The sequence below is a fragment of the Perca flavescens genome, chromosome 20 (genome assembly GCF_004354835.1).
Source record: "Perca flavescens isolate YP-PL-M2 chromosome 20, PFLA_1.0, whole genome shotgun sequence".
Classification (NCBI taxonomy): Eukaryota; Metazoa; Chordata; class Actinopteri; order Perciformes; family Percidae; genus Perca; species Perca flavescens.
In genome coordinates, this window is record NC_041350.1 from 17,333,921 (window position 1) to 17,465,007 (window position 131,087).

At 39.2% G+C, this 131,087-nt stretch overlaps 5 protein-coding genes across 10 annotated transcripts; 1 reads left to right on the forward strand and 4 right to left on the reverse strand.

The window, feature by feature from the left end:
- Nucleotides 1–24,859: 24,859 nt before the first annotated feature.
- Nucleotides 24,860–43,876, reverse strand: dcdc2c (doublecortin domain containing 2C). 5 transcript variants are annotated; one of them, XM_028564976.1, is made up of 12 exons: nt 43,342–43,875; nt 42,753–42,801; nt 42,393–42,469; nt 42,100–42,231; nt 41,410–41,586; nt 41,249–41,297; nt 36,507–36,636; nt 32,536–32,636; nt 31,896–32,024; nt 28,131–28,200; nt 26,036–26,090; nt 24,860–25,000 (listed from the first exon to the last, which is right to left on the reverse strand). In XM_028564976.1, the coding sequence occupies exons 1-11, from the start codon at nt 43,623–43,625 to the stop codon at nt 26,059–26,061; spliced, it is 1,230 nt and encodes a 409-aa protein (XP_028420777.1). In that variant the 5' UTR covers nt 43,626–43,875; the 3' UTR covers nt 24,860–25,000; nt 26,036–26,058. The 5 variants fall into 5 exon arrangements, with proteins under 5 accessions (XP_028420777.1, XP_028420778.1, XP_028420779.1 ...); XM_028564977.1 differs by having other exon boundaries at nt 24,860–25,004; XM_028564978.1 differs by having other exon boundaries at nt 41,431–41,586; nt 43,342–43,873.
- A 2,528-nt stretch (nt 43,877–46,404) lies between these two features.
- On the reverse strand, nt 46,405–49,216 carry colec11 (collectin sub-family member 11). Its single transcript, XM_028566604.1, has 7 exons — nt 49,128–49,216; nt 48,528–48,689; nt 48,364–48,435; nt 47,829–47,900; nt 47,668–47,721; nt 47,444–47,539; nt 46,405–46,796 (listed from the first exon to the last, which is right to left on the reverse strand). The coding sequence occupies exons 2-7, from the start codon at nt 48,658–48,660 to the stop codon at nt 46,405–46,407; spliced, it is 819 nt and encodes a 272-aa protein (XP_028422405.1). The 5' UTR covers nt 48,661–48,689; nt 49,128–49,216.
- Nucleotides 49,217–50,850: 1,634 nt separating this feature from the next.
- myo6b (myosin VIb) lies at nt 50,851–88,735 on the forward strand. 2 transcript variants are annotated; one of them, XM_028565698.1, is made up of 33 exons: nt 50,851–50,998; nt 54,937–55,084; nt 57,605–57,674; nt 57,775–57,848; nt 58,306–58,435; nt 58,572–58,677; nt 59,106–59,161; nt 59,249–59,346; nt 59,456–59,620; nt 60,330–60,410; nt 61,387–61,395; nt 62,346–62,526; nt 63,369–63,513; nt 64,917–65,074; nt 65,481–65,572; nt 66,077–66,149; nt 67,776–67,903; nt 68,720–68,815; nt 69,240–69,410; nt 72,518–72,556; nt 72,653–72,746; nt 73,690–73,820; nt 74,087–74,164; nt 74,294–74,423; nt 75,837–75,927; nt 76,800–76,950; nt 78,266–78,474; nt 78,553–78,631; nt 80,990–81,150; nt 84,765–84,868; nt 86,007–86,141; nt 87,098–87,316; nt 88,094–88,735. In XM_028565698.1, exons 2-33 carry the CDS (start codon nt 54,968–54,970, stop codon nt 88,291–88,293), a joined length of 3,771 nt encoding a protein of 1,256 aa, XP_028421499.1. In that variant the 5' UTR covers nt 50,851–50,998; nt 54,937–54,967; the 3' UTR covers nt 88,294–88,735. The 2 variants fall into 2 exon arrangements, with proteins under 2 accessions (XP_028421499.1, XP_028421500.1); XM_028565699.1 differs by lacking the exon at nt 61,387–61,395.
- A 3,752-nt stretch (nt 88,736–92,487) lies between these two features.
- impg1b (interphotoreceptor matrix proteoglycan 1b) lies at nt 92,488–111,777 on the reverse strand. The gene is made up of 12 exons (XM_028566359.1): nt 111,698–111,777; nt 106,682–106,866; nt 105,359–105,525; nt 104,353–104,502; nt 102,442–102,500; nt 101,978–102,165; nt 101,459–101,878; nt 99,464–100,113; nt 94,204–94,423; nt 93,602–93,812; nt 92,702–92,753; nt 92,488–92,514 (listed from the first exon to the last, which is right to left on the reverse strand). The coding sequence occupies exons 1-12, from the start codon at nt 111,775–111,777 to the stop codon at nt 92,488–92,490; spliced, it is 2,409 nt and encodes an 802-aa protein (XP_028422160.1).
- A 16,590-nt stretch (nt 111,778–128,367) lies between these two features.
- htr1b (5-hydroxytryptamine (serotonin) receptor 1B) lies at nt 128,368–129,501 on the reverse strand. The gene has a single exon (XM_028566360.1). The coding sequence runs from the start codon at nt 129,499–129,501 to the stop codon at nt 128,368–128,370; it is 1,134 nt and encodes a 377-aa protein (XP_028422161.1).
- Between the last annotated feature and the right edge of the window lie 1,586 nt (nt 129,502–131,087).

Here is a 131,087-nt window from a genome sequence, read left to right on the forward strand (position 1 = left end):
GGCTCCAGGGCAGTCATATTTGGCCATGGCTTGGTAACTGTGAGCCTTGTGGCAGAACAGGTGTAGCAGGCCGACGAGGCCATCAATCTCTCACTGGCCTGTCTCTGTAGGATTCAGGGTTAATTATCGTCAAATAAACCATTAAGGAGAAGGATGGAAGCACAGAGTATGAGGGGATGCTAACCTTGGCAGGAGGGGGACAGCTGGGTGGCTGAGTTAGGTTGAGTTGGCTTTGATTGTGTTGCTAAGGTACTAGTTTTAACCTGGTCATGTCTAAAACTCTAATGTCCAGAAAGACTCTTTTTTTGTGACAAAAAATAATTGGCAAAACATATTATACCACTTTTTTCCCCACAGAAGAATAACAATCATAATTCACATGTTTACATTATCATATTATTATTATATTATTGTACTACATTCTTCACCCGACAGAGTGTTTGTGGTGGTTATCACAGCTGGTAAGTTCTAACAAATAAGAAACAAGCTAGTTTCAATCTAGTGATTTTCTAAATTGGTTTGGACCATTAAAAGTTAGAGACATGTCTTAGCTAGTAATGACTTTAGTGATGTGTAAATTGGTTGCAAGGAAACATTTGTCACAATTGACTACGTGAAAAGGATGTCACTGTAGAATCACAAGCATGCAACCAACATAACAGCCAAAAATTATCATTTGTAAATGTAGGTACAACTTTGTTTTATTCATATATAAATACAGAATATCTGATTATGCTAACCTAAAGAATGGTAATATAATATTTTGTAATTTGAGGTATATTTTGTAATATTTGTGAAATGCAATTTTAAATAATCCCAGTTTATGTTGTTATTAAATAGCATTTTTAGGTCTAGTGCCAGTCCAATATGTCAACCATATTCTATACAACAATGTCAAATATTATTAGATCTATTATAAGCTAATGTTTTGTAAGTTAGCTACATAACAGTTACACTTGGCAGTTTCTAGGTGTAAATATTAAGTTACAACTCATCCTAGTTTGTGTGGTGCAAATAGTTTTAATTTAGTGATTAGACTAACTAAACTAAGTTTGAACTTACAAAGAGCTGGAGAAACTGGCTCCTGGTGAGCCTGCAGTACAGATGCTTTAATCACTAGTCCAAGAGTACGATGACAAACGGTAAAATAATTTGACCACTGTGCTCGGGTTATCAGGAGGGAACACATGCTCAGGTAAAAAGTAATGACTGAAAGAATCAAAGGTTTGAGTCTATGTTAGAATTATATAGATTCATACCTATATAAAACACCCTCATAAAGCGCTCCTTTTTAGTAAGGTGCACCTTTAGTCTCAACGGTATCCATCTCGTTGTGGATTACTTCATAATGCATAAATGGAAAATGCCATTAGGGTTTCTTTTCATGCTCTTAACATATTAATTGGCATTGCAGCGAATGTCGGATCATACAGTAAATTGTATCCGGTGAAGTCAGTGACACCTGACCTATTGAAAATTTTACAGTGTGCTTATACCTTCATTTATCTACTCAATGTGCCCATGAATATTTAAGGTTGACAATTAAACCCCAGCTGACCTGCAGGATGGAGCCAGACCAGCGCTGTCAAAGTGAGGCAGCATAAATGCGCCCACACAATCACACTCATCAAAAACGCTACCCTCCCCCCACCACCTTAATGCTCAACCTCACACATACACAAAATAGGCACAAAAGCATACGAGCTTTGTCACAATGTCGCACGGTCACAGTGACATGGCCCGTGTGTGACAGGCACATCACATATGTGTCATGTTTATGGGGGCATCAACAGACGTGGTTTGTGTTTTGAGTATGTAAATGTTTGGGGAGGGTCAAAGTTAATGCATGTCAGTATCCTGCTTCACCTTGGTTTGGTTATATAGAGCAGAATGTGTATGGGGTAGCAACACTAAAACTGAATATTGAACACTGTAATAGCATGTTGTATAAAATCTGCACATTACAGCTAAATTGGTTTGCAGTAACAACTTACATATTTGCACACAAAAAAAGTATGTTAAAGTACAGTATACATATAGGAATGTGAGTTTAAATGCCTTAAAGCAGCTATAATCAATATTGTATATTAACAATGGATCATACGACTACTCACATGTAAAAGGAATCGCTTAAACTGCAGTTTCTTTCAGCTCTACTTTCAGCTTATTGTTTTGGTTTTCCAACCCACAACTGTAATGTTTTGGTTCACTCTCACGACTCTCATCAGCAATTTCAGCCGCAACAGGCAGCTGTTTTTTGTTTGTTTTTTTAGCAAAAATGACAATTTTCTAGGCCAATTACGATTTCCGATTTTTCATTGAGTTTGACCTGCCGATTTTAGTCGATTCCGATTTCATTTTTTCTAACCACTTTACAGCACACACAAATATTTATTTTCTATCTTTTCTTTAATAAAACATTTTACATTTTGCCTAGAACATGTTTTGAACAGATAATCGATCGCTATATAATAGAATTACTGCTGGTGTGGGAAATTCACACAATGTTATGAAAGAACAATTTCCTTCTTTTCACATCCAATATCCAACTAATTTTTTAAAAATATTTAGCAAACTAAACTTCAATATGAAAACAGGGAAACAGGTAATGGCAATACAATAATATATAAATAACAAATAAAAATAAATTAAATATAGTCTTGCAGTATAAAGATATTTCTCAAAGCACACACACAGGCCAATTCCGGTCACCAGCTGGTCAATCGGTGCATCTCTACTTGAGACTAACTGGTGAACATAGTAAAGCATTTAGCCACTAAAGAGCCAGATATTATACTGTATATTCAAATGAGCCGGTTCACAGCCTCATATCTTCAGCTGGGGCACTTCTAGCCATTCCAAAGTCAAGGCTTAAATCTACTGCCCATCAGGACCCCTCGGCTGTGGAATGACCTGCCTGAGGAGATAATGCTTGCAGAATCAGTGAACTCTTTTAAATCACTTCTTAAGACACATTTTTATTATAGACTTGCTTTCATGGGATGTCGTCTTTTTATCTTTTCATTGCTTTTATTCTTTTTATTTGTATTTATTTGTATTTGACTTTTTTTTAAATTGTTTTTCATTTGCCTCTTTCCTACCATGTTTTTGATTTTGTCTTCCTTTTGTTTGACTTTATTGTTTGTCCGTCAAAGCACTCTCTTTTTAAAGGTGCTATATAAATAAAGTTAAAAAGTCAAAAATTATTATTTCCCTCAGGTTGCAGTGGTGGAGACCAAAACTAAGCAAAAAAGGGAATTACTATGTTAGTTTTAGTGTTTACAGCTTGTTTTTGCTGCCCCCAAGTGACCAAAAGTCAGTTAGAGTTAAATGAAAAATCTAATAACAGAATTTTTTGATAACAGAATAATTGTTGGGTGAAGATACTGACTCTGTCATGATTAATTGAAGAAAAGTTTTGCAAAACAGCTAATTATTAACCACAAGAGCAATGTAGTGAAAATTGAATCTGACACATCCCAACACTAATAATGTATGGAGTTCACCCACTGTCTCTCTGATATCAAACTCTCAAGCTATATGTGATGTGATCTCACACTAACAGCATGCCATATCCCCTGACAGATATCCATATATACAGCTTCAATGTAATAACCATCACATTATGCTCGACTGATCAGGCTGATTTAAGTTATCTCTTTGCAAAGTGCCCATGCTGTCACCTTATTTTTATCTCCAACCTTGTATTAGTGCATTTGTCCCCTGAATATGGATTTACAATAGTCTTGGTTTTTAATGATGTAAATAATGCAGCAATTCCATTGAAATTAAGCAGTCTTATATAGATGTTGGCTTCCTTACTTCCATATCCAATATGAGCTACAGTGTCTATAGGTCAGATTATTTTTTCAAATGGTATGAAATATAAATGAACCAAAGCTTTTTCTATACCCCTAATCACTTTCTTATATTTTTATCACAGTGGCCGTGAGGATGGAGGGGGAATGACTTCCATTTTAATCATATTGTCATACCCTCAGGTTAGACCTTCCATTTTGCATACCAGAGGAAAATGGCATAGAAAGAGAGCCTTAATATACCCTAAGTGTTCAATATATGTAGAAAGTATTCCATTAATTCATGCTTCAGCGGTGCTTTATGTCAAATGTAAACCCATCAATCATAAAAAAAACATTTAAGACAAGCCAGATGAAAAACTTGCTCAAACTTCTTCTAGTCTGTAAACAAGAGTAGTTTCATACTTTCATGGATTGACTGATTCTGTCCACGCGTGAACTCCATTACCTTAAAGCATCTCCATGATGCAGCAATTTAGTACAAAATCATTTTCTCTAAATTGTCTCACACTTTGACATACCAATTCTTGCTTCTTTTCAGGCCCAAACCAAAGTTTCCATTTATGAAAAATGTCTGGTTAGGGATCTATCATTACTGTAATCACTCCCTCACTGTTGTATCATTTCTTCTCAAACACACATCTCATCTAAACGCATGTAGACTGTCCCTGAGCCAGTATTTCTAGATACACTATTATTTTGCACAAACGGTGATCTCCACAGGCAATCTGCATCTAGCTGTGGCGGGTGTTTGCTGTGGGAATAGAAATCAGACACCTGTCGGTGTGGTGGGAGTTTTCCCCCCCCCACACACACACACAACAGCTACCAAGCAGCCAGGCATATCAAAGCAGCATAGTGAAAATGTCTCCTTGTGGAGTAAGAGAAAGTTAGGTTGAAAGATAGGAAAGGTATTATGATCAGGCATTGGGGACTAACCCCTTGACGCCTGAATTTATTCACAATTATATAAACAAAATATTATGTGTGTTTCTGGCTCCAAGTTGATGCTAAATTAAGTTGAGATTGTTAATTTGTCTATAGCATATGGAATAGATATAAATTTAGGTATGATGCAAATTAGCGACAACAGGCATTATGGTAAAATTCTTTACAAAATGGTAAAATTAATAAAACACACTAGATTTCATTTATGTCACAAAGTTGTTAGAACTTCTAAACTGTAAATGACAAATACATGGATCTTGACAACGGCAAGAAAGAAAACACTCTCCTACTCCCTAACATTGACAGTAGTTTCTTTAGGGTTAGGGGTAGGGTTAGGGGTAGGGTTAGGTTTAGGGGTAGGATTAGGTTTAGGGGTAGGGTTAGGGTTAATTTTGCTTACGTGAAACGGATATATCTCCCACTCCGACCGGTCCTACGAGAAACCAGTGCATGCAAAAAGTTCCGAAGTATGTATCGCATGTAAACAAACCGGCATTGGAGGGAATACACACGCTATCTTGCCTGCAGTCGGAATGGAAGGGGTTTGATGCAAATTAGCGACAGTCGGCGTTAAGGGGCTAATATAACACTCCTCCTTGTTGCTTCCATCATTACTGACATCTGGGACAGTAATCCTGAATAAAATCACAACAATCACAGCTTTTAAGGATTGATCATTTTCTCTAAATACCTCTACAGTATATTACGTTGTCAGTTTTCTTTCAGGTACAGAGGATCTGTGGAATAGTGAATATGCACCTCTCAAAAACAATGAAAACAGGACTTTTAGGACTTTTCTGATGACACTAAGGTCTATGACATACACATCAATTTAACATATCTTAATTGTATTATTATTGTGCCCATTTTTTTATTTGACATGCTTTTTTTGTGCAAAAACCCACCAAAACAAATAAAATCACAGATTGTGGCAGCTGACAGGGTCTATACGTCTCTTGCCCTATTTCACTCTCTCTCCCTTTTTAAAGTCTGTTAAAGGCAGCGGTGTGACAGCGAGGTTTGAGTTACCAGCAGTTTGGATCGCTCTGTAAAATATCTCCCTGGAGGATCGTTTTAAATGTGTGATTCCATGTCCTGGGGGAAATAACAGCAGTTGTGAATGTCATATTGACGATGTTCTTTGCCCCAGTGTTTTCACCATGAGATTTGGATCCACTGTAAAGCACATGAAAAAAATGATGTCATAGGGTCACAGAATTGAATCTATGGAAACTGAAGACATGGATCATGTGAAGACCATGTGAAGAAAAACAGCTTTGTGGCTTAAACAGCACGGATGCTCCAAATCACAAAGACACAGTTAAATGAAAAATATATTTTACAAGTTCTAATCCTGTGTCCAATTATAAATGTATCGCTTTTTACAAGCTAAATACAAAAAAAGAATCATATTTTTATATCAAAATCCCTCCCTTTTGTCTTCCTGTAAAATTTAAAAATGATTCTTGACGACTTATCTTGAATAGCACTTGACCGCCGGTTTGTAGTTGGCAGACCAATATTAATATATTTCCAAAGAATGTGAGGTCTCATTTATTCATTTAAACCGTATCCTCCCCCGCCTGATCTAACAACACAGGTGAGGGAATTGTGGGTGGATGTAAACAGTCTCTCTACAGCTCTGTATCGCGCCATATTTTCCCACTTTTTTTCACAATCCATTCAAATTTCAAATATTTCATTTAAATCCCTCTCGTGACGAAAGCCTGCCGACATATGCGGTCCGTGCAGATCAAAATGCTCTAACTGTTTCTTTGCTGTGACTTTATTGTGACAACTATTTACTAAGTAAAAAGAAGTGTTCAATCTATTTTTTTTTGTTTATTTAGTGTATACTGTTACATTTACTCAAGTACTGTACTTAAGTACAATATTGTCATATTTGTACTATTTCCATTTAATGCTACATTAAACTTCTACTTACTGTAACTACATTTCAGAGGGAAATATTGTACTTTTTACTCCACTACATTTGACACTTAGTTACTAGTTACTCTTTACATTAAAATATATGATGCAGTACTATACTACTAATCTACCCATTACAATACAAAGTATCTAATATTGGCTCCACATTGATGAACTACAACAATAAAATACATTGTATTGTATTCGATAAAAAATAGAACAATATAATATTCTATAATAATATAACACTTTGAAAGGAAACATTCTGCACAATGAGCACTTTTTCTAATGGCGCTTTTCCATTACATGGTACCTGCTCGGCTCACCTCGACTCTACTCGCCTTTTTTGGTTTTCCATTACGAAAAAAAGTACCTGGTACCTGCCAACAAGTACTTTTTTATAGTACCACCTCAGTCGATACTAAAAGGTGACGTGAAAGCGACAGAGGGGGGGTGTCCTGAACAAACCCGCCATTTTTAAAGAGTTTAGCCAGCTGTGTTTTTTTTTTTGCTGCCTCCAGCTTCATTTGAAACTTGAAATTTGTCTGTGGCAACAACAACACACCTTCGACGTTCTGTGTGTGTGTCGTGTTAGGTCACGGCAGTTTACTGCGGTTGCCGCTGTGATGACCAGCCACGCTGAGGCGGTACTACAATCTGCAATGGAAAATGGACGCACAGTGCGTCGAGGCGAGTAGAGTCTAGGCGAGTCGAGCAGGTACCATGTAATAGAAAAACGCCATAAGTGTATACTTTAATTACATTTTGCTGATAAAATTTTTAATTCAGGACTTTTACTTGGAGTATTTATACTACTTGTACAAGTACTGTAAAGGATCTAAATACTTATTCTACCACTGCTTGCAATAGTGTATCTCACTGTACACAGTCTACAGGTTAGAACTCTATTTATTCTGCAGTATATTACATACATAATGCTATTAATTGTTGTTGAGTGTCTTATGCAAATTCAATCCACTCTTATCTCCCTGACTTCATTAATCTGCGCTTGCATCCATCCTGGCCTACTTCATGATCAGGCTGTGGCTCAGTACGCTTCATTAACTGAACCTTTTCAGGGAATTTTCAATCTGAACCTAAGTCAGGTCAAGAAGGACCACACACAGCCGTAGATTCTGATTCTAATCATGTAGAGGAGGATAACACCCATACTTGTCTAATTGGCTCATATAGCCATGTTGAGCAGGTGCTGCTAACATCCCATGTGTGCTGTTTTTCATAAGTGTGTGGCTCCTCACCGCCCTTCCCGTGCTGCAAGAGCAGCAAAGAGGGCAAGCAAATGGATAGTCTGCTTGAGATATCCTCTGAGTAATTTCAACCTGTATGTTTGAGGCTTTTTAGTTGCTTCATTTGGAGGGCATCTTCCCCCTCCCCACTCCACACATACACTATTATATAAAAAACATTATTAGTATTCACTAGAAATTACTAAAGAGAGTGGGAGAGGGTTGCCATATCCAGATGGATGACTCTTAAATCTGTCTTCAATTAGTCTCAACTAACTTACATCTTCCAGTTGAATTCTGATTAGCTGATCTGGCAATTTACTCAGCCTGGCTGGAGAGCACTTTGTCCCCCTTCTGAGTGCAACCTAGCTGCTTTTGAGTATTGTGAACCTTTGATCAGTGCCCCCTTATTACATATAAAAGCCAATACCATTAAATTCTGCATTGCCTCATCTCCTTGCCCTTAGTACTCCCCCCCTTCTTCTGTATCAAAGATCATAGGCTCATGTAATGAAAATAAAAATCCAGTGATCTGTAAAAGTAAAGCAGATGATAATACCATTTAGTTAATATGTCTTACATCTCTCCAGTGTGATTGTGAACCTGTGGCCTGTTTTTTCTGTCTCTGTAGCTAGCTACTTCCCTCTTGTGGCCAACCAGGACACAGAGACGCTTGAGACACTTAGTGAGGTCAACATGCTCACTTTCCTCCTTCTTGCATTTTTTAAAGCAAGAAGACGGAGATTAGAAATATGTATAACACAACAACTACTGACATTGGTCTTCAGTGCCGGCTACATGCTCCTTTCCCCCCTGCCCTGCCACATCTCCCGCTCCATCTCTGTAGAAAGTGGATCACCAGGGGAGCTAAACCCTTCCCATTAACATATAGAGTCTTTATTTAAATCCCATTCACTTTTCCATCCATTTAGAAGAGTAATGCTAGCAGGTTACAGTGATGGCATTGCGTGAGGCACTGATTGAGCTTCAATTTGATCATGTTATCTGATTGTGAGGTAAACAGTATCATGATGGATAAGATCTCATTACAATAGAAAAGTGAGAGTTTAATTTCCTGTACATGTTCCATCTTTATTAATGTCAGAGGCAGCAGGCCGTCAATTGCATTACGGGCCTTGATACTCTGGCTAGGCATCCTGCTTGACACAAACGAGGCCAGCGAGCCAGCTTAGAGGGCTTACATTTGGCACAATCCTACAGCCAATTGCCATTTGCTTTTGGCGTCAATACTGCATCTCACAGAGTAAAATTTGTAACAACTTTGAGTACAAAAATAGAACACAACGTTATGCTGTTTAATTAATCTACACTGTTGTTGTCGTCTCCTCGTGACGTCTTGAGATGGCTGCCAGAGTGGCAAGAGACCAGCTGGTGTAGAAACAGCACACAAGTTGTTGTCTGTCAAGAATGAAAATACAGAAGAAGACAGTTGACTATCGCACCCTGACACCACCCATCCACTGATAGAAAGAAAATGGGAAAAAACTAACTTCAATAATAAACCTGTCAACACTCCAATCTGAATACCCAGGAGCCACAACTGTCTCAACTCTCCTCCCCTGGCGATAGTCATCACACACACACACACACACACACACACACACACACACACACACACACACACACACACACACCCCTCATCACATCATCTCTATTTGTCCCATTATATCCTTAACACAGTGTAAAATACCTCTGCTGCTTCAGGAAGGGAACTGTGGAGGGTTGAGGACTGTTGAGCTGTGTATGTGTGTGTGTCTGTGCATAAGTGTGTGCCATCATTGGCTTTATTACTAGCTATCGCCTGTGCCTGTCGCTAAGACTCCGAGACAGCCTTGCTTGTTTGTTTCCCCCGCTGTAATCCTCAGTTGTGGTTTGACGTGCAGCGTGGAGCCTTAGCTGCGTTACCCACAGGCCTCTGGGAGCTGGAGCGCCGTGGCATGTACCAGGAAAAGAGAGAGAGGAAGGCACAGGAGACTTACACCCCCTGCACCTGATCATTACCATGCTAAATTTATATTGATTGCTGTAGCTTAAGAGCTAAATGTGAGTAATTCCCCCGGTGCGGCCCCTGTGTAGATTCTGTGGTGGTGGGCTGCTGGTAATCCAGAGAAACCACAACATGGGCACTGTGTTTGGCCATAGATATGGTAGCACACATTATACAGTGTCAGGGAGAATTTTTGTAAACCTGACCAGCGGTGATTTTTAAATGATGGGTTGCTCTTGGATTTCACATTACATCCAAAGTAGTCTATATCCACGACGTTCTACGGTTGATTTCTGAGGACTATGGTTAACTGCTCCTCAGATCTCTGCAGGGTGAATCCAGACAGCTAGCTAGACTATCTGTCCAATCTGAGTTTTCTGTTGCACGACTAAAACAACTTTTGAACGTACACGTTCCACCAAAACAAGTTCTTTCTGGAGGCTATTTCGCAGCGGCACCGTGGCTCTGTCCAGCGGATTGCGCAGCTCAAGACGACTGTGATTGGTTTAAAGAAATGCCAATAAACCCGAGCACGTTTTTCTCCCATCCCAGAATGCTATGTGGACTAGCCAGACCCTCCTTTGCAACGCTGTGGAGGAAGGTCATGCAAAGCGAGACTACATCCAAAGAGACTTACATGGGGAAGAGGCTGTCCTGAAGGGGTGGGCAGTGGGTGGGTTGTCTGTTCTTCAAGACGTTTCCAGCTTCTCCTGCTCTTGCTCTGCTGGATAAAGTTGCGTTTTTGTGGTGTCTCTCCTCCTGCAGGCAGCTTTCATCACACATATACATATGTGCTTGCCCTTGACATTATCATCAGCAGATTTGTGCTAGGGGCCCCGAGGTAAGGTTGAAATACTGCTGAGGCTTCTGAGAGAGTGGCCTGCTTTAGAGAGAGTGTCCAAGGGCTAAATACGCACCTAGAGACGGAGGAAGAGGAAGGGAAAAAGCTCAGATACTGAACCTAACAGAGCGCCCCTCAGGGGACAGCAGTAATTAAACAGTGATTAAATTAAGGGGCAATGCGGGCAAAATGCAGACTGATTGACACTCTGCTGGCTCCTCTTTCTCTCTCTCTCTCTTCCTCTACCTATCTCTCTCTCTCTCTCTTCCTCTCCCCTCGCTCTCTCTCAGCAGGTTCAGCTCTGTCGTGGAGCATTGCTTTCTATTGACCTCCAATTACTCACCCACTCTAAATTCTTCAAGGTCCAATTTTCAAAAAAAATATTTTCTTAACCCTTGTATTATGTTGACAAAAAATTACATTGATGATGTTACGGGTCAAAAGGACCCGTACAGTGTGAATACACTCAAAACAAACTTTTTTTCCTCATCACAAACATTTTTTCCCCCAAAACTGTTTTTACCAATTATTTAGTGAAAATATTTCCGGTATACACTTGCATATTCCATGCATAGCTAGATTTGGCATCCTAGGATGCCCATATTTTGATGCCATACTTGGCAGGCTTGTTGGGAATGTACTGTCAGAACGGACACACCCCTGAATGGAACAAGGTGTTCATCTACAGTGACATGGGCACCAGGATTGTACAAGACAGGTAAAATGTTGACCCATTTATCCCCTACATCTCTGATCTCAGCTAGTTTGTCTCTTTCACGTCGACCAGCTCTAGTGTTGTGGAACACCCAAGCTTGACTCCAAAGACATTGTTGTTAGAAATATTGGCCTTCCACTCTCGTCATTGCACAGACTGGCAGTTGCTTCTCCCTTTGACTTATACACTCCAGCTAATACTATTTAATTTAATTCAATTCAATTTTATTTATAGTTTCAAATCATAACAAGAGTTATCTCGAGACACTTTACAGATAGAGTAGGTCTAGACCACACTCTATAAATTCCAAAACCCCAACAATTACAGTAATTCCCCCAAGAGCAAGCATTATCAGTGGCTGTTGCGACAGTGGCGAGGAAAAACTCCCTTTTAGGAAGAAACCTCGGCAGACCCAGACTCTTGGTAGGCGGTGTCTGACGGGGCCGGTTGGGGGTGTGATGAACAGTGGCGATAATAGTCACATTAGAGATAATGGAACAGTGACCTCGAGGTAGTCATGGAAGTTCATGTCATAGCAGGGCACATTGTGTCATACTGAGTAGTGCAGTCTCCAATACCGGATCCTGACTACTCTGTGCGTATGAACATCACAGCAGGGTGTTGCGGGATGTAACGTGGCGCTGTAGAGCATGGGTGGATGCTGCGGATGCAGCAGGACTAGGATTTCAATGTATGCATGCAAGTAAATCTAATCCAGTGGCTTCCATTTCTCTTGAAATACACACTTCCCCTACAAGTTGGTCATGTCCACTATGATCCTATCTGTTGGTTGGGATATGAAGAGATGAAATGGTGATTGAATATCATCAACTAGTGTGGCAGAAAATCTTGTAGGGCTTGGAGTCATTTTGATGACAGTCTGTCTTGGCATCAGTGTGTTGATGTTGACCATTTTATGTTACCATCTTTAGCTGTCCATGTTGAGGATGATTGCTGCCCATTGTTTTCAGCTAATGTATACTACACCAGACTGGTCCCCTGAATCCTCTTCATCATAGGAAAATTCACAATCCGGATCGTCAATAGCATTGTTCTCGGTCTCTGAAAGATCCTCTGACTCTGAAATCTCTTCCTCTACATCACTATTACCATCAAAAATCTGTGCTGAAACTTCTTCAGTTGCAAACCTGTTGGAGCTCATTTTGTAGTGTGCGTGTCAAAGAGATGACATTACAACAGAGAAGAGGACAAACGCGAGAAAGCTCCTCCTCTTTTACACACACACGCACACACGCACGTGCGCGCACACACACACACACACACACACACACACACACACACACACACACACACACACACACACACACACACACACACACACACACACACACACACACACACACACACACACACACACACACACACACACACACACACACACACACACACACACATATACACACACACACCTGGTTCTAAATGGGTGTTGAAAGTCTCTGGGTCAAAATGACCCGCAACATCATCTTTGTATACAAACTCTGAACAGACATTCCACTACACATCAGTGTTTTATGAACAAGTTCATGACCCTAAATGAGGAAATGTCATACAATTTCATGAAGAAAAAGATAGGTTAACCAGTATTTTGGTCAACACAAAAACGCAAATGGGTCAAATTGACCCTTAACATAATACGAGGGTTAACTGTGTTAAGAGCATGGATCACTGCACATTTGTACAGAAAAGCCTGAGCTGCAGGAGTGGAACATAGAAGTTGAGTAAAGGAAGAAAAAAAACACTTAAATGCATAGTGTCTTCCAATACTATCAATGTTTACCTCAGATAAACTCACAAACTACAATCGCTCTAGCATTGCGCCAGGGTACTACCAGTCTTTACTACAGATAGACTCACAAAAGTACAATCACAAGAAGCTGCCAGTGATTTAGAAACCGTACTCATGCGGAATCCAAAGCGTGTCTCCCCTTTTTCGAGGCTGTAGCCGGGCAGCTTTAGAAGTGCCTTATCAAATACTCTCTTAGGGGGGGAAATACTATAAATTACCTTTGGCGACTCCTTAAACCTAAAGCAAATAGACAGACAGAAGAGCTGAGCAACAGCAATAAAACCAGCTTTAACAAAACAATCAGAAAAACCAAGACACTAAAATTGCCTTCCTCCTGATCTGAAATTCTCCACACGTTCCTGGCTTACCCTGCTTGCCACTGTGCCCCAGGTCCTCAGGCCCTTGTATAGATTTTTACAAACCAGTTCTTGTGCTTATGAAAATACGTACTGAGGGCCCTTAAACAATCTGTTAAGTCTTATGATAGTGAAGAAGGGCCTCTTAGTGTGTAATACAAATTCAAATAGCTGTATGGAGATGGATTACAGGGCAGACACAGAACAGGAGTGTACTTTAGAGGATGAGTTCAAGATGACAGGTATTGATTAAGTGCTCAATGAGAGCACGCCTATGAAAGGCCAGCCACCACACAGCTCATGAAAGAATCATATAGCTCATACACAAGGCACTGGGCAAACTCACAGACGTGGAGTGTAGGCGTGAGCACATTCAAGCTTGTCATTTCGTGCGCCAAATAGTTGACAACCTGCTTTGTTTTCTGTGGTCCAAACTCATTAAAAAATGATATCAAACTTTTCTTATGTATTTAGAAAAGCCTGTAAGTACTTATATATCTGGTTAACTATTGAAGGAAGCAGACATCAACAGCAAGCAATGAGTGTGCTTTCATGGATGTGGCTTTTGCCCAGAATGACAGAAATTATTCCTTATGCCAGAATCCATTATTCTTTGGTTTGAACGGCACAGTTTGACACCACACATTCCTTAACTCCTTAACACTGGTATTGGAGGGGCAAAAGAGGAAGGATGTTCTCAAAGATAACATGTGAATTTAATTTCTTGGTGAAACAGCGGAACTGGAAGACTTAGCTCTCCCGAGCATAAATTGTGCAGTCGATGCGCGGTTGTCAGAGTTTGTGATGATGCCATGCGAAGACAGCCGTAATCGCAACAGCACTGCCAGCCTGACCCACCTCATCATCCTTGACATTTAGCACAGCGCTTTTCTCTCTCTGTCCCTTCCTCACAGTAAACAAATGTTTTAACCCTGATTTGTATCAGTGTAACCAGAGGACATGTAGTGACACAAAGTGTGGAAAACATCTGAGAGAGGGAAGAGAAGAACAACGATAGAGGGGGGAAAGTGAGTGAATGGGAGGAAAGGAGTGAGAATAAGAAAATAGATAAAGATAGGGGGGAAAGAACACCAGAGAAAGAGAGGGAGAAAGCAGTCCAGCAGGGAGAGAGATCCGGCCAGACTGTCACGTAACAGGGGGTATCTGAGACTAATCTCTAAGGAAAGCTGTCAGGTCTCTGCAGACAATGTTCTGATGGAAACTAGGCAATAAATGCTTCTTAAAGCCATCATAAATATGCAGCTTCCTGCCTAGCAGGCACTGCTCAGACCCAGGTCCGAGCTCAGTATCCTTCCTCTGTACTGTCAGGTGTGCGTGCCAAGTTACAGGCTTGATCACTAAAAGCCCCTTAACGTTAGCCTCAGTGGGATATGTGGCTTGCTTATGGGACTAGAAAGCAGGCTCATCAAAACTTTTTTTTTTCCTTTTTAAAAAACATAAGCAGTGTTGGAAAATAAAAATCCATACTTGACTTGGTTAAATTTTGAATGCACTCTAACAAACCATAATTGTTCAATGAGCAGTAAGTAAGTAACTTTCAGAGTGAAAACCAAGCATTAAGTATGTATGGTTTCTATTTTTTCCATTACTATATGGAACTATATGTGGTTTAAAGGTGGAGCATATGAATAATCAAATAGTATGGAAACATCTCCAGTTAAATTAAATATGTCAGAGAGACCCATCACCCAAATATTTTCATTTTACAATTTGAGATCCATGAATAGCATTGACAAAAAACACATTTGACTTGATTACCTCTTGACATTTCCCTCCATGAATGAAAGCAGCACTAGATAAGGCAATCGCTGAGCTGACATAGTGTAAATAAATAAATATGCTCATTTATCCTGGTCTTCAGATAAAGACATAAGGGCACATGAACGCATGAATGGACGTCTCTCAGCAGCCAGCCCTGCCTGTCTGTCTGTAGAGGCTGACAGTACAGCAGCGTGCCCTTCATTATCACCGGGTAATGCTCATCACAACGGCCGTGGCTTTTCTCCATAAAAACCCCAAGTTTCACTCACAATGAGAAATAGGGGAGATAAGGTGCAGGAGACCATTTCTCTTGACATTCACGACGGCAAACTCATCAGTCATGCTGTCAAAGGCACTGGTCTTGGCTAGTTTGGGGATTTATGAGAAATAATGATGGGTCGAAAATAGCGGGTAGGGGCTTTGCTTTTCCTTTGGTTTGGGAGTGTTGTGTCTTGAGGCACGCTCTGCATAAAACCCAATTTCTTTTGTCAGTGACCCTTGCACTGATATCACATCCAATCTCACCATGTTTGGGAGGTTTGGCTGGGCCTGTTTGAGTTGGCGCTGACATTTCCGCCTCACATGGTGGCAATAAGTTTATTTAAAAGAGAGTGCATAACACAGTGAGCATAACAATGGGTGCCACTCCCTTTGATCCACAGCCTCCGTGCTGTTAATCACACTTTAATTTATCTTAAGAAAACCAAACAGCTCTGACGTAAAAACATTAACATTAAAACCTGTCCTCTTCTGGACCATTTCTGGAAATGGGACGATAACAATAATAGCATGTGTCAAACACTCACATTTTCTCTTCAAACTAGTGACAGGCTGTGACAGATGCTCCCAGTGCAATTCTCTTTGTAAACATTCTGGGACACACATCTGAGCAATTATTGTAATGTACCACAAGGTCTATAAATTTAACGTAAATTATTAATTCCAAAGTCATTTGAAAGTGGATTTCAATATTGTTGCAAGGGCAGCATGGCTGAATCATATAGCACAACTATAGATTGTAGTCAGTAGGACTTTTAATGGGATCCCTATGGGACCATACTGCGGGGATGTCCTCAAGCACCAAATTATTAGTCAATTTCAGATTATCAAGTTTATTAATTACTATTCTTAATATATCTAATGAGAGTGCCAGGAGATATAGCCTAACTACTTAAAAGCTGCAAATGAAATGCTCGACATACATTTACATTACATATATTAATGAAATACTAGATGAGCTAAGTGTGTGTGTAGCTCGCCTTTTACTTGAAAGTTCATGGACCAAAATGAAAGTGCAGCTGCTAACATTCAAAGTGCAACATTGCTTATAACCAAAGTGTTGTGAAATTACTGGACACAAGAGTTAGGGGGCAATTTTGATTCAAGTATGGGAATGAGACCTCTTAAAGCTCAAGGGTACTCGGATCGGTGTGGAAATTAAGCCATGAGATTGCAGTTGAGGGGATGGCGGATTGACAGCGACATTAGCCCCTCAGCACCTCTGCTGTATCACACTATAACTCTGTAAAATAGATGGACAGGAATAGCAAATTAAATCTTCTTAATAGTAGCAAGGGATGTACAGTCAGGTTGGCTTGAACCTGCTGGGCTGTAAAAGTGCAGGACATGAAGGGTGGTGTTTTTTTTAGTGGAATAAAATGAAGTGGCTGTGAAGTGTTTTGGTTAATGGGTCTACTCAACCAACTTCATGCAGAAGGCACTGTCATATTTATATCAATTTGAAACAAGCTCCTTCACAATGCCTTCTGGCCTATTCTTGAAACAGGTTCATAGGTCATGTTACATTTGTTGCTTTTACTTTGGATGGATTCATTACATTTTACAGACTTACTCAGTGACAACAGAGTGAGAAAACACTCTGACAGCATTCCAAGCAGCTGGCTTTTGTTGTGGCTTTGTTGATGGTTTTCTCACTGGCTATATTTTTTTCTTCCCTTCAGGTTCAGTGACACCACATTGCTTCGCCACAAAGACTAACCTTAATGTAGACAAAGCCAAGTCGGCAAATCTTTGCACAAGCAACACGCATGCACGCACACAGTTTTAAAGGAAGGAGGTACACAGAAGGAGCAAGGCGTTTTTCAATGCATTTAGATGAGACCTTTAACAAAGGTCCCTAATGCAGATATCAATGAACCAAGGGACTGGGCTATCGGAGCGAAATTGGCTGACGGAGGGATGTCACCCCTGTGCATGAAAAATGATGGATCCCATTTGTAAACTTCTTCTCTCCCCTACTACCCCTCCTCTCCTCCCCTACCCCCGCACACGGACACGTGCATCCCCCCTTCATCACCTTCTCCTACACTGGTTATTAAACAAGGAAGCGAACCTATGACTTTTCTGACAAATAACAAGTGGTCTGGTAAAATTGGCACTTTACCGGCCATTTCATTCGACTGTCAGGGAGCCCACAAAGGACCTGTGAGATTTCAGTGATGACAGAAAAGATTAACATCATGGACTTTGTTTTTCATCTTCCTTCCATTTTCCATACTATTCTCCGAGGACATCAACAAAATGAAACCAATATCTATGAACCGACAAACAAACAACTGGAGCTTTCAAAATATTAGATTTTGTGTTTTGGATTGGACAATCTACTGTTTCTTTTCACTCACTCCACATGCACTTCTTTTTTGTACCCTGAAATAAAAACAGATTTATGTTTCATGTATAAAACCTCTCACTTTCTGAAAGCGTGGGGCTTAGGTCTGAATGCAAACATCAACACGAGCCATGCATAATACAACAATTTACAGAGCTTGCACAAATCATGCTAAGCATATAAAGTGTGATAAGCAATATAATATGCATACTGAGCATTTCTAAGGAAACAATGATATATTGCTAATCATCCTAGAATGAATTACTGCTATTTTAAAAGCTGTGTGTTGAGTCAAAGGTGCTGAGGTTAATATAGGCAAACAGGGATCTCTGCTGGAAAACGAAAACTTCCCAGTGGAATGCGATGGCCAGCCTAAAGGCTGACATTGCGTTTTCGGTGATGGAGTGACTTTGGAAGGGTTTGTGGTTTGCCAGTGTTCAAAGCCGTGCCTTGAGGGTAAGGGGTAAATTTGCAAAGTTAATCACATAATGAGGCCAATTAGACACGGGAGAACGCAGGTGAAATGGGAGCTGCCAACAAACGACGCCCTGCTGATCCCTCCACTGGACAGAAGCTGGACAGCCCAGTTTCAGCTTCGATAATCCTCTACTAAAGTATTCACTTCAATACTTACGTGTATCTCATTAATGTACATACATTATACTGGATTATGTGTCTGTATTGGGTGAATTTAGCAGGAATGTGTACATTAACATCCAGGGTAGCCAGGATTAGAGCTGCGATTAACGATTATTTTCATTATCCATTAACTTTGACTGTGGTTGTTGCCTATTTAATCACAATAAGTTTTTTGAGAACAAACATATCGATAATAATTGAAAAAAAAATGTTCATCATTTTTATTCATCGTTTCAGCACACAATGTTCAGGAAGAGTTTTGTGCAGTCTGTCTCTCTAACCTTGAACACCACCGAACCCATTTCAGCTGAACTTGTGCTGAAATTTATCAAATATTTCGTGACATTGCACCTCTTCATCACAAACAAGCATTTTGGTGTCTAGCCTGCACTCGATCCCCTTGATTGTAACTGCTGGGAAATGTTGTTGATGAGCATATCTGAGCGTTTGAGTGCTCTCAGAGGCTCCACGGGAGGATAAATCACTCCGGCAGCAATTAGACTTCCCTGAGTGCTTCCTACATACCTGTAACTTCACAGGCACAGCAGGCCTGAGGTCAAAGATCGTGAGGGTTATACGCTGAACAAGATGAATGGTAGTGAAACAGTATATTCATGTGCCATCCTTTCACACATAAGAGTGCTAAGAGCTCTATAATCTTGAAGTGTCACCCCCTTCTAAACCATTTCTACTTCATGTACAGTTTGAAGGGTTTAAGCATTATACCTAATTTTTTATGACACAGAAATTTCTGTTTTACCTGTTCGTCGACTGAGAGCTAAGGCCTGTGTGTGTGTGGGTTCATTTTAAATGCAGAACAGAACTAGCCAAGGATAGAATATCTTGCTTTCAAGCTGTAGGGCGGCCATAAATGGAAAGCTGTATCACTGTCACGGACACAACACAAAGCAATAAGGAACTGCAGAGAGAGCAGCGCATTAAAACATGAATACATGGGGAGATATATGGACACTAATGAAAGAATATTTCATCGCCATCAAGGGTTTATAAAAAGGCCCACCACTTTGCCCACCACGATCCACTAATCTGGATGTAGGGGATTTGCCCAGAGCAAGATGGACAAGGGAAATTAAGGCAGGCACATCTTTACCAAATCATATTGCGGTGATTTGTTAATAAAATGCAAAGCGACTAAAGCGCGGCCATGATTTAGACTTAATCCGTCATTATCCCGCCTTTGAAGTGACCTCACTGTGCATGTTCCCGCTGTGACCCAGAAGCACACTCCCAGCGTCTTCATTAGCCAGGATGAAACAGAGCCACACTTTGATGTCCCGTCCTGTCCACACACACACACACACACACACACACACACACACACACACACACACACACACACACACACACACACACACACACACACACACATCACAGATATCCTTATCACTGACTACACTGAGGCATGGAAAAACATTATGGTTTTTAATCAATTATGGCTCTCACCTTTGGGGCAGCACATTCATTACATATGATAGGAGCAGCTAAGGGAAAATATTCCTACTGCGTGCTGAGATTGAAATGAAAGAAATTGTATGGTTAGAGGGTAGACAAAGACTGCAATTTCGCACAGCCGAACATCCCTGGCTGGATTTACATGTCCACACAAAAGACTTACGCCGCATTTGATTTCACTGATTATATGATGATATAATTTATGCGTAACCAATGATTTATCATCCTTAGATCACTGTGTAGAAATCAAGCACAGATATCTTATAGAGGTCCATGCATGCTGTCAGTAAATTATAGCAGTTGTAAAAGTTTATCATGGCAATGAAATGGAACGAATCCATCAAAAAGGAACAGGTTGCCGTCATGCAAAAAGGTGCCCAATCAGAGATAGTTATTCGGTAGGAGTTAGAATAAAAAGATTACACACATGCAGCACATACATGCAACAACACCGGTCAATGACAATACTGACATACTGTAATTGAAAAAGGCAAGTGGAATGGAAGTTTTATTAAAAAGGAAGTTTCATTCAATCTGACTGTTAAAAGAAGCATCCCAAATGTGCTCATAATTAATCAAAGTGTGCATGTAATGGCATTAAAATATGTCTATACACAGCAGTTCAGTAGGCTAAACAGCAAACTAAACAGTAGAGATCAGTTGATGTTTAAGTACTGAATCTGCGTGTGAACAGGTTAATTTTGTGGGACACTACTTCCTACTTTAAGTGCACTATTTTTTTATGTGGAAGGTTAATTAACCCTTGTGCGGTCTTCCCGTCAACCTTGGAAAAAAACACATTTTTCAACGTTTGTTTTTGCTTTTTCCAACTTTTTAAATTGTAAAATATTTCTTCTTTACATTTTCAGCACTTATTTCTACATCCCACATTTTCTGATATAAAACAAAAATTGAAAACGGGTCAATTTGACCCTAAGTCAACACAAGGTTAAGCATCAAAAGGAAGATGGAATTAAAAATAACAACATGAGTATCAGCTATTCAAAGGAAGCCTAAATCTTGAACTGATCACTGTTTAGTAAAGAAAGACAAACGTGTAAGCTTCTGGTAAGTAAGAGCTTAACTTAAATAAAAAAACTTTAAAAAAACAAACATTTTCACACTTTGATAATCTTATTCTCACTCAGAACTCACTCATATCGAAATTATGTCTGGTAGGTTATTAGTAAATACATATGTATCATTTATTCTCTGCAAACAAAAACTGATATATTTTTCCACTGAGTGACCATAGGAAAGTGAACACCTGGTCAATTTGGCCTTTCCCGACTTGAGGATGCATTGATTACATTAAACAATTGACAGACACCGTTGAGTCCTCAAAGTTGCATTTCCTGCCCACAATTGGAGGAATCTTTGAAACTGGCCAATCCGTGTTGGTTTTTATTATAATTAATTTGGTCTAAAAAATCTTCAGAGGATCAAGACTGTGCACTTGATATTGAAATCAAAATACGGTTGTCTGGGCTGAAGTTGATGTTTTCTAGAAAGAAAATAAAAAAAGCTGCTATTTTGGAAATAAATACATTGAAAATATCACAATGTATCCATAATTGAATGTCAACAAAATAAATGACTCACTATGTAAATTAATTTATGTATATTGAAGCGTTCCAACAACAAAATGTGTGATCCTTAAAGAAAGAACCCATCTGTTTATTTGGCACACAGTCTGCTGGAGTCCTACTCCCTTACAAAAAAGGTGTGAGCACCCATGCGGTTAGCTGCACAACACACGTTTGCTGCATGGTGTAGAAGTAGATTCCTTTCCCCAGGCAATGGCCCGTCAGGCCAGACAAGCAGGCCGGGTGTTAAAGTGTGAGCCGGGTACACAGAGTAACAACAGGGCCATCTGCCCTGGGAATGCACACATCCATCTTACTAAGGACAAGCCAGTCAGGGAGCAGATAAAAGAAAACAAGTGGGTGGAGAGAGAATGAGAGGAAAAAAATAAGTAATAGTGGGACAGGAAAGGAAGCAGTAGAGAAGAAATGTATGCGTGCAAAATGTTGGTGGTGGACGGGAGCTGCAAAGGAGAAAAAGAGAGGTGAGAGTAGACAGAAGGGAGTGGTTGGCATAACGGCAATCTAGAATGGTGACACTATCTGCAGACAGACAAATTAGTTAAGCACAAAAGGAAAGTTTTTTCTCTTATGATGCTGTGATCATTAGCATTTGTACAAAAAGCCTGGAGTGGACAACACCTACAATACAATAGTTAGTAAAAAAGCTGAAACGTTACTGAATGAATGAGCCAAACTGACTTTTAAAGCTTAATTTTTGCTACAGATGAAAGCATGTTAGGAACCTTATGGGAACGTTTTTAATTCATTATCCACACTTTTGTTTATAATCCATTATGTATTTGCAAAAACAGATTGCTACTCGCTTTTATTGTATCAAGCATGCCATCAGGAAGGTCAGTTCAGAGGACAGCAGTAAGTCTCGGCTCCCACCGTCATCCCCGCTTCATCACCATCTGGATATGACTGTAAACACTGCAGTCAGCAATCTGGGTGCAGTGATATCATCAAGCATTCGCCATTTGTTTTTTTTTATTTTTAGACCATTTCCTCATCACCGTTTAATCAGTATGGTCTCACTGATATAGCACTCTTTTCCCCCGACTCACTCTCTCGCTGACTCCACATTACCTTATCACACTGAGAGCTTTTAGCTGAGCTTCCAGCCATTAGCTTCAGACAGTGGGCAGCTACCGGGCTGGAACAGAGAGACAGAGAGAGTGAGTGAAAGAGAGAAAGAGCGAGAGAGAGGGAAAAGTGGTCTCCTGGTGGCTCTGGATGATGTCAGTGGCGAGAAAGGTCATTTTATAACACCACCTGTCCATCTTGCCTGCGAGGAGGCTCAAAACAGGTCTCAAGGCATGTGGAGACCTCTGTATAAACTGACCTTCAACAATTTTCATTTCACTTACGCAACATACAAAAGTTCATGGGCACTTTTGTCCTATTCGGGCTGTAACTGTGAGTACACTATAAAAGTTCCATAACAGCCACTATGTGCCCTTGTGCAAGGCACCAAACCTGAAATTGCTCAACTGCACAAAAAGCTGCCCAATAGCTTGTATATACATTTGCTGTAAAGGGGTGTTTGTGGTTAATGTACCTGGATAAAGGTTAAAAGCAAAATGTGTTTTGTATATATTATAAATATATGCAAAACCGGTATAAGCTATAATAAGCTTTAGAGTAAATAATATAATGCACACTATAATCCCATCATTCATAATCACTCAGAATTAGTTTGTGCCCATTAATTCCAGACAACTTTGTGGACCCCTGACTGAAGACCACCTGAAACACTTAAGCTTCTTCCAGCCTTCCCTCGGAGCAGAATAGCTGATTTGACATCACGTTGAGAGCAATTGTTCGGCTGCTTACTGAGGCGTTAGAGCTGGTCAGAGTGCCCGCCATGTGAGACAACCAACGTGTTATTGACAGATGGCCAGCCTCCTGCCCTCACAGGAGTCTTCAAAACCAAACAACTACTGGATACACCGAGGTGATCCTCACATCGATATCAATCAATTATTCACATATTTGTGCCGGCTTGCGAAAAGCATCTTGACTGCATTTTATAAGTGCCAGACCAACATGCATTTTGTACGAGGGAGCTCAGCTATTACCCTGCGTTTGATCCTACAGTTGTGGTGAACTAACTTTCGCACTGTCACAGCGTGACACAGAACTGCGATTAAGTGGGTCAATGATTCTTATTGTCTGCATTACAGCCATTAGCTTTTATGGAAGAATACATCATGTGCACCAGTACTATATTTGAAGTAACACGCAGAGAGGCCTGATTTATTCATTTTCAAATTTCTTTCGACACAAAACCGAGGTCAAGCCTTAAACTTTTCTGCATACTAAGTGCACTTGAACTGAATACATAACTAGGGAGGGAATTTTTGTGTGGGTGCCTCAGTTATGTTACATGCTGGAGAGGAAGAAGCGGCAGTAGCAATAGCACTGTAGTTATACAAGCAGCTGTTTCTAGTGGCTTTGGCAGTACTTGAGGGAGATCTAGTTTATTATTCCTTGTTTAGTCAGCCTCTCTGGACTTTATCCTTGAAGTGCTTCATATAAAGTGTAAAGTAAAGCACAACTACACTGCACTGTTTAATATGATGTGCTTTGGTACATACCATCACATGCTCTCTTTCTCTCCCTCATGTTAGGCAGATATATTAAAGCTGTGCCCCGAGGTCAACAGCAATAGCCCTCATTGTACCCATCCCCGTGCCCTTGTGTTCTTCATAGCCACCACTATGAGAGGCGATGATTCATTCTTTTGATCCACTCCAACATCATTAAGTTATTAGTTGATTTCAGTGGATTTAATCAGCATAGTAATTCCTCTCCATGGGAAGATAAGTCTCTCTCAAGAGCAGTTACACCGTTCACTATGCCTGCTGATTAGACACAAGCCCCCAAAATAATTCATCAGAAAACTGCAAAAAATAATTTATAAAAAGTGCTTCTCACAAAACCCGCTCAGGACCTTTGCTTCTTAATAATTAAACTCTGCAATTAGGCATCTAACCATGCACTCAGTGTGAGGCTCCATGCAATATTCATAACCATACATAATTATGCAATATATTCAGTGAAATAAGAGGCCATATATTCACAGTGGGGCTGTCAAGAGGAAAGACATTTTTATTTGGTTTAACACCGTTTCATCTTATACATGAGCAGCTGGCTTCTGGAGACAGAAGAGAACGAGGACGTCTGGTCCTTAGCAGTCTGACACTGTATGCTGTGGCTCTGGCTCATAGAGGAAAGAAAAGGAGAGAGAGGGAGAAAGGGGGAGAGTGAGTGAGAGAGATATAAGCACTGAGTGATGATGCTCTCACCATGGGAACCACCAATATCAAAGTCTATCTGCTGGACACAACAAAGAATTACCTTAGTAGTATCATACATTGACCACAGTCAACACAAGATGCAGAAAAGAAAGAAAAGGCATTAAATTAAAATGGAGCCGAGACAGGGCGCTGTCTCGGGATGTATTGTATGATAAATTATACATAATGCTCATCCCAGCACGGTGAAGAACTATAGAAAGAAAAGAGAGCTAAAGCCCTTGATGGTGCCTGTAGCAAATAAGCAGCAGCAGTCTACAGTGGACACACTGTGGACAAGGTTGGCTTTCATCTTGAGATGCAGTTGAAAGCTACGGGCTACGCACAGAACAAACTGGCAATCAAAGCTAATGTATAACCGGGCAGTGGTGCACTTCACAGAGCCTGTCGTGTCGAGTGCAGCGGAGATCACACACAGACGCCTCTCTCACTTCACAATGGCTGATTTTCAACACACGGTCTTTGAGAAGTTATTATTTTTCACAATGTAAATGTAAAGAAAAAGAAGAAACTTGTTGCGGGTGGGAGCTGCTGTCTTTTGAAGGCATTTCATGGCATACGGAATATGATGAATGAGAAGAAAAGCATACATTTACTGCACTTAACAAAGGCTCTCATTCTCCCTCAGCAAAGACATCCACAAGGATACCATTTGCTCTACAAGGATAGGTGAATGAAGCAGAGGATAAATATGCATTCTGTATCCTAAGATGTATTGTAGTGGACTAACGCCCATATAGATTACTTGAGTCGCAAATATCATGAAGCTCTTTGTGGAGAGATTTCACAAGCACTTTAATATCCACACCAATCACCTGTAATGCTCATAAGTTATACTAATAACACGGAATATGCTGTATATGGTTAATATGAACACTGCTGTGCTCTATGTGGAGCTCTACTACCCTCTGCATTGCATTGTTTGTACAGTACATACCTCTTGAATGAATGTCACGTGGATCAGAGCAATGAATGTTCAGGTTTCATTTTTTCTGCAAAATAGAAAATATAAAAAAGAAAATTGTGTATATATAAAAATTCAGGAGTCAAACCAGCCTCTCAAGACTTCTTACACTTAGTACCAAACAAAACCAGTCTGTTTTTCTGTCCCTGTCGTATGCTGCAATGACCTTTTAGGATATGACACAATTTTACTGTCGGTATAATACAGATGTGATTAACATAAATAAGACTTAAAGTCAAATAGGCGTAAAGGTCGTCACTCAGGACTAGTCCCGGGTCCGCAAGGTGATTTACAACAACTTAATTTGACTGTGTGGAGTAATTTATCTGTGACAGAGCAAGCCATGCAACTCTCTGCATGTCTTGCGCACATATAGGCGACAATATGCCATGACTACACACATCTCATATCTACCCAATCAGTCAAGATGCTTTACAACTTCTGTCAGAGGCCCTAACAGTTCTCGTAAATTACAAGGCCATTGTACATGGTGCCAATAACTTTTGAAGGAGAATCTCAGCCAAACTGAACCCAGTAGTATCTCTCACTTTTATATGTGGAAGTCAAGATGGAATACCCCTGGTAGAGTACATATGAAGGAGGCAGGGGAAGTACTTTGATGGTGGATTTGCTTTTAGAGAAATGCCTCCTATTTTCACTCTGCTGACAAATTCCTCTCAAGGATAAAAACTGGCCCAGATATTGACATTTTGATGCAAAGCAGGTGGCGGGCAGGCTTGATTCTGTTAGAGATCACTTGCATTTCCTTTCACATCCCACTTCTCTCCACTATGCCTCGTGGGTCTCCTGTTAAGCCTTGCATCTGTGTCATCTGCAGATCCACTGCGACAGCTAGGGAATGTGCGACATAAATGATGCAGAACCATTCATAAACAGCAACAACAATATAATGTCATAGGGACAGAAAAATGAGTATGTGGGTCTGGAGTCTGCAAGTAATAATGGGTTGTGATTTATTTCAAATGCCCCCTGCAGTTTCCATTGATATTCTGCAGGGAAATCCGATCCAGTACTAGACTGTACGGTATACGGATGCATCACAACCTCTAGTGCTGGCAATATGAGGATAATTGAAAGAGAATACATGTGCATACGTAATAATCATGCACATGAGTATAAGGAAAAACACAAAGCACAAAGTGCTGTCTGTTAGGTAACTCTGCGCGTGCGTGCCTGTACATGTATTTGGGTGCTTTTATAATAGCATGGATGACACGTGAGCGAGGTAGGGAGTCTGCTGTTAGTGCCGGATGCTGTGATTTTCCTGCTGTAACACTGACAGGGTGAAACTCAGATTGAAGGGCAGAGAGTGATAACCACGCGCAGGGAGACACAATCCCGTTCCCATTTAGTCAGCTTTGGAATTTTCACATGGAACAATTGAGGATGCCTCACTACCAAAGCCTATGTTTTGTAGGCAATTACAGTGAAATTGCCTGAACCAGCTGAAAGGCATAATCGCCCAACAAAGGAGAATCTCAAGTTCACATTATTTCTTTAGACACCGTTTTCTCCCCCCCCATAATCAAATGTGTAAAGCACTTATTTTGTGTTTTGTCAGATGTGTTCTTCTCTAGATCAATCACATAAAAGTCAGACCATGCAATTCTACTTAGAATAATAAGTCATAGAGGGGGGAAAACATGAATTTTCATAGTAACAAGGTACATATCCCTCTCATTCTGTCTGAGTGGCTCCAAATTACAAACAACATGGGAAATATAAGAGTAGTGAATAATCCCAGGCTCTCAGCATGGCACACATTGATGTGCAGGTGCCTTTAATACTAGAATAAGTCATCTGAGATTGGGGAGGTGAAAAAAACCCACTCAACCAGATGGTCTCCATAAAGCATGGCGTAAACCTCTCCCAGATGTTGAGAGGTGGTTGCGGATCCAGTGACATGCAATGTGAGGGAGGAACTGGTAATGCAGAGTGTATTAGTGGTCTCTTTATGGGTGCATTAGGTGCCGCGGAGGGGAACGCAGGGAGCGCGGCCGCTGCTGCCAGTGAGCTACTACCAGGCTTTATGCTTTGATGAACCTACCCTTGAAAATCCGGGAGACCCGTGACCGTATTCTGCAAAGCTTGGAAGACGCCTCCCTCTCTTTAGCCTCCTGGAAAACATAAATCAGTTTCTCATATCATCATCTAGTCATATTCAATGCATATGCAGCTCTAATCGGTAAATCTGTCAGCTTTCTCCCCTTTCAGTGATATATCAGATTCGTAATACTCTCCCACATATGCAGTAAATCTCTGACAGAGCCTATGTTTCTTAAAATTCAAAGACAAGACTGCATGGAGCAGAGAACTTCACTTGAAAACAGATACAGAAAGTGGAGTAGCAGCTCAGTTTAGGATGTCTCTCTACTGAAGGCTTCAGTGCATTCCAGCGTCATCTCTCTCCTTACCACTAAGCAGTGGCCCAGACAGGAAACCAGAATAAATTTCCCCAGTTCATTGTCCTCGCTGAGGACTAGCAGAACATCTCAGTCTGATTAATGGCTGTACACTGTCTAATGAACAGTAATTGAATGGTATAATGCAGTAGGTCCTTAAAAGCCCAGAGGAGGAGTCGTCTTCCTCTGCCTAGCTCTCTGGAAATGCAAGGCGGTGACATTGTCTAGAGTTGATTATAGTTGACCTTGTATGGAGAGAATAAGGCCTTTGAAATGGCTAACCTAAGCTTTGGGGAATAGGAGCACGGAAAAACAGCTGAAAGACAAATGAAATGGACTTACATTGGAAAAGGAAAGAAATGGATCAATGCAGCGCTCAATAATGATTCGATTTTTTATCACAAAATTCTTAAGAAGAGGAAGACAATTGATCAAACATCCCTAGTCGTATTGGCATTTCTAACAATATTAATTAAGAAAAAATGCTTAGCTCACTGGTTGATAAATCAGCCAATATTGTTATATCAAAACAAATGGTAGTTGTAAACACAATACCGCACCAGTGAGTACAAATCTACCCTTGTCCACATTTCCTCAAAGTGTATGACATCTACAACATAGACAGAGTCCCCCCTCATGAAATCAATCAACTCCTTAACAGAGTGCACTCCAAAGGAAAACACAACCTTCAGAAAGCCTAACAAAAGTCAGTCAAGTGATTATAAGAAAAGCTTTGATAAATGTGCATCAGGCTCCAGCCCGCCATCCTTCGCTCTCTTCCACTGAGATAGCCTGCCTTCACTCCCAGCGGACATCTCCACTTGGCAGAGATGCTGAATCTCGTTATTCTTTATTTGGCCTAGACCACACAGGTCAATATCCCACGCACACAACTGCCTCCCCGGTGTACTGTCTGTAAATGTATTCACTATTTAAATTCAATGCAATAAATCATTTAAAGCTTGGGCTGAAAATGTAATCATGTAATTGAATTTGGTCATCAATATCTACTATATACATGCACATATACGGAGTACACAGGGCATTTCGCGAGCACATATGAGCGCTCGAGTGGAAGGAAATCTGTCCGAACTCAGCTCAAAGTATGAGTCATAGCAGTGCAGTTATCCCTCATTATTATTCACACCCTCTAAATGATGAGGTTGCCAACAATAAGACAGCGGCAGTCTGTTTGGCCTCAAAGAGAAAAGAGTAGGGCATGCATCAGTGATGGTTAGACTTTAAATTCGATGAGTTTCACCTGCAGCATCATTATTTCTGGTATAAGGACAACTTTTATGAATATACTAGAATCTTGGAATACTGGAACACATGACTGAACATAAAACAAAAAGGTAAATTAGGTGTTCTTATAAAAAAAAAAGAAAAAAAAAAGTAGCTTTCCTTTATGATTTCTACTGTTTTTCTAGAAGGAGCCAATCTCTCCAATCATATGAATTGTGTATATCACAAATATTAGTTGGGCTTTATGTGGTTGACATTGGACAGTGATGGCATGTGGCTACGAATGGGGAAATCAATTTGCCAGTCTCCGGCCGACTCTCACTGAAAAAGGTGGAGAAGACAAGCTCAAGCTAGTAAGACCATCTCTGCGGCCACACATGCCAGTGAGTCGCTCATCAGGAAATCAAATCACCAGTCTCTATCTGCCTCTGCTAGCCTGGCTGGTCAACGTTTTCAAATGTAAAGGAGGAAAAGGTGAAGATTGCTATCAGCTACGGTATACATTTCACTGGAATTGTACCTTGTACGATTTCATGTGACCGATGAAAATGGATGGATTGATTGATATATAGATATGTAACCTTCCATAGTTTATGGTTATAGGACTTCCTTTAACTTGCGTGACACAATTTGGACAATTCTAGTGTTAACTAGATTTAATGCTTTAGATGTGTTCTGGCATATGCTTTTAATTGGAGAGCTTGCAACAAAAATCCTACCATATCCTTATGTCAGTCTATGTTAGCTGACAAATCAAAAACTGCTTGGCGAAATGAATATTGCAAAAAAGTAGCTGTGTCTGTACATGGGATTATTATTATTATTTTCTTATTTATTTCATGGTCTTTCCCTGCAATCCATAGCCAATCTGAATCAGCAACATTCCTGTATGACTTAAAGTGATAAGTAATGAATTAAACTATTGATGAGGTCTTTAGCCAGGGTCATAACTGGCCCCCAGAAGTCAATAATTACCCCGATAAGAATATCTTTATTGCAAAAGTGCATACAGCAGCAAAAACATCACTACACCAAAACATTCCCCTATGGTGTAATTGCCACTGCTTGAAATTATAGTTTTCATTAAAACAAAATGTTCAAGGTTATTGATTGCTTAAATAAGACTCAATACCTTCTCATTTCAAAGCCAAATGAAATTGCTTGGAATAGTAATATCACCCAACTATTGTGTGCATTCATCACAGTTACATTGCTTCATATTGCTGTCCCTTGAGGATTATTGGAGCAAAATAAGTAGATTTAAATGAGTGTAATTTCTAGAAACAACAGATCCATGCAAAAACATCTGTATACACAGCTCAGCCCTACATCATCACTGTGAACGCACACAATCACCAGAGTAGAGGGCAGACATCAAATACGACCACATATAGGGTCTGTGGCTATGGTTAAGCTAAATACACTCTATAATACTACATAAAGTAAATGCACATTTCAAGATACACAGAGAGAACCATGGAAACAGAGAAATAGGTTACACACAAATTAGACAAAAGTGTAGCTGCTGGAAGCAGGTCTACGTAGTCTATATGGACGACCTTTCATTTCCGGGATTGTTCAGGTGCCGCTGGAAATTCCGCCGGATGTCTATCATTTTGGGTCGGATGTCCATCACCTTCCGCTTTCTTTGTGTTGTCATTCTAAACTCCGATTTCTGAGGACTATGGTTAACTGCTCCTCAGATCTCTGCAGGGTAAATCCAGACAGCTAGCTAGACTATCTGTCCAATCAGAGTTTTCTGTTGCACGACCAAAAAAAACAACTTTTGAACGTACACACGTTCCACCAAAAACAAGTTCCTTCCTGAGGCTATTTTGCAGAGGCACCGTCATTGTGTCCCCAAGACGATTGTGATTGGTTTAAACAAATGCCAATAAACCAGAGCACGTTTTTCTCCAATCCCGGGAATGTTGTGTGGACTAGCCAGACCCTCCTCCGCAGCGCTGTGGAGGAAGGTCTGGCAATGCGAGACTAGGTCTACGTGGCGCTCTCGCAGTTATTGACATGGTGATCATCATAATTGCTGGTTAAACCATTTTTATGTTAGTGAATCCAAGAGAAAATGAAAAAAAAAATTGGACACAATAATGAAGTAAAAACTAAATGTGAAATAGAAACTACATAAAACTCATAAGGGTACTTACATCCTTCCTGGAACCTGCAGACAAAGACCTCTGCAAACGCAAGTTGTCTGAATCATGGAGGGAGGCCTTGCGGGGACTCACAGAACAACTCCCATTCTCATACTCCTCGTCAACTATCTTGGCCTCAACCTGCAGGGAGGGAGAAAACAAGATCCCCCTTGGCTTACACGGCACTGCACTATTGATTTTGCTAAATATTTATATATTTACGCAACTTGTTCTACTGAGCGCCCATGAGTCTTATTCTGAGCAGAAAATGTTATGCTGTACTAGAAGTGTATTCTTAATTCTTTTTTAAACTGAAAAATACACGAGGTACAATAATGTGAGGAAAATGGGGAGAGGATGCTATAGCGGCAGATACTTTTCCATCTAACCCAACTAAGCCGGTTGTGATGTACTAAGCCTGTACTTCTGCTAGTCTTCACTGACAACAAGTTCTATAATTTTGATGAGTACAATCAGTAGCAAATATTCTATGCTTTTAAATGGACTCTGCACATGGCCAGGTGGCCTTTGTTTATTTATGTTGATAATAGTGTTTTAAGACTGGAATTAGTTCTTACTTCCTGTCAGATAAATAAGACCAAGATGTTCCATGACTGTATGCTAAAGACCTCTTCAGGTTGCAGTGCTATACCTGATCAATAGGCAGGTCCACCTTCACCTGGCGGTCTTCCTGCACCTCCGCTGCTCCTGCCATCTCACTTCTTTTGTTTTGTGCATTGAACACACTGCCCTCTGAGAAAAGTGATTAATCACAATTACCTCATCGGCTAGCAGTCACCGTCTCATTCTTCTGCACACTCATTCTCTCCTTCTCTATACCCCTCCATCCCTCACTGCCCTCTCCCTTTGCTTCTCCTGCTCAACTTCACAAGAGATCAATGTTGCCGTCAGGCCAATTATTTATTTATAGTGGTCCCACAAACAAAAAGGGCCACAGAAAGCCTCAGCTGCCCTGCCACAAATATGGCCAGCCAGTGTGAACTTTCAGTCCAGGGTTATTATAACTTTATTTACAGACTCAAGGTCCAGATAAGTACACATAAAATATTACAGGACGGGTACACAAAAACATAAAAACATACAGACATACTGTCTACCACATATTACATAAAGGGAACATACAAAACATACATACACAAAGATGGTTATGGACAATACTTAAAACATATGCAGATGCGTGTTTCAGTGTTTCCAGAGTTTGGAAGTATATCTGTTATCACTAAGTGCAGGGTTAGTTAAGGCAGTTAAAATTGTATTCTCTGACTCTGTTAATCGGCACCTGAATTTGTACATAAAATTCCTCAGCACAGCATGCAAGGTGGGAATATTACTCGTCACAAAGGACTTTTGACACTTCAACAAAATTCTAATCATTGCATCTGCATCATTGTATGCCACCTTTATCTTATTTATCTTTACTTTACTATAGCTGCACCATAGGTGAGCTGTATAAAGTGGTGTACAGTATGCTCTGAAAAGAGACGTTTTAACTTCTTCAGTAGTACACATATGAAATTTGCGTGCCAACATATTTGCTTGTCCATATAATTTACAGATTGAATTGAATTGAATTGAAAAAACTTTATTTATCCCGATAGGGAAACTGGTTTGCCACCAACCATACAGCAATCGAACACAATACACAACTAAAAAACAAATAAACAAACAAATAATTCTGGACTAGTAGACCAATAGACCGTGATAAGGAGACAGTAAATAAATAAATAAATTATAAAAGACAAAAATAATATCCAACGGTTAACAGTGTAGGTTATAAAATCTAACCGCAGCGGGAACAAAAGACCTTCTCATGCGCTCACTAGAGCACCGAGGCATTACCAATCGCTCACTGAAAGAGCTTCGGAGTCCTTTGAACAGAGGGTGTAATGGATGCCCTTCAAAAAGCAGGACAATTTTTAGTTTTAGTTTTAGTATGTCATCATCGTCACAAAAAATCATCCCTGATCATGTGGCCCAGGTATTTTATTTTAGTAACTACGTTTAGCTCTTGCCCCGTTAGTTCCTGACAGTGACAGGTTGCTCTTTACGCATGTGGGGAATAGCTTACGTATAGGGCAACTTCACACGGTTCCTTGTAAACAAACTCCTTTTTGTGTGTGGCTGCTGGACAGGGTGGGATGTAAATAATTAAAACACACAATTGAGCTTGAATCTACTTCAATAGCCTTAAGTAATTTCATTGAAATAATAAATAACAAAGCATGGTAGATTAATCAGTGACAAGGACAGGAACATTGTATAGAAAAATATACAGTAGGTGGTTAATAGCTCAAGGAGGCAATTATTCATTATATACTTTGTTGTGTTTTTCAGTCAGGCATTTCACTTTTGTATTTCTTTCTAGAAACACTCAAAAATCACACAGAAATCTGGTGCCAAAAGCTCTGATCCTGTACCACATGATGCTTGGAAACAATCAGAGCTATTGCCTGTACAAAAGGGTTCTAAGAGGTGATTTAAAGAAGACTCATGAAATACATCTGGTTAACTCTTGGGCCTTAGTATGTGTTGTGGGAGGAAAGCATTACTATGGCTGTGCTCAAGTGTTCAAAATGAAAATGTGGAAAGGGAACTGCACTACTTGTGCCTCGCTACAAACAACAGCATCTTCATGAGCACAACAGGAGAAAGTCAAATAGTCACTTCCATTTAATAATGTCAGCAATCATAGTTGCAACATATAAAAAGACGGCAGGTTTCAAATTGTGACAATTTGCCCATCTATTCTACCAAATCATGTTATCTGTGGTACGGTACAGGTAGGGCTGAAACAATTCCTCGAATAATTCGATTACAAAAAATCCTCGATGCAAAATGACTTGCCTCGAAGCTTCGTTAAATCAATGTTACTAACATTGTATGTTGACGGACGGTGTTTCCGCACGGATCATTATTACTGTCGCACACCAGACGCTGCTCAGTCTGCTGCTGGCGACAAATGCTAAAGCGTAAATAGCAAGGGGCTAAGAGAAGAGACAGGCTGGAGAAAACGACAGAAAGTGTCCAAAGTTTGGAATCAGTTCAAACGTAATTAAAACGAAAACTCTGTACAGTGCGTCTACTGCAAATTGAACTAGTTTACCACAATAATCGCACGATGTCAATGCTTCAGCATCTCAACAGAAAACATGTGAGTCTAACTTAATCCGCCATTCCAAGAAGCGGACCCGACAAAAGTAAATCACAGAGTCGTGTGGACAATGAAACTACACCAAACACAACTACAAAAAACAAAGACAAGAAAATGCATAGTGGTGACCACAATTTGATCTAAAGAGCTGACGCGTTGACTATCCCTTTGGAAAAACAGCTGATTGTTGCGCAACACTTTTTCTCTCTCTCTCCACGGAGAAACAGCGGATCAACGATCTACTAGCATAAGTGTAACAGAGCTGTTTAGCATTGTAATCAAATATATAAATGAAAATAGGTTTAGTATAACTAATATTTACATATAGGCTTATATACAGATCAGTCTCAGGTTGAAACTGAAAGTTAAGTTGCACAACTTCATGTAATGTTTATGTATGTTTAATCTAGGCCTATGCCTTAGTTTGAGGTTGATATAATTTGAAAAAATGTTTTCTTTAAAAAAAACAATGTAATATGGCACTTCAATGTACTTAATATGTTTAGTTTTTTGAGATATGATATTGTAAACAATGTAGGCAATAAAAATTTTGCTTTTTCCCGAAAATTTAACCAAACTATTGTCAATTATTGCTCTTCAATAAAACAAGTATTTCTTATCCGATTACTCGATGGAATAATCGGTAGAATACTCAATTACTAAAAGAATCGATAGCTGCAGCCCTAGGTACAGGTTTTGTCTTTCAAGTTGAGTCACTGTATTACTTTTCTTTTAAACAGCGCAATGTTCAAACCCATCAATCCAAAAGGAGCATTTTGTCACTTTTATGATCTTTCATCAGCGTTATTTGTATTTTATTATTATTACCATTTTGATCAGGAAAAAATTAGAGCATTTTATTTTTCCCCCACATAGTTAACAAGGCTTTCTGGATACATATTCAACAAAATGACCTGATTAAATTCATCAATGATTTAAGACCCCTTGACGGTGTTTGAAGTCTTGTTCGGTTTAATATTCACAGAAAAGATTAGTGTTTCATTCAAAGAGCAGGGTGCTGGATTCTGTTTGGACTTAAAAGAACAGGTTGAGAATCCAAAGAAAGCTCGTTCACCTGCCAAATATTAGTTGTTGTTTTTTATATTCCCAACACACACAAAACGAATATCTCCTTACGTACGTACGCACACACACACACACACACACACACACACACACACACACACACACACACACACACACACACACACACACACACACACACACACACACACACACACACACACCTACACTTGTGTTCAAATGTAGCCATACACATGTGCCCTTGCACATGCACACACATACTGTAGCCAAACACATGCATATACACATACATTTGTCTTCCTAAGCCAAAGGTATTCTTCATTCAAGGAGGTGTTGGAAAAAAAACACTATGAGAACAGGGGGGCTGGAGAGAGAGAGAGATATTTCATTAGAGTTGCTCTGCTTACCCCCTGTCGAGAAGAGAACTGGGTTTCTGGACACCTGCCTCTGTTGTTTGGTTCTCTCCGGTTTGGCTTGTTTCTTCAACTGCCCCCTGGCTGTGTGCTCAAGGTCCTCTCTAAAGCCTGTGTGAGCAAACTACATGAAGAGACAAAAGAGAGGACAAAAACAGGGGCACAGATTAAAGCGGATTTCCTCACATTTCTAAAAAGGACAAAACATCGCAGCAAAACTTGTTTCTCTGCTCTTTAAAGCTTTTTTACATTTTCCATTGACCTCAATTTTTCATGAGCTTTGTAGCTCCCCCGTGACTCCTACTGTATTGTATTCATCTGGTTCCAATACATCCTGTGCACAACCTATCAATCACTAGGGACCGTGGCAAACTAATCATTTATTGATGAAATGGGGCAGCCATGAATTTCTAACTGCATTTGTCTTATTTATCAAGCCAGATCAAACAATGAAAATCCAAACAAGCTTAAAGGGAAAGGGAGGGAGTTGTAGGGAATAACTTATTCTTCAGCAGTAGACAGCAGAAGGTTATTGATGGAGAGGGGAGGAAAAAAAAAAAAAAAAAAGAGGCTTGGGACTTCGTTGCATGGTGGGAGAGTGAAGGAGCAAGAAAGTAAGAGAGAGAGAAAAAGAGAGAGAGCATTGGGGAGAGTTCAGAGTGATGTTCAGACAGCAGGGTACACATCTGAATTAATGCTTCCACAAAAGGCAATTTTCTCCTCACAGGCTCCTCATCCCCTCTGTAGGTAGCAAGGTGAGGTATCACTCCCTTACAGACACACAGAGTGCAGGATAGAGCAGACTTAATGTTTCTTTTCAGCTACAGTGCTCTTTACTGCAGCTGCCTGGCTGGATCCCTGGGCTGGCTTGGGGGATAGTGTAGTGATCTCAGGCTTCCACCAAAATACACTTCTGGCAATGGTGTTTGCAAGCTCACTAACATGGCCTCTGGGGTATTATAGCAGCGTTGTTTCTTCACTTGTTTGCTTTCTTTAATGCAGAGGCAAAGTCTGTTGATATTCTTTTGAATTTCTACAGCTGTTGGTGTGCCGAGGGAGGAAAATAAAACAAAAAAAGAACAGTGAAGTTAGCCTGGTACTGTATATTCAGCAGAGAGTTGAAAGAGAGTTCACCCTCTATCGCTGCAGTGTCCACATAACCGCACAAGATCAAAGACAGAAGAGCAGTGGCACTACTGTCGCAGCAGTAAGCTGTTAATTCAGTTTCGCAAACTCAATTCGCCTGTGAGTGATGTGAAACAACTTCACCATAAAGTTCAAAATCAAAATACATCTGGCCAATCAAATATTGAACAGCTTGTTTTCCATGTTTACAGCCTCGTGGTGGGATGCAAATAGATCTTATTTAAATCAACAAAGTTAAATCAAGACTGTCTCACTCGGGGAGGGGAAAGCAGAGGACGAGGGGCGCCGCAGAGCCAGGAGAGTACAGCACAAGTAGCAGCACAACTGGAAACACGGCAGTGGAAAAGCTGAGGTCATTTCGCCTCTCGTTCTGCATTACATATCTACAGTACCATGTCCTGTGGGAGCAGACAACTGTGTGTATCAGGAGGCCCCAGAGAGAGAGAGACCAATAGAGAGAGAGTGCTAGAGTTAGTGTGAAGGGGGCTCAGGGGGACTGAGCAGAAAATAATCCGTGGTCCTCTCAAGCGGCAGAGAACAGGAGTCAACAGGAGGACACTGTGATATGATAACCAGGGGAAAACGGGGGTCCCAACCAATTGGACCGACCAGCCTCAAGCCATACTGGCTGTGATATCAGAAGGAGCCACTCCCAGGGCCGGGTCCTTAGTGAGCAGACACGCTGGCAGCAGTGAGGGGGTATAGTTTTTCCACGGGGCATTGCTACTTCCCCTCACCAATGACATCATCCAGAAACAGCGGAGAGATGGAGAGCAGCAGCATGTCATCGCTGCTGTCAGGGAGTTCAGCTATTAAAAAAGGTTAAGTCAGCCTTTCCGGGCCGTTTTCACAGGATGCTTCGTGTGAAGTACATGTGAAGCACAATTGCACTGTTCGTTATTATCCCAGTAATATGAAAGCACCTTGCTTTGATGCACGTCATTATTCTCTTTTTCTAGTTGCATTCCTCTTTCCCCAATTAATCTTCTCTTTATGCGACGTCTACCTCAAAAGTTTCTACCTCATCATGTCTGTGAACACCTAACTCAGCATATGTGCTTGCCCCCGATGGGAACATGGTGTGCTGGAGAATTTCAATATCACACTCTGCAGAGCCGTCAGTTTAGACTTCAGTGGTTGCTCCAGACCAGATGTCCCATTCAGTGGTCCAGAAACGCTCCGCCGCCGATGCAGACAGGACAGACACCGTTTCCCATACAGCGAGGTTGCAAGAGCAAGGTTACATTTTACACAGCCTCAGTGGGCAGGTTTAAAGGATCTTTTTACAGGCATTTCAAACCAGACTGCTGTTGTTTTGTGAGGTCAAACTGAAATTAATGATGGACATGACCCTATAAATGTATGTGTAATCAGTAGGCTAAACAGCCAACAGATCAGGACAGAGTGGGCAATTTTTGTCACATGTATCTTTCCCCTCGGAAAGGTCCTTATTAACTGGTCAAATCATGTTTACAAATTCATGAGGTTCAGACGTGAAGGCAAAGGGAGTAAAATGCGGCAGCATCATGTCCATTGAATAACTTATACTACAATGACCTGGTGGATGCAAAACACAGCCATAGCTCTGTCTCTGTCTCCACCTCATGGTGCTGTGTGAAATGGCAAAGGCTATGGTCTTAGCAGTGTTGATTCAGATTTTCCTACCTAAGGACTAGGGGTGGTACGGTTCACAAAACCCACGGTTTGGTTCGTATCACGGTTTTAGGGTCACAGTTTTCGGTTCTGTATGGTTCTTGTTATTTTTTCTTTTAATCTTTAACACTCCAGAAATATACTTCAGCATATGATATATAGCTTAATTATCCACAATGTAGGACACATTATTAAATAATTATATTGTTATATCATGTAATCATGCACAAACTGAATTTGACTTGACTTTAAGCACATTATTGGGACCATCTCTGAGGAAAGCTAGGTGAGATTTTGATACAGCAAGAGGGAAGACATTGATGATTTCAACAAGCTTTTCATTTATTTGGCAAAAAAGGAGAATGTGTATTGCCATCGACAGGAACTTATGTGCATTTTTAGCACATGAAAATTGAAATATTACAGAATATCAATTGAAATAACTTGCATTTATCAAACTGCCAACTTCAGAGTAGCTCTTACAAAAATTGTATCCTTTAAAAGAAAAAGAGAGGAACTCTTAAAGCTCCGTCTTTTGAATAAGTCAGAATACGTTAAACATAAAAACAGTCCTGGGCTGGGACACATTCATACGGTTTGATAAAGTACTTATTGGACTTTAACTTATCATTGCACTTACAATAACGAGCGTAGCTGTCAGGTCCTCCTGTACGTCTCATCTCTGTTTTTTCCTGCATCCACCGTGTGTGTTTGTGTGTGTGTTTGTGTGTGTGTGTGCATGCATCAGTCACGGGGAGAACTAACCAGCCATGTCCGCTGCAGAGACCCGACAGGATTGAAACTGCAGCCGCTTCAGCGACTTTAAAGTGAAACAAACGTTACAGCGTACATTGATGTTTAAATGTATACAGGTTGGCAGGACGGTCTGAAATGTTTTGCACAGTCTTTCGCTGTACGTTTTGTTGGTAACTTGTCCACACCTCTTCTTTTGCGCAAAAGGGAAACACACTGTCTGAGGTCACATACGGGCACGAGGCTACATTGCACACGTGTCGAACCGTGCGGCACACACGCTCTGAACCGAGACAAGCGGACCGAACGGTTCAGATGTTTTTTCGTAAACCCTACCACCCCTAAGGACTGAACCTCAGTTCAGCAAAGTTTGATAACAGTGAGATTTCCATATATTGTTTTATGATTGGATAGATTTGAATAGGATGAAGAAATCTTACAATATTCTTCACATATTCTAATATATTACGGATAAATATTCATTGTATTTCTGAATATAATGGTAGACAACCACAGATACAGCTAGAGATAAGGCACGGGGCATTTTTCTCTATCTGAAAAAAAATTGGCATCTGCCACAGCATTGTCATCTTTCATGGTTAGAAAAATCAGATGTCAGACACGAATCTCACAGGGGGGCCCCCCATATCCACCTCAACTTGCTGAGTGGGCATGTTCTCATCTTCACCATGTGATTTGGTGTTCATCTTGGGCCCACAGCAGCGCAATCCTCATATGGATTCAAAGCACTTCACTGTCTATTTAATCACAATACAAATTGTCCCAGTTCTGGTTTGAATAAGAGATTTTTTCAGTAAAGTCCCCCTGGTGCATATGATCTGTCTATGAGGCTCACTGCATTTGATCAAGTGGGCCAGCCTTTCTCTGTGGGGATTACCCATCAAAGTGGAAAGCAAAGGTAACTCAATGCCTCTTGCAGACAGTGATTGATGATAGCGCTGTTTCATAACGAATTGCACCCCCACAACAAGTCTCACACGTGGGAAATGTTAATTGAAATGCTGTGTGTGCAAAGATACGCTTTTCAACTGTGATACTACAAAGGTGTTACAGCTATAAACAAGAGGGAATTTAGGGGGGAAAAATATAACAATTGAGCAATTCGCGAGAAAATGAACAACCAGATGGCAAACTACACCCAACTCTGAAGCAATAGTACTCACCACATCCTTTGGATGTCTTGTCTTTCTAATAGCAGGTAGGATGTCTTGGCTGCAGGGGGACAAAGGGAAACCAAAATTGACAAACATTTTATCCTTCCTTTTCACATCAAAATAGGGATACAGTGTTTCTTTAAAATATGTAGATAACTTATTTCATTGACCAAAAATCATTGGTGTCATACTGTTTGATCACGTTGGTTTCCTTGATTAAATCCCTGCAGGGGTCGTAGTGATCATATGGGAGAGCTTTAAACTTTTCAGCACCAACTGCGACATAGTACTGATTGTTCTCCAGTTCAGTGGGGCCGCAGACAGGACGTCCATCTAATGTGCAAAGCCTGGAAACTCAAATAAAGAAATACCACAAATTGGAGCAATGTTTTGTGATTTTTTTTAACTATGGTTATAAATAACTGTGTTTTGGATACTAAAAGAGACATAGGTCTCAAATATTGTTTGAGTGGTTAAACTTAAGCAGTGTTTGCCTCACAAGCTGTTTTGGATGAACACATGTGAGCACATCACAACCAGACATGGTCCCAATTACTAATTAATTAGAAAAATCATTCCGCTCTGCTAAATATTGCTGATTTAAAACTGATTGGAAAGCCTCCAGTAATCAGATTTCCACAATCTACTGTTTATTAGAGAAGCTGATACTCTACAGACAGGCAGGATTCAGTATTGTGACTGAACTGTTAACTTCAAAAACATAAAAATATGTATTCTTTAGAGTCGGGTCCTATTTCCTTAATACAGAAAAACAACAGGTTGTACCTTTGCTTGCCCTCAATAGTACATGACTAAATAAAAACTGTAAGGGCTCATAACGCACTGATGTTGGACATCACCTGAACACTGCACCAGTGCGAAGACGCACTTTCTCTGTCACCATGGCTAAAACATTTTCCCAGCTTCTAAGAGTATACTTTGGGATCCGTATTCGAGCTGGAGCAACCAAGGCATCGCCATTGGTAAAGACACTATGAAACACAACAAAAAAATAAGACATAAAGAAATAAACAGTTAATTGCTGAAAAGGAAACAATGGGGAGAAATATTTCTTTACTGCATAACACAGCAAAGAACATTCTCCATTTTACATTCAGGGTAACTTTGTATCCATCTTAAAATCAATACTCACTTTATAGTGCAAGATTCGTCTGTAGTTATCTTCCAGCGAGCAGAAACTACTATTCTGCTGTGAACAACAGGTCGGATCTGAAAATGTCAAAACTAGGGTTCAGAAAATAAATATGGCCCAATGGTGAATAAAGTGTCTGACTCAAACTTATTGATTTATGTGTAAACAGGACTCTTGACTATAATCAGTTTGGTTCCAATTATCATTCAGACCACTGTAAGGTGTCAGGGTTAGGCTCCAGCAGAAAGCTCCATATCGTAGTATTGTCACACAACATATATCCCCTGACAATAAAGGTTAGACTAAGCTTAGTCATTTTCAGTATAACTGATCAAAGACAGACACCAAAAGTGGGCTTACCTGTTCTTTTTTCTTTTTCTGTGGCTTCTTTGTTGTTATCTCACAATAGCTGGAAGGCATTAAATAATAAATAATGTAAATGACTCAAACCCAGGCTCCAGGTGTTAACGTTAGCATACATGTGAAACCTATAAAAGATAGATGAAGGACAGCTCTAGACCTGACAATGCCAATCAAAAGTTTTACAGCTGCTCTGAACTTTATGCCAACTAGCTAGACTGTACTGGTCAAGACAGCAAATAAAACCGCAACAGTAAACGGTAAACTAAAATGTAGTCTTTATTTAAGATTTGTTTGTGTAAATGTAGGCTAACGTTAACTAGTCTAACCCTAAAGCATTTAGATTAATGATATGGATACATAGTTTACGGACTATGGAATTGCCTACCAACCCAGCCAAATGCCCAGCCAACAAAAGAAGCAAGCTTTACAGAACATGGCCGAAAGTAATGCACGTTATCAGGGCCGATGATGGAGCTCGTCCTTGGTTACAGTGACATACTGTTCTGTGACCTTCCAGCTACAGTATAACCAATACATATAGCTATAGCTACACACACCGATACACACCTTAAAGCATGGTACCTACTCCAGCTTTTTGAACTGCTCATTTCCGGCTGCAACATATACACTCCCATGCTTCAAGTCGTCCAAATGCTGAACTTTGTGGCCCTCTCTGGGAGTGTACAGCCTTCTCACGGCGCCAAACGGAGCCTCAATCCCTCTGGTCAAAAAGGTCAAAAAATTGTCAAAGGTTGACAAATACCGCGGATTCACAACTATTTTTCTTCCGGAAAAGAAAGCGTCTCCGTTCTTGTAGACAATTATTGTTCTGGTCGGCGGCAGTTCACCTCTCCTTGCTGTGCCCGGCATACTTTAGCTAGCTAGCCAACAGAGGCAGTTTAACAATAATGGCACTTGGTGTCAAACGTAAATGTGTCAAAGGCAGGCGTGTTGAGCCTCCAGAGACGTAACTGGAGATAGCATCTGATATGGAAACCAATTCTTCCACATGAGCACCAAGAAACCTATACACCGCCTGTGTTGTTTGCTGGTTTCTTCCTTTTGTATGCAGCTAACGTTGATTTAGCTAGATGTTTGATTCCAAAACTTAAATGTTTCCAAGGCAACCACATCTAGTTTAACGTTATTGAGTCACGTTGTGTAATTGCATTAGGTTATCCTACTTTAAAATAACACTTTACAGTATATAAAATGTCCAACAAGCTAACATTATTATTATTATTATTATTATTATTATTATTATTATTAATAATTCTTATTATTAGGTTTTTGGGGAAATTTGGCCCGGAGTCCTTCTTTCTCCACTGGATCACTGGACTTCCATTATATTAGTCCTTCATGATCTGCATTGTGAAGATGTGACTTTTGTAGTAGGTAGTTTGTAATGTGCAGGAACATGTTTTGTAGTGCAAGAACCTTATCATTGTATTAAAGTTGCAATAAATAATTTTGACCACTGTGGACAGAAAAGACAATACGAATTTGCTGTAACCCTTGATATATCAGCAAACAACTGCCTACATCTGACATAAGTAACTGAGGGACATCCTGTTTGAGTTCAATATTGGCTCACTTTTACACCTGGGTTTGGTCCACCAACTCCTTTTTATCTTATAACTTAAACTTCACCCTTTGTTTTATTTGTCTCCAAACAACTTTGTGCTGTGTATGTTCAGGAGGCCCTTCACTAACGTGGATGTTGATGAGAGCCATTGATACACCCATATTGACCGACTAAGCTTATTCAGTTGGCATACCTTTCACCCCTTTACCACTCCACCTTTCTTTGCACATTTACCAAAAGACTAATGGGTGACTTGTTGACAGTGCTCCTGAAGCTTGTTCCTCCTCCTCTTCTTCTCCTTCTTCCTCCTCCTGTCTTCACTGGAAGACATGTTAAACTTTATTCCATGTATTACAGGCACAAGGTTAAACATCACTACTACTGGACGGACATGATATTTCCATGGTGGATATAGCAGTGGTTACAACATCAGATGCAGGGTGTGTTTCTTTTCTTATGTCCGTGCACTGTAGCCATATCTTCCATTTGCAGGGCGTTTTTTCACCGCAGAATGTCTGCCAGTCCACTGTTTAGACCGAGCTGTCCATATTGTTTACCACAAAGGTAACCAGCGATTGCACCAACAATGGCACCTAATTGGTTTATGCCAGACAACTTCTGGTCAATTAAATGCATAATTCATTAAAAGCATTAATTATTCATTTCTTATGGGACTGGTGCTGTGCTTTATTAGAAGAACTGAATCATGCATATTCAAATTCCTCTTCTTAGAGGGACTCAATAGGATATCATCTCAGCTGGGATGCCCGTCCTAAAGAACAATAGCATCCAGGGCTGTAAGACAACTTCTATTAATCACACAACTAAACCGTATAGGATTTTCAAAGATGAAAATGCCATATTAACCTAAGGTATGTAATGTCTTGTTTTTGTCATTCAGCAAACATTGTGCTGTCATATTGTTACCAAGTATAATTAATTTTTTTGTTATTTTAAACTCTCTTGTGTTTAGAGAATACATTATTTTTAAATAATATACATGTCACTGCAAAACTGTCAGCGGTAATTTAAGTATAATATCTTTGGTCTACATCATCAGATTTTATTCATTGCGTAAAATGGATTTCAGCATTTTTACCAAATAAATATTCATATAGAAAAATCTCCAATAATTAGTTCAAATTAATATCTCTACGTTTTATTTTTAGCGTCAATAACTACGGTATGTGTAGACATGTTTTAAACAGGAGCATAGGCTGTCACAAAATATAGTTAACAGCAGGAAATGAATGTGTAAATAATACAATTAATGATGGCTGTTGTTGTTCATACTGGCCCACTGTCATGCTGCTATGGCTTACTGGGACACATAAATAGAACTAAATCATGGTTAAGGTTACTAACTTGACATCACTGTGTGAGAAATTGTTACAAAGCAGTACAGTTTTTATCCACTGGGTGGAGGCTGTTACACTGCTAGATTTGTTTTATCTGCTGCAATACATAAATGTAGTCCGCTCAGGGGTAGAGACACTTTCTTTTTAAATTATCAGTGAATTTTTATTTCACAACCACCACATAACTTATGAAATGATAATGAATATAGAATGCATATTGTATTACATTTTTATGATTAAAAGCATGCAACTGGAAACAAAATATTTCTATAATTTCATATTGTATGCACAAACAACTCATTACATACATTTGCTTATTTGTCTTTTTTGGTTGATAGTCCTGTTGCCAAATATTGCTCGTTGGATAGTTTGCATAACATAAACACTCTATACATGGCCTGGCATGCTGTATGAAACACTAATGAATCCCAGAGTAGGAGATTAAGGGTGTACTTAAAATGAGTAAAATTCATACAAAAGGACAAAAACTCTGGATGTTTTGCGAATGAAGAAAATAAATAGCTGTCATGCTTATAAGGAAAAGTAAAAAGAAAGTAGAAAATACTGTAAAGTAGTTTGCACAACTTGCATGTCATTTTGTCACCCTATTTACAGATAAAAGTGGCACACACACAGTGAGTACATTGAACTTTTGTTCCATTATATTTATCCATTCTTTAAGCAGTCCTTTTAACACAGACTGAACTCAGACACTGTCCTTCTCAAATTCACAAACAAAATACATGGTAGGGTGGCACGCCACATCAGTCCACTCCCCAGAGGCCACCATCTCAGCACAGTCCTCATCATCATAGGCGTTGTTGGGCTCTCCCTTTCTCCATTTGCTGAAAGTGGTCATGGCAGTGAGATCCACGTAGGTGAAAACACCCTCGTGGTCCAGGTCATGAATGCCGATGTAGACTCTGTTTAGGCCTGCTTCGGTTATGTACCCTGCAATGGCCGAGTTGGCTCCCTCATCCTTGGGCATGGCCAGGTGCCCTCCCCTCGTCTGACAGTAGACCTCAGCATCGGAGTAGCGCTTCTCCTCCTTCACCAACAGATAGACTTTACTGTCTGTCTCTTTTATGCCAGCAACAGCTGCAGGGGAGGGCAGTGCTGAAAAATGAGCACTAGTATTTCTATAAATCTCACATGACATGTCCAGCATTTGCAGTTCTATGAGGATAACATGTGAAGCAAAAGCATGAACACGAGAACTGATAGTGATGAAAATTAAAATGTTTTTTAGGTCCCATATTATGCTCATTTTCATGTTCATACTTGTATTTTGGGTTTCTACCAGAACATGTTTACATGCTTTAATGTAAAAAAACAAACAAAAAACATTATTTTCTCATACGGTCTGTCTGAACGCTCCATTTTAGCACCTGTCTCTTTAATCCCCCCCACCCAAAAAAGTCTGCTCTGATTGGTAAGCATTTCCAGGTCTTCTGAATCTGCACTCTCTGATTCTCTGCACTGTCATTGCAGAGGAATGACTGTAACGGCACTGTAGCGGCACTTTTTACCCATAGTTTACTTGTGACATCACAACAGTACCGAAGTCCTGATGGCTTGTTTACAGTGTCCGTTTCTGAATATGGGCTGTGTGCATTTCTCTGTAGATTAAGCATTTTGATACTTCCATAGTATTTATATAGCACCTCAACCTTCTTTATAATCAAAAAGACATGGAAATTTCACTTTTTACAATATGGGACCTTTAAAGAATGCTAAGATCATACCATTTTTAATGAATTTCAGTTCAGAGGAGAGCTGTGCCACAAGAATGTCCATTTCTCCAATCATCTTTCTCATTGGTGTGCACTCACATGGAACACCTGATAAGGCAAAAATGTGTGGGATTACCACACGGTTGTCCTAATTAGTTCTCCCATTTCACCAAATGTGTCCGTCTAATACAGCAATAACTGTTTGACAAATTGAATAACATGGTGTAATATCTCACCTGTATCTCCATTAGGGCCCGCTGGACCTGGATCCCCCATGTCTCCCTTTACCCCTGAGATATGAAATGTAATTATTCATTAAAACCTAATTCATTCCTAAACAACTGCATGTGAATTCTTGATGCATTCAGAAATGTACATTTCTGCATTTTCTGATTACCTTTCATTCCACTCGGGCCCACTTTTCCATAACGTCCCATTATGCCTTTCTGACCTTTAACCCCAGTTTGACCTGAAAAGATAATGTATGACAGGAATATTGTATTACTATGAAATCTATTTAAAATGCCATATGTCTCGCATTTCTGCACAAACCAAAATGGGAATAAAAAGAACTGAAATTCTTAAGCCACTAATCACTAGGTACATTAATTAAAATTCAGAGTTTGTGTAATCTCTTTAAAAAAGTATGTGAACACCCTCCACTCCTCATTAAGGTCTTCAGTAAACACTTGTCCACAGCAGCGGATTACGCAAATCATTTCTCCTCCAACCTCTCACTCAAATGTAAACACTTGGCCATCTCTGGATGGCCTGGTAGTGATGTAACAGCTCATTATCAGCCCAAGCAATGTGATCTTTACCCCAGTTTCAGCTTAGTGGCAGTGTTGAAAAAAATTAGGATGTGATCATGCGCAAGTTTAGGTGCATGGTTAATACTTTCCCATGCATTGAGAAGCAAATATATTCTATACCAATCTCTCCAGGAGGGCCAACTCTTCCTGGTCTCCCCGGTGCTCCTTTTTGTCCTTTCTCTCCTGGTTCTCCTTTTGCAGAAGAAAAAATAATAACAACAAAATATGAAGACAAATTCTATGTTTTGTTTTTATATATATCTAAAGTATGTAGAATGACATGCCTTTGAGTCCAGGGACAAGGATCTGAACAGTGCAAGACTCCTCTGCCAAATGCTGTCCATACGATGTCTGTAGTGTCAGTGAACTCAGCACAGACATTAGTATTATGGACAGTAACAGCTTCTCTCCTATCATCCTTTACATGGGCTGGTTGGTGGGCTATACTGAAGAAACAAGAGGCATTAAGAAAAGACAAATCGTTTTACAAACCATCCGGTTTGCAGGCTACTGAATTCCTAAGAGAACACACCCTACTGCCATAAGTGAACATCCTATTTTAACACTTTTAATACATCACTATACCTATAATGACCTCTGCAAAACACATGATTTCTTTATCCTGAGAAATATTTGTGCAAATAAAAACACCACACATTTGAAGCCATAGATACAAGTTTAAGAGAGAGAGAAAATCATTGTTTTAAACCAATCCATGCACATCTTTTAGCTGAATTAATGCTTGATAGAAATAGACATCCAGAATCACAGTTGCCTAAACCACAGACATATTCAGCTTGTTTGTTATAAACTTAGGAACGTCTATAACAGAAATCAATATAACCCTGAGAAAAAAAACTGGTTTCAAAATCTGGATGGCCTACCTGCAGAGGTGTTTCCAGACTGAAGTAGAGAAGTATAGCCAGCTTGCAAAGACTTGCTGTAGCTTTGAACACTGGTGGTCCTACAGAAACATTTCATGTTCCTCCACAGGCACCACAGAATGTGTGTGATAGGATATTCGTAAACAGTTCACAGATAAAGTCCAAAGCAGCTGGGGCCCCACAGATAATTGGCTGGGAAAGTAGTCGAGTGATTGACAGTGGAAGGGCCCGATAAATACAAACTTCAAACTATCAAATATTTAGAAAAGCATATTTTGTCAAGTGCCTTGGATATCTACCATGTCATGTATTTTTTTTTTTTACAAAGTAACAATGTTTTTTTATAATATGCCACATAAATTGAATCTCTGTTGTTCTAATAACCCTTTCCTGCAAGCTTTGTGTAATCCTGTGTCCAGGAGTCAACCCAAGTTAAGCATTTGGGATTTTACATGAATACGATACTTTGCTTGTATAGCATTTCTGCCACTATTGTTTTCCCAGAGTGCTGGTTCCTTGCGATGATCAATTCTCCAGTGCATCCCCTCTCTTACTCTTCCCTGCCTTCCTGTAAGAAAGTTAATAGGTTTGGGATTTGGCTTCAGATCTGCTTGTCGTGGCCACCGGAGGGAGTCAATGTCCATGCAAGTACAGCAGTGGCCCTCCACAGGCTTGGATATAAATGTGCCATTAGTCATTCTTTTTTTCTTTGCAGTCAGTTAGAATTACAGTAACCATAATGACAAAAAATATATATATTTTCAGACTTTAAATCCCAATACAATATTTGCCTGTGTGTATTAGTCTTGACCAGAGTGGAAAATAATGAATAAATAAAAAAAAACAGTAGTGGATGGTGAATAGTTGTTGTTTGTCGATTAGGATATACTGTAGTGTCCCAAAATAAAATGTGTCACAATTTCATATGGTCTAGTGGTGATTATCTTTGTCGTGCATTATTTAGGATGTCATACAAATACAAACTTGGACTTTTAACTTGCGAACAAAATAGTCATGTTAGTGTTTACGTGATGTCATCTAGTGTCAGTAATCAGATATGGTCCAATGCAGGAGTATCAGATATCCTAATTAGATTTACAAACCCAGCGGTGGCTTTCAATGCTGGATTGGATGTCTCCTTCAAAAATCCGCCCAAAAGTTTTAGATTACCTGCCTCTGAAATATTCATGACTCTCAAGGCAACATTTGCTGTCTTTTCATGGCAGCCACTGAAGTAGCTGGGTGCCCTCTAACTCCACTTTTATGATCAAACAAAACAATACAGTGAATTATATGACAATGAGCAGTACAATTAAAATATTCCTTACATTACCAAGCACACAGAGACATTGTTGGTTAAATTTTGGTTTTACTCTATCTCACTAGATTTAAAAAAGTGGGTGTTGCAACAAAGTCCCCTGCACACTGGTAAAGGGGTTCAAAATGTCACAGCATGTTTTCTCTTTTGCTGTGAGGAAAAAACAATGTTGTGATGGTGTTGGTGGTGATATTAAAAGATAAGATGGCCAAGTTAGTCTATTTTCCCAATGCTTATTTTCTACTCTGCTAAACTGTGGAGCGGAGTATTGCTGTTTTTATTATTATTTTGTATTATTAAAACACAGCCAGAAAAAAAAAACTGACACAGGATCTTACGAGCAGCACTTTAACGCACCTTCAACAGTGTCCTGTCGGCGTGACGTCACATGTGCTCACCGGAGCACCGAGCACAGGGTGTCATCCAGACAGCCCGCAGCTCTGTCCGAAAGATAGACTGAGTAAGCTGAACTACTGCCGCTACAAGTCCACATCCGTATGAGGGACTTAAAACTCATTCCTCTCGCCCTGATCGTAAATTTGACCCCCTGAACGTAAGTGTCCCTTATTTTCTCTAAGTTTTACACTTTTCAGCGAATAGAAACAGCCTGAGATATAGCCTACTTTGTATTATCTTTACAGGTAACGATACGTTGATGCAGTGAGTAGCCTACAGTTGCTGTAGTCTCATACGTACTGTATGCTACCTATAATGTCATTTAATTATTAACAAGCATTGCCTGCATTATAATTAGTTTGCCAATCACTCCTACAGTAGTCATAATGGTTTATTTATAAGGGGCTCAGTACCGTTATTCTCTTGCACATGTTCAAATCCATTTAACTGTGAGGTTGTCTTGAATATATTTCATTTGACTAATCTCCTGTGTGCTTAATTATACAATTTCTGACATGTTGGCCTCCCCTCAGCCAATTTTAACCCCTCTCAAACCGAAAATCTATCGTCTCAATGGTTTATAAAGATGCACCTTTTGAAAGTGTGGACCTGCCACATTTTTCTTCATCCTGTTGGCCTGTTGTCTATATCCAATGCATTTTCCATGTCCCTTTTGCCTGGTAGAGAACAGGAAACAAGAGGCAGGAAACAAGGGGCGTGCTTGTGTGTCCTGCTCTCAGCCAGTGTCCATTCATTTGCATGTACATTTATGTTTCCTTTTCTCTGTACTGTATGGGTCTCTGTGTTTCGTGGGATATGCGACACCCTGCTGATTTGCATTGTCTCGCAACTGATCACAGACTTTTGTTTGTTGGGTTAGATCACACTTGAAGCATCTCACCACCTCCCTGTCTGGATTAGGGTCAAATACTAAGAGGATTTAGGGCTGCAGAGTCAAAGTTACTCATGAGGTCTCTGTTTTGTTGAGAGAATTCAGTGATGTAGACTTCCAGGCTGAAGGCTGTCTCCCTAAGTGATATACCAGATTGTTTGAAAGTTTGCTTTTAAAGTAGCATGAGAAACCCAGAGCTCTTGGTACATTGCACAGTGCTGTAGACAGATGTTGTGTATGGTACTGAGTTGGCAGCAGACCAACATACAGTAGATTGCTCTTGGTGTATGGCAAATATTGTAAGCATAATGTTTTTCTTATTTTTACAGTATAATGGGATATTTAAATCATAGCAAGATGTGTCTAGTAATTTAGGAACTTGGACTGAAGTAGGTAACTGTGGGAAAGCTTTGTGGTTATCAGTCATCTAACAAAGACGCTCTTGAAGATCCCCCAAAGCCTTGATCTCACATTTGAAGATAACAGGCTGTGGAAGTAATCTTTATCCTCCCTCCTTCTGGTGCATTTTTTAAACTCCTGCTCATGTTTTAATGTGGTTTGATAACCAAATGATCACCACTGCCAAAATAGTATATGGCATCCATTTAGTGTACACACACAGTCTAAGTATCTAAAAGTAACAGATGGGGCCTTTTGACTTGTTGCAGCCAGCTATAGTAAATGTAGAGTCAGATTTTCTATTGACATTAAGTGACTGTAGCTTGCATCCTAGTGTTAAAGCAATCGGCTGGCTCTGCTTTCTACAACCAAGGTTTAAGAAGCTTCTAGTATCTTATTAAATTCATTTTTGCTATTATGGATCCAACAGATTGCATTTATAAGTTTGCCTCTCTCTAGTGTATTGGTTGAGTTTTTTGTTCTAATTTTGGCCATGTCGGTGGGTTGGCCTTTTTTATGTGTGAAATCATCCTCAGCTGTTGGCCCAACCTGGGCAAAGACATATATTATAAACAAAGATTATTACTATATTTATGCATGGGCCATATAATAATGAATGCCATGTGTCTTACCTTACATTCACTTTCAGTGGAAGCAGTGATAACATTCTGTCCTGCTTTGCTCAGATGATTTACTTTAAATGCAAACCAGGTTTTGTTGTTACAAGTTGTTACATATTTAATACATTCTTATAGCCTATTTGGTTCTTTTTCATTTGCAAAGGTGCACAGAGGTTCTCCAAAACCATCCTTCTTTTGTTAAAATTTCTAACATAGGCCTAGCTGTATTCTCTCTCCAGAAATAACACATTTGATTAAACGTTATTTAGACATACGGACTTGTGGTTTTGCTGGGACAACAGTTTCTCCAACAGCTGTAGCTTATATCTCCATTTTAATGGGTTTACCACTTAAACCTTGTGTTTATTCAAAAAGTATTTCAGTTTTTTGTCAACTGAGCACTAAAAGTAAGCTCACAAACAACATCACACATATGATCTAACAGAACATTGTGGTCCTGCCTCATCTAGGTCCAAATGAAAGACAGAAAAGCAGCGGAGATGGTCAAGACAGCTTACCATCTCCAGTCTAGGGCTGGGTACCCAATTCAATACTTTGGAGGCACCGACCAAATTGCCTCTTAATGGTCGTGTATCGAAAAATGCCTCATCATTCAATACCCAGTTTCAATACATAAGGAGTAAATCCCATCAGCGTCAGTGAGCCAATAACCATACAGCATGCTTCTATCAAGATCTAATAATGCTGGTGATTGGCTGTCTAATGTTACACGTTGTAGAGACATGCAGGAAAAACTCATGCTGAAAAATAAATAAAAAGATATGTGCCGTAATGTGCAACGTTGTAATTTCTTTTTGTTTTATAGAATTGGTATCGAAAAAATCGTTAAGGAACCGGTATCAAAGTCACGGTATTGGTATTGATACCAGATACCATTTTTGAACGATACCCCGCCCTACTCTAGTCCCTCCCTTGGATGGATCCACCATTATACTGAGTTGATGTACCTGTTGAACTTTGAGTCCTTGTTGAAGTCTGCTTTAGCACTTTCCAGCACCTATCCTCTCTTACATTTGACCTCAATCCCTGAAGCTAATGGGATACTTGGGCATAGCAACAGCACTTCTACTTTGAATAACTATGTGGTTGTAGGATTAACTGGCAAGAATATAATACATAATAAAAAATCTTTGACATTGTCATTGTCAAAAGATTCGGACAGAATTATACACTTAGTTTTGCTCTGTATCTGCCAGGGTCCAACTGCTGATGTTAATTACAGAAGGAAGTTGTACAATTTTAACATACAGTTGAATGTATAAAGCTATGTGTTTTGGCATAAATAGCGTGGTTAAAAGAGCCATCTGCCGATATGTTGTTGTCTTAGTTTGACTTCCAAGTTATACACAGATGGTTGATGGAACTTTGAACTGTCTAATTGGGAGTTAGTTGCATAATAGTCAGTATGCAGAAAGTACTATACAAGGTATAGTTCACCCCAAGATGTCATAGTTTGATAGCATTGTCTCAGGATTACCTGCTGTAGTTTGGACACTGCACGGTACAGACCTGAGATGCTTTAAAATGGATTGTTTGACTGCGCACTTTATGTCAGGTCACTTGGGGTAGTGTTGTTCTCCCTCCAGTCGTGTCCCAGTGAAAAATCCTCTAATCCATCAGAAGGAAGAATAACAAGTTAAAGTGAAGCAGACAGCATCGGTGGGGCACATTAGTAGGTTTCAGTCATATTTAACTACTTTGATATTAGCCTCCATGTCAAGTAAAAGCTCATGTTTACTGACAAAACAATTATTGCGTTAAAAGGATTTTCATGACTTACTTTGGTGAAGAGTCTGTGCTGTGGGGTATGAAGGGATATTAAAGGACTAAGGAAAATGCTGCCATGCAAATCAGGATCAGGTGCTCAACAATAAAACAGAACAGTGACACTGAGAAATTACCCTCACAGGGGATGATTGTTTTCTTAAAGTAGTTGTTAAATTAGCAGTGCTGACATCAACGTTTGTCAGCTGTGAAGAAAAAGTGAAATACATATTGTGTAGCTAATACAAGCCCTGGGGAGCAGGCAATGGCACCAGCTTAGAAGCAAATTCAGTTTGTTTGAAGTACTTCAGTAAGAATGCAAAACTGTGTTTGGTTCTTTGCATAATCTATTTTAAACCACACTCATATTGCCTCTCTTCCCCTTTCTGTCTCTCCCAGTTGTGTGGTCGTGCTGGAGTGGAGGTAAGCCATGGAGGATGGGAAGCCAGTGTGGGCGCCCCACCCCGCCGATGGGTTCCAGCTGGGGATGATAGTTGACATAGGAGCTGACACGCTCACCATCGAATCACTAAACCAAAAGGGCAAGGTGGGTCATCACACATACTAACACACGGGCAACATGCACACATGCAGGCTTTCCATGTACAGGCAAAGTTAAGTCCAACTGGGAATATGGGTGAGGGGCTGGTGCTTGTTCTCCTTTCATGTGGCTCATGGTTGGTTGATATGAGAATTGCTTATTCATTGAGTGGTTCACATACGTTGGGTGTTGTTTGCCTAATATCGGGAGAGTGCTCACAACATACACAAATGCATACATTCATAAGCTCATCTACTGTACAAGACTTTCATGGAGAATTACAATGCCATGCGTAAGAAACGAAATCTTGTATTTTCTGTAATTTTGTCGCAGTCCGTCTGGATTGTGCGATTTTAGGTAGAAAGGCGCAACAGTGTGTAAAATATGAGAAACGTGAGAGACCACATGTACAGAGGCATGAATAAATAAAGAGAGCAGCAGCAGGTGTGCTGATAGTGTTGCCTAGAGGGAGAGCTGCTCATTAGGAGGTAAAGGCCACCTGTTACACCTGAGCCGTCACGTGTCCCCCAGCTACTGATGTTTACAACAGACATGTACTGTACTCTAGCAGTTGCCTCTGCTTTTGTTTAGTTTGAAGTGTTCTCACTACAGCTTAGGCCTCTAACAATTATTAAATAATTGTCTAATTGCAATTTTCTTTTTTTACATTATTCCCATTTCTTTATTTAACCGTAATTAATTGCTAACATTAGCTAAGATCATAAGGGGTATGACTGTTAATAGTAATTGTCAGTTTTATGTTAATTTAAGAAAAAGATACAATGTTGTATGATAAAGAGGCGTGGTTTACATCATAGGCTGTGTACTTGTGTTATTACATTATCTCAGTCATAACAATGATCTAACCAAAAGATGTATCCTAGAATTCATTCAAAACTTTAATTTGTTTGCAAAAGTCATACATGTGTAAATATGTTTAAATTGGATTGAAAGAGACAATTATGCACAATACCAGAGCCCTGGTACTGGAACAGCGACTGTACATGGAATGCAATAAAATTAAGAATCAAAATGGCTAGAAGAACGGTCTATTACTAAATGTATAGCTTTATGTTTCTCTTGATCTTATGTTCACAAACGCGTTATGCTTCTCTGGTAAAAAGTCATGTTCATAGATATGAACTCTTTGTCAAAGTATCTACCAATGTAGACAAAAAAAAACTCTTTTTGCATTGCAATACAGTCTCACCTTCTTCTTTTTATTATTTTGAAACTTTTCTGAAGGTACAATATTTTGAAGTTTTTACTTCATTCTAACCTCAAGATGTCACCACTTACAAGAGACCTGCTGAATCAAATTTCCATTTGAAATTAGTATTATTTTTACCCAACTGACAAATAACGGCATTATATTAAGACTCAAAATACAATGAGCTGTAGAACATGTAAATGAGATTGCAGTGAGTCTCGTTTGGAATACATGTGAACTTTGAATGATCATGATCAGTTTACTGCAAGGCATACATTCTATCCCATTCAGTAAAGCAATGAAAGCCTCATTGAGTGTCTTTTTACTGCAGTGTGGAGCTCATTAGTGCCTCAACTCGGTACACAACCCTCAGCCTGGCTGCCTCTTCTTCTTTGTCAATTTTATTGGTTAGACATTTCTCACATGGTTGCTATTGTGAATGGGCATGTCCAGATTGAGCCAATGTACTGTAGCAGGCACACAAAGCAAATTCTGTTTATGCTTGCAGCCTGTTTGCGGTAATAAACCATGCATCACAGCACAGACTGGGGCACACTCACACACACAACCAGTAGTATTGATATAAGGAGTGTAATGAACATGTAAAAGGAGAGAAATAGGGTTTATTATTGATGTATACTGGGAATAACCAGACGCAGTCATTGTTCTGCTTCAATTATGCCACTTGGTCTGATTGATTGTTTAAATCTTGAGTTTAGTTGTTTTTAATAATAAAGTGACTTGATTGATTCCTAAAAGATCAGCACAGAGCCCCACCATCGTCTCTTCTCAACCACACACACACACACACACACACACACACACACACACACACACACACACACACACACACACACACACACACACACACACTCACTCAGGTTTTCAGATCAGGTTGCTCTCCCACCAAATTATTAATTATCCTGCCATGTCTTCCCTTGTTTCTCTCACAGCCGGCTTGTTCCATTGAGTTTATTTCCATTTACTCAGACTCTTAAACAATAGCGTAAGAATATCAGTAACTAATTTAGCCTGGGAACATGTTGATCCAAACATCATTACTGTGATCTTTAACCATGATAAATGATTAATGTTTATGCATTCTTGCTTAACTTTTTGTTATGCCCTAATATGTCTCCCCCTTTTTTGGTGGTGCTAATAAACATGTTTTGTGTCATAAGCTTTTAAAAGAACACTGAATAATCTTGTACATAAAGTTGACAGGGATAAATAGAGATAGTGCCACTTGTAAGCATGTCTATCCTGGAAATGACATCATGTGAATGTTATAATATAGAAAACTGTTTGCGTTCCAGACCTTTCTTGCTCCGATGAGCCAAGTCTTCTCAGCAGAGGATGATGTCAACAAACACGTAGATGACAACTGTAAGTCAACACACAGTTGACTGTTCATTTTTACAATCATGTTGTTATTCGTAACAATGTCTATTTTATTTGTCTGGTTTGTTTTTTCCTCTGTTTCCAGGTTCCCTTATGTACTTAAATGAAGCCACTCTTCTCAACAACGTCAGAGTGCGGTACAATAAAGACCACATCTATGTATGTTTTCTTCTCCTTCTCTACTAGTCTGCATTTGCACAAGTTTAAATCCTTTATGTACTCCTGCAATGGCTTAAAGTACCTACTATCCAGTTGCATCATAAGGAGATACAGTAACAGGTTGGAGGACAGCAGGAGAAAGGATCTCTATCCTTGTTTCCCTGGGGGGAGAAGTACCAGGTGGTAAAGAGGGAAGGGGAAGCTAGAGAAGGGTCACAAAGTCAGACAGTCAAACCCAGTCCTGATCGCAGTCGCTCACTTAGGAAATAAGGGTCAGCTGGTAGATGGGAAAAGCAAGACAGGGAAACAAGTTAAGGTGTGTCTCAATAGCATTCACTGGGCTCGTTTTCGCCTCTGTTGTCTCTCATTATTCAATAATTCACATGTATTTGTGCTATTTATTAACGTTCTCTAAATGCAGTGAGACTAGTCATGCCTGTATTTATATCTCTTACAGACTTATGTGGCCAATATCTTGATAGCAGTGAATCCTTACTATGACATCCCCAAACTTTATGGACCTGACGCCATTAAGTCGTACCAGGGGAAGTCACTGGGAACTCTGCCACCTCACGTCTATGCTATAGGTGAGAGCTCACTACTTATCACTGTTAAGAAAGGGGGTACATATGTAACTACAAGCAGTGATATAAAAACACATATATATATATATAAAACACATTGTTGTAGTAGTTTATAGTGATGTTTTGTTTTATGTCTTAGCCGACAAAGCCTACAGGGACATGAAGGTTCTCAAGATGAGCCAGTCCATCATAGTGTCCGGTGAATCTGGTGCTGGAAAGACTGAAAACACTAAGTTTGTCCTCAGGTATGAGTGGGAATCATCCCACATCTTTATTGCCCTTCACACTCTCCTTTGGTTGTCTCCCTTCTGATTGTGTGTTCACACAGGATATACGTAAAGTAGTGTTGCAAATCAAATTGTCCCTTGTCTCTTTCCAAACCAAGACATTTTTACCACTGTACCTTGACTGCAACACATTGAGAGTTACTGCTAATACCTTGGAAATGTCTCACGAAAAATTACGAACAGTAAACGTGGTAATACAACATTAAACTGGATGCAATTGCCATTTGAACTAGCAAAAATGTAGCTGCTTTGCAAGGGAAAGCTGTTGTTGTAATCTTTAACCTGTGTAAACTGTGGATTAGGTTTTAGTGTGAGTGTTTTTGTCTTTTAAACTTTTTTTTATCTCCTTACGATACATATTCATCATTGTTGATGTCATCCTGTAGATATCTCACTACAACATACGGAAGTGGTCAAGATATTGACGAGAGAATTGTAGAAGGTAATACAAACCAAAAACTACCAACTACTAACTAGCTAGTAACCAGCATTGTGATCCTGATTCTGTTTTTCAAATTTCAAATCTCAGCAAATCCCCTTCTTGAGGCCTTTGGAAATGCAAAGACAGTCCGGAATAATAACAGCAGTCGCTTTGGGAAGTTTGTGGAAATCCACTTCAATGAAAAGGTAATAGAATGTCACTGATTATGTTCCATGTTGGTCTATAATTTGCTTTGTGTGGACCATGAATTTTAAAATCTGATTTTAAGACCTGATTCTTTTCTTGTGTTCCCAGAATGCAGTTGTGGGTGGATTTGTCTCCCATTACTTGCTAGAGAAGTCGAGGATTTGCATGCAAAGTAACGACGAGAGGAACTACCACATCTTCTACAGGCTGTGTGCCGGAGCATCTGAGGACATAAAGAAGAAACTGCACCTGGACTCTCCAGACAGCTTCAGGGTCAGTGGGCTTAGACAGTGTCAAATATATACACTATACTGTATTGTGAGCCAAGATCATTTCAACTGTGGAATAAAACTGAGGGGGTGTGGTATTTTTTCAAAGCGATAGAAATCATTTTCGTTTTTTTTATGTAATTAAATGGACTTTACTATTTTTTTCTTAGTAGTATACATTGGTTGGCAGTTCTATGGAAGACCACTAGATGTCACAGAAGCTTGTTTTTAGTAATGTCAAGGGATTCTCCCTCAAAATCCCCTCAGTCACAAAATATTTCTCAATTGAATTATTTCCCTTTTAAATGCAATGATTAACTCAGCAGGGGCAAATTCGGGGAGGGGGGGCATAAAGGTGTTTTCACCCCAGTCTTTATTGTCTTCTACATGCTCTACAAAACAACACTTAACGGAACAACAAGCAGCTCAAGCTGTTCCTTTAGATGTTTATCATAGTGTCATTATATCAGGTCCCTGAGGTGACACCCACATCAACAGAGGCAATTACTTCATGTGATCCACTACTAGTCAGCTGTGGAACAATATCGGAAGACAAAAAAAGTAAATCTTTTAGACGATGAAAATCAATACAGATATCCCCACTAGGTTTGCTTGCCACCACGAGTGAAATGCATTTATACTGTGTCTGAATTTAATTTATCAAATCATTGATTACGTTTGAATGTATTTAAGTGGATTTTTCTCTGTTGTAGTACCTGAACCGAGGATGCACCAGATACTTTGCCAGTAAGGACGCTGATAAACAAATCATGCAGAACCGCAAGAGTCCCGAGGTAATGTCACGTTCTGTTCTGGCTTACTCACTATAACCCAATACATAATTATTTTTGGACAGTTTGGTGTTACATTTGCCTACTGTATGTCAAGGACAACAACGGATGTATTGTAATGCAACGCTTTTTTGATTCTTTCCTGTGCAATCAATCCTTTAGATAGATGTACATTATTCTTTTTCCAATAATGATGAGCAAGCAATGACTGATAGCAAATCCCAGACACATATTCGAGGGAAATTGGCTGCACATGTGAAAGGATATACAGGAACTAGTCAATAAGAATATTTCATGCCAAGATATGTGTTTAGGTCTGTGTATTTGATCAATTATGTATGACATGAAAAAGAACCAGTGTCTAAGGCCTGCAGGAGATGTGTAATAATTATCATGAAACAATAAGAAGAGGGTGACATGCTGGTCTCTCAGGGACTAATTATACATGTGCATTTTACTCCTTCTTTTCTAAGATACAATAATATCTTATTTTATGCTAATCAAAGTTTCAGGAAAATCAGGTTTTCAGGTTTTGGTAAGCAAATGAGGTGCTTTCAGTTCTCTATTAATGGCTTTACTCGTGGATTTGTTTAGCCTAGTACATGAAGAGAAGTGCATGATTGTGATCCACTCTTATTTGTGTGTTTGCACCGAATTTTTGTAATGTTTTTTTCAGAGGCAGCTGGGGGTTCTCGTGTTCCATTTTTACTTTTTTATATCTATAAGAAGCATTATTTTAGATGAATTAGAAAGAATTTAGAACCAAAAGAATTTTAATGAAATACAGTGCTACAATATATTAAATGTGAAAGGTCTTTATTAAACATTCTTTCCATGTGCTTACAAAATATAACAGTAACAGTGACTAATTACTTAATGCTTGAAGCAATGTAAGTTGTGTGGTTGTGTTATTGTTAATATGTTGCTAATTTAAGTAATTGTGCGTCTGTGTATTCTTCCCCTTGTCTGTGTTAAACAGGACAATAAGGTGATGTTACTTTCCTATCACTGTGTTGTGCTGCCTGCTTTTTATCCTGTGTTTTCCTAAAGTAAACACTGAGACTCTCAGGTTTTACATGCTGCTGTTTGTAGTCCGACAGGAAAATAAGGGTGCATGCTTCCTCTTGCATCTGCATGTGTCTGTCAGATTTGGGCGGGGTTGGGGCTTGATGGTGCTTAGATACAATACACTACAATGGATGTTTGCCTACTTAGCTTTTTTTCAGTCATACATTACAGGCTGCGCAATTATTTGATATATCCCATAGTTTACAGATAGTTAAAGACTGACATTTTCTTTTTTGAAAATAGTCGGCACATAAATAAAACATAAAAAAGGTGCAATTAAAGCCTTTTGTTCTTCTCAATACAGGAACTGTGAAGGGTCTTATCTTACAGAATAATCAGGAGTATACATTCTGTAATAATTGTGCAGCTCTCGTTATCACTGTATGAATAATCTTGATTCCTAATGAAAAGTGTTCTGAATTGTAGTGACATTTCACACTGCATGCCTGATTGTTTTCTGCTGTCATCATACTGTGGGATATTACTAGATATAACATTGGCTCTTTTCTTTAGTTGTATTCTACAGTACTTGTTGAGTCATTTGGAGACAAAGCTACTGTAGCAGAGCAGCCTTAGGTCATGGTGCTTGCTGTGTGCTGCTGGTGGAGGCTATTTTAACACATGTCAAATGTTTTAGTTTGTTGAAATGGAAATGTCTTTGTTATATTTAAGGCTGTTGGGTCCCCTCCAATTCAACGTAAAATCAGATTTACTCATAATTTAATGAAGTTGCTAAAACATAGAACATGCACACACAGATTGCCAATTGTGAATTGTGTCTTTATGTTTGAGTAAATCATGATTTAAATTGAATTCTCACACATTCTCTTCTGATCTCTACTTTTTCTGACTCACTCGTGTGTTTTGTAGCATCTACAGGTCGGCGCTCTGAAGGACCCTCTTCTTGACGACCAGGGTGACTTCAGCAGGATGTGTGTGGCCATGAAGAAGATTGGGCTGGACGACACTGAGAAGCTGGACCTGTTCAGAGTGGTGGCTGGCGTTCTGCATCTGGGCAACATTGACTTTGAAGAAACAGGGAGCTCCTCAGGTGAGACCGATGCTGTAGTTATAAATATTTACGATTCGCAGTATTTCAAAAGATTTTGTGTGTGTAGCACTCTTTTGTTTGTCTTTACAGACACATGCTTATAACTGTTCATGCAAACCCCCAAGGTCTTCTATGTTTTCACCTTTTCTGCTGCCAGAAATAAAAAAAAATGTTCATGTTAAAACATGAATAGACAAATCCTTATTAAAGCAGCTCATTTAATTTTCTTTTGAAAAGTAGGTATCAGTTAGTTTTTTCAATAAATGTGAGAATATAGAATTCCACATATGTGCGTTACAGTATTAGATCAATGTAAAATATTGAAGAATAGATCTGATGTCCTTTTATATTACCACTATTTCCCTCCAGGGAATAAAGGTTTAATAAAGGTTTATCTTAAATGGTGATAAAAAGAAACAATGTTACCCTGGCAACCATGATCCTGTCTCTCTCTATTTTTCTGGCTCACTCTCTATCTGTGTGTCTGTACAATCAAAGTCTATATGGATTAAATAAGTATCCTTTGAAGCTTTTCTTGAGGCCATTTCTAAAGTTTCTCCCTCACTTCTCATTCTCATATACAGTACTCAACACCCACTGAACCTAGCTCTCAATTACGCTGTTGATATCACCCATTCACAACTACAAGTTTTTAACCTTCATTCTCCCACATATATGACTATAAGACTTTTTTTTCTGCTTATTTTTCGTCGATACCAAGAATATTTTTGTAGCTTTGTAGCTGTGTCCCCATTGTGAGGTAATTTAGAAAGTATGGCTGATACAAAGGGAGAGAAACCGTTTCAGAACCACAGATTGTAATCGGCTTGTGTGGGTTTCAGGTGGTTGTGTCCTGAAGAATCAGTCAGGCCAGACTCTGGAGTACTGTGCTGATCTGCTGGGTCTGGACCAGGATGATTTACGTGTCAGCCTCACAACCAGGGTCATGCTCACTACAGCAGGGGGCGCCAAAGGAACAGTTATCAAGTAAGGACAACAGCACTCTTGAAAGCACTTCAAAGACCTGTGACTTTTTTGCAACTTTTTTATTTTTTTTTGAGAAAGAGTTATCCTCGTAGTTCCTTCAGAAGTCACTGTCACAGTGAATGACAACTGAACTCTGTGTGAAGGCAGTGAATCCATGATAGTTCTGGAAATAGCTCATAATCCTAGACAGATTAACCAACTAGAATTTAATCAACATGGGCAGTGGCAAGGCAGTTGCTGCTGTACTGATTGGTACTATCCTGCAGTATTAAGTGAAGTATTAAGGCGTTCTTTATTTTGCAAGTCGATGTGATTAAATCTTGTTACTGAATCAAGCCTTTTATTTTAAGTGATCTGTGTCTCTGTCTAAATCACTCACAGCAAACTCCAGACACATAACACAAATGTAGAGGGAGGGTGTAGTGACTTATTGCAGGTTAAGAAGAGAATGTGGTGCAGTATTATTGGCACTGCTCCTCTGTACTTTGGTGATGATGTGGTGTTTAAGTGATGGGGCCAGGTTTGATAGATGAATATTTCAGGAGGGCCAGATGCTGGCCTGGCCTGGAAGTGTTTTCCCCACATAAATAATGCAGCCTGTATCTGAGGAGGCAAGGGAGCATGGCCGCAGTACAGTAAAGGCTTGGTGTTTTGGGAGCAGGTGGAGCGAAAGGGGCCCTGCTTTGTCATCAAGCCCCAGACATATCCACCCTACCCCAAGCAGGTTGAAGTTTACAGGGAGGGATGGTGGATGTGATGGTATCAGGCAGTCTCTTACTAATGTGCATATTAAACATTGCAATGGGTGAAAATGCCAGTCATGGTGAAAAGTTTGCCTATTCTCTGGCTGAATAGGGTACCTTAGCTTTGGCATAGATAGATTATTCTTCTTTGTAATGGATACGTTTTTTTTTTTATTATGAGGACTGGGTAGGTTGAATATCAAAAGAAAAAGTGGGTAATGATCTATCATAACAAGGGATAGACCTTTTCATTTAAAATTCCCCTTCTTCCCAGCTGGGACAGGTGAGTTGAACTCTGGGCCACTATGGAGCTGCACTTTGTCCATACAGTCAACCCCTCTGTAATAATTTAAAAATAAATTGTGTTAAAGCGCCATTAGAGAGTCAAGTAGAGTTCAAGGTTCATATTTTAGTTTTAATACCTCATCTTTGGCTCAGAAACCCTCTTTTTAAAACGATTGCCTTACTTGACTATAGAGATCAAAAGGGGATCTATGCGGCAAAAAAGTGTCATGTCAACACAGTTAAAGTTTTGCTGCCACATGAAAATTGGGTTGATTAGGGGGAAAAAATAAAAGCGAGAGGTTTAATAAGAGACTCGCACGTCCCAGTTTCAGACTGTCTCTGTCTCTCACTGCCCCACTTTGTGTGTCCCTGCAGGGTGCCTCTAAAGGTGGAACAAGCAAACAATGCCCGCGATGCCCTGGCCAAGGCAGTGTACAGCCGCCTCTTCGACCATGTTGTTAAACGAGTAAACCAGTGTTTCCCCTTCAAGACTTCCTCCAACTTCATCGGGGTGTTGGACATCGCTGGGTTTGGTAATAGAATGCAGTTCAATGAAATGTGGAAGTTTCAATGAAACTTAATACATACAACGATTTAGCCTAACATGACTGATAACATAGCAAAATAAATATAGATAAAAGCATAGACAAACTGAAAATATGGGTTTCTGCAAATTCACAGACTGACTGCATTTTGCTAATTTTGTCATTGATTTGTTTAGAATTCAGTCCACTAGAGAGACCCTTGTCTGTGCAGCATGTTTCTTAATATGAGTACCCTAATGCATACACACCCACTTCATTAACAGGGCTCTTGCTTGAGAATTAATTTCCTCCGACTGCATAATTAACACAGGCTTCGCAAAGATGTTCATTTTGGAAAATTAATTGAAATATATGATTTTTTTTCTGTGTCTTCTGTTGTTTTCCCTTCTCTTAGAGTATTTTGAACACAACAGCTTTGAGCAGTTCTGTATCAATTACTGCAATGAGAAACTGCAGCAGTTCTTCAACGAGCGTATTCTGAAAGAGGTGGGTAAGCAACGTGTAGACCAACGTGATTTGGTGTGGTTTACTTCTTTACCTTGGGAAACCTGCCATGTCATGTCACTCACGAACCAAACTCACTGACCCTTTCCCCAAGCCAGGAGGAAATGGTTGGCACCCTAAGCTTCTTCTGTCTTTCTCGGCTCTGTTTTCTCACTTATATTTTCCCTCCGTGTCTCCTGCCCTCTCTCATTAGAATGCTAATTTCTCAGGGGACGTGATGAGGCGTGTTTCTCTCCTGTGATCTCTTAATTCTATTCTCTTCCAAAGTCTCTAATTAAGGCGCCACAATTCTGGTTTAAGCCTCTTTTTCATTATCTAAATAATGTATTGTTGTTGGTTTGCTGTTTTTTGTTGCTTTTCGAGGTGGATGATGTTCTGAAACCAGAAATAATGTAATTATATATCAAAACATTTTTTTTTTTTTTTTTTTTTTTTTTTTTTACAGTTTTTAGTTTAGATTTTTGACGTTTGGCCTTGTCTGTGCAGGAGCAAGAGCTGTATCAAAGGGAAGGCCTGGGAGTGAATGAGGTGTATTATGTTGACAACCAGGACTGCATAGGTAAGATGGATGTTAACTTCACTCTAGGCAACCTGTTGATCCTCAAACTCTGCAGCTTTAACATTTCACTACTTCTCAAAAGTTTACTATTTACCTGAAAAATGTTACTGTTGAAAATAAAAATCTATCTCAGCCATGGATACTACAAAATAAAAGTAAAAAAACATAATGAAGGACTGATAAGATGATAAGATGTCTGACATGAGCTGGCTTGGGACTGGTGCTGGTGTAGGAATGTGTGTATTATTATCTACTTGGGTGATCTTCGGAAGTGAAAAACAGGACCATCGATTGACACTCAGGGACATGATGAAGTGTGGCCTTTGAGGGCATGTGCTGCAAAACACAAAATGCGTCTGTCTGCTTAGCCCCACACATCATAAAGTGTACTGAGGTTGGTTAAAGTGTAACAGCTCACCCACATGGCATTTATTTGGGCTATTCCTTGTGCTGTGGGCTACACGTCAGAGCAGCAAAAATACACCTGTCGAGAACAAAAATCCCGACTTCTCATTATCCAAGGAGATTGCATATCCATGTGTCTGAATGCAGCAAGCATGATGAGTAGTTGTGGGTTTTATGGCTTCTTTTGTGCAACGGGAAGCCGACAAAATTACACCCCCTTGTTTTTGTTGTGTCTGTTCTCGAATTAATCCCCCTAGTCAGTATATCAAGGTAAAGCAGTTTGATTTGTATTTCAAAGGCTGTGATTATTCAGGTCGAGGTTAACTGACAGCTGCAAATAACATTTATGACTTGCAAATGACCGTTTGCATTAGCCATTAATTCATTCATCAATCTTCACGATTTATGCACAGGTGCTTGTTCATGCAAATTTTTTTCTGAGGTCCTTGGCTATTAGATTATATTCCAAACAGCTTGTTGCATGAATAATTCAGATATACGGCTATATGAGCATCCTGATGAACATGTTTTGTGCCTTGAATATTCACATCGAGGAACAGTAAACAGTTGAAATTTCAAATAATTGGCATTCTCATAAACTAAATGTTTAGTGCTTTTATAACTTCTGTATAATAATGGCCACTGCTTCCCAACTCACCCCGCTAAATACTCTAATACGAATTTGTGTGTTGTGTTTTTGTCCTTAAAAAAGTTTGTAAATATTTGATGCTTGGAAATATTGCCAGTTTGGACATGTTAAGGTTTTGTCAACTAACATGTAGTATCTTAGGCATTCATTTTCATACTGGTGCTTCCCTGCACATTGTAGAGATGGACTAAAACATGAATCATAATAATCCAATAGACATCAAGGAAGAAGCCAAGGCACTCTTCTTTTACGAAAAATATGTATAAAATGTCTTTAATGCATCTGGCACATTCTAAATAGAATAAGATAAAAACAACTTCCTGAAGAAGGCTGGACGCCGAAACACATTCTATTTAGAAAGTGCCAGATGCATTAAAGGCATTTTATATATATTTTTCGTAAAAGATGAGTGCCTTAGCTTCTTTCTTGATGTCTATTGGATTTGTCTATGCCCCCTACTAAAGAGCACCGCCTTTTTATCACTAATATAAGTTCCAAGAAGCTCTCCAATCTCTTCCGTTCTTCATGAATCATAAAAATGTTGCTGATACACATATAATTGTTGTTTCCAGACCTAGTGGAAGCAAAGCTGGTGGGAATTCTGGACATTTTGGATGAAGAGAACCGTCTCCCTCAGCCCAGCGACCAACACTTTGCACTGGCTGTTCACAGCAAGCATAAAGACCACTTCAGATTGACGGTCAGACCTCTTGGCTGTGCTCTCTGTCCCTCTCTCCCCCCCTCTCTTGCCTTCCTATTCTCTCTCTCCTTTTGTCTTTGCTTTCTCTCCAGTATGCTGCTTTTATTCTCTTTCTTTGTCCACAAGTTCTTTTGTGAGACCAGGCAGCGGTGTAACTGCACATTGGTTTTGTCATTGTGATCATTTCTACTCTGCCTGTTTGTAACTGCAGTTTTGTGAATGACGCACAGTCCTGATCCCTCCCTTTGTCTCTGTCGTTGTCCCTTTTGTCCGACACTCTCGCCCTGTATCTCTGCAAGCATGAAATCCTTTTAGAAATGTAGCCTTGACACTAATTCAAGTTTAAGATTAGAGTTGGCTTGCTGCAGCCACACTCTACTGCAGGGAGAGTTATTACTCAAATAAAGACTATTCTATACATTTAATAGAGTGAAAGACATTAATCATAATCTAAAGTGCTTGAAAATGCTGTGAGCTAAAAATTCAGCTATACAGTTTTTACACTAAGAATAATTTATTATGCTTCGTCTCACTGATGAAGCAAATGGAGTTTAAAAATGCTGGAGTTCTGGGTTCATTAACAATACAAGATATGATAATAGAGTTTGTGAGAATATGTATTCCATAATTTCATACTTTTTTGATGGATTTCACTGCACTGCAAAAGTTTCATTCTTCAAACCAGCCTTCCTCACTCTTCCTCACACTTGTGGTGCTGCCGTAGAGGTGGTGATGGACAGGATTAGAGTAAAGTCCATTTATATGTGTTTTAGCTCTGTCATTAAATACGATTAGCTTTCTTCCTCTCCTGCTTAGGTTCCCAGGAAGTCAAAGTTGACCATTCACAGGAATCTCCGGGATGACGAGGGCTTTATCGTCAGGCACTTTGCTGGAGCAGTTTGCTATGAAACGGTAATTAACTCAGATCTGTGGGGCTAGGTGGTATTCTCAAAATCCAGTATTCTAGTAGAATATTCTTTTTTTACCAAACAACTCTATTTATAATGTGTCCTACATAGTTACCCCTTACCCAAGATAGTGGCGTTACTATAAAGCTAACTAAAACTCAACAGTCAATAAACAAAGCAAATTAGATTTGATCAGGTAATACACTAATTGTTCCAGCTCGAACACTTTTGTTGCCCTGGTACAAATGTCACAATACATCTCTTACACTTTTAAATAACTTGACCAAATCAAGTTATTGATGATGATGTCTGTTGTATGCTGTAGGGATTAAGGCATTCTTGGCATTCATTTGTTTTTCGCATTTTGTACATCTATATAAAAGTCTGCCACTACACAAAGGTATGCATTTGCGTTTGTGTGTCCACAGACTCGGTTTGTTGAAAAGAATAACGATGCCCTCCACATGTCCCTGGAGGGCTTAGTGTCCGAATCGAAAGACAAATTTGTTCGAGAGCTGTTTGAGAACTCAATCACCAACAAGGACTCCAAGCAAAAGGCGGGCAAACTCGGCTTCATCAGCGTTGGCAACAAGTTCAAGGTCAGAGTTATTGTTAAACTTTTGTCATTTTCGGATTGTTAGACAAAGTCCTTAACATAACTGCAATTGAATAATACTAATTGTTAGTTTATGACAACACCTTTCAATTTCACTACCACAAATAATAATAAGCAAATACAATTTTATTTTGTTTCGTGGGGGTGGCTGTGGCTCAGTGGTAGAGCGGTTGCCTGCCAATCGGAAGGTTGGTGGTTCGATCCTTGGCCCTGCAGTCCTGTGTCAAAGTGTCCTTGGACAAGACACTGAACCCTGAGTTGCCCCCGAATGTGTGTGAATGATTATCTGATGAGCAGGTGGGACCTTGTACGGCAGCCTCGGCCACAGTGTATGAATGTGTCTGAATGGTGAATGGTTCCTTTACAATGTTAAAGTGCTTTGAGTAGTCGTTGTGACTAGAAAAGCACTATATAAGAACAGTCCATTTACATTTACATACTACTCATTAATCCACTGAATTTCAACACTAAGTTGCGACAACTTTTTGTTATTGTAAATTTGAATGTCTTTCATTGTCAAAGACATGGAAATTATATTTCCAATAGCTTGGAAAAGCTTGTAGATTCTAGCGGACGCTTTGGACAAAAGCTGTAGTGTTTTTACCACACCTGCTCTTTTCTTTACGGCGCTTTATTGCCCACTGTATTACTGAGTTAGTGTTACCGGGAAGTCATATAGATGCGATGAATGTTTTGCTCAGACAGAAAATCATTCATTTACAATGAGAGAATACATTACAGATGCATCGTTGCATTTCAAGTGTTGCATACGGTAACTTAGCCTGGATGTATCGTGAGCTAAACTGGGTAACAATATCACTGTCACTGTGTCACGAGCAAAGGATTAAGCGTTGATTTTAGCAAACAACGTAATAATAACTTGGATTTATTTAGTGCATTTCATGAAACCCAAGGACGCTTTACACAAGTACAGGGGGGCAAAGGAAAAGAAAATATTAGGCCAACAAAAAACGGACTAAAAGGAATAACACGTCTGTGCTAAATGGAAGGGGGACGTAATTTAATGTAGGCTGCTGACTTACAACCACATCGCGCAATCTTAAGTTATTTTATGAATGAAATAGACATATTACATACCTGAGGGCCAATTTGGGGTTTGTTTTGAATAATTTACAATCCCGTAATTGTCTCCATCTGTGGAAAGCCAGACCGAGATTCACTCGGTTTCGCACGTCGTCTTTCACTTACCCTTTTAGCTTTTAGTTCTTCTTCGTTTATTTCCTTTTTTTCTGTGATGGCCCTACCCCAGTATCAGCCATAACTACACCAGATAACTCCTAAAATAAAATTAAAATACAATTAGGCCTGTATAAATCTCCTGCTACCTTTTACCCACTGACTCACTAACACAGGCTTTTCCTTTGTTTCGCCAAAATCTGTGAACTGTCAGAATGTGTGCTCTGTAGCCCCGTCTACCTGTCGTAAATCATTCTGTTACTTTGCGGGAAAAATCAGAAAAGGCATTAATAAAAACTATATAAAAATAGCGTTAGACTTGTTTGCTGTTACAGGTAATTTATGATCATCAGATGAAAAATTATTCAAAAACAATGTAAAAGTTACATATAGTCACTTTAATTGTATACACTTTTGTAGGTTTTGCCCAACTGTTTAGTACGTAGTCCAAATTAAAGATGAAAAACATAAAAACTATTGATTGGTTGTCAAGGAATTTTGCAAAATTACCTAGATGTACTATTTGAAATACACAAATGTTCTGCTTAACGGTTCTGTTTACCGATTTCAAAGTGTAAAATTTAGTAAGATAGTTCACAATACTCCTTTATCTTTTAGCTTCTTTTCAGACTTTTCTAACTCTAATCTCCAGACCTTCACCTTTCTTTTCATCCCTCTTTCTTCTCCCTTCAGTGTTCCCCTCTTTTAGATTTCCATTAGTATCTTACCTCTTTCCTCAGAGAAAACCTTCTTTGGTGAATAAAGCTGGATAAAGTCAGCTTGAGGTATGAAAGAAAGGAGTTGGAAAACAGGGGAAGTGAAAATAAAATAAGAGAAACAAAGAATGAAAAATTCTGGGTTTCACACACAAGTGTGTTGAGCAAGCCAAAAAAATCCACAACTTTTAGCTGTATGTCTTATAGTTCAGCAGCAACCAAAAAAAATCCAACTCCAGCCTCAGATTTGAGATTTCTTTATGAATGATGTAGCTTTTTTTGCTTTCATCACTAATGCACAAATATGATGCATGCGTTTCAAAAAGCCTCAAATAGCTAGAATGTGTTAAATAGAGAGGAAATGTTGGACTAGTTGTCATTTTCTACAGTTGGAAACATGTTAAGATAAATATAATCTGTTAAAATTCTGTTAAAAGTGATGTAAAACATACATTTTAAGATCTTGAATGAAATTCACTTAAACACAGAGTGGAAAGTTTTCAGTCTTATTAGATCTCAGTGCTATATTCAACACGGTTGACCACAACATATTACTTGACAGACTTAGAAACTTGGTGGGACTTTGTGGCACAGTGCTAATTTGGTTTGGATCCTATTTGAAGGGTATAGAGGGACTATGTTGTGTTGATTGGTAATTACATATCTGAGCGTACAAAAATTATGTGGAGTCCCCCAAGGCTCTATTCTCAGGCCTCTCTGCATGCACCCACGAGTGAAAGTCATAGAAAACAACAAAATACCTTCCCATAATTATGCAGACGACACAGATTTATGCAACGATATCACCAGGTGATTGAGTAGGTGCATTGAACAAATTAATGAAATCTGATTTTGATCTTCTATTTTACTTTGTTTTAATCCTTTTAAATCCTATGTACTGTCTTTTTATATTATTTTTCAAATTACCCTGTGTCTCTTGTATATCTTGTCTTAATGCCTTTTATGTTTTATGGAAAGCACTTAAAATGTCCTTGCTGTTGAAAGGTGCTATACAGATAAATTTGCTTTGCCTTTAACTCTGGTTGCTCCCTTCCTTACCTGTGGCAATGATGTGTGTCACTACAACCTAATTGGAAATGTCTGTCTGGGCTACCTTTATCACAAACATTAAAAATAAATCACGAAACATTTCTTTTTGGTCTGCTTGCACACACAGACCCAGCTGAACCTGCTGCTGGAAAAACTTCGCAGTACTGTGAGTAATATGTCACCTTCATTGTATATTTTACAGAAAAGGTTTTTGCTTGTCTGCTCAGAATCAATAAGTAATTATTAATCTTTGTGTGTATAGGGCTCAAGTTTCATCCGCTGTGTAAAACCCAACCTGAAGATGGTCAGCCACAAGTTTGAAGGAGCTCTGATTCTCTCACAGTTGCAGTGCTCAGGTGGGACCAAACATTTACAGAATGTGCTGTATGGTTTTGAAAAAGTTGTCATATTTACAACTTATCATTTTAAGGATGAGTAAATATACAAAAGATTACTAAGGATATCTTTACCCAGTTTATGTAATACAGGAGATGCACGACCATAGTGAAACATCATGATATAACAACATGATAAGATCATGATATGAATATGACATACCCAATAACCTTGAATAACTCGAATTTGACCTAAATATTGGACCTTTCTCCAAAAAGGAAAGGCTCCGGGTTTAAGGAATGCAGGATATATAAATTTACATTTCTTCCTACTGCTTTCCGCAAACGTTGAATTATATTAAACAGTTGTGACTGGAAAAACCTTTGGTAACATTTGACTTATACTATATTTCAGTGCAGGGCATACTGCACTGTACACTGTCATCTTGTTTTGGACGGTTTCCTTGTCACATTATGTAATTTTGACCTTTTTGTAAATGTTGCGTCTTCACTTGAGGCCATGGACCATGATGGCAGTGGAAATCTGTTATTTGCTTCATGTTGCTTAAAAAAACATAAAACAGTGCTAAATTACGTATTTTTACATCATAGTAGCATACTGCTACTGTAATTGATGCCGAAGTTAATATGATCCTGCAACAGCCTCTGTGATTGTGATTACAATAAAGTAACACTGTTCTTTCATGCAGTGCAACTATTCTCACTTGCACGCACACACAAACACACACACACACACACACACATACACACACACACAGACATTGATAAAGTACTTGTTAGGGATAAAACAGAGTAGTGTATGCTGTATGTAAACTAACAGATTTCAGCTTGCTTAGTAGATTGTCAGTAATGTACATTTTACGGTGTACTATAATTCTGCAGGCAATGCTGTTTCACTTCAAAAGACCTTTTTTTTCTTTGGTTGTGTTTTTTTCTTGATTAGGAATGGTGTCGGTGTTGGACCTGATGCAGGGGGGTTTCCCCTCCAGAGCCCCCTTCCACGAGCTCTACAACATGTATAAACAGTATATGCCTGAGAAGCTCACACGCCTGAATCCACGACTCTTCTGCAAGGTGGGATTACATACGTTGAATAGTTTTCTCCTTCACGGGAGAACAGCAAAGTTGGTTTACTGTAAGATAATTATTGTTATCTGTTTAAAATAAAGTTTTGTAAAAAAAAAAAAAAAAAGCCTATAGCAACATGGGAAATGATTAACAAACATATATTTGGTAAGAATGTAGTTCCCTACGTTCTTACCAAATATATTATATAATAATATATATATATAGTTAATAATATAGTTGCTGTGCCACTGAATGGGAATTTTTCTCTGTAGGCTTTGTTCAAAGCTCTGGGACTAAACGACAATGACTTCAAGTTTGGATTGACCAGAGTGTTCTTCCGCCCTGGAAAGGTACAGAGAAGTCAACAGAATTGATTGTGCATTAATGTTGCAGCTCATTATGCAGAACTCTACAAATAGGCCTACATCTTAAACTTCAAGGATCATAGCTTAATTTGTGTGTTTGTGTACCTGCATCAGTTTGCTGAGTTTGACCAGATCATGAAGTCTGATCCAGAACACCTCGCAGAGCTGCTGAAGAAAGTCAACCAGTGGTTGTTGTGCAGCTGCTGGAAGAAGGTCCAGTGGTGCAGCCTGTCTGTCATCAAACGTGGGTTGAATCCACTGAACAACAGAGCTTGTGATGTGTAACTCAAGCAGCCTCAATATAAGTATCTGCAGTGTGGCTTAGGAATGATTTTGATTGTCATGAATTTCTGTTTTGACATTTCTCTTATGGTTGGTCTATGGTCTAACTTTGGTGTCCAGATCACGCTTGGTCTAGACATTGAAAAAAATATGTAATCGTCTTTGCCTGGGTTATGTCTTTTTCAGAGACACTTATTATAAAGTCATGAAACTTCCATTTCTTAGCACTTAGGCAATGTAGATCATGCATATGCTGCTTGGCCTGAGTAAGTCCTTTCTAGAGAGGTGATACTGGTCAAAACATATTGGAGCCACATCACATGAGACTTCTACACAAAACTGCAAATTAATAATAATAATAATAATAATAATAATAATAATAATAATAATAATAATAATAATAATAATAAAAGAATAATTGAAGAAAGGCAGTAGCACAAGTTATTTTGTTAATTAAGCCATTTCCCTTTCTAGTGGATGATCATGTATGAGATGCTTTGTCATTTCCTAACAGGTTATTATATAGCTCTGATAACTATACTAAAGCCTTGAGCAATATGGAATAGTACTCTAAAAGCAGTTCTTGTAGCATTACACTCTGTTTCAAGTTATTGATTTCCAGCCTTTAATAAAGTGCCGGCTGGCTTCTGCTTATTTGTGTAAAAGCATCAAATTAAATTGCATTAGAGTTATAACAGAACACTGCCGCTGCTTGACCACACATTTCTTTCATAAATGACCGGAGGAAATTTATGTCCCTGGTGCTGGTCATTTATTTCCTTCAACACCTTACCTTATTATCACAGTTGTGTGTGTGTGTGTGTGTGTGTGTGTGTGTGTGTGTGTGTGTGTGTGTGTGTGTGTGTGTGTGTGTGTGTGTGTGTGTGTGAAGAAAGAAAGAGCATGCATAGTGGTCGTACGATATTCTGCACTACTTGTTTTTGTGCCTGATGATTGATATTACTCATTATAGCAGTTTATACATAGCTGTAACATAATTAGCTAGAGCATAATTTAAGCTTTAACTTTTCAGTTGCATTTTTCTCATACCTGTCTGATATTTATCTTTTGATATAAAGTTTGTTTGTATAATGTCTAAGGGCTTTGCTGTACTATTTCCATGGTATACCTTTGTTTTTTGTAGATCAGCATATTCATACACTGAAGAAGTATGTCAATTATGTAAGAGTTGGGAACGGCAGTGATTTCAAATCTAGAAGTTGTGCAGATGCATATTTGTGTCTCATTTAAGTATTTCCCTGGATTTTTTGAGGCTTTTATTAGAGAGACATAGTAAAGAGATGACAGACCACCACTAGTATTTTTATACATCTTTGTTTGAATCCTCTTCCTTTTTTCTCCCCATCTTCAACAGTTCGGAACAAGATGAGTTACAGAGCTCTGGCCTGCATTAAGATACAGAAGACTGTCCGCATGTGGTTGTGTAAGAAAAAGCATAAGCCACGGTGAGTCTCCTGTTGGTTCTTGTGCCCAGCACACACACATTGCATTTGTCTTTCTGTTTGTCCATTTCCTATGCTTTTATCTTTTTATTTAAACTGATTCATGCTTGGTGGGTTTTGATGGCTTTCCCATATTGTGCATTTAGGAGTTCAAATTAATCTAGAAAGTCATCTGTGGAGAAATGGTGTCTTACTGCACTGCTTTGGGAAATACTGTATGTCTTGCTGTATTGGGTTGCATTTGAAAAAATTGCTCTTGTGAACCCAACCATCCAGATGATGGGTTTTCAGATTCAGTTTTTGAGAATCAGATTTTGATTGTGACTGGCAGTACAGTATGTGTTAGGATGCATGAGGAAATGTTTTATACCAGGCCTCCACCCACACCTCCTTTATCCTCATTATAGTCAGGAAGTAGAGATGGGGGGTAAATTAGAACACAATCACGCTGTCTCGGAAATATAAACAACATTTTTGCCAACTGTGAGGCAAATGCACACCTCTGACCCATAATATTGGTCTGCTAGTCAAGTGTGATTTCATACTATATGATGGTTGGGGTTTGCTTGTCGTCATAAATCACATTTGATTGGAATAATTTATGTTCATGCCCCCGTGTTCAAAAGTCCTCAAAAATGTTTTAGAGGAGGGGAACAGAGAGGGATTTAAAGGTATTTATTTATATATTTTGGCGTATATTGTAAGATATAACTTAACAATTAACACAGGGACACAAGATTAAAACTATTTCACTAATGCCTCAGTTGCACTTAATCACTTTTTTAATATGTTCATCACTTCTTTTAAACAGCCTTTTGCTCTTTTTTTTAATGACATTTTCATGTGTACATTTACATTTTTCCCTTCTCTCATAGCATTGATGGCATGGTAAAGGTTCGAAACCTGAAGAAACACATGGATCGGTTCAACAAGGTGGTGAATGGGCTGAAGGAGGGCAAGCAGGAGATGGCCAAACAGGTTCAGGAGCTGGCTGTCTCCATAGACACTCTGTTAGCAAAGATAAAGGTGAGTCTGTGTTCACTTCTTTCATATAACCCAAGGTGGATTTTTGCTCTTGTGATTTTTAAAGCTGCTCATGTTAACAGTTTTTCAGGTGCTTTGAGCATGATACAGTGAGAGCGATAAAACATTTAGCTGTTCTCCTTTATATGTGTTTATCCTGGGGAAGATCTTTCAGAGCACATATGTACCTTGCTTTAGGCATGACTGCCTCAAATGTATATGATTCTCTACATTCACGCTCCCTGGCACAAGCAGTCTTCTACTGTTCTACACTATGCCCTTTCCTAAGTGTTCTGTGCCCTTTTCTCATTCTGTCTCTTTTAGAATCAATATTTTCAATCACCTCAGGATAAAAAGAAGAGCTAGGTGAAGAAGAAATCCTCTCCTCTCCAATAATATAATTTAGAGAGTCTGTTTTGCTAAATTATCAAACGTGGTTAGTGAAATCCCAGCTCTCCCTGAGCAATAAGCATCCGTCTTATTGGACCCTGTAGTTATGGCAAATCATCACAAACACATCCAGACATCTGGGCACTGACTTCCCAATAGTGTTGGTTTTCTGTATGCAATCAACAGGTATGATTAGAGTGCTCATAGGTTCCTCAAAGGTTCCCCCCTTTACCCCAATCAGCCTCACCCACTCCCCCTATCTTCTTCTGTTAGCATATTAGCTATCCCACTGTTGACACTCATGGTGTTCTGAGTGCTCAGAAATTGCTCCTGGCACGGCGTTTCAGAATGAATAATTCATGAGATGCCAGTGGCTGTCATTCAGACCTCTATACATTGGAGACAAGACCTTGTCATCTTCCCTCCCTGTGCCACTGTTAGAGACTCACTCTAATGAATCTTCACAATACGGTGACCTCTTCTCCCCCTGCTGATTGTCTGACAAGTATAGTGGGGAATTGAGCATTTTGGCTGCAGTGTGCAAGTGACAGTCACAGTGTCAGTCAGTGTCTTCCCTTGTTGCCACATGTGAAGGTTGTGCCATAGTAACGGTAGACTATATGCAGTCAGGCTATAAGTGCACTCAGTGTCACTTCTTGAAAATGTTCCCTCCCCGTGATTGAAAGTAAACAAACTGTTATTCAAACAAATTCAGAATATTTATCCTGAGGGAATCTCATCAGTTTCTATTGTTGATAAACCCATATTAGTATTATTATTATTATTAGTAGTAATGGTGTTCAAGGCAACCCATGGCTTTGAACTCCACTGAGGCGTATGACTGAGAAGAGTTGGATAAAGACATAAAAAAGTATTTCTTCATTTTGTGACCATCACCTGCCATTCTGATCTTTCTCTTGACCCCTAGGCTACAGTGATGACCTGGAAAGAGATTGACACAGAGTACCAGGGGCTGGTGAAACGCTCAGAGCAGCTGCTCTCCTCCATGCAAAAGAAGAAGCAGGAGGAAGAAGAGAGCGAGAGGCTGAAACACATTGAGGAGGAGATGGAAAAAGAGAGGAAGGCGAGGGAGAAGGAAGAGCAACGACGCAAACAGGAGGAAGACGACAGAAGACTGTAAGTGATGGCTGAGGAGGATTATCAAATGGTTGTCTGTCAGTTTTAGTGAAGATTTCTTTTCTCCAAACATTTTAGGAAATCCGAGATGGAGCTGAAGAGGAAGCAGGATGAAGAGGATAGAAAAAAGAGAGAGGAGGAAGAGAAAGTAATACAGGTGTGGACCACCCTAAAATCTTATATTTTTATATTATGGTCTTCTGTCGGTCATAAATGTAAGAAGAGGACCTAGAAAACTCCCAAATTAGATTGAATATCAAGTTGTGTGTATAATGTATATGTCTTTTTTAACTTTTTACTGTAGATTATTTATGAGTGCATGTTTATGAACTCATGGCTCCCTGCACTCTCTTCTGAGCTTTATGTTTACACCCAATGAGGTCACTGACCCCTGCAGTGACTGAGTGCTCATACACTGCCATTATAATTACATTAAAGCAAGATGGTTTCCTAGACTTAATCCTAATCCTAGACTGAGCTGGACCTTTATTGGGTCTGTTCCTACAGTATAATGTGCAGTATTGTTTGTGGACAAATTACCTCTGTCACGGAATTATTATGGTTTCTTCCCATATTTCTAGGTTAGGTTCTCGAATGTTTTCTAAACAGTCCCTGCTTTTAACAGCATACCAATAATTTAATAATAATAATTTCATGTCTCATGATGTTCATTTTCAAATACCATACTGAGCTCACAAATGAATCCCATGGCTGCTAAGAATATAGTATACAGTATATAGTGTGTGTTTTGTCTTTAATGGGCAGCAGGAAAAAAAACACACAAAACCACCGTTAAGTTTCTAATGTTTCCTCTCACTCTGCATGCTCTCCCCTCTGATGTGACACATTCATTTGGTCTCCCACGGAAACAGCTGGGTCATGACATTAGTCAGATCCCCAGTGGATTACCCGCAAAGTCTTGATTGATGATTCCACTTCCTGCCGAGTTTGTCCTAACTCAACTCCCTTTATAGCCATCCTATGTTATACCTATATTATCATGCCTTTTACTTTCATCTACACGTTGTCACTATTATCCATCTCTGCCTGTTTCACTTACAAACATTTCATTTTTCCCAGTCATTTGTGTAATTGTTATTTCCTTATATTCCATAATTGTTCTCCTCTGGTCTTATCAATACACACACCTGTTCCTCCTCCATTTTGCCATTATGTCTCACCTTTCCTAACCATCCATTCATCCATCTGTTACACGCGCATCACACCATCTGTATATCTAAAGCCCTTTTTATTCACCTAAGGCCAGTTGGACATTAGCATGCTGTCGTTATTTTTTTCTTTCTACTAGTGAGACAGTTGAGACCAGGCTGTCATAAGCCACATGTCTCAGGAGACTCTCTGCAAAGTTTGTTTATCCACTGCTCTCAGGCTCAAAGCTGCAGCAGTAAACTTTCTAAGGGTGTCTCCTGTGACTTTCATGGCATATTACTCTGTGTTCTTTGCTATTTTCTGCTGTGTCAAAGGTTAGTCTGGCACTGTATCTTGCTCACTTCAAACTTTGTATGATGATGTCTTTTAACCTAACCCTATTTATTGCACAACACTCAGTCTTTGACTCTGCAGTATTTTGTTTTTTTTAAATGGGAACCTCACTCAATTGAAGACTTCCAATGTATTCTCTCTATCATTGAAAGTAGTGTAATACATATTTGTGAACATTAACAAATTATTGAGATGTTTTTATACCTTTTTCCCCCTAGGATCCTCTTTTGAAATGTGAGTTAAGTAGTCAATACATCTCATGGGTCTTATTCTGCAAACAATGAATTTGATTTGACTTTTTTGGAAAGAGAGAGTGCCTATGGTTATTTGGGGGTTTAACATACAATCTGTGTAATAAAGCTATTTTGAGCAGCATGCAAGGCTGTCTATAAAACCTGCTTGCGCTTGCTATAAAGCAGCTCAACTTTCAAACTGAGGCCATCACAATTTCAAGTTTGGGTTCTCATGCTTCACACTGGCATGTATCACAGCTGCTGCTGGTTTGACCCCCCCTATAGTATAAATAATATATTGTTAACTGGAAAGGCATTCATATTTAAAGCTCCTCAGAGAAAAGTATCCATTGTGGACTTCATTAGTGGCGAGTATATAGGAGATGAATATATTTTAGATACACATACATATATATTCACATAGATATATTTATTGATTTGTATATAGTAATGTTTGGGCTATTAAAGATATTTCTTTTCTGTAAAGTAAAAAAAAGTTTTAATCTGGTTAAAATTTCTATAACAATGTCCCGACTGATTGTTGTTGAATGTTTGTCTGTTGTATGCCCTGTTGTGTCTATACATATGACCAGTAAAGCTTCATTAGCAGCTCTACCCTCCGGATAAATATGCCTAATCAGGCTTGGGCTCACAGCAGAGCTGTAATTGTTATGAAGGGTCTGGCACACAGTGCAGCATCAGTATTTCGACAGGATCTAGGTTTATGTAGAGTTTATAAAGTCACATTAAAAGCTGTTTGTGTATGTTTGTGTTTACAGGCGGAGTTGGAGATTCAGCTGGCTGTGGAGCGTGAGGAGCAGGTCCAGCGCAGCACCATAGTGGAGCAGGAGAGAAGAGACAGAGAGTTAGCCATGAGAATCGCTCAGAGTGAGGCAGAGCTCATCACTGAGGAGGGGCAGCTGGACGCAAGCCTGCGCAGGTATTCTATATGTGAACACAATGCAAACATTTTGCACAGTAAACAAGCAGTGTGGAAAATAATTTGAACAGTACTGTATTTCTTAACCTCAGCATGCGTGTGTAACTGCATTTTTCCCGTTGCTGTGTTTTCTCCCAGCGACGAGTCATTTTCAGAACTTCCTATCTCTTCATCCTCAGCCAGAGCCATGTAAGATATCGGCACTATAACTGCCTGTGTCCAAGTATACCTCCCACAAACAATAATCCCTCACTCCCTCACCATCTGTCTTATCCTCTAGTAGGACTAGTCATAGTCATAACTGTCTCAGCTCCCTAAAATAAATGCAGAAATAATCCAGCAATGCAAAGCCAAAAAAAAAAAATCCTTTAATTTTATGAAATCACCAGTTATATTTAGATGTCTGGTATGTGTTATTTTATGTGAATCTTATGAATCATAAGATATGCCATTTAGTGAATAATTATGTGTGATAATTATCACACAAAAATGAAGATGGCCCACCAAATCATAAATGATAGGTGCATCAGAATGTGCAGCATGTGATCTCTGATTTCTCTCTGATCTTAATTGGCTCTGCATGAGTCTGCAGTTGATAAAGCTTGTCTGTGTCCTTTGCACAAGCTCATGAGCTTGACTGTCTGTGTGCTTCCCCTGACTTATACATTGAGTTGTTGTAAATCTGTTATTCTGTTATGTCCTTTAAATACATGTATAGTTTATAACTACTTTAAACTGTATGATAATTACGTAAGACGTTTTGTTGTAGGTCTTAATTAACTCACTCGTGTGGACCTCTAGCTTAAATCTCAATAATGATATCAGTGGATTTTAATTATGACAACTGACAATATTATTTTTTTCTGACCACTGCTATGAAATATGTACAGTAAATAAGTAAATAAGTACAGTACAGTATTCATAATAGTACAAAATGGTACTTTATTTATTTACTAGTGTTGACATACTCTACTGTGTGGAAGGGAACCACAGGTAACAGGTTATGTACAGGAACACAATGCATAGTACTGTTCCCATGGTTACCTGCAGTTTAAAGTATCTTGCAAGCTAGCTGTGTTAAAAATCACTCCTTTGTTCCCTCATTCATTATTCCCTATATAGTAGACACTCAGTAGTTTACTGGATTGCAGCTCAGAGTCATTTCAAACACTGCCATTATTCTCATTTAAATACAGTATGTCATGCAGACTTCATATTCCTAAATCTCATCATAATTTGAACTCCACAGTGGAAGTGGAAGTGAATTCCCTTAACCCCACTCTGTGTTTAAAGCCAGGAGAGGTCCTCTCAAAGCCTGCATGGGTCTTATCTGCAGGTCCGGTGAGCACAGAATTACATTTGATCCAATAGTCTGTAATCTCGTCAGAGTTAGCTCGGGCATCCAGGGATCATGTTGGATGTCTCCTGCTATCCCTGTAAGTCAGCTGCCCCCTGAAAACCAAAAGGTGATCTGCTGCAAGAAAGAAGCTCCAAAGGTCACGTGTGTTACATGTGCACACCACTGAGCTTAAACACACATGGGTGCAGTAGAAGTATGCACACTTGCTGGCGTTGTAGCTAGATGACCACTTCCTTCCTTCTACATCCATTTTCTGTTCACCTACTGCCAAAAGCAAAGCCCTGGCTATCGCTTCACTCTCACTTCTTCTTTCCTGGCTGCAGCAAAAATAAAGCATCATCACCATCACACACTGGCCAGACTGGCGATGATCACGATTCATCTTTCCAGTCAATATGAATTATAAATGGTAATCTGGCTGATGATTTGTAGATCGGTAATCCTCTTCTGTGAGACATTAGCAGCTATGCCGACTGTAAATAGAGGGGGTAAATCCATCGCATTATTGAATTAGCAGCCTCAACTCAGCAGGGAAGCTGGAGACACGGCTGACACGAGCTCAGACGTGCTGCAGCATTCAAATAGCTGAAACTCTGCAGCCCCAGTTTCAATCATATATTACAGTACTGCATCATTTGCCTTTTATTTTGTAGTCATCTTTCATTCTGGTTAAAATAAGCCTGGGCAAAAACGTTCAAACTGCCAGCAGATGTAAGTTGTAACATTAGAAGAGATTTTCATCATTTTAAGTGGAGTTGAAACATTAGGTTGCAATGATACGGACAGACTCTGCTCTTCAGTTCCCCTGCTGACCGGTGTCTAATTTAATCAGCTGAGACAGTGAGGAGGGCTTGAAAGAAGTGAGGCATCTGTTTTAATTTCTTGCTGAGGGCGAAAATCCTGTTTTCCTTTTAATATTCATGTATTTTGTCTGCCATTGAAATTCCACATCCCACTACGATCCAGTCAAAATCAGTGTTGTAATGTTACGAAGTACAAATACTTTGTTACTGTACTTAAGTAGAATTTTCATGTATCTGTACTTCACTTCATTATTTATATCTCCGGAAACTTTTACTTCTACTCCACTACATTTCCTAAATGAAATGTATACTTTTATTCCACTACATTTCCCCATAGCATCTTAGTTACTCGTTACTACAAAATGTTGGTGACGTGATGCCTGTTTGTTGCCAAGCAAAAAAAAAAAAAAAAAAACATACATAGGCCAAAACTAAAGAAGAAGCACCTGCTGCAGGCTCTGCCGCCATGGTAACAGACGATGACCACACCGATGACAGTGGTGATGAAGATAACGTTACATACCTTTGGCCATAATCAAATGTTGTTTTTTTACTTTTACTTCTAATACTTAAGTACATTTAATATCAGAAAATTACTTTTGATACTTAAGTACAGTAAACATCAGATAATTTAAAGTGCTCATATTATGGTTTTTGGCTTTTTCCCTTTCCTTTATTGTGTTATATATCTTTTTTTTGCACGTTATAGGTTTACAAAGTGAAAAAGCCCAAAGTCCACCCCAAAGGGACTTACCATCTCCAACAGAAAACACTGTTCTCAAACTGCTCCAAACAGCTCTATTGTAGTCTAGCCTTTACTTCCGTGACGATCGTGCGTCACTTTGTAACATACGTTATAATGCTCACCTAGCTGCTAGCGTGGCACGCCCTCATACTCATAGCTACTGCACATGTGTGACTCCCAACAAAGATGGAATAGAAGTGAGATGCCTCACTCTGTAGCTAAAACAGAGAGCTCAACACACAGGGTGAAAAGAGGAGATGCAGCAGTGTGCAACAAAAATATGTTTTTTTTTTTTATTAAACCACATAAACCTATTCTGGTACAACCTCTAAATACAATTATGAACCTGAAATTGAGCATAATTTGAGCACTTTAAGACTTTTACTCAAGTAATATTCTAAAAAGTGACTTTAACTTCTACCAAATTTATTTTCTGGTAAGATACTTGTACTTTTACTCAAGTATTGCTTTTAAGTACTTTTACAAGACTGGTCAAAATACACGTCAAATGTTGCTCTTAGTACTGTGTTCCTGATGAGCTGTTCTGTTAGAAGCTGTCACTTCCCTGATGAAAAATAAGAAACCTAAAACGCTTAATCTCTGGTCACTCCCACCTTGTCACACTCTTACCTGTCTTCACACTCACCTTCTTTTTATATTTTTTTCTCCCTTTAACACACCCACATTCATCTGTTCCTTGCTACAGGGGTCCTCAAGTGCAGGCAACCAAAGCTGCTGCCGGTGTGAAAAAGTATGACCTCAGCAAGTGGAAGTATGCTGAGCTGCGAGATGTCATCAACACTTCCTGTGGTGAGAAATCCCGAACGAGATCAGGATGATGCCACCTTTATCAACTAAACAGAGTGTGTGTGCGCTGAACCGGGTGTTACAAACAGATCCAGGTGGAAGAGCTCTTAGTGAAATGCAACCATTTTCTTTCATTCCAAACGTATTGTACAGTTATTTAGCGCCTAGATTAAATAATTCAGCAGCATGTTTTTTCACCTAAAACGTTTTTCATCTGCACTGTTTCATTTTTTTCTCTTCATAATTTTTTTTAATAGCCAAAGTGAGTGTTAAAAAGCTGAGGCTGCAGTCTGTACAGAGTGTGAACACAAGATGTCTTGCCTAAAAAAAAAAAAAATATATCAATCTGAGGATGTTCCCTTCCCACAGCTGCTATGACTCATCAGCATGCGTTTTATTGGTAGAGAGAGAAAATTATCATTATTACTGCCCTTCCGAGTCATTCCCAGCCAACCCTCTCCTCAGTCAGCATGCAAAGCAGATGCCTTTCTGCTTTCACACTTGTCAATGCCTTTTATCGTTGCCACTTACTGTATACAGTAATCAGTGCTGGGGACAGTGGGATTCCAAGGACATCTGGCTAATTTTGATTTGGTGGTAAAACCAAAAAGCTGTGTTTGAAGTCTTACTAATTATAACTTTAGAACTGTATGCTGTGAATCTTTTCTTGTATTTCATTATTGGAAAGAAACACACAGTGTGAGCCCCTAAACTCCTCATTTTACTGTGTTATATACAGTATATAGTACAATTTTATCAAAATTAAACATGTTGTAGAACTAACCTCCAATTTAATGCTTCCCAAATGATTCCCTAAATGATTTTGGCTATGTTGCCTTCATCAGAGTGCCAGACTAGTTCAACCAGAGTCCAGCTTCATATTGTAAAATATGATATTACAAGCTTAAAATGAAAAATTCCAGAAGCCTCAAAATAAATTATGATTTGACATTTCCAGAATTGGACTTGAAAAACAAGTGACATGTAGGGAAAATTCCTTGAGACCAGTGAACGTAGGATGGAAGGGAATACCCTTGTTCTATATCTATGGGAATACCTGTATGTTCCATGCCTATTCCATAAATATTTGCGTGTTGTGGAGTTGTTTGAGTACTCACATGTTGTCATGTTGTGTGGACAGACATTGAGCTGCTGGCGGCCTGCAGAGAGGAGTTCCACCGCCGTCTGAAGGTCTATCACGCATGGAAGTCCAAGAACAAGAAACGTACCGATGACGGAAGTGATCAGAGAGCTCCTAAATCTATCACTGACTACGGTTAGTAGAGATTATTCCCTGTATCACCCTCTTGCTCTAAATGAATATAATTTCATGCATCATCATAGATATGAACACAAATCTGTATATTCACAAACGCAGCACACAAATGTACATTTCATACATGCACACCTCACCCCTGGCACATCATATTACAGGTCACAAATGTTTATTTTCTCCCACTTTTGCCACTCACTGTCATTAGCAGGAAACCTGCGCACAAATAATCTCCTTGTGTTTCCTAACATTCAATTAGCCAACAAGACGCCAAGGCCTGAAAATGCAGCCACCTTGTGCCTGGCTCTGTCCAAAATATTTGTTCTAATTAGCAAGTAACTGCCAGCCATGCCTCTTCAGGTTCAGTAGCTTCTACTATGACAGCTCACTGCTTTGTCAACCAAGCATTTGGTCTGTGCCAAAAACACACACACACACACACACAAATGTTATGTTGCTGCTTTAAAGCTTATCGGTGCTCTGCATTCCTTTTTTCATCTTGAAAACAAATATTAAGTTTGATGGGGGAATGGGAACATTAGATTCCCTGTTGCTTCTACTTTCACTACATTTACTCGACTTTCTCTTTTGATATGCTAGCTCCTGAAAGCCATACTGGCAGAGCTTTGTTTGCCTTATACTTGGATCCTGTTCTTCTTGGATCTCTGCTGATGCAGCAAGGGTCATATCAAGCCATTTCATAAGAGGCTAAAAGCTGCTTTACCTGGCTTTTCCATGTGATATTTACTTGGGCATTTCCTGTGTCCTTTTTCATCTCGTACATTATGAAAGCTTTATACTTTTTTTTTCTGCCCCACTCAGCTTGTTCTGTGCTGTTAGCAAAACATGGAAAAACACGAGTATTCTATGGTTATTTAGGACCAAATGTCAGATGCTTTGTTGTGAATGCTACTCTGGAGATAAACAACAATCTAATAATGATCACACTCCCACTGCAGCTGAACAGAACCCAGCTCCTCCGATGACCGCCCAGCATCAGGAAGTGGCCATGAACCGCCAGCAGCGATATTTTCGCATTCCTTTCATTCGGCCAGCAGACCAGTACAAAGACCCGCAGAATAAAAAGAAGGGCTGGTGGTACGCCCACTTCGATGGGCCCTGGATAGCCAGACAGATGGAGCTTCACCCAGACAAACAACCTATTGTGTTGGTTGCAGGTGAGTCGGCAGCTTTTGATTGTATTTTTATATCATAAAATCCTGATATTTGCATTGCAACTTACCATTATTTTGGTAACACTTTATAAAAAGGGTATATGAATTATCGTGAATTCATGCATGACTTTATGCATGACTAAGCATGAATTCATTCATGTAGTATTTCATGAACTATCAGTAATATACAAGGATTAATAGTATCTCATGCATGACTTAAGGCAGGAACAATATGTTAATTAAAGCATCAATTAAGGTATTTCAAAAATCATAATTTCCCCCCACCACCACCAAAACCTGTATGTTAGGTTGAATTTCTTTCCGGGTGCTGTAACAGTGGCTGCCCATCACTCCTGATAGGATAGGATAAAATGCGAAGATGGATTCTCTCATTCCTTAACCCTAACCCTAACCCTATTGTGACAATAAGAAAGTGATTTTACATTAAGCATTCTTTTGCGTAAAACAAATATTTTTCTTTCATATCTCTTCAATTATTTTTTCAGGGTTCCCAATCCTCAGATTGCCTTCCAATCACTTGTTTTGTCTTACAAACTCCAAAAAAGATCAATTAATTTATAAATATATATATATATATAAATCAAAGGAAAGCAGCAAAATCCCAATTTGAAATTATGTAAATCAAATGATTGTTTCAGCCCTACTTGATATGATTTATATAGGAGCTTTAAACAGGAGTTTAGTGCGTAAATGTACATTTAATGGATACTTGTGCACGTCCTTTCAGTAACCCTCTGTCCTTATTCGCCCACTACTCAGGGAAAGATGACATGGAGATGTGTGAGCTGAGTCTGGAGGAGACAGGTCTGACCAGGAAGCGGGGGGCAGAGATCCTGCCCAGGCAGTTTGAAGAAATCTGGGAACGCTGCGATGGAATTCAGTACCTCAAGAAAGCCATTGAGAACAAGCAGGCTCGCCCGACGTACGCTACGGCCATGCTTCAGAGTCTCCTCAAGTGAATCACAGCAGCAAGATAAGCGTCCTGAAACATGACACTGATACACAGACTCACAAACATAAACATGCACATTCAAGGCCAGCGCGGTGTACCTGCGGTTTTTGGGATGAAAAGAAGTAACCACAGAGAAAGATGCTCCTTATACAATCTTACCGTATGCACTCAGTGTTTCATCTCCTTTTAAATACCGGGATGTTCTTCATCTTCACTTTTTATATATTTTATTTTGCAGTGTAACACCTTATTGGTGTAGCGTTAGCATTTCAGTCTTCTTGTCAATCTATGCTTGAATGGATCATCGCACTGTGAGGCCTTAAATTGCAATATCACTGCACTACACCCAGGAAGTCTTAATTGGTGCGTAGCTTATCTAGCTATTAACCTGAAACCTTAATGGTCTGTAATAAGGACAATAAATGAGATGTTAAGAGAAAATATGTAGATTTAATAGAGACTAACAATATTGTCTTTCATATATATATATATATATATATATATATATATATATATATATATATATATATATATATTTATACTGTATTTCATAAGAATACAAATAATAATGATATTTTGGTCCTCCATTTACAAGTTTGACACTTGGGACAATCACGTGATGGCTAAATTTTCATAACATGCACACAAAATAACAATTCAATATAGTCATAGAATGTATTTTTTAAGCAAGATGAATTCATTTAAAGTGCTGGGTTTATTACAATCTTAGAAGTTTTGTCTTTTTAATCCATCTTTAACTGTTAAAATCCTTGAAAAGGGAATCTTTTTTGTATCGTTGTTCATTTATTACACAAGAGGGACATGTTGAAGTTAGTTTTCATGTTTGCAGTTTCGTTGGTTTGGGGTTGTTTAACTGGCAATAATGTCATTTGTGTGTGTGTGTGTGTGTGTGTGTGTGTGTTAGTTACATGTTTGTTCATATAATATTTTATTAGGCTGATTACTTGACTTCTGTGTTGGTTAGAGCAGGAACATTTCAGTCATCTCATTGGACATTCATGCAATACCTTTATTTAGTTTCACACTTACTGAAAGATTCAGTAGCCGACTGGAACTAATGATTCACTTTTAATAGTAGATCTGGTTGTATTTGGCCTCCTGTTGCACTGGAATACTGTAGACAATAAATGTATGCCCACATGTTCCTGGTTGCTTTTTCTTAAAGTTGCTATAGATCAGGGGTGGCCAACCAGTTCAGCATAAAGAGCCACAAAAAAACACGCACTATAGCAAAAAGCCACACAACACCTGCACGTCCACATTACAACAGCAACAGTGACTTCCAGATCTAATGAGTCAGAGAAGTCATAATACAATACAGTTTTCATAGTTTTTTTTTTTACTTAGATTGACTCAGTGGGAAACCTGACAGTCTTTGTTATCCACAATCCTTTTTAGGTCTGGTTGTACTCGGTTGTGGCCACTCTTTCACTCATTTGTCACTAGAGGGGCTTTCAAACAATCAGCAGTAAAAGGGTTAATGAGGAAGGTGATCTGTGGCCGTTTTTTTTCCTCAGGTTGCAGAATCTGTCCATTAAAAAAAACTCTGCTGCATTATTTTTATTTTAAAATAATTGGCAAATGTATTGGCAAATGCATCACTTAAATGCCTTTTTTTTTTTTTATAACTTATCTGAAATGTTGAAAAAAAAAAAAAAAAAAAAATCCACCAATAACACAGCCCCCAGCCACACAGTAAGCTCAAAGGAGCAGGCAAAGAGCCGCATACGGCTCAAGACCCACAGGTTCGCCACCCCTGCTATAGATAATCGACAAGTGAGAACGAGTTGTGGTCAGTGCTCAGATGGTACCAGCAGCAAACAAGATTAGTGTGTAGATTGATTAAACAACAAAGGCTAATGTGCTGCTGATGTCATCACTGAGCTGAGGCTCACTCCCATTAAGTGATCAAGTGGATTAAAACAGACTTTACTTTCTCTTTTTGTAGATACTATCTTTGGTTTTTTTTTATTTTTATTTGAGCTATTACAGCGAAATTACAGCAACAATCAGTAAGTAGATGTGTCCTTAATTTGACTGAAAACACTTTTTGTACTTTTATCCCACAAAGATGGTTGACTTCAGCCTTTAACTCATCAAACAACTTTTTTTTAATTATTTGTCACAACTGGCTCAGACATCTTTGAGCAGTCAAAAACCAACAAAACATCACATTTCTTAATGCAAAAAAACCTGTTTATTCTTTGCTTTTAAATGCAAAATGTGTAAAAAATCCTAATCTCAAAACACAAATGATTAGTTGGAAGAGTTGTTTTGAACAGGACAGATTGATAAATACAGCTCAGCAGCCAATATGTGTATACACAATATGTTATGACCCAAGTCAACAGCTTTTACATTCATTCTCTTTTTGGGACACAACAATGGTAAAGTATAGCATTAAAATAAACATGTTACAGTCTAAACTTAAGATACCACCATGTGTATCTGTGTGTAAATTATAAATACCTCATTGTGAGGAAAGAACAACCTTTGCCAAGGGTATACAGGAAATGTTCCTACCATTCAATATATAGAATAAATATTAGGTTCCACTTTAAGACAACCTAAGTCCACCTTAATATCCATAGCGCTCTGTCTAACAAGACACTTTGATCACTATGAACAATTAATCTCAACACTTTTAACACCACATGTCTGGTCTACCATACCTGCATCTTTATCATAGCATCCCATATATAGTTAAACAGCAACTTCTGTCTTTGCTATCTCATGTTTTGCGCTGTGTCGGCTGCTCCTCAGACGAACAAGGTGTCATCAAAGAACTGTTACTTCAAAACCTTCGTTATCTGATGCCCTTACCAGACAGCATGTTCTGTATTCATTTGGCGGTCGCCACGTCTAGAAAAGACAAGAGGGAGAATGAAAAATAGCTTATTTAAGGTGGAATTATACAATAAGTGACAGAACACGCTTGTAACTATATCTACTAAGTTATTTGCTTTTGTATAAATCAATCAAATATGTACTTTAACTCAAGAAAGGAACTATTTTTCATTGCAGAAGCACTGAGAGTTTACTACATGGAAATCATTTCAAGGTTAATTTGTGATAATTTTCCCATAAAGTTATTGTTTAAACGCTCATAAATTCAACAATGATTTGGTTTGTAAGTGAAAAATAAGCAAGGGCTACATCACGCACAGGTGTTTTACCTTTGCACACATCATAGAGCTGTAAAAATATTTGATGACGTAAAGGTTATTGTTATTGAATATCAGCAACACTTAAAATGCATACTGAATGGCCAAAGTACGAAGTCTCTGATGATACTTTAGTGTGTATATATACTGTATATTGTACATTTTCTGAGCTGCATGTTTCATCATAGCATCCAAAAAGATCCGACATTTTCTCCCTTTAACTTTTCTGTTAGGATGTTTTGGTATTGGAGTGTATCTTTGTATCCTTAAATCTACAAAATCAACAATCATCACATGTTACTCTTTGGTCCTCACCTCATTGTGTGGTATACAGTGATGGAAGTCCACCATTTCTGAGACTAACTTTTCTGATCTTGTTGTGTAGAGTTGTCTGGGGATCTGTGGAGACAGAGAGTAGACTGTGTTTACAGTGTGCTTCATTAATATATCATAAAACCAGGGGCAATGTGAACAAAAGCAGGCAACATAACCAATATAAGAATCTGCCAGAGAGAAAGATCTACTACTACTGAAGGTACCACAGGACCATTAAAAGCCACACTGAACAGAAATTAAGCAACAGACAGTTTGTCAACTTTGACAGTGAGTTTATAGTTCTAGATACGAAACAAAGATGAAACATATGGAGGCTGAGAGGAAGGAAAACAATCCAATTATTTGCAGAGAGTTTGTTAGAGCATATTAGTTTCAATTACTGTAGTTATATTTAAGGTAAGTACAGTAATTTTAGTTGTTTGTGCACACAGCATTGTGTACCTCAATACTCAGATGTATGTTTTCAATTGAGGCAAAATGTTCTTGCTCAGACTGTTGGGATTGGTAAGAAGCAGAACTTGAAGGACATGGCAATGTGGACACTTGACTTAAGACACCATCATCATTCTCAAATACGGGGTTCACCCTCAAAGTATTCTCAAAGGCATAGGGAGCAAGGGTGTGCCTACAATGTAAAGGAGATGAGGTGGTGAATAAAAAAAAGTTTACAATAGAAAACATCACAAAATCACTGCAAAAGCAACGACCTGAAACACAAAAAACTGTTCAAAATAGGAAAAATAAAAGAGCTCATACTTACACCAATGCTACAGCCTTATGGATCCTTATACATTTCTTGTTAATAAATAACAAAATGCCAATGACGGCACAAACAAAGCAGAGACTTCCCACGAGGCATGTCATAATTAACGTAGGATCTAATGGTATCGTCACCAGCTCGTTGCAGCGCTCTCCGTGGTAGTGCCAGTATTTGCCTACAGGGCATCTGAAAGAGATGAGAAAACATATATAGGTTAAAGAGAAGCGCCCTGGAAACAACTTTTTCACTTTGATAGCCAGGCACAAAAGAAATGCCAAGAAATGTGAATAATTATTACTTCTACCTTGTGGAAAATAATGTAACGAATAAATACATCATGATGTGTTCACGAATATACATAAAATTGCCAACCAATTAAATCATCACAGATTTTTTTCTTCGTAATTCCAAGCTGATCTTGCATTAAGTCTTGCCGCAACATCCTATTTCAACATGAATGTATCACCATAGGGAAGCAAGATGATCTCTAAATGGTTTTTCACTCCGACTTTAAAGAAACATTGTTCTCACTGTTTAATTCTAATTGGTGTACAGTATAAAAAAAAAAAGGTCAGAAATCTGAAATCCAAGATTTATGAGCTGCCTGCTATAAATAGCAATAATAATTGTGAGGAAACTAATAGATACACATGATCTACTCCACAGCATTGGATCAATGTTTGCTTAACATTTATCTTCTGCTGATTTGCTTAATATGTATCTTCTGAGTGTGAGAATGCGTTGTTTTTCAGTAGTCAACTCTCAAATCTTTAACATCCTTGAATGAACTATTGAGCAAATGATTTCAATACAGTCCCTGCTTGTGCTTGCAACACAATAAGGACAGTTACAATAGTGAAATGAGTGCAAAGTAAGGTCTGCCAGATAGAAAGGGATTTGTAAAGACTTAAGGTATGCTTTTGAAATAGGAGTAAGGTACAGTCTAATACATTCTCTAGTTAAAAATGTAAAACCTTTAAACAAGTCGAGGTCATGCTGTCTGTGTTTTCTTTCATTCGTCAGCTTTTGTGTACCTGCAGGTGGCTCCATGCCCTGGGATTATTTCACACAGGCCTTCATTCAGGCAGTAGTCTGGCTGCAAAGCGCAGGTGCTCTGACACGGCAGGCCGTCCACGATGCTGTAGCCCGGATCGCACAGACACTCCGCCTCTGTGGTCCAACTGTTTACCACGCAGCGTGAAAACTCGTTGCAGGCCAGGAACTTACAGGGGTCTGCTTGGTCAGCTGAAACCAACAGAGAAGAGACGTGTTGAAGAAATAAAGACCAGAGAGAGATGATAGCTCGTTAACATTACTGCAGTGTCCACCTGCCTGTCGCTGATTCAGAGGAGAAATGAAAGGGCCTTTTGATTGATGGGATTGAGGGTGCCTGCTTTCAACAAGGTGTGTTTTTAATAAAGGTCTGATACAGTCATGAAATCGTCCGAGCAAAAAGATGCATCACATTTATACTGCGCATCACCTACAGACTGCAAAAGACAGCAGTAGTGAACAGGGCACTCTGACCTTGTAGCATGAATGAACAAGTCAGCGCAAGAACAGTTTTTAGATGTCTGCATCCTGTAATCACATAGGACACAACAGGGATTCTACTGTATAAGCAAGGACATTTCACCTGGTTCAACTTCCAGGGAGCGACTGTCAATCTCGATGTCGAGCCGTTTAGATGCCGCGCTGCAGAAGTCTTCGAGCACACAGTGAACCGCTTCCGTGAGATTATATGGTACCGGTTTGTCCAGTTTCATCTTGCTGTTTACCACAACGCTGCCGTTCCTAAAGTTGAGAATTTCCAGCTGCTTAAATCCAGTCAAATTTGACTGTAGATATGGCAGAAGCTGTGGGGAAGGAAGAGGAAAGCAACTTATTACTTTGTTTATTTAATCTGTTTATTCAACTATTCTCTCATACTGAATTTACTCATTTTGAAAGATTACTTTTCTGTGCAGTTAGTGATTAGTGAGTGTTCCTGGAAAGCAACATTCAAGCATCATCTTACAGGTTAAAAAGGGAATCATTCTCAAGCCTATAGGACAAAGATTCCCACTTGGATAGTTAGGTTAATCAAATGATGTCAGATTCATGTTGGTGCCAAGTGTCAGTAAAGATCTGTGTCCTCCCGAGATGAAGACCAGGGCAGCAGAGACCACATTCACCTGCGGTTTAACTTCTACAACGACAGAACTGAGGTTGTCGTAGCAAGGCTGATTTAGAATTATTCAGGTCACATTTTACAGTGTGAATGCTAAGAATAGTTCATAATCAAATTTTGATGCAAGCATGAAATCCTGCCAACACTGCGATGATGTGTGATTAGATCTCAAACAAAATTAGGGTTAGGTTTATAAGCAGCAGAACACACATGCTATTTCTAGTCAATGAAGAGCCAGAGAACACATGATGAAAACATCAGACCCTAAAAAAGACTCGCAACTCCAAAACAAATCTATAATATATGATGTTTAGTGAAGTGCTAAACAGTAACATATGCATGCTATATTCTCAGGTCCAGTATCTCTGCATTATCCCACCTACACTGCCATACAAACCACAACGCATAGACTACATAGCTGACAATTGACCAGAATCTTTGACTTTATGACATCTGTTTCATCATATAACAATTATAATGCTTTAAAAATGTGGATGTTTTGGGGAAAAGCAGGTAAAAGCCAAACTGCAGTGACACTCCAGCAGCTACAGGCTAGCTGGTGAGATATAGTTTATAGCCTATAAACTAGTCCTGCTAAAAGTTAGTTATCTTAGTTTAGCAGAATAGCAATAACTGCCATCTCAGCAGCCTCTAACTGGTGGAATAACATGATTGGATGTGTTAAGCAAACACTACCTTTAAATCATATTCAATGTATTCAATTATAAGATTGGCAAACAAGGCACAGAATTAAGGTTTTACAATTTCTATATCTGTTATACAGTTTAGCTACATTTCTGCCTTACATTACACAGCATCAGCAGCAGCAACTCCTGGTTTAAAAAAACATCTGTGCAGTAAAATCAAATCTATGCAGCCACATTTTTACTCATATCTTAAAATTTTCTACATTGTTGCATTGAAAACTATTCTCACAGACTTGCAGCTCAGATAACTGAGAAACCAATCTTTTAAGACTATGGACTCGGACTGATGACGGTGGGGATATTTAGGCGGGGAGGAAGTCAACCAGCTCAAGTAATGGACCTGCATCAATGTTCATCGATCTGAACCGCTCTGAACAGCCGCAGTGTAAGAGGGAACGATTACACTGCTTTAGCTGGCCTGGCTGTCGAGCGGGAGATAAGAGGCCTTAAGGAGCTCTGCTCTGATCGGGTTACTTCACTTATCACTGGCAGACAGTTTACTGGGGGCTAGTTCCCTATAGCTAATAGTCTCTATGTACGAGAGGGTCCAACATCCCAAACAAATGGGCAGCAGCCTGCAGTACGACTGGACACAGCTTGCTGTTTGGTCATCCATTTGTCTCACTACAATATGTCGTACGTACACTGTAGATTAGAAACCAATCTGTAGCTTTGTTGCCTTCTACACAAGGTCAGAGCCAAGTTCTTTAACAACAAACCTCAGTGCAGTCTGTATTGTGGACCAAGGAACAACAGAAATACTGTAGATTCCTTTTTAGCCATAGAAATGTAGACAGCATGACACAAACACAACCGTAATTTCACATATGCTTCTCTTACACACATGTATCTACTGGTTCTTGTTTTGGAAAACCTGATGAAACATCCCTTCTCTGATGTCAAGAAAAAAAAAAAAAAAAACACAAGGAATATTATGCCGCCATGAAAATGTTTTTTTTTTAACGATTTGCCGTAGCAAATAAAGTCATTCGAACCTCCATTTCCAATTTTATTGGTTGCTTCACAAACCAGTAGGTACAGGAGTAATGGAGGCAAAGGCAAATATAGCAGGGGGAACTTTAAGCCACTGTAGGTTAATGGTTCATATATATGTATACATATATATGAGAGACAGGGAATGTACAGTATCACAAATGGGGTCCAATATCCAGCAAAACATTACATTATGTCCATTTAAATGGGCTGCAGAATATAATATTATTTGACATTTCTTCATTATAGTTCCTGCTATTTTTCAGTGATTTAAAAACCAGCACTGACCAGTTTGAAATATTCCTTTCAAAGTGTCCCTTCTCTGCCTAAGTAGCCCATTTAAAGGAAACTATGTTGACAATTCCTAATGGGATAGTGAGAATAGACAGTATTCGGTAAATACTTACCAGCTCAAACATCTGACCACATTAGTTTTGCCAGGAAGCTAAATACACCGATTAATGAGGAAAGCTGCAGTAACCACGGTTTGGGCAACCATTAAAGATTGGAGATGGAGTGTTATTTTCATTATTGTTTTAGAATTTTGTCTGTAATATGCATTTGTGTATGTAATTTCTGTATTATGTATCCCTACTACTTTATATTGTATTATCTGATCCAGTGCAGTCACTGTGTATTTATATATATGTTGTGAAAAGTAATTGAAAACTCAAAACTTAATTGGGAAATGTATGCATTCTGTTCCAGAATACAAAATTAAAACAGATCAAATTCATAACATGAATCACCAAAACCCCAACTTTTCAAAGTCTTGTGTATCACTATAACAAATGAGTGATAATTATGAAAATATAACACATTATTAACCCAGAAAGCTATATCATCAAAGAAACTCTGAAAACTAAGCCTATAGCTGTAGGAGCTCACATTAACTCTGCACCTTTTGCATTGCAGCAAACAGACAATCCAATTTGTATCGATGCACCTCCTTAGTTTAAGGCTGAGGCCTTTACATAACGCAGGGCACAAGCCTAAAAATATGTCCCCACCCTTAACCTCGGGGTAAGCCTTGAAACTAAATAAGGATGTAAAATAATGCTTCTTGCTTTGATGTTCGCTAATAAGGTACAGGTTTTAAGAGACAGAGTCCTCACCTGCTTGTACCCAGCTAATGTAAATGCAATGTGCAATGTAGCCTATTTGCCACAGAAAATTGAACGTAAAGGGCACATATCATTGATTGAAAATATGTGCATTTACACACAAATGCTCCAAAACAAAATGATCTATTTTATTTCATTGTCTTGTTGTCTACAGTAGTATATACAAATAGTATGTATATACCAGATAACCAACACGGTAAGACTACTGCAACATGCATACAGATGTAACCTGACTGATGTCGCACTAAGCAGATTGGAACCATTAATAGCACAATGTGTGTGGTTCAGGAACTGACCAGAATTACTGAAAGCTTCTTACCACAAGTGACAAACCTCTGAGCCCTACAATGACTAAGGCAGACCTGGGTCTCATGATTCAGACTACCATGTACAAAGCAATTTTAGTTTTAGCAATACAAAATGCATGAAGCTGCATGACTTTTCTATTAGGTTAACTAAGTCTATTATCAAATTATTCTGCTCCACATTAATTCATTTCCACATTTATTCACTCTGCAAATTTATCTTTAAGGCTTCAAAATATGCACCAACACACCGGTCAATGTCACAACATACATGAGCAACAAATGTACAAAAATAAAATCTGGATTTTGTTGGTGAGAAACTAACTAGCCTAACCACACTTACACTGTACACATAAACACAAACGTATAGTCCCAAAACTGATGAGTGTATGCTACATTATGATCACACCAGAGAGCTTAACAAAGCTGGATAAATAAATGACAAAAGATTTTTTGCTTACAATGCTGTTCTTTAAAAGAATAGTTTGACATTTTGGGAAACGTGCTTATTTGCTTTCTTGTTAGAGTTAGATGAGAAGATTGATACCACTTAAAGATTTGAGAGTGGTATCAATATGCTCATGTGTTGTACCATTTAGCATGTCTACCTCTTTAAATCTCCAATTACTAGCAGAAGCCTCCTTGGATTTTATAGCTCAGAACTTTGTACAAATCCCTTGCAGCCACAAATTGTACAAAATGGAAATGCTGGAATATGAGTCAAACAGAATCTAAACAGTTCTTAAAAAAAGACAAAACTAGAACAATTCAAAATAATTAAGGCAAAACACACAAAAACAAGCATGCCACATTAGAACCAGACTCGCAGATAAAACCAATAGACGAGCGGCTGCAGCAGGAAGGTGTAATGTCTAATGTGAGGACAAAAGAAAAGCTGAAAACTAAAGCTGAGTACTTCAGAAATGTTAGAAATGCTAGGTGCTTTCAGATTGTTAGATACTGCATTTCAAAAAGGTTAGTTAGTAGAAATAGAAAGGTCATGCTCTCTCTGAGGCATTGGAAATGTAGTTCCAATATGGAAAAAAAAAATACCGGTATTGAGGCTAAAGTTGTCTTTCTCCCAGGCCCAGATTTACTGGAAGCTCCAGGGTTTGGCGAGTTTCTGGACCCAGACTGCTGTGTCTAAGTGAAACAGAATAATTTCTTTATACTGTTGTTAACACAATGTCTCCTCTGAAATTACAGCATTAGCATACATTGGATTTGATCTATAATTTGGCGATTGGTTAAAGCCTTATCACACTTTAACACTTTTATAAAAAAAATACAATTTGCTGAAGAAAGAATATCATTTATTATAATTTACTGCTTATTTTAGGATTAAAAAAATGTGAGGATAAGGCTTGCTGCAAAGTGCATCCTCACTTGTGCAGGACAACACAATTTAGATTAAGCACCAATTTGGGACTACTGTAAAATATTTTTTTCTCTTACTAAAATATCATCATCGTCAACAGTAGGCCTATATATTGTACAAATGTACTTGTATCACACTTTTCAGCTCGGGCTACAAAAGCAAATATGAGAATGAAGCATGCAAAAGCATGATATCCAGCACAAAAGCTTGTGTACCTACCAGCTCAAGGAAGGTATTCTCCAGTGACTTATACTCTGGGGAGCTCTTGTTGAACAGGTCATCAGAAAACATCATGTTAGTGACCCTCAAGCTAAAGAAAACCACTAACTCTTTGCCCTTATCCACTGCGGTCATCAGAGGGGTGCTGGCTTGTCTCATGGCTGGTGCAGCCGTGGATTCGTACGGGCCTTCGTCAGACTCTGAGGGGAATCCACTACCGCTCTCTTCTTCCAGAGGTTCGGTCACATCCGCCTCGGTCCCGTTCTGACTTGACCCTCCATCCTCTTGAATGTTTGAGTTTTCAGGAGGCAGGTCTGTTGAGACTGAGGTCGCTCCACTGTGCCCTCCACTAGAATCATCTCTGTCCTCGGGGGCTTCGCCGCTCTCTGCAGGGGATGCCAAAGACTCCACGTCTTTTTCTGGTTCAATGCCTTGGACGACATCCTCATGAGGTGATGGTGTATTGACTGTGACTGTTGCTTCTATGACAGATGTCTCTGTGGGATCTGTAGACTCTGGCAGGTCCAGGTTAACCTCCACAGGTGTATCAGTATTTACTTCTTCTGGTTGGGAGTCTGGAGTTGCTAAGGGAAGGTCCTCATTCTGTTGCTCTGGGTGTTCCTCGGTGACCCCACCAGCTGGTTCAGGTTCTTGTAAAATAAAACATTTCAGAGAAGACGTCTTATGACCAGAAGGAGTTATTTTGTGTATGAAAGAAGTATACAGGTACACAAATTGTTATATACATGTATTGTTGCAATTTAGGCATGACACTCTTAGGCTGGATCATGTCACTCTGTTTCATCTGATAGGTAGCCTAACATGATGATTTGACAATATTTTTTCAGAAAAAAAGGTTGATACCACTCTCATGTGTGTGAGTTAAGTTAAGAGCTAGGAAGCGATTAGCCTAACGAGCATAAAGACTGGAAGCAGAGAGAGAAATTGTAATGTTGACATTACTATGTCTACAAATTAAACTGATGAGATTCAATAGGTGAGCTTTAGGTGCTAGTTGGCAAATTTTCTTATGTTGAAAATTGCCAGGTTAGTTGTTTCCCTCTGCTTCCAGTCTTTATGCTAAGCAAAGCTAACCTCTAGCTCCAAAGTCAATGCACTGACATGAGAGTGTTATTGATCTTTAACGTGAAAGTTAGATGAGGCCCGTCAAATTAAAATACTGTAATTTCTAGTGCATCATCTCATACGCATTTTTTAAATGAGTTTAAAATGAAGTTCTGCAGGTTTGAACAAAGTTTGGCTGTACAGCATGAGTTTGGACCACCAGCAGGCCATTGCTTGTTAATGGGTTGCTTGCTAATATGATGTATTGCCTCAGCAGGGAGCATCTCTGTGTGAAAAAAACCAAACCTTATTGTACTGCCATTTCCATTTCCTACGATGCAAGTGTTCTGTGCAGATATGTGTTAGTAAAAGAAGAAAAAAATAGGGCAGTCTTTGTTTGTATAGTCCAGTGCTGATACTCACTATCGAGTGGCTTGAATGTGTCACTAAAAAGTCTTTGGAGTTTTATGTGACATTTAGCAATGCAATAGCATTAAGTTGAACATTTATATCCCAGTTAAAGTTACTCTCAGGGTTGGGGTTAATGGTGCATACAGAAAAGGAAAAATATACTTCTTCACCACCAAGTAAAATGTGGATCATCACCAGACTAATCAAATAAAGTGTTGTTAAACAATATTAATACTAAATGAAGCACAGTAAAATGCATTCAATTCTTAATTGTTTTTCATCTACTCCTATTCTTAGAAATGTTCTGTCTACTTTTAGATATTAATTTCTTTGGTAACATCAACTCAAATACGACTACAATGTACTTCTCCCTCTTACTTTTCTATCCAGGGGATGTGTTCTTTTTATTTTCCCCCGATCAGCTGTTCCTGTATCTTGTACCTTGTGTCCTAAGACCATAACAACATCCTCCCACTGCTTTCCCACCATCAGCAGAATCAAGACCTGAAGGAGCCTTACCTTCTGTCACCTGTTCTTCAGGTTCAGCCTCACCCCCGTCATCAGGCTCAGTTGGTGGTATCTCCTCCACCTCTGGCTCTGCTTCCTCTCCTTGCTCTGTGACAGTTTCCAGATGTGTGCCTGATGTTATAATGTCACCGGGCTCTTCAGCAGAATCTACTGTGGATTCCTCCTCTGCTGATGACGTTAACGGAGTCTCATCGATGACGGCAGGAGTGCTTTCTGGGAAGATGGTTGGGATGAAAGGCACAACGGTGTGTGTTTCTGGTTTGACTCCAGAAGCATCCAAAGAGTTTTCTATCACTGCCACAGTAGGGAGGAAACTATTGTCCGCTGTCGGCGCCTGTGCGGTGTCGTCCTCAGATACAACGCCCTTAACAGGGTTCAGGCCGAGCTCCGCAACTGAATAAACTGTGGTTACTGAAAAGGAAGAGTTAAAACATTTAGAAAGCTTTAAAATCCTATTCTGAGCACTAATGTATTAGTCTATTTAGTTAAATGTTATATAAATATGCTTACCAGCCTCAAAGCTGAGTGTCTGTATGTCCAGTGACGGTTCCTGTTTGAAGGCCTTTACGATGATGTGCTTCAGTTTAGGAGCATTCACATCCTCGTCTGTTTCAGGCTCCTCAAGACCCTCAGGTTCATCGTTGAGCTCTGTTTCTCCATTAAAGACCACGGCATAACGCACAGACACATCCTCTGAGCTGATCAACAGAACAAATCATGTCAGAAACGTTCAGAACAGACAGACCTTACTGCTAATGGATGTCTGCTAAGACAAAAGAGGGGATTTTGTGGATGCTATAGTTTCTCTTGAGACTTGAGCCATATAATGCTTCAATAAAAGTCACTTCAGGGGAATAGTATAAGAAATTTATGTTTGAGCTATTTACTGTGTTGTTTTGTCAAAAATCAATCATTATTACAAAGCACAATTACAGCCAATCCATTAAGAAAACCTTTAATAAAACTAAACCCACCGAAATCCTAGAACACGAATCTCTTTGAATCCTGGAACTTTTTCAAACACACGAATCATCTAAATAAAAGAAAAACAAAAGTGTGAAAGAAACATGAACATTTTCTCTCCAATCATTCTGCTTTGCAGTATTGGGCTTTGCATCTAGTAAAAACCATGATCTCTATATTTAGTGATTTTTATTACTGAAGGATTGATGACATTTTGAAGATATGTTTTCATTGGACATTAGCACATCAGCCAATAAAAACAACAAATTACATTTGCTGCATTGTACACTAGAGCTAGTCTGACTATCACCAGACCAAGCTCAATCTTTTAGATTGAACATTAGTCTGGGGAGTCTGCTCTGTATTTTCTCTGTACAAGAGGCGTGATCAACGGGCACAGTTCAAATGACTCTGTACGCAATTGGATAGTCCTTCAACCAATCAGACCAACGATCCTGGTGACGTACCAGCAGCAGCATCAACGGGTTGCCGCCATGGAGTGCTGCACTTCGGTGGCCGGCTTGTTGAATGTAAACAAGAAGCTGCTTGGTCGCTTCTCTATCGTCATTGTGTTAAACCCCCCAATAGCGCGCCAGGTGGATAAGCCAGTTTGTGATTGGTTGTTATGCTATTTTCTAATATTGTATAGACAAAATGATGAAATTGTTAATCGAGAAAATAGTCTATAGCCTATTGATTGATAATGAAAATAACCGTTAGTTGTTGCACATGTGCTACTGTAAAGGCTCTGCATCCAGGTAATGGACGTAAAAGCATGAATTAGAGGCAGACAGGTTTAAAAGGTCTACTGTCCCTGAAATTCAAAACATGACTTGTCTATAGGTGGTTAATCAAAACAGGCAAACTAAGCAGAAGGGGGAAATGCATGGAGATAAGCAAAAATCCAAAAATGCAGACATAACAAGCTGAAAGTGAAGTGGCCTGGAAATGTGACAAGAAGCTGATTAGGGGATTGGGAACAGGTGTGCATTTGGGTATGGAGGTCAGCTGATAGCTAAAGGTGGTAAGATTGAGGACTTCTGCAGGGCATCTGAAATGACGGGAAGAATTAGGCAAACTGACAACATTTAAAAAGAGTAATATCAAGAATTGGTATTTGCCATGACAGCTACACACAGATGCCGTTACTCTTGTTTCTTAATCCCGTAAAATGGGCAACAAAAACTACATTGTTTTTAAATAGGGCAAACATTTCCATTATGTTTGAAGGCTTGACATCAAAGTTTTAGGAATGAACCTGATTTGTGTAAGTGCACACTATTCGCATTTCTCTATGACCTTATTGAAAAATATAAAAAATATATATTTTGCCTCTCTGTACTGTTTAATAATATACTAATGGTTTTATACCAGTAGAAGTCATTCTTAAGAGCTGTGTTTAGAGCCTCAGTCCAATGCCTTCTTAGTCAGAGATAATCTTTATGATTAGATCTTACTATTTCAGGCTTGTGGTCATTTAGAAGTCATACCTAAAGTCTCTTGGTTGGGACCTAAAAGCTGTTAAATCAACCAGTGTGAGAATTACACTTAACAATGCCATAGAAACTGGCAATCAGATTGATCTCATTGTAGGACAGCTTGCATAATGATACAACAGTGCTGTGAAAGGAGGGAAGAATAAGGGGAGAGTAATTTAGGGCGAGACAGAGGAGGATTTTTTTGTCCGCAGAGATTACAGGTGACAAAACAGCTGTTGTGTGAAAAAGTGTAATAATACATGCCCATTTTTACCACAGCAGATCTCACTTGCTTCTTTTTCTGTAAAATTTCAGGGTTTCATTACCCTCAGAAGGATCTTAAAAAGCGTTTAAAACACAGTTCTGCTATCAGGTGTAAAGAAATGTAAAGAAGCAGACAGCTAACATTCACTGTGGGTCTGTAAAGTCACACTTGGCTCTCACCTTGTTTGTGAGCTCTCGTGTGATCTCATGGTACTGCGCGGCCCCTGGGTTACTGAGCAGCTTATTGTATGCCGGGTCCACGATGGTGACTCTAAACTCAACAATATACTCCTCATAGTTCTCTTTGATCATGTTGGGGTCTTCTGGGATCTTCCAAGGAAAAGCCAAATGACATTGCTGTTAGACTAGTGCCACCTGATTTTGTGTGTGCTTGGATTGTTAAATATTCAAAACCTTAACATGCAATTCTGAAACGTTGTGGGTTAACTTACCACGTCAGCCTCAGTTGGTAGCAGAAAAGGTGCCGGTGTCCATGTGCCTGAGACAAAACAGCAACTCACTTGTTAATGTATGATGTTGTTATGAAAATGTATTAATAATTTATAAAGTAATTAAATTGCTTTCATTGAACAGTATTGGTGCGTTAGTGTTCAACTCACAATCCCTTCCTGACTCTGTGGTTCCAGTGATAACTCTGAAAATAAAATCATGTTTACGTAACAAATTTAGTTAAACGACAATGAACATTTGCTTTACTAAATTCCTGACATGGTCAAGAATCCAATATTTATTTTTTCCTAATATCCCCAAAATTCCTTTTTCTGTCCAGGGTGGCAAAGATTGGTTCAAACATTCTTTTAACATTTTGAGCAGAGGTGCCTCTAATGCTTTCATTGCCTCTCCGAAAATGAAAACACTACATTATTTACCAATTAATTCACACTTTTCACTGTTAAAAACAAACAAAACATTTGTTCTATGCATATATTTTGGTTTAAAGGCGGATTCTAAAAACAGGGAACTCACATCTAACACAAAATTTAAGAAGGTTTGCACATACCCTTCAATTTCAGCTTGCTCGGCTACTCTCTGGAAATAAAAAACAAGATTAACTATCACAGATTTACACTGTAGACTGATGAGAAAACTGCCTCGCAGTATGAACATATTCCCATAAAAGTGGACTACTGAAGGTATTTCAGTTGTGTCCGGGTGCTGGACTCACTATGGCCACCAGGTCCAGATGCTCCTGAGAGCTGCTGAAGTTCTGGGCCAGGTCGTCCATGCAGAGGTTTTCATGCTGGCAGGTGTGAAGCCAGGCTCTGTACTCCTCTGAGTTTGGGACTCTGTCCAAGAAGATCCGAAACGCTTCCCAAATCGCTTCCTGACAAACTGAAAAGATGTCATGTAATTTTGTGGATGTTTTTTTTAGAATAAAATGCATCCAACATATATATATATATATATATATATATATATGTGTGTGTTAAAAAGCATATAAAGGATGACTAGACCTAGCAATACATATACTGTATTTGCAACAAGGGCAGACAGGATGAAAATTACAGCATGGAGAACTCAAATGACTGAAGATAAAATGGATTGCTGGTATTGATCTTGGCATCTCTGCATGTGAGGAGTTTGATTTAGCGATAAGCAATAAGATTGTGTTCCCCTCAGAGAAACATTTCTTGGCAGCTTCACATATGAATATGCAGCACATAACAGTCTAGAATGGCACAATGCTACAATAAATCACAAAATATATTTAAAGTGATATAATTGGGACAGCACAAAAAGGTAGGAATGCCTGTCTCAGTAAATGTCAAACTGTATATTTAAGGCTTTGCATGTCAATGACATTTATGCGAATATTAAAATTAGGAGCACAAATAGCCCCTGAAGCCACAGTATGTTTTAGCTGCCTCTTTGGGGGGAAACAAGCTCCACATTATTTGATATTTGATGCCTGTGGGAAATCTATTCTCTGACAAACTAATTTCTTGAGCAGTGCGATTACATCCAATACATCAAATTAATCTGCCATGATGATTTTAAAATCATACGCCACAGCAGCTGTGGAACAATTTTATACAATGTCATTGTAATAGTCAAGGTAGCAATCTTTGCCTCTTAAATCATCCACAATTCATCCCTCTTGAACAAAGATATTATTCATTCATTATATGAAGTGCTTCAGTATGTGTATCCCTAAAAGAGCTTTAGTGCATCATTCAGTGGCATCATGTCAATATCACCAGGCTCCAAACACTCGAGACAAATAACAAACATCTATATTTAGCTTCATGTATATGTATGTACATCAGTTGATAAGATTAAGAGAACCATACACCTTTTGAGAGGATTAGAGTATCTTTTTTCATTTCGTTCCAACTGCACAAAACTTGAAAGCAGAAATTTGCCCAACTGTTTGATTAAGTGCTTTATTCAGAGTCAATGTTTAAGAAAAGGCTTATCATTTCACTATAGGTCATAATTATGCATAAATTCACAATTACATGAGCTTACATCAAAGTCTACAGTTTACCTCTGAGCTTGTAATAGGCCCGATGGCTGCTGATGACTGTTTTCATCGTCTCCTGGGGACACACCTTGACCCCCGTGGTGAGCAGCGCCGACCTCTTCGTCCGATGGCCGTCCTGCTCTGCTCTGACATTTGTGGTGTGTCTGATAGGTCTGGAGGCTTCTAGAAAGTGTCGGTACTTCACATCCCTGAGTCCAGAAAAACCGTGGTCATGAAGGTCTGCAAGAGCAGTCAGTGAAGTAGTAAGTTCAGGAAGAAATATAATCATTTGTACAGTATTCAGTATTCAATTAAACATAAAACGTGTGAGCACTTCATGATAGGTACAGTAGCTGTTTTAACTATCATGTAAGTGTGAGATTTTTCACATGGCAAATGATGCAAGATGCAAACACAAAAATCTTGCTTATCTATCATAAGGGTGTATTTGATTTTTAATGACGTAGCTATTCATTTAAAACATGTAGCCTTTACCCTTATGGATGAAAGCAAAACCACAAATAGTATTCGCTGGCAACAAAACTCAGTTTGCTTTATCACAAGCAAAGCAGAGGGTTATTTTGAAAAAAGGGCACTGAACCAATTTCACACACAAAGATCAGTTGAACCGTGAAATCCTGTGAAAACAGCAACAACCCTGATGATGTCACAGTGATGCGTAAAAAAAACATTCAGAAGTGAAAGAAAAGGCAAAAGTACAAGACTGTGTACATAACGATCGTAGAGTTCAGGAGTAGCAGCTCACTAGCCGTTTTCAGGTTCGGTAAACATTTCCATTATAACACCGAGCTCCACCAATCAGAGACGTCGCTGTTACACTAAGTGTAGTACTTCTCCATGACATCACAAATAAAACATGTTTTTATTAAAACAAGGTTCATAGCATACACAATCAGGGGAGCATAAACCCATTTCACAATCTCATAGCTCATGGTAAGTCTACCTTGGATGGTTACGACATTATGGCTAATAATCAAAATCCTGATTTAGAATATATGAAAGAGATTTTTACTTCCGGAATCACACTGAGCTCTAATTGGGCTTGAGACTTTTTATATATTGACAGAAAGCTTTTCTTGTGAATTTGGTTGTGGAGACATGGGCATTTGGGGTATAATAAAACACGCTATCAAGTTGCATGGAAGTGCAATACTACATCACTGAAGTTCCCTTTAAATATCTACCTTTATTTGTCTTGTAGTGTGTATCCAAGAATCAGGCAGTTAACACCAACTACCATTGAGGAGGAGTATTTAATTTGACAGACACTTAATCCAACAAGTTACCTCATGGCATCTGTCCAGCCCTCTTACTGTAAGTTAACTGCTGCTTGATCTACCGCTCCCTATGAATAGCATCTGGCTTTGCAGTGAAAAGTATATTATACACAGAGGGTCACTGAGAGTCTATTTAGGGACAATTTAGCAGAAAGAAATCCTGTGAATTTTGTATCTCTTTCAGGTCCTATAGCTTTGAGGAGCTGGTTTGTGACTGGAAATGTTTCATTGTGAATCCATGGAAAGTGCACTGATGTATAGAGAATGCGAATGAGTAACACTCTCTTCTACCTAAGGAGCAGTTGCTGAGATGCCCTTGGGTGACTTGACCCAAGTTGCATCACTGAACCTGCTCAGTGGCCCAAAGTGAAAGGATGAAGTGGTGCTGGGCAGCGTCCAGGTGTGAATGTGCAGAAGTGCAGGCATGAGGATTACAGCTGAAAAAGGATGTGCGTGCAAAGCAAACTTTAAAGAGATTAAAATGAGGTGCAGGTGGATACCCAGCTGATTTTAGTGGCTATCAAAAACAAACCAACCGCACAAAAAAATTAAAGCCATAACAGACAGGACTATTTCCTTAAATGATATCACTGAAATGCTGCACACATTAGGAGGAAAATTTTACCTTAGTAAAGAAAACAAGCTCAGCCGGTCGCAGGAATTACAGGAAGGTAATTCCACACCATTACACAAGCCAGCATGCCAGTCAACACTCCTGAGCACAGTCACCCCATTGAATAAAGCTATTTTAGAAGAAAGAGACTCATTGTGATGCCAGGTGGCAAACTTCTTTCTAAGACAATAAGCCAGGATTTCTAAGCCCCAAAACACAAGCTGGAGGTCGTCAGACCCAAATAATAATCCTTTGGATTAGGGAACATAATGATAACAGAAAAATAAAAAGAGTGAGTGTAAATAATGTAATTTCTGTTAGCATCAGACACAGAACTTTTAGCTGGAAATGGAGATGCTGTATTTTTGTGAAGATGAACAAGAAGAGGGAAATCTTTGTGCATTGATACTGCATCTCCACGACAGCCATTAAGTCAAGTCCAGCATGGTGAACACTGGACCACAAGCAGGAGAACAACACAGAAAGAGTCCAGAGAGTGTCAAGCAAGAACATGCTGCAAGTGTGTGAATTTGCATTTGCATGTTACACAATATCATAAACGCGTGTACAAGCTAATGTAATGCAGCAGATGAACCCTGCATCATTAACTAATATATATATATATATATATATATATATATATATAGTATTGCATAAGTAATAATATTGTATTTGGATATAAAACATGAATACAAATATTTAATTATTTAGATAATTCTGATTATCTAAATAATCAATTAGTTGATCATTAGAACATTTGTAAAAATGATATGGAAGATTTCTTGTTTTTCTTTGTTTTATATCTTTGTTAACTATCGGTAAAACCTTTGGATATACTGATATTCTAATTTAAAAAATAACTAAATGTAAAGATCACCTTGGGCTATGGAAAATTGTGATGGGCTCCTTATACTATTTTATAATGAAAGAGTTAACAGTAATGAAAGGAACCATTAGTTATGGCAATAATAACAATGATATTAAAAATAATAATTATGCAATGGATATGTCAGAATTTTAATAACTACAGTTTTACAGAGATGTATTCTCTCTGAGTTTGTTTGTGCCGTTGTATTTGTTTTGTATGTGATGTTTTTTTTATTTTTAACCAATTCAATGCTAAAACACCATTGCACCCCTAACACATTGTCTCATCATTCAACTTGAATATGTGTTAAGATTTAGTTGGGGGAGAAAAAAAAGATTGAGTAGCTGGGCATGCTAACATACAAACAAACTGGCTTGTGTGAAGCTTAAAATGTTCTGTTTCGTTGAGAATGACAGAAACTTGTGTTCACAGGTCACAGTTTGTGGTGGTTGTTGTATAGATACAGTGTCTGTTGTTGACATTGTGTAAACCTCCTTTATGCTGTCATACCTCAACAAAAGTAGGAATATGCATGTATGTTGTGCTACTTGTCATAATTCAGGAATTAGAATTAAACTTAAAAATTGAAAAACACAGGCATTCATTGATATTTAGCTAGACATAAATGGTAGAGCAAGAAAAGAAAAGACTGTGTTAATCACTGTATTACATCTAAATAATAACCTCTACAATGAACACTATTGTTTTCCTCAAATCCAAATTTGGCCCGACACCAAGAACATGCAAAGAATGTGCATTGACATTGCAGCCTTTAGCTTTGTGGGCAAATATCCCCCAGTTTAGTGTCTGTCAGGCAGACCCATTCACTTGATAAACCTTCCACTTGCAAACATTTTAGCAGATCAGGGGTGCCTGAAATGTAGCTAAATAATGTTTGTTTCCATTAATAGTCACACAAGCAAGGCATTTTAAATTAGTTTTTTGAAAATCGGTAAGCTTAAAGCCTGACTTGCACATGCAGAGACACGAGGGCCTGAGTGTGAGGAGGGAGTGTTTGAGCAGGCCTAAATGCCCAGTGTAGCCGCAAAAAGGCCTCACAGCAGAATTACAAGCCAGAAAAGATTAGTGTCCTGCGACACTGGGAACAGAATGGCTTTTGTTTACTTCAGGATAATGAGCTCACCCAAGCACATCACACTAAACAAGACAACCAGTGCAGATGAAAATGTTATCACTTGTGAAATGATGCTATCTTTCTATCTATCTATTTCTATCTATTATATGTCTCCAGCCGTATAATTCATAGTAAATATCCCTAACCTTAAAAGTGGCTCGCTGGCTCGCAAAAAAAATCAGTTTGAAGATGAGCTAACATTATGTAGTTTGCAGAGAGAGATCTTTAAATAGAAAAACCTTGTTGCCCTTGAAGTGGATCACCACCTCTTTAAGTGTCCCGTCATACAGTAGAACCTCAATGATAGAAAACCTGCAGAAAGGTCTTCACATCAAATAATAATTTGTTATTACCTAAACATAAAGTAAAGAACAGTGACCTTTTTCATTTTCCAAAGTTGGGTCCTTCTTTCTTGGCATGTGTGTGAAAGAAGCAAATAGAAATTAGCGGCTTACTGCTATATATACAGAATTACATCTGTACTTGCTAAGAGTGCAGCCTTAAAGAGTTAGATGGTTAAAAAAATAACAAAAAAACTAATGCCAACGTCTGTGTGAATACACACAGCATCGCTTTCTCCAATCTTAACAGCAATGCACAAACTGAAAGAAACTTCTCAACAGAAATACTTCCTACAGGATTCTTACCTTTGATTTGACTTGCTTGGAGGGTAAACAGACAGAAAGTGAAGAATAGTCCTGACTTCAAAAGCATGATGGGTTAATTTATGTAGTTTTCAAGCCCAAAGTTGTCATTTGTAAAGAGACTGTTGCAAATAATAAAATCCACAATCTCATTTATCTTGAGTCCATTAGCAGAGTGTGCAACAGTGTCCACATCTGTGCTGACAAGGTCTTCCGCTAGTTAGCATGTACCAAAAGCAGGGTGTCCAGTCCACTCCTATCTGTGCTCCAGCTCAGTTCTTCAGCAGAATTTAGTTATTGGATGCTGCTGGATCCCTGTAGACAACCGAGGTGGCTGCATGAGTAGATGAGCAGAGGGAGGGAGGAGAGGTAGAGGAAGGAGAGACGGTGGTTTGGCTCAGGAGTTTTCTTCTATGCTGTCAGTGTGACAAACAGTGACGAGGTTAAAAAAGCAGGCTCCGTTTTGAGTCTAATCCTTTTACCTTCTTCTTGCTGCTTGTAATCCCTGCGAGTCCACGTGGCCGCCCGGCCTCATCCTGTTAGCCACCTTCTGGACCCTCATCTGTCAGCTGAACAAACTTGGGGATCTGCCAACCAGCCTCGACCAGATAACTACTCCCTGCAGTTGCCCCAAGTTGATCACTGACGCCCAGACTCTTTGTGTGTTCTTATTCGCCTCTACATGTCACTGTCCAACTGCCTAGCTCTTCCTCTTTTCTCTCTCAGTTTAGATGTATCCTTCCTGGGTGCCCACAGCAAATTCCTGCCTCTCAGGCCAACAATTCTGGGTGCCAAGTGAGGTCAGGATTGCCGTTTTGTTCTGTGCTGTTCACACGGCTATCAGTCAAACAATGTGCCTCGTTCCTACTCTAGCTGCACAGCCAAGTTCAGGGCTCTCTTCTTCCTGTAAAGATCAGTGTCTACATCTAACCCTGACCCTGTTGGCTGTTGCTGATGCTGTTTGGTCCTCCTGCTCTGTTATCTGCACTGTTACCTGTGAGATGGAGGAACCAATGAACCCAACTCCACTTCCTGAGGTGTCTTTTTGATGCTCACTTATTCCATATTTGTCCCATCCAAAGATAGTTTGGCATTGCTACGCAGCAAGAAAGAAAAAAAGCCGGATCAGGAAAGTCTCCGTCAAAGATTCTGTCCCTCTATTCTCTCTGCAGAATTGGGTGCTGAAGGTAATGGCTGTGATGGTAGAAGCATGTGGGACCTCTCCTGTTATGGTGTATTAGGGTGCTGAAGGCTCCATGTTTTAAGTGTCCACCCTTGCCTCTACTTGTGAAGAGGATTAGCCGCCCCTTGTTGGTTGTTAACAATTTGCGACAGTAAATAAGCCTCTTCAAGAGCAACATAATCCATCCAGGCTGTTTTCTGACACAGTAATCTGAACTTGAACTAATAATTGTTGCTTCATGAAAAGGGACACATTTTGAAGCAGTATTATTCAGTTTTTTGGCCACTTAGAGGAAGAAGTTGTTGCTAACATGTCAAAAAAATAAAATCAGAGAGAATGAATTCAAGATTATATTTCACATAGTCATATTTGATATATATTTGTGATACTGTGTTGATTACTGAGGGATACATTTTTCTTACCTCTCTCCAATGGTTGGTCATAGGTCAGAGGTCAGGGTAATTACTGTCTTCTGAAGTTGGTAGAATATATAACATCAATGCTATTTAAATATTTTGTTGCATGCAAGACCTTGACATTTTACAAAAGTAGTCAGAAGAACTTCCTTCATCTCTTCTTTACTAGCGTGGACTTCAACACTTTAACTAGGTAATATCAGACAGGTACAGGCTGTCACATAGTTGGGTTGAGAAGATTATACAACAAAACTAACGCCATATATATTTATATACTGAAGGAGGCCCCAGTACCCACACTGACATTTGTGAGGACTGCTTTTTTCATGTTGACTTTTTCAACATAAAATCTACTATAAATACTTCACCTCCCTTGGTAAATTAAACTGAAAATGTAAATTTAACTTTACATGTATCGACAAAGTTTAGAATGCCAAGTCCTCTCTTGCACACTTTGCATATGTTGTGTAGTCAAACCTGACCCTTCCAGTATGTGATCAACCCAAATCCTTCAGGATTAGGGTCAGGGTCACATATCAGGTCTCAGTCTAGCTTAATTAAGTCAAAGACTGTTGGTTCAGGGTGAGGATAAAGAATACATTTAACATTTGGCCTTAAGCATCATTATCAAGTTCAAGTCTAAAATAAACTGACACTAATGCAACATCATTGTTGAATTTTAGCATAATTTATGCATAAAAGCAACCTAATCGTGTAGCTGAGTCTTGTAGGTAATAATGTATTCTGAGATTCACTGTATATTCATGAGTCACTTTGATATTTTTCCCAAGAAAAACAAATCCTTGTCAGTCTTAACCAGGATTTTGCTCAGACAAGCTTGACCTTCTCCCGCTGGCTGATGACTTGAATCATGGTCCAATTAGAGTGGTCAGTTTAAATTATGCAGCAGAGGGGAAGTGGTACTTGCCATCTGTCAGAATTGGTTATTTCATTAGGGACAGAGCCTAGGTTTCTCTGGCTGGCAGAGTCTGGCAAAATGAGACACCTATGCTGTTATATCCATGATCCATATCTTTAGCTATTACAGTATGCATTGTGCAGTGGCATTTCTTTGGTAGACAACTACTTTGAACAGATGCAAAATCAGAATATACTTTTTGATATAATGTGCTATTTCACATTTCCCATTTCTCACATTTTTCACATTTCCCCATAATTCACATGGTCCATGATGACATGACATGCAAATTGTTGTTTTTCCACACTGGAGGGACATGGATGGATGGATGGATAGATGGATGGATGGATGGATGGATGAATGGATGGATTTATGTTTACGTATCTATCTACCTAACTACCTACCTACCTACCAACCAATCACTAAAGCCACACTATATTCAGCTGCCAGCAGGTGGGGACTTTACTGCTTATGCAATTAAAGGTGTAGGCCTATATGAAAAATAAAAAAGCATGAATCTCTGAATGTCAGTAATGACCACGTTTATGGTCATTTGTAGTTGTGTTCTACAAATAGCAATAGGCTATAACAAAAATCTATAGCTGCCCTACAAAGCCAACATGAAGTAGAAGCAATAACTGCCATTGCAACTTTTGACACTTGTGGAACTCATGCAATTGGTTCAATATTAGTTCATTATACTGTAAATATTAGACAGACAGTACAGAGCTGATTACATAACTATAACTATTTACTGTAAATACCAAAATAATGTTTATTTTCTTTTTTTTTTAATTAAACATTTATAGATACTGTGTTTTCCCCTAAAGATTGTATAAGATGTAGCCTATACCTCAAAGTAACATTACAAACCTCTGATAATCATTTTCAGCGAGGTCCCAGCTTTCAACCTTCCCTTGGAGAGCGGAGAAAGACCAGTGCCTCAGGGCTACAGTATGTCTAATATTAGAGTCCTGTTTGTCGTAGGGCTCCTCTATGGGAAAATCCCCTCTGGGCTGTTTATCGATGTGATCCACTCTACTAGACCTGCAGCAGTGAAAGTGCCAGTGTGAAGTCTAAGTGCCTGTGCCAACTTCAACTCTGTGACCTGGTACTGGAGTTCATACGTGAGGGTGTTCTTAGTCGTCCATAATCTGTGATGAAGATCTGTTCATAAGTGTAGTAGCCTTGAGATAACTGCCGCTGAACTTTGTGATGCCTTTGAACCTGTTAACACTTATGTAGACACAGGCCACTGACTGCTGTGTGGACATGTAAAAGGTCAGGTCTGGCTGTATGGTTGTATAACCATCAGTAAGTGGCAGTAACATATCTTAAATGTAGGGGATGATACTCTTTCTGCGTGACACTGATGTCAAGTCCTTGTTGTTTTGTCTAGAAATTAGATTGTTTAGTGACCTGGGGGGATTTTAGATTTTACGATTAAATACTTACACATTTGCAACAGGCTATGTTCAGTAATACATCTAAATTTGATTTGATTTCTGTTGCACCAATAAAATACATAAATAAAGTACCATTTCTATTAGTGCCTATATGATACTTTGGGGAATAGAAGCATGTTTTGACAGTTTCATCTCCAATCAAGAAACAAAAAAGCTTTGCTTGAATAAAATAAAGTTATGTTTCTAGGTTTAATCAGGAAATATTTGATCAAAGAATAAGTAAAAAAGGCTTAGGTTCAATAGCAGGCCCATAAAGCACAGCAGTTAGAACTTCATATTTACAGTGAAGTGAATGAATTTAATATGAATAAATTCAAAACATCAAAATAATTAAGCAGTTTAGGGTGAATTGGAGCAACTGGATGAATGACCTCAGTGTTTCTAAAATCCTGGCTACAGCCCTGCTCATGCTGGGAGATTGCTGCTGTAACCATAAGCCTGCCAAGTCAGTAGTACTCTACAGATATCCAGTATTAAAGTGTGTCACAGAGGGTTTAATTGCTTCTAATTCAAAATTTTGTGCGGACTTTGCAAAAAAATAAAAACTCCAACAGAGGGCAGCATGTTGAATTGTCCAAACCACACAGTGACTATTTGAAATTTAGGAGTTCAGGCTCTGCAGACACACAAATAACTCATTCAGAAATAAACCTCTTATTTCCAAAGCTACTTTTGCCTAAAACTCATGACCCACTAAACATTCTATAAATGACATATTTACGAACATTTGGAAATCAATTATTTCTGTTGAATAAATCAATTTCAGTGGATGGATTATGTGAAGTGAAAATCTGAAAAGTACATGCTGAAAGGATGAAGTTGCCAGGAACCTTGAAGCAATGCATTTCAGTATTTTGTTCTCACTATAAGGTAGATTGCTTATGGAAATGTGGTAGTTAATGATGCACATATGAGTGTGTGTGCAATATGAAATAAATCAGTCTTTTCTTTTAGCATTTTTTTGCCTTTCTTAGAAAGTTGGTAATAGAGAGTTGACATACAATGAGGGAAGAGAGAGGTCCATCACTCACACTGGATGCCCATAAATGTCTTTTTCCCCACCTTTGGTTTATTTTACTGAAACCAAAACATGCTAATGGGTCATGTGAGTATTTTGTTAGTGTTACATTATTATTGTGAGGCAATGCACATTGATTTGTGCACAATCAATGTGCATGCATGCAATGCCATAAAACACAATAATAGCGCAACTATTGAAAAAACGCAGACATGATGGGGTTGTGATGAATTACCAAGTGTGCAACTTTGAAGTCTAATAGCTGATTTTCATAACATACATAAATTAACGGAAAACCAACTGTTTGCTGGAATGGGTAATGCAGGTTATGCACACCATGCTTTGATTAGGAAAATGATCAATGATGAACAATAACACAAACACTCTTTTACTTTGACTCAGTAAATAGTCAATTCCCCCATAAAATGCTCCGACTTGAATGGAAAGTAGCTGAAACATGGAGGCAGTCGCAGTGTAAATTATAAACGCAATATTTTCTATCCTGTAGGGAGCTAACAACCTCAAACCTCAAACGAGGGTCCTGCCGTTCACTTTCTCCCAATCACTTGTTTCCCACATTTCGTTCAAAGTTCAACACATAGTTATATATGCCAAGGAATAGAACAGAATACAATAGGACTAGCGGTCTAAGACAGCCAAGGACTTCAACAAGTTTAGCTCACAGCCATCCCCTGCCTCTTCTTCTACACCCCCAACCACCCACACACCCTCACTGCCTCCTCCCCTCTCTCCCTTGCTTCCACACCTCACTCCCCAGTGGTGTGCCCACCTATCCCAGTCCCCCCACCACTACAGCACATTTCATCTCTTTAAGCACCCCCTCTGCTTGACAATCACACCTGGCCAGGTGAGGAGACAGCTGGAGAGGCTTCACCAGCGCAAGGCTGCAAGCCCTAACAGCATCAGCCCCAGGGTCCTGAAGACCTGCGCCAGTCAGCTGTGTGTTGTTCTCCAGCATCTCTTCAACCTGAGTCTGAGCCTGCAGAGGGTGCCACTGCTATGGAAGATGTCCTGCTTTGTCCCGGACCCCAAGAAGTCAACTCTATCTGGCCTCAAGGACTACCACCCAGTAGCTCTCACATCCCATGTGATGAAGGTGCTGGAGAGGCTGGTCTTGGCATGCCTGAGGCTGCAGGTGAGATCTTCTCTGGACCCATCCGCTGTCATCTATCTGCTGCAGCAAGCTCATTTGCACCTGGATGGCGGTGGCGGCGCTGTGAAAATCCAATTTTTTGATTTCTCCAGTGCATTCAACACCATCCAGCCACTGCTATTAGGTGAGATGCTGCATCTGATGCGTGTCGGTGCGTCCACAGTCTCCAGGATCACTGACTACCTGACAGGCAGACCACAGTTTGTCCGTCTGGACTGTGTTCTCTCTGATGTGGTGGTGAGTGGTACAGGGGCTCCGCAGGGTACTGTGCTGTCGCCTTTCCTGTTAACCATATACACCACAGACTTCCAGTACAACTCAGAGTCATGTCACTTACAGAAGTTTTCTGATGACTCTGCAGTTGTTGGGTGTAAGGGATGGATGGAGGGAGAGTAGAGAGCGCTGATGGACAACTTTGTGGAATGGGCTGGTAAGAATTACCTGAATATTGGAGATGTTCTACCAGTCTGTTGCCAGCGACACAAACAGACTGAACAAACTGATCAGGAAGGCTGGTTCCGTTATTGGCTGCAAACAGCAGACATTTGAAGCTGTGGTAGAGAGGACAAACTGTTATCCATCATGGAAAACCCCGACCATCCTCTCCACCCCACACTGGTCCACCAGCAGAGCACCTTCTCTAAAAGGCTCTGACTGCTCTGATATGGCACGGACCGCTACAAAAAAATCCTTCCTGCCACATTCCATAAAACTGTACTGTACAACAATTCACAGCTGTCTGTGAGATGACTCATCTCATTACCACACACATTACAATATTGCATATTATTCTAATTGCACACTGGTTACTTCATATTTAATATACCATACTTTATTTTGTTGTATATACTATGTATGTAGGTTGTACATTTTTGTATTTGTATAAACATGTTTATTTTTTTCATCTCTCTAAATAAATTTTTCAGTAGTTGTTCTGCCATTTTTATTTTTACTATCTTATTTTATTTTATTTTATCTATTATTTCCAGTAAATGGGATTAATAAAGTCCATCAATCTATATACAACTTGACGTAGCCCATTTTTTATACTTCTATAGCCTTAGTTACGTGAAACAACACAACATAATTGTAGGCCATTAGAAAGAAAGTAGACATATATTTAAAACATTTCCACCATCTCAACACAGAATACCCATTAAACAATGCAATTGACATTCATTAAATTAGCTGCAAGTAACACTGTACCTTGCCTTGCATTGCCAGACCTTCCTGTGCCTAAACAAAATATCAAATGCAAAAAAAAAAAAAAAAGTGCATTTCAGAACATACACACACATATCAAGAGAAGTGTGAAGTGTTGTTAGGATAATTATTTATCAAAGAATGGACAAAATCACTGGAGTTCTCTCTAAGTTATTTTACTTGCGCATGCAGAGTCAGTTTACAGCACTTCAACGTAAGTACAGTAAATGACTGAAGAGTGTTCTCAACAGTTGCTTTTTAAAGGAATTGGGAGTCAAGTTAGTTATTCGGTTCATGCCATCAGTAGGTTTTCTTCTTATCTCTGGTCAGGCCCGGCATCTCCTCCACATTATGCGCTCTGCCCTCAGGGATACATCCTGTGCTCAGATTTCATGATTAACACATGAAAGACAGAAATACTAAAACACAGAAATACTAAAACAGCAGTTTGGATGCAAAAGGTTTAACAAAGACACTGAAGCAACACTGTTCTAAGCATAATTTTTCTAACAAGCTCTTAGTGCATAAATATGATAAAATGCAGATTCTGTCTGTTTAATATAATATACAATTTGTTAGATTAGAACATCATCTATGAACTAATTTAGATTTAAAAATATAAATATTCATTGAACTATGAAAAAAAAAAGATAATTTAATTTAAATCAATGAATCTGAAAACCTTTCACGGACCCCTTTTTAAGAATCACTGGAAAGATGCATAACATGTGATTTTAATGTCCCCAGTTTGATTCCAGCTGAGGAACCCAAGTTGTAGTAAACCGTGTTTTAGTCCAAAAAGTCACTGATTTGTAGCAAAAGACAAATCACAACAAGGCATTTTCATAGGAAAACATGCACTTAACATTCACACAGCAGGGTTTAATAAATATCAATCAGTAGTTGTCCACAGGGAAATCTGTAACACAGTGAATACAAACTAATAACAACTAATTAATTTTATTGGCCAAATGCCATGTCAGTTTGGATTTGTCTCAAACACTAATTGCATCCAAATGTATCCATGTGCATCTTACAGAACATATGACAGGTTCACTCTAAAACTCACTTATAGGCCTCAAAATCGCATCAAATGTTCATCAGGAGACATACATTTTAGCCTAATTAAAACAACAGGATGGACCAAACCTCCAAACACCCAGGATGTTGACATATTGTAAGCACTCATATATAATGTTGCACAAGGACAAATCATATATGGAGACACATCAACCTTGCAGGCAGAGAATATCAATCACTGAATAGATAAAAATATGCTACAATTGTGAAAAGACACTGATGACATCAAGGCATACATCAGGAACCTCTCTCCTGAAGAGATACCTGCATATCATACATGTAATGAAATATCAGATTGAGGCAGCTTTAAATGACCTATTAAAGAGGTCATATGCAATCAGAGTTCAAAAAGGCCCATGGTATTATGAGGAACTACATGCAAAATGTAGCCTGTTTATCACGTTCCCCATGGGCAGGCTTTGTTTTATCTTGTAGGAATGGAGTAAAGCAGCAGGAGAGACAGTGATAGAGATGGGGTGGGAGGGAGGCTGAGGAGGAGAAGAGTAATGATAATGGAGCAGAGGCAGAGTGACAGGCAGACATGAAGGGAGGAGAAGATGGAAAAATAGTTGGATGAATCGGGAGAAACAGTGCTGCATGGCAGGGGAACAAAAAGGGTGAGAAGCGGAAAGGGGGTCAGGTCAATTGACAGCCCATCAGGGATGCATTTGTTATGTCCAGCCATATTAATTCACACCTGTTTACAGCCCAGAGCAGCCTGATAGAGGAAAGCATGACTAAATCCACTGCAAAATATAAACCTGTCAAAACTACATCCACCACAGGCCGACACGTGTATTACTGTGATGTTGCCGTGGCTCCTGACTGATGTGATGCCCTCATATTTTTACACCAGTCAAAGCAGAAAATGTAGAAGCATGTACCAGATCTAAGAACGCCATGAAGATTATCTGCGCTCTTGTGTTTTTAAGGTGTGCATTTTCCTGTTTGTGTGTTGACTTTGAGCTTAAGTGGATCAGACATTTTTAATCATGTCAACGTGGCTTTACTCAGAGTAGAGAGCTCTCGCTTTGTCTGAAGATGTTCAGCTTTCCCACTGCATTTAAATTCTAAATGGTGAAATGGCCAACATGCTATTCCTCATTTATGAAAATGTTCAGATAAGTAAAAAAACATGCGTACCTGTCAGAACACAAAAATAAGGGTGCCTTATGCTGTAACCTCTTACTGAACAGGTACACCACATCGCAGCATACTGATTATCCACAGAGGGCCTCAAAGTTAGAAATTAGCTTTGGACTAAGTTTTGATCTTGATCATGTGCATTTCCGATAGTCAACGCCATTGATATTTCTGGTCGATCACCTTTATTTATTCGGGGAGGGTCACTTAAGAGCAAGCTCTCATTTCCAATGACGCCCTGATTACATGCCATACAAAATTATAATACATACAAAACCACCGAACATAGCAATTAATATACACTATACAGTTGCAATACACAGTACGCACATAAAATAGTTACAGAATGTTAAACTCAAAATGCACATGTACATTCAGTATACATGGCTTCATAAAGAAGACATTTAAAGTGATTAAATAGAATTAGGCTGTTCAATTTCATTAGAAAATGCGGGCTATTCCATTTACATGGGGCATAATATTGGAAAACAGTTTTGCCTAATTCTGTCCTAACAAATGGAATATTCAGGACCAAAGAGTCACTAGTGCAAGTGTCATAGTGATACGATTTAAATGTAAATGTAACAACCCTGATCAGGCAGTCATGAGGTTAATGACCAGAACCAATCAGGCAGCACAGAAGGAGTCGCAGGTTAACCTAAAACTGCTTCTACTCCACTTTAGGTTATTTCTCATTGGCCAACATCTTCGTCCTTCTTTTTTTTGTAATGACAAATTGATTACCTACTTACCAGTCATAGTCAGAAAATGTGTTATGGAGGAACGCCAGGGTTGACCAGTGAAGATTGCAGTGTGGTGGATAACACCTCTGACTCCCTAGGACACCACTCCTGCAGTTAAATTGGGCTGAAATGAGTTTTCTCTGCAGGGTGAGCTCGCCTCACTCTAATATGGGGGTGACTTGCACCTCCAAAATTTGAGATATGCAATTTAAGATGGTGTGGCATCTGGTAGGAATAAACGTGTGGACATCGGGAATAAGAGAAAGTTGAGCTGGATACGCAGCTGCAGATGGATGGTAAATAGATCAGACCACACCCCACAAAGGCACTAAGATCATGCTTTATTTCTTCACAGTGAAGAAAACCTGAAGGCGGTGGTATGGTTCCTTGTGTGTGTAGTGGTTGTCACAGTCACCACAGTTTGAACTCCAGATTTAATGGGACTGTTAGTCCGTGCAGCTGCCTCAGTAGATGCTGTACTATATTTTCCATATGATATCACACTGGCAGATATAATTCATGCTTCATTTAATGATTTCCCAAGAGTCCGTTCAGTTTTGTGGCATGGCTGCAGAAAAGCAGCTCAACTTAACTCATATGATTTGAGTCAGGCCGGGGAAAAAATGGACTATATCAGTCAGAAAAGTGTCAATGCAACTTTCTATTACAGTTGCATCCCCGGTAATGTCATACAGTTATTTATTTTTCTTGACAGAGACATGCATAATGTGTTGTATTTTATAAGTGTTGATACTTAATAGTGGATTTAAAATAAATACTGTGGTTGACTTACAAAGGGGAATCAAATACTAAAACTTCATCAGCTTCCATTTGACTAAATGCTTGCTGCAATTTGGCTTTGTAGTGCAATATAGTTGATTTCTGCCTGAGCTGGTAGAGAATTATTTTCCTTATGCTTGTCAAAGGTTCGACTGAGTAGAAAAATAAATGTTGCTTTTCCCCTTCCATCCAAGAAATTGTGTGACAGCTTTAGAGCAGAAGACCTCTCTATCCCACACTGACGGAAAGCTGATAAAGAAACCAAAAGTGGATAAGAGAGTATGGTAAGATTATTATTTGCATATTGAAGGTAAATTATTCTTGATCCTGAACTTAAACAGCATACCTGTGTGTTAAAGTGTGTGACATGAGCAGGAAGCTTGTTTTAAAGTGCGGTTGAGGTTGAGTGGGAGGAGGTATGTTGCCTATTGGAGTGACAGGAAGCTTGGGGCGGAGGAAAAAAGGCTGAATTAGGTTCTGTCAGGCAAATGTCATGCTAATAGCTTCAGTGACATTTTGTATTGTTATTTCTTGTGAAAATGGGAAATTACAAACATGCTAGTCGTGTTTCCATCTCAATGCACCTTCTCATGCTTAATATCAAAAGGTTAATACACAATATGTAAATTATCCCCGAGGTGAGGGAAAAACCCTCATTTATATTCTTCAAGGCTCTTGAATAAAACCGAAATCCATCTATGTGTGAGGTTGACATGTTGTTTTATTATTGCAGGAATTGTTCCTCTGACAAAATTGTTGTTGCCAAAAAATTTGCGATGATTACTTAGAAAACTATAATATAATAATAATTTATAATATATATAATAATAATACCAAACTAATGTCCAGGTGCAAATATATTTTAGACATAGTGCTGGAGAAGGGGAAGGTGAGATATACAGAGAAACAAAATGACCTCTTGTGTTGAAATGCCATCTTCTGTGTTGTAGCAGTGTCTGCCACAAGGACTCAGTAACGTTTAGTGTGTTTGACCTCTGAGCAGGGATATCTCAAGTTCAGCACAAACTACAACTAACTCCCACCAGCTCCTTATTAGACAACAGTTTAGTTTTCTTACTTTCAACTTTGTGCACCTTGAAAGACTCAGTAATGGAAAGCACAAGTAGTGGCAGGATATTTGTTAAATGTAGCAAGTAGCTGACAATGCATTTCTGATTCTTTCATGTGTGTAAATGTATGATATTTCATGCTCAAATCAAACCACACTTCATCTCTGCCAGGTGAAAACATTTTATCTCTAGCTCTTTAGGAAAAACTGTAAGAAACTCAGTTGACCAGATTGCTTTTAATGGGGGTTTAAATCCAAGTGATCCAACTTTCTCTGTCTATTCATGATTTAACACAAAAGACACTGTAATCTGAGTTAATGAGGTTTTTGCGTAACCAATATGCAGGTGAACAGAGGACACCCTTCTTTCTCTCACTGTTCATACATTGAGGTCCCATTGCCAGTGATGCACATGCAGTATGGATGGGTGATCATAGAGCAACCAAATCCTCAGCAGCATGCACACCTCCACTACCACCACCACCACCACATAGAATGGCCTAATTTGGTGATATATTGCTTGTCAGGCCAGTATTGATGTTAAGTGTGATAGATTTACCAAGCTCCACTAGTGACGGTCCCACAGGTGTAAACACAGCCAGTTGATCAGATCTGGTGAAATTATTTTACACAATTACTAGGATTTTCTAGATAAAGGCAGCCAAATACAGCGTGCCTTCTAATTTGGACTGCAGGGGAATCCCAGTTTATGATTCAGAGAAACACATGATAAGACATAGGTGAGCTGGAGGAGAAGCTAATGCAAAGTGCTGCGAGTCTTTGAACTACTTTATTGAAACTGCTTGTGGCAATGGATCTGCTGTGAAGCATGGAAAGAGAAAGCATGACTGAAGGCTGTGATTTAACATGCACAATAACATGGTGTGCACTTCTCAGTGAAACCCTCATCCAAACATGAGCTGATGTGTGTTTAGTGTTTGTGGGCATAAATAAGGCGGAAAATTGCTCCACTTTTGACTCCGCTGTCGAATTTTAGCCCTGTATCATCTTGTTATCACCAGGTATTGATCAAAGTAGAATATAGATTAATGGTTTTGCCAATAGGTATTAATGACGTTTTGATATGATGAATTTCCACACTGTTTAGGCTTTTATGTCTGTGCATGTCCATTCACATGCCTACAATGCAAGTGAATGGGTTTAATTTGACCGAAGCTGTAATTCAGTGGTCAACATTTGGAAAACATAATGTGCAAAACTATATGTAAGCAAATAAGTTGCAAAATGTAGCCTATTGTTTTAGTTAACAATACTGGCTTATTTTTTTCACCAACAAACTTTTTAAGAGTAGATGTAAATAATAAAAAGTTGCATCTTGTCGCATTAGCACAGATGCTATGTACAACAGGATTTCTTACAAAATGCTAACTATACAGAATGAGGATGGCTGAAAACTGATATCTAATTGTTATTCACCCTCAATCTCCTTACCGTCCCGTGTTGCCTAATACATGACTTGCTGACTCGTTTTCCTTCCTGTCAAGGTCAATTGTTATCCCCTTGGTAATTTATTAATAGCAGATGGGCCCTCGTGCCTCCATTTTTCAGCTGATGGATGCTGCAAACCTTCTTAGACCAGAAAGGTTGAAACAATAAAGCTGTTAAACCAAACTACATTCTGTGAAAGAATATTTTATAGGTTCATTATCCATGTGTTAAGCCTCACTAGCTGTTATCAGCATCATCCTTCACTCCACAGCAGACCTGTGGCAAACCAGCAATGCAGCACATTCAGCTATGAGAAAAAAAAAGTGGTTGTATAATTAATGTATTTGCTTGCACAATGCAATCATTCTGTGTCAACAAAAGGATAATGTGTACTGTTCTGCAGCTGGGGGTAAAGTGTTACTTACATGAGCCATGCAATACTCCTTTGGATACACAAAATCATAAACCCTGTTTGTTAAATTAATGTTTATCTGGTCTGTAACGGATCAACTCCACTCTGTATCAATCTCTGCATGCATTCAGAGGGTCTGTGTGACATCTGCAGTATGAGCACTTGTGCTATCCTGTATGTGTAATGAAAATATTGAATAAAATATTCCAAGTTCCCAAAATTTTAAAGTAAAACTCCAGCCTTCAAAGTCTGTTTACAGGTCTTGGGTAGCCTAGAAATCTAGACGCACCCTAGCGGCAGCAAATTTAATTTGCAGCCAGGGGGGTCTAGGCACTCTCCGTTAACTTGCGAGCTGGAAAAACCAAACTCTGGTCAGGCCAATCACATCGTGTATAGAGTCGGTGGGCGGGCTTATGGCTGCTGCTGCTGGGAGCAGCGGTCTTCTGGAAGACTTGGAGTTAAGCTTTTCTTTGAGAAAAGAACAAATAACGGCACAGAGATCATTCTTAAAAAAGGAAGATGTGTTCGGAGTTTTGCCGACCGGATACGGCAAAAGTTTAATCTATCAACTAGTTTAGCTACCTTCTTCGTTGCTCTGCCTGGTTGTAGCGCTATCCTATTGCGTGCAGAGAGAATTTGAAAGACAACCGTTTATCCCGCCCCTCGGATTGAGCTCCGTCAATGGTGAGTTCCCAGACCCAACATCTTCTATGTGTAAAACGGTGTATAAAGCCTTTTGTAGCTCCAGAGGGAGCTGCATGATATCTAATAAATTGCCTCAAGTGATCTCATTTGAGTCAGCATCAGTTGTGTCTGAAGACTTCAAGTTTTTAAATGAAAGAAATCTAGGGGTTCTTGAAGCTAGTGGCTCGAGGCTACATTAGCCACTACTGACATAACACACCCTGAATCTCAGACCGAACTGTCTGCGGTCGACTTGAATTGTGGGTAGAACAGAGATTGACTTTAGTCTTTTGAGACTCAGGTGACTGTAATTTGAAGTGTTTTTATGTTTATGTTGTTTACTTTTTCTTATTATTAGGTGGTGTGATTGAGGACAAAATTTGTTTCTAATGAATCTTCACAAATACCTTTGCAATAATAAATCTCTCTTTAGCCTGATAATTAAACCTACATCTTATAATTATGTTCTAGGAGCTTCTGTTTATGTACTTATACTTATATGCGCTGGTGATCTGCAAGGACTTTTAACCTGTAACTCAAACTTCAAAGGGCTTGCTATTGCTCATCGTCCAACAAAAGTTTTTGTTTTAATGTCCAATATCTCTGAGGGAAGATATGTGTATATACTATATATCATAAGATTTACTTTTTTCAGTCTTTCAACATACTGTTAACTGCTCCAGAAAATCTGCCTGCTCAGGTGCACTCATCTTTCATGCATGACGGGCCATATGAAAATTCATATAATATGGAAAGTGTGTTTGCATGTGAGTTGACAATATAAGTGCCCCATTCTGTATGTGTGAAGTACACCAGAAGAGCATTGCCCACTGTCACTCTCATCACTTATTGAATTGTGACAGCCGTTCACCACGCAGATCGTGTCCTCCTCCGCCTGGAGGAAGGCAGCAAAGAGACGGAAAGGGCAGGAAGATGGCGGAGAGTTCAAACTTTAGTGAGAATCTCGGCCACAACAAACTCTCATTGTGACATTAGAGAGAAATGTCAAGAGGAACTGATGTGAAATGACGCCCAATCATCCAAATTAATCTGTATTAGTGAATGCTCTGCCACGTTCCGTGAGCGCCTTAAGAGGTTGTTGGATTTCATTTTGACATCATTGTGATACGCTGAGGGCCATTACTCCATTCTTTTATTTCATTTCAAGGTAACGCTTTAAAACAAAACTACAAGTGATCTGTCAGAATATCTGTGCTGCTTTCAACATGCCAACAACAATGAAAGAAATGTTTTTACTGCAGATTTGGAAGAAGTTTTGACCAGAGTCATGATTTAAACGCCATTAACATTCCCACTCATAGAACAAGTGTGCCAAACAAATACTTTAAAGCCTTTATTGCACAGCATCTCTGAATGTGAACAGATAGATTCCCAGAACAACATACCTTTTATTTTACATAATGCTGACAAATCCTTTAAATCACTCTCTATAGCCATGAAATGGCAAAGCATTTCATACATGAACATAACATACTGTAGGTACAGATTTAATGTAACACACACACACACACACACACACACACACACACACAGAGTAAAACAAGGTGGTGTTTGTTCTGCAAAATTGAACTTGTGATTAGCGTTCGCTGCTGGTTACATATCAGCTACAGTTTCTTTGTTTGACACTGATATGAATCTTTTCTTTTTTTTTCAAATGCATGATTGTGACTAACAAAGGACAACCATACAGGTTAGCAGCAAGCAGTCCATGACCATAATACAAATGTATTGTTTTTCAGAATAAATAGACATATTGTCAATGTAGGAGTCATATTTTTACACATAATGCAAAAAGGATAATTTTTATCAAGTCAGCTGTTCATGATCTCTCTGATCTCTCCTGCTTACTGGCATTAATAGGTCAGTCCCTGCATGGGAATAACGCGCTGTGCATTGCTTTAATGCACTGTACCACCCAAACAGGAATCCATACAGAATATTAACAACCCATCACTCAATTTAACCTACAGCATAGCAAATGTGCTTATCAATAGGAGCTTATATGACACGTTTAATGGATTTTGTGAGGTGCGTAATTTTTAGACTCTCTCAATACTACAGTAAATCTTGTTTTTTAATTAAATAAAGGTTTTTAAATAATTATAATAATAATTTTGCCTTGCAGTGGTTTGAGCTTTAAATTATGTGAAACACTTTTACTCCAGATTTTCTTTGTTTGTTTTGTAAACACTGGCATTTTAAATCACCATACTGGACCAAATGACTAACGATGAATGTTTTCTTTTGCATGCACATCTCATAATGTCTATGAGTTCCACAAATTATATTGCATGGCCTTTCTTACTATTTTATATTGTCATACACTTTTAGAACTTCATATCCAAAAATAAATACATAAATAAATCTTATGGGAGACTGAAGGAGCATTCGCTCACGACCTGCAGCATTTGAAGCGCACAAGTTTATGGAAAGCTTTCTTGAAGTCCTCATTGGACATTGTATATATGATCGGGTTGATGAGGGAGTTCAGATATCCCAACCAGGTGAAAAAGTCAAATAACTCGGGGTTAAAACATGTCTCACACGTGGCCACCACCAATGTGTAAATGAAAAACGGCAGCCAGCAAACGATATAAGCGCCGAGGATTATCCCCAAAGTCTTGGTCGCTTTTCTCTCTCTGGCTGCTGAAATGCGTTTTTTCTCCAAAAGCGCGTCCGACACCGTCACTTTCACCTGGTTCTCGCTTGTTGAAGACCCGGTGTCGCTGGACTGGGTGTCGTGTCTTCCGCACTGCAGAGAGGTTGTGGACGCCACGGATCCAGGGGAGTTGGTGACCAGGTGCGCTGAAGTGAGTCTCTTCCCCACCTTCTTGGGGGACTGCTTCAGGATCCGTTTGCGAGCCTCGACGTATATCCGTCCGTAGAGGACAATAAGCAGCAATGTGGGGATATAGAAAGCCCCAAAGGTGGAGTAGATGGTGTAGAAAATATGATCCGTGTTGACGCTGCAGCTGGTCAGCTCCTCCGCCTTGACCTGCCTCCAGAAGAGAGGAGGCAGGGAGATGGAGATGGCGATGACCCAGGCTGTGGCCACCATCCCGGCCGCGCGCCCCGGCGTGCGCTTTTTGGAGTACTCCACCGCGTCCGTGATGGCCCAGTACCTATCCAAAGCGATTACGCACAGGTGGAGGATAGACGCTGTGCAACACGTTATGTCCGAGGAGAGCCAGATGTCGCACACGATTTGCCCCAACGTCCAAGTATGGATAACCGTGTAGAGGACGCAGATGGGCATCACCAGAATGGACACCAGCAGGTCGGTGATGGCCAGAGAGGCGATCAGAAAGTTCGCAGGAGTTTGCAGTTTCTTCGACTGGGAGATTATCGCTACGACGAACGCGTTGGATAAAGTGGTGGCGAGTGTTATGCCGGAAAGAATCACCGCCAGACTGATCTGATATGCGAGACTCTCTGCGCTGACATCCACAGTGGCTGGATCAGTAATACAACTGTCGTTTGTGGTGTTCACCGGCTGAGGTGGCTCTACTTGACCGGAGCGCTCCATAACTTTTAGTCACTTGTTCTCATATTTGATGTCACCCTCTGAGATATCTGTCATTTAAGGTGCCCTTTCTCTTGATGGACATCTTTTTATCCGTGCCATCCGGTCACACAAATGGCATAATGGTGCTAAGTCTTAAACATAAAAACTGATTCCTTTCTTCCTCATTTGCTTCTGTTAGCCTAGGTATTAATGTGCATATGCCACATTGTTGAAGCAAATATCCATTCCCCGCTGTTCAAACGTTTCCGTTTTTTAGCCATAAAAGAAAACTTCTTAACTGCTGTAGGCCTACACAACAGACAGAAAATGTTTGTATGTAAATGTAAATGATGAGCAGTGCTTCCTGATGTCCCAACATCTGGGAAGATGTCACAGATAATCCGCATGTAGGGCAGAAGTCCTCTAGAGCTGTGGTTCCTCAGGCCCCCTGTGGTTGAATGGTGAGTCAACCCAAAGTCTCAATTTTATACAGACTCTGACATCAAACAAGTACCACTGATAACAGCCTTGTTTCTCTCTCTCTCTCTCTCTCTCTCTCTCTCTCTCTCTCTCTCTCTCTCTCTCTCTCTCTCTCTCTCTCTCTCTCTCTCCTTATGAAGAGTAGGCTATCTGCTGGGTCATAGTGCCCAGAGTGTCTCATTTGTCACATGTTGTGCACCATAAACATTGATTGATTTGACAAAAATACCTTATATCACAGAATAAAAAACTGTCACTGTCAATAATAGTCATTTATAAAGGGTTTGTAAGTTGTAACTAATGGCTTTATTAACGGTGCCAGTACTTTATAGATCCATTTAAAATCATCGGGGAGAACAACCTTTGGTTGCCAGGTTGTGAAAAGTCTATCTTTTCATAACATAACACACTACAGTAGGCAGTGTAGTTGTATGCAGCATTAAGGCATTTTAAAGTATTTAGTAATTCACTTGTCTTTGCCAAAAGTTATAAGTTACAAATTCTTTTCTATCACTATTGCATCCACCTGTTTATACAACAGCCTCCACATATTGTTGACAAATCTTTTAATACTCGATCTGCTTACTAATACATTATAGTGTATTTCTGTACACATTATTGTTTATATGAATGCTAAATATAATATATATAATATAAAATAATGTCATTTTTTTAGTGAAGCTGTTGTATGCTTCAGTTTCCATAAATTAAAGTCAGAACATTATAAAGCATTTGTAAATGATTAATAAAGCCATAAGTTACAACTTATAAACACTCTATAATGAGTGCTTTCTTAGGAAGTGGTGCCACCATGCTTCATGCATACATCTCAGCATCATAGCATCATTTTAAATAGAGATAATGATGGTTGATGCAATGATTCTTTTGACGTTTTATTGCTAGAAGAGTCAGTATGAGGAGTTCACTTGCATTGAATCCTGCCATTTTTGGCACTTCTGATGTGTGATAACGGCTGTGATAGATATTGACATTGGGTCACTGCCAGTTAAACATGAAGCTGTGAACCTCTCACGCCCAGTCAGTCTTTGATGCCAATTCTCAAGTTCACTCATTGCCTTCACTGAGGCTGTCATGGGCCAACAATCTATTCAAGAGCCTGGCGGTTT

Bases quoted from the DNA above. Each gene is read 5' to 3' on its own strand.
- htr1b (XM_028566360.1), bottom strand. From the start codon at position 129,501: ATGGAGCGCTCCGGTCAAGTAGAGCCACCTCAGCCGGTGAACACCACA.
- dcdc2c (XM_028564976.1), bottom strand. From the start codon at position 43,625: ATGCCGGGCACAGCAAGGAGAGGTGAACTGCCGCCGACCAGAACAATA. The intron at 42,232-42,392 runs GTGAGTATTGAT...TGTGTTTCATAG, and splicing joins GACGAATCTTGCACTATAAA to TGTCTTTACCAATGGCGATG. The intron at 26,091-28,130 runs GTAGGTTCATCA...TCTATTTTGCAG, and splicing joins GGTCTCCCGGATTTTCAAGG to AAAAAATGAAACCTGAACAT.
- myo6b (XM_028565698.1), top strand. From the start codon at position 54,968: ATGGAGGATGGGAAGCCAGTGTGGGCGCCCCACCCCGCCGATGGGTTC. The intron at 62,527-63,368 runs GTGAGACCGATG...TGTGGGTTTCAG, and splicing joins AGAAACAGGGAGCTCCTCAG to GTGGTTGTGTCCTGAAGAAT. The intron at 81,151-84,764 runs GTATTCTATATG...TCCTTGCTACAG, and splicing joins CTGGACGCAAGCCTGCGCAG to GGGTCCTCAAGTGCAGGCAA.
- impg1b (XM_028566359.1), bottom strand. From the start codon at position 111,777: ATGAGGGTCCAGAAGGTGGCTAACAGGATGAGGCCGGGCGGCCACGTG. The intron at 104,503-105,358 runs GTGAGTCCAGCA...TTTCCTTGGAAG, and splicing joins ATCTGGACCTGGTGGCCATA to ATCCCAGAAGACCCCAACAT. The intron at 92,515-92,701 runs GTGACGATACCA...TTTGTGTTTCAG, and splicing joins GAGAGCGCTGCAACGAGCTG to GTCGTTGCTTTTGCAGTGAT.
- colec11 (XM_028566604.1), bottom strand. From the start codon at position 48,660: ATGATAGGAGAGAAGCTGTTACTGTCCATAATACTAATGTCTGTGCTG. The intron at 48,436-48,527 runs GCATGTCATTCT...CTTCTGCAAAAG, and splicing joins CCTTGTCCCTGGACTCAAAG to GAGAACCAGGAGAGAAAGGA. The intron at 46,797-47,443 runs GTATGATCTTAG...CCTCCCCTGCAG, and splicing joins ACTGAAATTCATTAAAAATG to CTGTTGCTGGCATAAAAGAG.